Consider the following 144,179-nt stretch of genomic DNA (forward strand, 5'->3'; position numbering starts at 1 on the left):
ACAAAATTATCCAACTAAAAATAAAATATTTTCTTGATATATAAACTTATTGGGTAACAACCTTCTTAATTAAAATGTGTCTAATAAAATAAAACACCAGTGTTGGAAAATCATCTTTGAAATTCAAATCTTTATAAGCCACCTGGTGGCTCCTTGATTAACTTGAGAGATTAAGTTTAAGGCTAGATCCTTATGATTGTCACAGTGCTGATAAAAGTGCTTAAAAGCAAGTGGAACATATCTTTAATAAAAGGAAAAACTTGAGTATTGAATATCCCTCTTCCAAATCTAAATAGTTATATAATGAAACAAAGTGAAGTATTGGATATCCCTCTTCCAAATCTAAATGGTTATATAATGAAACAAAGTGAAGTATTGGATATCCCTCTTCCAAATCTAAATGGTTATATAATGAAACAAAGTGAAGTATTGGATATCCCTCTTCCAAATCTAAATGGTTATATAATGAAACAAAGTGAAGTATTGGATATCCCTCTTCCAAATCTAAATGGTTATATAATGAAACAAAGTGAAGTATTGGATATCCCTCTTCCAAATTCAAATAGTTACCTAATTAAAAAAAAAAAAAAAAAAATTATATAACCCTCATCCAGTTTCAAATCCGTACCAAATAAAATACCTGAATGTCAGGTAACCAACTTCCAACTTTATATGTAGCAAATAAAATAATTTTTTTCAGTTTCATCTATGTAACGACAGAAAAGTGAAGCTACTAAAGAATTACATGAATATCTTTTGAATTAAGATATGAATTTAAAAAAGTAAACCATAAACTCTCCCTCTTTCAAATTTAAGTATTAATAGCAACACACTCTGAAGTACATGAACAAATGTAAAATAGAAATTATTATTCATGAGCTTTTATCTTCAAATGTTTAGCTAATAAAAGCTGAAGTTGCTACTTGTTGCTTAACTTAATAGATCTACTAGAATCTTATTAAATTGTTTTGAACAAACTCATGCCTGCTGGGCTCTGACTTTGGTCATTAACTCTAAAGATGAGTACTTCTTTGGAGAATAACTTTTCTGTTATTGTGTTCAAAACTGAATACTCTTAACCATTTGGTATTATTACAGCAGATTATTAAAAAAAAAAAAAATTGGTATCATTTGGATATAAAAACAGTATGGAAATTGATTGTTGCACAGATGCAGCAGGTCATTACACCAACAAGTAATCGGACATCAGTTGTTGCACAGTGAACAAGAGTTTGAATAACCACAGATGCAGTAGGGTGTTGCATCAAGTAATCAACGTTGATTGTTGCACAGTGGACAAGAGTAAATAACCACAGATGCAACAACGTGCTACATCAACAAGTAATTGGACTAAGTTCTGGGGGTCTTTATTTTATAAGAGTAAAATGGTTTGGGTATAATTATTCTCTTTTTACATAATTCAGCTATCTTATCTTTAATTCCTGCAATATTTGCAGTCATAATGGGTGCTAAACAAATTACTGAACTAAGGTCACCTACTCTAATGGGTCCTACACAGTTTAGCATATCTTCTGTCATTTCCATATAAGTACGTTGATCACTTGACACTGCAAGATATTAGTTGTTATTTTCTAGTTTAGTGTTAACTGTAAAGGGACATTTTATGTAATTTAAACATTTTATGTGTTGCTTTCAAAGGTATCTCTATAAACATTATTTGTGTATCCTTTACTGTGGCTGTTTTTACATCAGCCAATCTATAATACATGTAAATCTGTTCACTATGTGTAGGAATTACAAGTGGTAAATGGGGAGATAATTCCCTTTGAGTTATGTCCAATACTTTTTCTAATTAACTTGGAGGTATAAAGTATGAACTCAACTTTGTCTGCAGCTACATACAATGCTTGTACTGACTTAGCTAACTCAGTCCCACTATTTCCAACTGTAAATGATAATTGTTGTAAATCATTATGAATTCTAGAATTGAAAACTAACACTTCAATTCATGCCTTATGAAGCTCAGTCTGTCTTATTCTAGTATGTATGAAACTGTTAGTAATATTTACTAGAGCTCTAGGCACGCTTTTAATTTCCTGTTCATGTAATTCAAGTGTCTGGAACGGTATCATGTCTTCTGAATTATTATTGGCTAAAATAACACGAATACTAACGATACATGATTTTTCGAACGATATTAATTATTTTCGTAATCGAACTTGCAATCGTACATACCGCAGAAATGGTATATCCTCAACAATTATTTATTACCTCCCGATAATATAACATTTCTACCTCTAACGAAAATCATACCCATCTTATTTTGTACTGATACAATACTCAAGTTCTTTCCCATTACGTTTCTGACCATTCGTTGGTAAACGTTCGAATATGTCTACTATTAATGCACTTAAGAATAATTATCTAACAAACACATAAAATGCATATACTGCTAAAAAAAAAAGTAAAGTAACAAGTACATATTTCAGTATATTTTTGTCATAACTAAATTTATGTATGGAAAACATATCCATTCGTCTACAAGTGTATTTTTAAGCTTGCGAATGAAGTTTGAAGCAACTCAAACGAACCTCACCTCACTCAAGGAGAATACAACTCAAGGTTCTCTATATAAGGTTGTTATATGAGAATATAACTCAAGGTACCTTATATAAGGTTGTTACATGAGGATACAACTCAAGGTTCCCTATACAATGTTGTTACATGAGAATACAACTCAAGGTACCCTATATAAGGTGAAACTATGCATTCCTCATTAATTCTCGAAACCAACACTGATCGTTTGCGGTTCATTTTGTTAATGTGTACCTCCATCTTATGTACACAAGCAGTCAGGCGCAATTTGACAGAGAACGAGGTGGCCAGAGCGGTCCAGATGATGGAGGATGGCCAGACCCAAAGGAGGGTGGCACAGCGCGTCGGCGTGTCATCAATCGATTTTGACGACGCTACCAGGAGGCGAAGTTTTATTGCCAGGTCAAGGACGTCATCGCTGCTAGCAGCCAGAGATGACTGCTACGTTGTGACTATCGCTCTACGGGATAGGCTAGCTACGGCTGGGTCACTGCGAAATTACTTTCAGCATTTCACTGAAACCCGTCCGTGTATCGACCCAAACAGTTCGCAATCGTCTGCGAGAAGGACGCCTTAGGGCTAGACGGCCTGCAAGATGCATTATTCTGACAGCGCGCACCGTGCAGCCAGGTTGGAGTTTGCTCGTCAGCACCTGGACTGGGAAAATCGTCAATAGGCCACGTTTCGTTTAAGTTTATTTATTCTATTTGAATAATAACATGCTAGAACAAGTACATACCGCAGATATTATTACACTAGGCTGTAGGCCAGTATTTTATAAACTAAGATGTCTGTGATCCGCGATGAAAAGAAAACCCATTTGTAGAGAAAATTATATATGTAAAAACGGCTGATGTGGGTAGAGAAAGCAGTATGTAGAGGAGCAAACAACGTTTCGACCTTCTTCGGTCATCATCAGGTTCACAACCTGCTTTCTCTACACATACCAGCCGTTTTTTACAAACATAAGATGTCTGTAATTTTCCCAAATAACATATAAGTGTATCTAATTCTTGAAGTTTTGTTAAAATTTCAATAGGTGTGATACTTAGATATATTAATTATGCCTGATTAATACATATTGGGCTATAAAGACATGAGTTTTATATAAGAAATGTAAATGGAGATTTATGTTAGTTGTTCAAACACATTTATTAGAAACTAATATTCATGAAATATAATTTATCATAAAATACTAAGCTAGATGCAAAATTATCTGACATTTGATCTTTAGTCTGAACAAAGTAAAATTAAGTTACTTTTAAGATTAGCATAAGATATGTTTTCCCAGTATTTATAGACTGATTTGTCTAAACGTTTGACCGACTGCTGTATCTTAGGCAGAATTTTAGCTCATTGAGAAGTGAGAGTAAAATGATTTTGTTGTAAAGTACGATGAACTTAAGAACTGTACACTAACTTTATGTTTATAAACTATACTAAGGATGATAACATTAGAGAACTGAAATAAACTATACTAAGGATGATAACATAGAGAACTGAAATGAACAAGTAGGAATTTACACATGTTATAGAAATGTACAAAAGTTGTATGACAGTTATGATTCATGTACAAGTTCTATCTTGTTCCATGCAGTAATTGAAAACAAAAACTATTATATTTCATCTGAGAAAAAACAAAGCATATATCTTATTATCTTTGTATAACACTGTTTCGAAACCTCAATATCTTTTGTAAGGAAAAAATCTGTTCTGAAATGCTAAATATTTGATAAGCTAGGTTTTTTGAGTTTACAAACTAAAATTATACATGGTAAATCCTATGGAATAATATTCAGTGATCAAATATTTTGTCAACAACTTTGTATCCTAAAACTTCGTAAAAAACAATTAACGAAATAATAAATCAGAGGATTTTGACATATCTTCATTGAATGTTCCTAAAAGTGTTTAAAACATACTAAATGTACGTATTCATTAAAATTTGCCAAAGTCGAAAATTTATCGCTAATAACATGATGCAGTGGCAGACTATAAGCAAGTTGGTAAAATAAATATATTGTTTAAAGTTCTAGCGTGGGTTTAGTTTGATTTGTTTGGATTTTCGTGCAAAACTACACGAGGAATATCTGTGCAAGCCATCCTTAAATTAGGAGGAAAGGCAGCTAGTCATCACCGCTTACGCCAACTCTTGGGCTGATCTTTTGTCAATGAATAGTGAGATTGACAATCACATTTTAATGCCCCATGGATGAAAGGATGAACATATATGGTGGGACGGGAATTCGAGCCCGCGTTCATCCGATTGTGATTTGAACACCCTAACCATCTAGCCATGCCAGGTACTAATTCCAACATCACATAAGTAATCAATTTATTTATGGATTTCACGAGCATGATATATCTTGTAGAGTGGGCCCGGCATGGCCAAGCGTCTAAAGGCGTGCGACTCGAAATCTGAGGGTCGCGGGTTCGCATCCCCGTCGCGCTAAACATGCTCGTCCTTTCAGCCGTGGGGGCCTTATAATGTGACGGTCAATCCCACTATTCGTTGGTAAAAGAGTAGCCCAAGAGTTGGCAGTGGGTGGTGATGACTAGCTGCCTTCCCTCTAGTCTTAAACTGCTAATTAGGGACGGCTAGCACAGATAGCCGTCGAGTAGCTTTGTGAGAAATTCAAAAACATAAACAATCTTGTAGAGTTTCTAAATGACAAAATGTTCTGTGATCGTATAAGATCGAATCATTTTGGAGTCAGGGATGTAGTAAGCTCAGTTTTGATAGTCTGACTAGAATCATGTCCAGAAGCTAGAGGGGTATGAAGGCATGCCACCTACTCCCAAGGAAATTTTGAAAAATGATTCCACTGAGATTGAATCTGGGTAGATATTTTAACAAAATGTATCGTGCTTTTTAAGTCTCACAATAACAGCACACAAAATATGAACTCCATTATGTAGCTACATACATAGTTATTTAATTAACAAGAATATAAATAAAAGCTATGCACACAATGAATGAATTAAAATTTTATGTAGTCTACGAATAAAAACTCGCCAAATATCCTTAGTTTATGTTCACTGCTAACAAACGAAAATGCAACTTTATTACATAAAAAGCCTCAAATATCAAATAATTCAATATTTTCTGTGTTATGGTTTTTTTGCATGTAGACTTTAGCTTTCCTTATTACTGAAATGTACACTCACTTGTTGCAGTTGTAGCAGCTAAAACTAGAATTAGATTTAGCAATGTTACAACATCTGAGTAATGTACCTTTTCAACATATAACACGTTGATTGATTAAATACCTCTTAAGATCACTAAACAAATATATTTGTCTTTAAAATTTGCAGAAAGCAGTTCTAGTTGTCCTTTTAGCTTATATGAATCCAAGTCTGATTTATAAAAGATTGTAATAAACTTGATTTCTTCTTCAAACTTTCTGTCATTTGCTGCTAGTAACTGCAACCCTTCTAGGTTGTTATATATTTCACAACCAGTTTGGTTGAATCTGGTTGTTATAACAGACATAATGTTTCAAAATACATTCTTTTGGAAAAGGGAGAAACACGAGAGAAATCTGTTACTCTTTCCTTTAGGTATGTTTCTACATATTGACCAAAATGGATCTCTACATCATATGTTTCAACATCTTGACCAAATTGGATCTCTACATCATATGTTTCAACATCTTGACCAAATAGGATCTCCTACATCATATATTTCAACATCTTGACCAAATTAGATCTCTACATCATATGTTTCTATATCTTGACCAAATTGGATCTCTACATCATATGTTTCTACATCTTGACCAAATTCGATCTCTTCATCATATGTTTCTATATCTTGACGATATTGGATCTCCTACATCATATGTTTCTACATCTTGACCAAATTGGATCTCTACATCATATGTTTCTACATCTTGACCATATTGAATCTCCTACATCATATGTTTCTACATCTTGACTAAATTGGATCTCTACATCATATGTTTCTACATCTTGATCAAATTGGATCTCTACATCATATGTTTCTATATCTTGACCAAATTGGATCTCTACATCATACATTTCTACTTCTTGGCCAATTTTGGATCTCTATATCATATGTTTCTACATCTTCACTAAATTGGATCCTCTATATCATATGTTTCTACATCTTCACCAAATTGGATCTCCTACATCATATATTTCAACATCTTGACCAAATTAGATCTCTACATCATATGTTTCTATATCTTGACCAAATTGGATCTCTACATCATATGTTTCTACATCTTGACCATATTGGATCTCCTACATCATATGTTTTTACATCTTGACCATATTGAATCTCCTACATCATATGTTTCTACATCTTGACCAAATTGGATCTCTACATCATACATTTCTACTTCTTGACCAATTTTGGATCTCTATATCATATGTTTCTACATCTTCACTAAATTGGATCCTCTACATCATATGTTTCTACATCTTGACCAAATTGGATCTCTACATCATACGTTTCTACTTCTTGACCAATTTGGATCTCTGCATCATACGTTTCTACATCTTGACCAAATTGGATCTCCTACATCATATGTTTCTACATCTTGACCAAATTGGATCTCTACATCATATGTTTCTACATCTTGACCAAATTGGATCTCTACATCATACATTTCTACTTCTTGACCAAATTGGATCTCTACATCATATGTTTCTATATCTTAACCAAATTAAATCTCCTACATCATATATTAAAACAATAAATGAAACTAGTTTCCAGAAAGAGTAAAAAAAACACTTCTCATAACTCTAATGTTTTCAATGTCATTTTAATAGTAGACTGAGGTTCGGTTGCAAAAAAGATTTATGTTGCGTGATTCATAAGAGGTTATTTGCATGTTTTAGAATCTTTTCACCAAGAATAATAAGCAAAGAACATTGAAAATCTGTTTCTATATACCAGTTATTCTGAATCTGATTTTTCGCTCCAAATCTGTTTCAAGACTGACATCTCACTCTTCATGTAATGCAATATAGTTGGAGAAAGCACTCTGAACTTATAGCAACTTGGAGCTAGATCTTTTCCTGTTGTTTTAAAAATACCTTCTTTTTGGGAGAAAATTTTATTAACTTTTAAAGGTTGTACCAAATGCGTTCTATATAACTTTGCATCCTTTGATGGCATCATGACATTGTGCTCTAAATGTAGCTAAGCTTAGGTTCATTATTATAAGCATATCCTTAATGGGGGAAACCAAGGTGTCAGGTGGTATCTTTAAGACGTGATATAAGACAAAAATGTCTTTTTGAACAGCTAATCATCATCTACTCAGAGAAAAAACAAAGCTAATTGTTCATCATTTGATACATCCAATCACTTATATCCCATGATAGAGAAGAGAAGTAATTATTTAATATTTTAATTGCATCTTCTTCAGGATTTCATTTTTTACCTTTGGACTGGTACACTTATCAGTTTTCCTTTTCAACTACTGCTTGACACTAGAATCATCCTCATCTCTAAGCTATAGAATTTGAAGAAAATTACTGTCACTTTTATATAATTTAATGAGCTAAAAATGTGATGATTTGCAGAATTTTTAGGAAGACTTGCCTATTGTTTCTCTGTTTTAGTATTATTTCGTAAACTGCTCTCTAATATATCTGTGTGTTTCTAGGAGCACTACCATAATTTGCACACCATTTCTGTGGGAATAACTGTTTTCATGTGTAAAAAATCTACAGTAACATCCTTCCAGTTCCTAAAACTTTTAGTTAGAAACACTTGGTCTTTGTGATTCATTATTTTAGTTTCTCTTGGTCAATGCACACCAGCAAAGATGGCAATTAACTAGATTCTCGGCCTCACTCTTATTTAGAACTTGTGATTTTATTTACATACCTTGATTAAAGTACATACTGATAAGTGTACCAGTCCAAAGGTAAAAAATGAAATCCTGAAGAAGATGCAATTAAAATATTAAATAATTACTTCTCTTCTCTATCATGGGATATAAGTGATTGGATGTATCTAATGATGAACAATCAGCTTTGTGTTTCCTCTGAATAGATGATGATTAGCTGTTCAAGAAGACATTTTTGTCTTATATCACGTCTTAAAGACCCATAAGAAATGATTAGACATATTTGTTAGAAATCTGAACAGTCGCTTGATAGAGTCTAACTGAGTAGAAACAATAAAAGAATTGCATGCTAGCTGAACATGTCCTGTCAAACCTAAGAAACGGAATATCATGAACACATGTTTAGTGTTATGTATCGCTAGGAGCAATGGAATAATCAATAAACTATGCTTACTGGTTTGATGTTTGGTGATGTGCAAAAACTTAGTAAGAGGCGGTGTAAGTCAGACTAAAGATCCAATAATGTTGAAGTGTCCACACTGTTTGGAAACTGCTTCTATCTTTCAAGGTTAATAACCCTTAAATAAAAACGGAAAGAACGCCTATATCTAATGAGTTTTAGTCGAGATCTGTCTGCAGTACACCACGAAATATTTCTTGTATATATGAGGGTACTGTATCTCATATCTGCTTATGCTGTTTACTGCTCCTGGGTCAGTACCAAATTATTCTCCCAAAGACACTGGTTGCACAAGCAAAAGTGATCTATAATATGTTCCACTCCGAAAGAGCCAATGCTAGAATTAAGGCTGTTAATAATTGTCTTTGAAATATGTTACCTAGACAACGTTCAATTTTTATTTATTCATTTACTTCAAGTTTACCACCATTCATCAGAACAAAGTCGGTACTACTTGCAAGAGTGATGGAGGTTTTACATAGATGATTTGATATATTGTAAGATCTAACAATATTCTGACTACTCATGTATAAACCAGGAGATAAATTTCTCGCCGTTGTACCTTTACGTATCAAGCTCCACTCTGAAACAACTGACCATCAGTGGAAGTTGGTGGATTTGCCCTCACCAAATTGAGAACTACATTCAACTTGGGCTTTATTAATACTTTGAAGATGTCATGGCAGTATTTCTCACTTACTACCAACTTTGCTGACTTGGTAAACTATTAGTCATAATTAACAGCCTCGTATAATTTAATTGATGACAAGGTAGGGGCAGTTGATAGTAACATAAGATTCCACAAGAAATTAATATGCTTTGCTTCTTTCTTCCAGAACTCCGTCTGGTAGGAGGTATCATCACCATCGACTGTGAAATACAAACTTTGGGAGGACGAGGATAGCCTTGCCTGTTCACTGAATATTGGTGTAGTTGTACTGCAGTGTCAAGATATGTGGTTGGATGGTTAACCATTGGTATGGATCATGCATGGCATGATGGAGGTATTTAGGTACGACAGCTTGACTGAGGTACAGCCACTCTAACTGGAAGCTTATTACTCTCTTGTGACAAGTTTGTTATCACTACGTCTTACCTTCACATGACAGAAATTTACTCTATTAGGGAAAGAATATCTATCATACGCAGATTGTATCTTACTACTTCTTCAGGAAGATTCTTGCTAAACTTATCACCAAGATGTCTTATCAATTTACACAAACTTTTCTTCTGATTCTTGAATTTGACCCAGTGGAATGCTTGATTTCCTAGTGGATCAAACCATTGGCGCAACTTGACAATGACTTTTTAGCAGTTCCAAAACTGTCTCCTCGAGAAAGGTTCAGAGATAAACTTTCCGAATTCAAGGTTAGGCATTCGGCAGTCTGTTCTGGTGATCAGCCATTTCAGGCATAAAAAATGTTTTTGGAAAGGATTTAGGTATTTTTAGTCCTTGAAAGCCAGGAGTATAATTTGCTTTGCTTCACTCACAGTGGCCTGTTCTGGCAAAATCCTTTATTCTAAGTCTTCTCAATCATCGTCTATTGTATATGCTACTGACATCGTGGCTACAATGGAACAAATTCTCGGGGACCTCCTCCACTGGACAAGTCGTTTTTTCATAGTCCAAGGCGGCATAATAAGGAAATTTTCTTTTCATTTGATTCATCAGTCTTGCTCAACTTGACTTTTTCCCTTGATCTATAGCCAGTCTGTCAGGATACTTCACAGATCAAAGAGGTTCTCTACTACTATATAGATTCTTACCATTACGTATTTGCCATTTCACTTGCTGGTAAGATAATTTCTGCTGGTGAATATATCCTACCAAATGAACCTCCAATTTTTCCGACTGTTATTTCGTTGCTTCGATAAGAGCGTGAGTGGGTTCTTTTAATTGGCGAAAGTGAGAAAATCCTTTTCAAACTTTCCCATTCAGTCTCAGACTAGTAAGGTCCCATTCCACTACAACAACTATCAACCGTTTGTGTCTCCCTCATACTGAGGTAGATTTTCAGAGGGAAACCTTGATCGACAGATCTGAGTACACCAGCTCTCCTTCATTAATCACCAGCCACAATCAGAATGAAGTCATAGAGTTTTGCGGCATCCGTAAAAGTTCATCAACCAACAGAGACATTTCTTAGCTCAAACAATTCATCTTAAATATCCATCGTTTTCTTTTAATGACCAACTCTTCTCCTTTTTCATAAGTCCTTTTAACTGTAAAAAAATGTTATTTTCTAAAATTTAAGTAAGATTTGAAGTAAAGGGCAATATAAACATTTTACGAAATGCAGAAATGTTCCACAATAAAATATTCTGTGACCAAAGCACCAGAATTTCTCCTTACAATTTATTCAGTGTAGTTGTCAGAGATTTTCCTCTGTGAGTGACAAGTTACATCTGTTGAATAATGAGAGATTCTCCCGTTATTTTTTTGCAAAATAATATTGAATTGTCTAACCGAATTTGCGAGAAATAAAAAGAGATTGAACAAACATGTAGATTCATAATAAACAATTCTTATTCAAGTAAACATAGTGCAAATGTACTTTACTTGCCACCATGATAGCTGCCCTTACAGGATAGTTGTGTTTGAAGTTGACTTTTCTAGCTTAGTCAGTCCAAAGTTGTTTCACACTGATTAAATATCAAGTTATTTACTTAAATCTTTAGTGTCAGACGTACCCAAAGTGGCTGCCAATAGCTATGTAATTGGTCATATCCAATGAAATATGAAACAGGTTATTACCCCAAGAGATCACTTGACTATAAGTAAAGAAGAAAATTAATTAACTAATTGTTAACGGTATAATAGTTTGCAGCTATCCTTACCAACGGAAGACATAGATAACGCACAGTAAACAGATTAACAGAGCAACTGGAACTTAATGACATTTTTGACCAACATGTTTTATGGGAAATGATACATCTTTGCTATAAGATAGCACACTCCTCGATGTGGATTCCTGTACATGATGAGGGGATCTCCCAGGGAAGATTCTGTTCTTTTAGTTTACCTCCTCTTGGATCTAAACATCCATTCACGTGTTTGCCATGCGTGGCGACCAGTGAATGGGAGGAGAGGATCCTGGTGGTTGAGAGGTTCACCTCTAACACACCACTTTGGCCTTGAATTCCTGTAAATGAACTGCCTTGGGATGGTGGCCCCTAGGATAAATTGGCTGGACATTTAGGGCTGGGGTCAACTAAGTACCAATGATGGATGTTCTCAATGTGTGTTGTGGACATTGTATCTGACGCTGATGTTTGGGTGTAGTGCTCACGAAACCCTGGAGTTGCTGCAGTGTTTTTGTTTGACATTGTAGTGCGTCCACTCGTAGGGCTCCATAGTGGATGGGGTCGGTGAACACCAAAGTTTGCTTTTTTAATTATGAATCTTCCAAATAAAAATTTAAATAAAATAGTGAAAAAACAGTCCATAGGTAAACGACCACATCTTGAAGATTCTGATCAGCAATCTTCAACATCTGTAACACCTGTCATACCTCATTTTCTTATCCTACATTCTCTTTCAGACAAACCTTTAGGACAAATGTCTCCCTTTTTCACTTAGAAGGGAACAGAGGGACTTGCTGGCTCTCCAAAGTCAGTAAAGAAGCTTCGATCTGGTGACATATTGGTGGAAACATCCACATCTCAACACAGTGAACTCCTCTTACGTTTATGTTGGTTACACCTCATGCTACTTCGAATTCATAACGAGAAGTTATTGTTGAGAGGGATTTGAGGAACATCCTCGAGTCAGAGATTCTAGCTGATTTTTCCACTCAAGGAGTTTCTGCAAAGATGGAATTACGATGCCGAACAATAACCTTATTCTGACATTTACATCACCACGTCCACCTGCCACCATCAAGGCAGGTTATCTTAATTGCAGGGTATGGCCATAGATTCCAAACCCTCTCTGATGTTTCCAGAGTCAACAGTTCATTCACTCATAGACGTCGTGTCGTAGTTCCTTGACTGTGCTTGTTGAGGTGGCAAGGAACATGTTGCCTATGAGCATGAAATGGACCTTCATTTCGTCAATTGCAATGGCTTTCACCCGTCCTATTTTCGTTCTTGCCCTAAATGGTTGGATGAAAAAGAGGTGCAACATTTGAAAACGATTCATAACATTACTTATCCTGAGACTCGAAAGTTGCTGCCCACCACTTCATCTTGGATGTATGCTGCTGCACTTTGTTCCATTACTACAGTGGGAGTGCAAACAGGTTTCACTATGCCTCCAAAAGAATTGTTCTCAAAACAAATGAAAAGTCTTTTGACCTCCATCGTTAAGAAAGGTGATGAATCAACTTTAACACCAATCTGTGTCCCTTACATACATTCTAACAAATCCCAAGATCTACTTACTTTGGCTCTAAGTACAGGCATTTCCTTAGATACATCTTCTCCCACCCTAAGATGCAAAACGATCATTCATTCACGTCCTCACTCACTGGAATCCTCTACTAACAACAAATACCTACCCAATCGGCCCAGGACAGGATCTATGGAGGTTGATAGACCTCTCTCGAATAAAAAGAGTAAAGAAAAAAGACGTGGTTGTAAACAGAAGGGTTCACCACCCAATTCGCCTACACATAAGTAAAAATGGCCACCTTGATACAATGGAACTGTTGAGGTTTACGTTCTGATCTGGATGACATCTAAACACTGATTGCTTCCTACCATCCTATATGGCCTTCCTTACAGGAAACATTTCTGAAACCTGTCGATACAGTCGCCTTTCAGCGGTTTTCTTTGTACAGAAATGACAGGCTCTGTGATGGACGAGTGCATGGAGAGGTGGCACTGTTGATTGATCAGCATGTACCCACCCTGTCTTTGTCACTCAACACACCCTTGGAGGCCGTAGCCATCCGTGTTTCCTTGGGTCATACCATCACTGTTTGTACTCTCTTCCTGTCACCTGGAAAGTCATATTATCAATCAGACCTTGATGCTCTCATTAAATAGTTGCCGTTTCCCTCTTTAATCCTGGGGAATTTTAATGGACATCATTCCCTCTGGGGAAGTGCTGATATTAATAGGAGGAAACGCTCTGTAGAGTGTATGCTCTCTTATCACATCCTTTCTCTTTTCAATGCTGGTATTTTCATTCACCTAGTCAGTCCTTTACTACTGTTGATCTCTCAATTTGCTCCCCTTCATTATTCTTCCATTTTTCATTGGGGTTGACAATAATCCACGAGAGACTGGCTATGATCGATGCCACCCGACCCGAGTACCCCGGTTGAAGCTGGATCACACGAACCGGCCCTCTTTTACTGCTCTCGCAGAACTTGATTCTCCCATCGTCTGTAAGCCATCAATAGAAGACTGTGACAGCAGTAACTGACAGTATTATATAAGCAGCTGCTCAATGTATTCCTAAAACCTCGATACGTTTTCCACGATATCCTCATCTGGTGGAATCATGCCTGTTATATGGCCCTGAAGGCTCATAAACATGCCTGGGATGCTTTCCGTTGATATTCCACACTCTGAAACTGCGTCGCTTTCCAGCATGTCCGTGCACATGCTCGGTGGGTAATACGTCAAAGCCAGAAGGAATCTTGGATTCAGTTCACAATCAACATGTCTTCTCCCGCCAGTTTCAAAGCCATATGGGATAAGATTCGAAAGGTCAGTGGGCAATATAATTCTGTCCCCCCTCGATCTTGCTCTCTGATGAACAGGAAGTAGCTGATACCCGGAGCATTGCCGATTCTCTTGGTGAAAGCTTTTGTCGGGTATGTAGCATTTATGCTTCTTCTTCCACCTTCTTTGTCATCAAGACTTACGCAGAGAGATCATCTCTTTCATTTCCAGCTGATTGTCTCTATGACGATAGTCGTCCCTTTACACTGGTGGAACTCAAATTGGCTCTTCATCGGTCTGGCAGTACACCAGTTGAACGTGATAATATACACTGTAAAATGATGCGCCATCTATCTCCTGCTTTTCTTGCTATTCTTCTGATTGTTTTTACCTGGATCTGGCAGGAGGTTATTTTTCTTGATGCCTGGTGCCAGGCTATTGTCCTACTTTTCTCTAAGCCTGGGAAGGATCCCAAGATTCCTTCAAACTACTGTCCAATTACTTTGACGAGCTGTCCCTGTAAGACCTTAGAGAGGATGGTTAATGCTCTTCTTGTTTGGTTTCTTGAATCAAATAACCTCCTCTAGCTTACCAAGTGTGGGTTCCGACGACAGCACTCCACCGTGGATCACCTGATTCGACGTGAAACATTAGTAAGAGAAGCCTTTCTCAAACGACATCTTGTATCAATATTCTTTGACATTGAGAATGCTTATGATATAACATGGAGGTATGACATTTCGCGATACCTCCATATATATATGAGGTACGTGGTCATTTGCCCATTTTTATTTAAAAATATTTAATGGGCAGGAGATTCCAAGTTCGTGTGGGTTCGACACTTTTCCGTTCTTTTCTACAAGAACTTGGAGCCCCTTATTGCTGTGTTTTGAGTGTCACACTTTTCAGTATAAAGATTAGTGCCATCACCAAACATTTCCCTCTCACTGTTGCAAATGGGTTCTATGTCGACGACTTTTACATATCATGTCAGTTGTCGAACATGAGGTATATAGAGCAGCTGCTACAGACTGCCCTCAATTGTTTACTGAAGTGGACCACAGCAAACTGCTTTAACTTCTCTCTCTTTAAAACCGTTTGCATGCACTTTTGCCTCCAACAAGGTATTCACCCAGATCCTATACTCCATATCGATGAAGTTGTGCTGCCTGTGGTCCCTGAGACAAAGCTCTTAGGGATTATCTTTGACTGTAAGCTGACCTTTATTCTACACATCGATGTTCTGTGCTGAAGATATGTCGTACTCTTATCGAAACTCGACTATGGATCACTGATCTGTGGCTCTACTAGATCTCGGCTTTAAAGATACTGGACCCCATTCATCATCAAAAACTTCTGCTCTGCACTGGAGCTTTTTGCACTTTCCCCCCGTTCAGAGCTTATACATAGAGTCTCAAGAACCTTCTTTGCACATCCGCCGTTTGCAACTGTCTTTACTATATGCTTCGAAACTTCATTCCTTATCAAAGCATCTCTCCTGGGATTGTGTTTTCCTTCCTCGGTGGGCCATACTTTTTCAGAACAGATTATCTTCCATTGCTTCTTTTGGCCTTCGTATCCAGGCACAGTTAGATGAATTGGGTCTGTCCTTGGATAACATTGCTATATTCACTGGTCAGCCCATCCCACCATGGCTTCTTACAGTCCCCAAATGTGACCTATCTTTAAGTCATCTGAAAAAGCAGACACTCCCGATTGGAAATACTGTCTGTTATTTGTTGAACATCTTTCGAACCACCCTTCCTTTCCTATTTATATAGATGGTTCGAAATCAAGTGATTGTATGGGATCTGCCATGATTTGTTGTGGTTCAGTTGGTACACACAGAATCCCCTCTACAGCTTCTGTATTTACTTCTAAACTGTATGCCATTTCTCTAGCCTTGGATCACATAGAAGCAAAGTAGTATTCAAACTGCTCTATTTTTACTGATTTGCTTAGTTCTCTACTGGCCCTGGAATCGCTTCACGTTGGTTCACACCCTGTTCTAGCCGATATTCAAACAGGAGTGGCCCATTTCTTTTTAACATTTACTTCTATTCAGTTTCTCTGGATACTGGGCCACGTTGGTATTCACGGGAACGAGCTCGCCAACACCTCAGCTATGTCTATCTGCTCTGGCACTATCACCGATATGCCTGTTCCATACATGGTCTATGGTCCTGTATTCAAGGCTCGACTCCATGCCAGCTGTCAGTCGACTTGGATTAAGCAACGGGAAAACAAGCTTTTTCAAATAAAACCCTCTATTGGACTTTGGCCATCTTGCTTCCGTAAGGATCGGAAAGAGGAAGTTGCTCTAACTAGACTACACATTGGTCACAGTTTTTTAACTCATCGTTTTCTTTTATCTGGGACTGATGCACCAATGTGTAGTTTGTGTAACAGTCAGATCACAAAAAGCCATATTTTACTTTCTTGCCGTTGTTAAGACTCCATTTTAATGACACCATTTTAAATATGTTCTTCTCCAAGATTCGTCTATAACGTTAGTCAGTGTTATTGGTGATGGTAACACTGTCCGCATTGGAAATGTTTTTAGTTTTTAAAAGCCATTAATCGTTTTAATGCTATTTAAGTTTATAATTTACTTTTTGAAAATGGCCATAACGTCAAATAACTCGGAACCAGGACTGGAAAGGCCAACATCAAGTGACTAATGGTGGTTTTTGCACTTACCTGTTAGTCTTCCTGGCGAGTTATGATAATTGCAATTTTGCTACAGAAAGTCCTTTAAAACTTGTATTACTGTAGTTTTTTTTCTTAACATTGTAGACTAGATGTAAACATTGGTTTTATGCTATTTATGTTTTTCTTAAACTTTATTTTGTTTTACTTTAATTTCCTTTTATGAATTTTACTAAATTTACTTTAAATTTAACTTTTTACCATATGTTTGGCGTAGATAGCCTATCTGTTTTGTGCCATGAAACACCAAATCAAACAATCAACCAAGAAAGTACAAACACGCGCAAGGTACTTTTTATGCCAAAAGAATTAAGTAACAGAGACACAAGAAGTATCGTACACTCACCCAAATATTTAACAATAAATGAATGTTTGAAATTATTTATAAAGATGACCCAGCATTGCTAAGTTGTTTGAGCACTCGGCTCGCAATCTGAGAGTCGCGTGTTTGACTAACTACATTTTTTCTAGTTTTACACTGCTAAATTAGTGACAGCTAGCGCAGACAGTCCTCATGTAGTTTTGCACAAAATTCTAAAGTAGCTAACCAGGCAAAGAAATTTGTGAAGATATATCTATCATAAATTGTGAACTCGTCTATTAGTTTGTTTATTTCTGAATTTCACACAAAACTACACGAGGGCGATCTGCGCTAGCCGTCCCTAATTTAGCAATGAAAGACTAGAGGAAAGGCAGCTAGTCATCATCACCAACCGCCAACACTTTAGCTACTCTTTTACCAACGAATAGTGGGATTGATGGTAACATTATAACGCTCCCACGGCCAAAAGAATGAGCATGTTTAGACGGAAATTCGAACCCTGCGACCCTCAGATTACGAATCGAGCACTTTAACTACCTGGTAACTCAAAGCTGAAATCATGTAACTTGTAATTTCAAAAATTCTCAGCTGATAAAGAAAATTCGCCTTGCATTATTAAGTTAACTGGACTTTGTTTTATATTTTACCGAATAATAAAATAAACACGTCCTAAGATATTTTTACCTTTCATGAAGAGGAACTCAATTTTTAGAGACGGCTTGAATAGGTATCAAAATAAACATTATTACAAATGTCAACGTTTCGACAAGCTTTTGTCATCACCATGCGCGTTTGTTTTGTTATAGTAAAGCCATATTGAGCTCTCTACTGAGCCCACCTAGGAGAATCGAACCTCTGATTTTAGCGTTGTAAATCCGGAGACATACCACTGTACTAGCGGGTAGCCTTGTTATTATCAGATAATAAAGAGAAAATCTCATCGAAACGCTGTAAATGGGTGACAGTTTATTTCGCTACTCATTCGAGCTATTTTCAAACTTTATTATCTCTACTTTATTTTTGTAATTTATTTAATTAATTTTCTTCTTATTAGTAATTTTCGTCAATTAATATTATGTCTTAACTTCTGAGATTAAAATATGTGTTTTATATATTTATATATATATATATATATATATTTTTTCAGTTTTGTGTTGCTTTTTGCGAAGTTAAAATTATAAATAATATATGTAAGGTGCTTATAACTCGAATTTCTAGATGGCACTCTTATGAGGCTATTCAGGCAAATCTGTTAGTGGAAGGAAGGTGCGTTAAGTCCAGGGATTAAATGAGGTGAATATTATTGGTTGTTAAGGTTCGTATCAGAGCGGTGTGGTATTTGTGTTGTATCTGTGCGAACGCTAGTGAAAACCACTTGATTATTGTGCTATTTGTGTTATTTATTGCATCGTCAATGGAGAGAAATGAAACACCAGAAGCTGAACAAGTTAGCGGTAGTAGTGAAACACCCGAAATTGCCGAATGGTTAAACACAAAATGTGTTTTCTGCAAGCAAGAATTGAAAGAAAACAATGAACCAAGATTGCTTCCTTGCCTTCATGGTGCTTGTAAAGCTTGCATTTCTGCCGAATCGGTACCTAGTCCCGCGTCTTTTTCAAATTATTCGTCACCTGGTAAGTTATAAGAATTGTAAGTCACCCTCCCCTATTTTATGTTTGTCTTAGCCTTTCCGATGAAAGTACCAGTGTTTCTTAGATGCTTTAGTTTTAGGCGAACATTTGTAAAGTAATCTAAGGTGATATATAAACTACGATCCGTGCTTGATTTTTTTTAGCCTTTTTTTCATCGTGCTTAAAATTAAAAAGAAAATTTGTTTACAGTTGTCAAACTTTATGAAAATTTTAAAATATAATTTGTAGGTCTTGAATTAAAGTATAAAATGTTATTGTGTACAAAAAGTTTTCATATATTATCATTTTAATTTTGGAAAAGCTTCAATAAAGTTAATGGCATTTATAATATAAACACAGGGTTGAGGCAGGGTCGGTGAAATTTGTTTGTTAGAAAAAAGTTGCAATTGGGAGAAAAAAAACAAAACTGAATCTCAGAAGTTGCAGGGCTGGTAGAGAAAGTTGTGTAAAACAATAAACTAGTAATTGTACTCGGTTGATTAAAGGTTAACCTTTAGGGTTAATAAAGCTTGTCTAAATCAAACGGAAGGAACTCTCAAACTGAGTAAAACCTTGCTCAATTTATCGGTCACATCTGCTTGAGCATTGTGAAAAAGGGGGTACAAAGTGTGTTGTACTTAGTGCACAAATCATGAAGTTACTGCTTGTTTTCAGCTTCTGAAATTTTGTTTAGATTTTGTCCAAGTGTGATGTGTATTTGCTTGATTCTCACATTTCACAGTAATTGTATTTTTCAGATGTTAGATTAGTTGTTTTCCACTAGGTGAATAAGTATTGTCAGTTATACAACAAATTCAAGAGCAAAAACAACTTTATTATATTGTATTCATTCTAGTTGTAGTTTGATGTACATTAAGTCATAATATTAAAAAATATTTTGCATCTTAATTTAGTATCTTGTTTTTTTTTAACTGGGATCAGTGAGCTGTTGTGAATGATATTGGAAAAGGTTGAAAATCACTGTTAAACAACTGTCAAACATACTGTTAACTAGAACTGGATGATTAGTAGAATTTTCTAATCAATTTATCTTAGGGCTCAAAATCATAGGAGATTTATTTTCTGGTTTTTGGCTTGTTTTAGACATTTAGACTGCTCTTTATTTAATGTAATAGATGTAATTTAGAATTTACTTTTATTGTAACTGATGACATGAAAATGTATCATATGTGTAATGTGATAGGAAATCTGTAACAAGCTAAACCCGTTTTTTAAACAGATTTCTATTTGCAGATCTTCACAAGACTACTGAAAGTAAGGAATATTTATTTGTTGATGAAAATGTGTATCTATTCAGGATTTTGATTATAAACCAGAAAAAAATACAAAACATAACAATGAATAGTTTATTATCAGCTATGGTTTACAAAAAATATGTTAACTTGATTCTGGGTATGTAGTTTAACAGGAACACAACTATGGAAGAGTTATGGAGTACACACAATTACATCTAGGTAATGAAATGTATGGATGCTTTAGATGTGTCTCCACTGCACAGAGAGACAATGAACTTGAAGTACATACCACTTCACTTTTTTTATTTTGTGATGTAACACAAAAATCTATATACCGAGTAACATTTTTCATTGACTTTATAAAGGCTGAATTATACTTGCATCCAACTTAAATGTGTTTGCTTTTAGATTGTTTTTCATAATATTTTGTGTAAAGTGCAACATACATGAAAAGCTGTATTTATATGTTGTATTTTTGTCTTCTTACTATAACTTAATTGACTTGTACTTAAAAATGTAATGTTGTATTGAGTTTATTATTGTTTACTGAAAATTGATTGGTACACTTACATTTGTAATTTATTGTGATTCAAGGGCTGCAAGTTTAACTCCATTGTTACCAAACATGTTCACTCTCTCTGCTGTGGAGTGTTTTATGTGTTTCTTTGCTTATAAATTATAACAAAACTATATGCCATTGTTCATAACTAGAAGGAAGATAATTGGCTGACAGAACTAGTGGGTGACTCTTTGAGTACTCTACCAATTTATAAAATTGACTATCACACTACAATGTTTCTGGTAGTTAGAGGGAAGATAAATGGGTGAGATCACCAGTGGGCAACTCTTGGAATAGCTAATCTTGTCAACTGTATTATCAGTCCCACAATTTGGTGGTAACAAAATTGAAGTTGGATTTTGCAAGTAGCCACAGTAACTTTTGTCATAACTCAAAAACAAAGAAATAAATACAGTGTCCCAAAGCTGAAAGGATACACATATTTGTTGACAAGAACAACTTGCAACCTATCAATAATGAGAAAACCATCCTAACTGCTAGGACTGAAGTCAAACAACTTGAAATAATGGAGAAAATTATGAAACAATGATGGTAATAAGTGAATTAAATGAATAATTGGAATTACTGGAAACATTAATTTACACCAGTTGATTACTTTTATAAGCCATAACTAGAGCTTGAAATATTACTTACTGATATACAGTTATTATATTGATTAATACCACATAAGTTAATCATTTAAATGAGCTAACCAAAATTGTTCAATTTTTTTTTTTTTTTTTTCAATTACGGAAACAGTTGATTGATCTCTGTATTGATTAAACTGATTGTCAAACAGTTAATGAGTTGATCAAAATTGAAGTTCCAGTAGTTATTATTTTCAATTATTCTAAACATCTGATTGATTATAATTAATATTATTACATCAGTTTTTACTCATTTTGATTAGTTCATTATTTTGGGAACATTGACCTAATTATAAGTTAATGACTCATCAGAGCTCATAGCTAATCAGGTTAATTGCTCATAATCTGTGATGACGAGAAAACCCACTTGTAGAGAAAATTATAAAAACGGCTGGTATGGGTAGAGAAAGCACTATGTAGAAGAGTGAACAACATTTCGACCTTCTTCGGTCATCGTCAGGTTCACAAAGAAAGAAAGTTAGCTGACCACATGCTTGAAGGTGGTTGTGTAATTGAGTGTAGGAATGTAGAAGGTGTGCAAATAAAATAAACACAACATGACCACAGAAAACACCCAAATATTAAATAAAGAACAACCACAAAGAAATGCAAAATTAAAGAAGTCTTTACAACAATTCAAGTCCAAAATAAACCAATACAAAGGAACTCCTTTATACCTATATTAATAAATATATCCAACATCTAAGCACGCTCTCTACATTCCTACACTCAATTACACAACTGCGTTCAAACGTGGTCAGCTACCAGTCAGTTACCTCTTTCTTTTTTTTGTGAACCTAACGATGACCAAAGAAGGTTGAAATGTTGTTCACTCTTCTACGTAGTGCTTTCTCTACCCATACCAGCCGTTTTTTACATGTATAAGTTTAATTGCTCAGTGTTACTGAATGTCTTTGCATACCACCCCTGAGGAAAATAGAAATATGTCAAACTTACTTTTTTTTTTTTTAAGAGAATTTTACTTGAGTCTAGCCTTAAATCTTAACTTTGGTCACTTGCCCTAAACATTTTATAGTGGGCTTATGTATTTAACAGAACCTTGTGACTATCATTTAATCATGAATGTATAAACCTGTAGTTCTGAAAGAACTTAATATATCTTCAGAAAGTTTGGCAAGATTTTAGTAAACATTACAAGTTCTTTCATATATCAAAAAAAAGGCTTTTTAAGTTTTCAAGAAGTCATGTGACATTGTAAGATGTCAGAGTATTGACTGCTCTAAGTGCAAAGTAATTTTCATATTACAATTAAAAAATACTTATCTTTATCTGAATATTATATGATTTGCTTAATTTCTAAAATCTCCTAAATCATGAAATATTTCTTAGTAAAACTATTTTATCTGTTGTTTTCTGTACCTCATAAATATATATAGAATATAAATGTACTGCTCTTTTTATTTTTCTATAATGACTGCAGGTTGTAACAGAATACTAATATTGTTTATACTTACTAGCTTTAAGGCCTTCAGTATACATCTCTTTATATTCAGTTTTATTGGCCATTGAGTCTAACTAATTGTAAATCACTTGGTAAACATGTAGCTCTTGTTGATGTAACATATGTAATAAGTGATCTATTCATGAGCATATCTTATGGAAAATTTTTATAATTTATTATTCATTATGTAACTTTATCTGTTAGTTTCTAATTTTTATGTTTTAGTTACTTTTGTAAAAATAGATAAAAATACAATAGAGAACAAATATTGTACTTATCTAGGTTCTGTTTTTGTATTTTCTGTTGATTGTCAATGAAATTTAAGCCTACTTTTTATACTTCTATCCTAAATTTTTATTGAAACAAATAATCCACTTAAGAACACAGAATAATGACATACCCAAAGAAAACAATGTTTTGTACCTATCATATTATTTTCTGGCTTTCTAACTGTGATAAGTAACATGTATATTATGCTAAGTAAATTACATTAAATTCTATACTTCTTGGAGGGGTGGTAAATAAGTTAGAGGGAAGACCTAGAAAGAAAATGTCGCAATCTTTATATAAGAAGAGATTGAAGATTTTTAATATTATTTCTTTATGAAATTAAAATGGCACCTATAATATTAAAACTTGTTTTATTAAAACATTTTGATTTCAAGTTTGTTTGCATACAGTGATGACAAAACAGTTTAAATTTTGAATGTAAATTATCATCACATGCATTTTACCTATTTGTTAGGAAGGGACTAAAAATAAAGAAAGCCTTGGATAAACTTTAATAAGATTATCTTATAGACTTTTCTGAATACTGAAAAGATTTTAAACTATCTCTTCTATAAGGAAATTCATCTTAGCCTTGCTCTGAATCATTCCTTAGGTAAGGAGACCAAAATTATGCATAGTATTTTAAGTAAGGCCTAACAAAGTACCTTTTAAAGAGGTAATTACCTCTTGATTTGAAAAATCAATATACTATAAATGCATCCTAAAGTTTTATTAGTCTTACAACTGCTACATAACATAATGTTTTGGGACGATATAGGACCTATTGGTTCATCTTCTGAACTAAACCTATAAATAAATTTTTAAAAAAATCTTAGTCCCAGTCACCATTGTAGTAATCCTCCTCTGAACTGTTTTCAACAATTTAATGTCCTTCCTGAAGCAAGGAGCTTAAAATAGCACAGTATTCCAAATATTGCTTAATCAGTGACCAATACAGTGAAATCATAACCTCTTTAGAAATTTATGCAGTATTTCTGTAGATACAACCTAAAATCATATTTTTTCTACCACCAGCAACTGCGCACTTAGCTTAAGAGACCAATGAACTGTTATACCAGTAACTCTTTCATTCATGAGATTAAGGATATTCCCATCTAAATTATTCTTATAAATTTAAATTATGATAACCTGTATGCATATTTAGTATAATTAAAACACATTTATTTGCCCAATGCATCAAATGGTCTAAATCCTTTTATAAATTGGCAGTGTCCTTTTCACAGCCAGCAACACCAAAGACCTTAATATACTCAGCAAATTTAATTTATTAACCATTATTCATCTGTGTTATCAATGTAAATTTAAAAAAAAGCAAAGGTCCTGAGGTATCCCACTTGTACCATTAGTTTAAACTGACTGAACTCCATTTATAACAATGCCCTGCTTTCTTATATCTTATTAGCTTATTCACCACACCTATAGAGTTTTTCTGTTGTTTTTTTATACAAATCTTATCTAGCATCTTGTTGAAAGCTTTCTGAAAATCCAGATAAACCAAATCTACACTATCTACTAAGTAGTAACATATTTGAAGTATGTCAAAAAATTTTTAAGACAAGATTTTCTCTTAGTGATTCCATGTTGAATATTCAGTAAAATTGTTAAATGACTTTGTAAAGTATCTTTTACCAGACTTTCCAGAACTTTTCCCACCACTGATCTGAGAATAGCAGACCTATAACTACTGAAATATTTTTCATCACCTCCCTTGAAAAAAATGAATGATATTAGCTAACTTTCAATCTTTTGGTACCTGGTAACTATTCAAGGATTGACAAAAAATAGTAGCAAGTGACTCACATATCCAGTCTTTAACCTCCTTCCTAACCATTAAGGAAATACTTTTTGGCCCAAGAGCTTTATATATATCTATTTAAGCTTTCCAGTTTTTTCTCAGCTAGCTTAGAATTAATGCAGTCATCTTGTTTTCATCTGACAAATTTTCAAGATGTGGAATACAACTTAAATAGTTGTTATTAAAAACTGAAGACAAAATGTAATACTGATCATCAAATACATACCTTCCATTATTATTCCTCAATGGTTCTACTTCCATCCTAGTTTTTTATTTATCATTAATGTATTGGTTATACAAGACTATTTAGTGTATGTTTTATTATTTAGTTTATTTTGTGACTTAATACTTAGTGATTGTTTCATTTCCATGACAAAAGTGTTGAAGGTTGATTGTTTAAAAAGTATTAGTTATGACAGCTTTTGTTTCATAACTCTGTAAGAGTTGTACATTGTGTGTATGGTTTGATTGTTGTACCAGGCTTTAGCAGTATATATAGTTGACTACATGCTACTCAAATCTTCAGCATTTTCCTTGTTACCTTAAGAGAATGTCTATTATAGCATAATATAGTTTGTAGAAAGTTCGAGGTCTCAATGAACAATTTTTAAATGTTGATGACCATGTGAGCCCAAATTGAATAAAGTTGCATTCAGAAAAATGTTAGTGGAAGAAAACATAGTTGCCTTGTGAGTGATTAGGCTTAACAAGTTATTTCTATAGTGTTTCACAGCTGTATTATAATAGAGATAGGAAAATAATTTGTCATTTTGGTTCTAAAGTAACTCAACCAGCATGTGTGGATTTAGATGAAAAGGTGGATTATTTAAAACTTGGATACAACTGTAGTTATCAACAAATTAAGTCAAGAAATCATTGCATTAGTGAATGTGAAGTTAGACTGTGTGGTTGTTGGTCCAGCCATAGTGTGAGTTTCACATTTTAGAGATAAGAATAATAATTTATCATGTCACAAGGTGTTCTAAGGTAATTGAACCCCTCTGTATGGACTTTGACAAAAAGCAGACAGTTATTTAAAGTTCAAGATTCAGCTGTGGTAATCCACAGGGTAATATAAGTGGATCTGTCCTAAGTTGTATAGTAAAGAAAAATAATTTGTTTTGTGGATTGGATTCTAGAGTAATTGAACCAGCTTGTGTGGATTTTTGACAAGAAAGGAGAATTATTTAAAGTTTTTAGATAAAAATGTGGTATTCTGTAGTGTAAAGAATTTTGTATGTTCTTTTGTCCTATTTTGAATATATTATATTAAAACAAGTAGATTGTGTGCCATACATTTATTGTTCAAGTGTATTGCCAGCAAGTCAGACACCTATTTTCAAAGAATCCAGCCCACATATATAGATGCCTGACAAAATTTTTACTGTTTTTTCATATTCAATCAATATTTTGTAATATGACCTTTTTGGTGTCCTAATTTCTTGTTTCACCAACTTTCTTATACCAGCCAATTTAATTTTTTTAAATTTATGATGCTTTTAACTTGCAACTACCTTTTCTGTTGACAAGGAATATGTTTACTTTGGAATATTTTAAAATATTCCACATCATATCTGTTTCTCTGAATAACTCAGCTGCCCAATTCATAAGAAATAATTCTTGTTGCATCCCTCCAAAATTTGTGTTTTGGAAACTTATAAACAAAGTATCATTATTCCTTATGTCTGTAGGCAGCAAAATGTTCAATTTAACAATTTCAACCCTTTTGATCATTTCTACATTAAAATTTAATAAATCTAAAATAGCATTGTTCGTAGTAGTCCATTGACTAAATGGTGAAGAAATCTATCTTGAATAGTTTCCAGAACTTTCTTTTTTCCTCGTGGTTGAACTCTAGAATTTATCAGTATATATGCTTCAGACTAAAAATCATAATTTATGCAAAAAGCCACTTATCCCCATTTCTTTAGTACTCTATCCCAATTAAATAGCCTGTACCCTATTATATTAAAATCTTCCATTCCTGACAATGCTCTAACCTTCATCCCCACAGTTAATTCTGGAGAGTATCCCTCATAGAATTAAGTTATGGCCTTTTGTCTTTAAATGCCTTTATCAACTCCAACCTCTTGAGCTTATTAATTAAATCCTCTGAGCTACCTTTCTCTACATCATTATCCCCTATGTGCACAACAAAAACTATGTGTCTGATCGCCTCCTTTATTGTACCTTCTGTTGTTGTTAGTTATATACTCCAACTGTACTCCTGTACTGGCAAAAATACACTGCTTCAGTAAACAATGAACAATATTGACAGTTATATGATTCTTTCCATTTATATAGTGACAGTAAAATATACAAGATTTATATGGCATATGAACTGTAAAAATACAAAATACCAGACTTTATATGTTGTACCAGTATACAAATTGTTATATGTTTTATCATTTAAAACTTATTTTTCACTGTTTTACTTGCATACAAAACATGAATGTAAAAATCATGATAGTTTTGTAATTTGTATAAAATCAAAGATTAAAGTTTAGGGAAAAAAAGTCTTCACTGACACAGCAGCTTAACAACTAAATAGAAATTTCAGTTATGATTGAATTCAATGGATTACAGTAGTGATGTAAGGCCAACATCAAAATATTTGAATAGTAGTTTTGAAAGTGAGTGTACTTGTGTATCTAGATATTTCTGAGTTATTCTGTAAAGTATTGACTTTTGTCTTGAATGAACTGTTTTCTGAAAATATTTAAAATTCACTGACAGATAGCTTTTACAGTTTGTTAGATGAATTAAGAAAACGATTGTTTTTATCTAAATGTTATTTAAAACTACAAGTAATGTACATTCTGTTAAGTCCTGTTATTGAGTTTTGGTATTAGAGTATACAGAGAAGGTTATTACTTTAAATTTATAGTTATGACACATTTTAACAGTTTCACTGTAACATAGTCTTTACTGCCTGAAGAAGGGCATCTGATTCCAAAACATACTAACCATCCACTGATGCTATAACTATTCCTCAATCTCCAGGGTTTCCACCCTTTCTTCATCTAAGCACTTTTACACCCCACTCAAATGCCTTAGGCAAAATCTTATTTGTAAAATTCTCCACCATCTTCAGTCCGACCTCTGTTTAGGTCATGTATACAAGTACCTCATACCGATAAGGTAACCACATTTTTTTGATGGAGCATTCAGTATGGATTTCTATCAAAAGGAGTCCTGATTATTTACTATTTGTATTGTGAATTTGAACAAAATTGTCATTTATGATTATTTTTTCATTTAGTCGTGAAAAAGTTAGGACACCCTATGAAAGTCTGTGTATTTTTGTAACATTTTTGGATATATGGATATTTAATCTCAATTTCAACAATACTGAGAGATTATAGGAATACAACTAAACAATTAAAATGAAGAAAAGACTTTTCAAGATCTTCTGTAAATGTAATTCTACAAAAATGCATATTCTAACTGAGGAAAAAGTTAGGACACCCTACTTCCTAATAACTAGTGTTACTCCCTTTGGCTGAAATAACTGCAGTGAGATGCTTCTTGTAGCCATCTACCAGTCTCTAACATCAGTCTGAAGAAAGTTTGCCCCACTCCTCAATGCAGAATTCTTTCAGCTGTGAGATGTTTGAGGGGTTTCTTGCATGTACAGCCCACTTTAAGTCACCCCACAGCATCTCAATGGGATTAAGATCTGGACTTTGACTCAGCCACTCCAGGACTCTCCATTTCTTAGTTTTCAGCCAGTCCTTGGTGGATTTACTGATGTTTTGGGTCACTGTTGTGTTGCAGGGTCCAGTTCTGCTTTAGCTTTAACTTTTATACAGATGGTCTCACATGATCCTCAAGCACCCTCTGATACACAGTAGAATTCATAGTGGATTCTGTGATTGTGAGCTGTCCGAGTCCTGCTGCAACAAAGCAGCCCCAAACCATGACACTTCCACCTCCATGCTTCACAGTTGGTATGAGGTTCTTTTCCTGGAATGCTGTATTTGGTTTATGCCAAACATGTCCTCTGTTCTGGTGTCCAAATAATTCAATTTTGGACTAATTTGTCCAAAGAACATTATTCCAGAACTCCTGGTCTTTGTCTACATTCTCTCTGGCAAACTTCAGTCTGGCCTTGATGTTTCTCTTAGAGAACAAAGGTTTCCTCCTTGCACACTTCCCATGCAAGTTAAACTTGTGCAGTCTCTTTCTGATTGTAGAGGCATGCACTTTGACATCAACAGTAGCCAGAGCCCGCTGTTGGTCCTATGATGACATGTTAGGATGGTTGGAAACCTCTTTTTAGCATCTTGCGGTCTGCTCTCGGGGTGAACTTGTTTGGACGACCAGACCTGGGCATGTTGGCAGTTGTTTTGAAAGCCCTCCACTTGTTGACTATTTTCTGGATAGTGGAATGGCTGATTTCAAAATCTTTTGGGATCTTTTTAAATCCCTTACCAGACTCATAAGCTGCTACAAATTTCTTTCTGAAGGCCTCAGACAGCTCTTTTGCTCTCACCATGGTGCTCACTCTCACTTCAACAGTCAGGAGCACACCAAACTAAATGTCTGAGGTTTAAATAGGGCAAGCCTCATTCAAAATGCTGAGTAACGATTTTCTAATCATGTGCACCTGGTGTGATACACCTGTGTGTGAGTTGAGCCATTTTAAGTGGGAATAAATGTTGAGGTGTCCTAACTTTTTCCTCAGTTAGAATATGCATTTTTGTAAGAATTACATTTATAGAAGTTCTTTAAAAGTCTTTTCTTCAGTTTTAATTGTTTCGTTACATTCCTATAATCTCTCAGTATTGTTGAAATTGAAATTAAATATGTATATATCCAAAAATGTTACAAAAATACACAGGCTTTCATAGGGTGTCCTTACTTTTTCACATGACTATATATTTATAAACTACTTAACAAAAAACTTTAGATATGAATTCTTGGGCTGATGTTTCTCTTATAGAGGTCAACCAGACTTCTTCCATCCTTGTTACATGGTGGTCAACAGCCAGGGTAATGGTTACACTCAGTCAAAGCTGTCCGTGATATGATACATTGGGAGATGGAGACATTCACATACCGGGGTTGTCTTCAGGATGTTTTTGGATGACTTTTGCAAATGAACAAGAAATGACTGGTGAAAATTAAGACACTTCTTCTGGCTTCTATTTAGATTCTCAATAGACGGATCCACTTATGGACATGTGGGGTTCTTAATTGGAACCTATGATTGCTATAAGAGGATTTATTTCTTTTTGTCTTACCTCATAACTGTCCTGGGGTATTTATCTTCAATCCAACTTTAGTCTAAAGGTCATAAACATTTCCTTCAGCAATTTCAGGATGAGTTGGAGATTCTGCTGACATTCATCTCAACCAGATTGTCTTCTTCTGTTCTTTCTTTGGTTTCCTGGTTTGTTTATTGGGTAGGAAAGCTTTGTTAGAAAGTGTTTACAGTCTTCTGCCCTCATGGAATTTTGGAAAACTTCTTTTTCTATTCCATGTTATTTGCTGGAATTGCAGAGATTTTAGAATCACAAATTGATACTGCCCATTTACATTCTTCTTTATTGTTGTTGGCTTCTCATTTTTCTAGTTTTAATTTGGGAGTATCGGCCCTTAATGTATCCCAACCCCCTCCGTCAGTTCCCAGATCCATTTGTTCCCATAATAGGGTCCATCTGTATTATCAAGGATCCTCTGCTCAGGTAAACTGAAGGCAGAGGAATTGGTGACTATCCTTTGTGGGGAATAGCAGTGGGAGCACAATTACATCACTTCCCGAGTTTTTCATGACGGATTCATGGATACTCCATGCTCTGGCTTCAGGGTTGGTCATGCTATTTACATCACCTCCACCATTGTTTGCTTAACCAATTGCTTTTTCATCTCCAACAGATTAACTGTGAGTGAAGCTCCATTCCCATGCCATAATATAGTTGTTGGTGAAAAAGGCAATAGAGAGGGTTGATCCTGTCTTTCAATAATTTTATTCCCAATTAATTGTTCCACCCAAGAAGATTAGGAGATTGGCATTCCATCATTTCTGTCTTAACTCAACCAATTTTTAGACCCTTCTTGTTTTCAATGGAATTTTTACTCACCCTGTGTTAGTACTTTGCACCAGGGCTCGAGATGACCAAGTTCGATGTTACCTATGCTTATTCCCTATTTTTAGGTTGCAAAAGCACAACCAATGGAATGGGATTCGAGAAATCAGTGAGCACTAGAAACATTTATCCAGTAGTCCGCTCTCTGGTTCACAGAGTCCGAAAAGAAGTGCACCAAAAAAACTGTGACTCTCTTTAGGTAGCCAAATGCCTCATCATCTAATTAGCAGCATGTATGAATGGATTAACAAGATTCCTGTTGTCCCCATCTATTGTCTAGTAAAACCACAGCCAAGAGAATGGGCTTTGAGAAATCATCCATTTGGATGTGTTTTTCAATACTCACTTAAGTTGTGCTTATGAACCCCTCAGGCTTTAAGCCATGGAAAAAGCCATCATATTTTTACTTTTGTCTCCTCCTACTGCATGGATGGCTCTGTCTCTTTTGGGGATGTGGGCATCCTTCAAATCTATCATTTCTTTGGAACAAACACAAGTTCCCTTCATTGGTCACTGCTCAACCAATGAATCATGCATTCCGATCCTTTGGATCATTCTGTATCATTACAGAGGACTAATATCATTGATTGCAAATGATGGTTCCACCACCTGCTCCTAAGATCCATCTGTTAACAGATGCATCTCTTCATGGATGGGGAGCTTATCTTCAAGATCAAGAATTCCAGGGTACCTGGATGGAAGATGAGTCTACTCTTCTTATCAATGTTCTTGAACTTCTTACATCTGGCAGTGGTTTAAAGTCTGTCTCTCTTGAGGAAAAAAATTATTATATTACGACAATTCCATAGCTGTGTATTTTTTGTCAAGGAGGCACACATTCTCAAGACATTTGGATCTGCTGTATTAGGGTCACTCCCTTGATGTCAGTCTTTTAGCATGTTATGTTCCAGGAGTGATGAATTTTAGTACAAGTCACTTGTTTTGACCAAACTGGATTATTCCTCAAGCGTTAGCAATAGATACATTCAGTCATGACTGGACAGGTTTATGTCTGTATGAACTTCTGCCAATTTGGCTGGTGCCCCCTGTGACTCACTTGGTTCTTTCTACTCCTGTTGAATTCTCTTGTTTGCATCTAATTGGCCAGCCCTAGCTTGGTTTCCACTTCTTCAGAACCTGTATGAATATACACATCTACTCTAAGTGGGTTTATATCATGGGAAAAAGCAATTACATTATTAGGATGAGTTCCATTGAGATTGAGAAATAGCTGCATTGTTAGCAGAGGTAAGTATTATGAGATACATTTTCAGCTTAGAAAAATGTTACCTTTTGTGAAATTATCAGGACATCAGACCTTTGTCTGTGGAAAGAAATGAATCCTTCTGGAAATTTGTGAACTATGTGGAACCAAGGTTTGTCATAATTTGAAATAACAACATGCATTTATCGATATACAACATGACAAAGTTGAAAGAGAACTTCAAAACCATCAGTTCATTTCACTGAACATTGAATTTCAGCAATGGATGATGCATACCTGCCAGTTACTGCTCATGAAATGAAAGATTAAACTTGGAGACCAAAATAACCTCTTAACTACACATTGCTGAGAATGCTGCAAGTGACTTGACCTAATGATTTTCTCTCTTTATGATATAGCTTGGGTAATAATTTATCCCTTGTTGTTTTACATTTACCTTTGACCACATTCTAGAAACTTGAAGTTTTGTACTCTATGTGTGTGTAAAATACTGTTAGTTGCTTTTTAGTACTTTTAGTAAATTTGTTATAGGAAGAAATGAACATATTATTTGTTGTTGTTTTTTGTGGCTCCAAACTACAAGGAATATGTGAATCAGCTTGATGGGTACCACAAACTAGTGTAGTTACTAATCACCTAGTGGTCCTAAAGGCTGTAGCTTTCCTAGATGTAGGTTTAATGGTTTTCTTCAGCAAATGCTTTGCCAAAGGATCTTCAGACAGCACACATTTTAAAATATTTTTACAATATTTACTTTTCTTAATTCTCTCTGTACAAAAGGTAATTGTGTGCATGTCATCTTCCAGTTTCTTTTCTATGTAGTATTACTGCATATGTGACACATAGCCTACTTGCTCAGATAAAAACTAAGTAAAATATTGAAAACATTTGACCTGTGAATTATAACACATGCTTTTGTTTTACTTGGCATTATGAGAAAATCTAGTTATGAACTAGGCTACATCAGCTTTTCAGTGAATTTGCTGGTCAAAACTTTACTCACTTGACTGCTTAGTGCATTTTGTGTTACTCTTCAGTAGCTTCACATTGAAATAAGATTCTCCAGTTGAAGTGTGACAGACAGTATAACAAGCAATAGGCCTGGTTTAACTTGTTCACCATGAGCCTGATTAGATATGTATTGAAAATATGGATGCTTCATTTCATAGAACGTTTCCCATTTCTCTTACCCTTTTTTTTATAACGTTTTTGTACTGCTAATTAACCTCATTCCCCCATGAATTTAGCTTTCCTAATTTGTAAAACCACAAATATTGGCAACTCAATCTCAGTCTTTTAGTTTTCATTCACCTTTAACAGTAAGTAAATTAACAGGTAACCAATGAGTATTGACCAACCCTAAGGTACCTGGGTCAGAAATTTCTTCCTGTTAACTCTCAGTTAAGACTGGCTCTGATTTTGATCCAGCGTGAGATAGAGACATATTCAGTGTAGAGATGTTTTATCTTGATCCAGTGTGAGATAGAGACATATTCAGTGTAGAGATGTTTTTTCTTGATCCAGTGTGAGAGGGAGACATATTCAGTGTAGAGATGTTTTATCGTGATCCAGTGTGAGATAGAGACATATTCAGTGTAGAGATGTTTTATCTTGATCCAGTGTGAGATAGAGACATATTCAGTGTAGAGATGTTTTATCTTGATCCAGCATGAGAGGGAGACATATTCAGTGTAGAGATGTTTTATCTTGATCCAGTGTGAGGAGACATATTCAGTGTAGAGATGTTTTATCTTGATCCAGCATGAGAGGGAGACATATTCAGTGTAGAGATGTTTTATCTTGATCCAGTGTGAGATAGAGACATATTCAGTGTAGAGATGTTTTATCGTGATCCAGTGTGAGATAGAGACATATTCAGTGTAGAGATGTTTTATCTTGATCCAGTGTGAGATAGAGACATATTCAGTGTAGAGATGTTTTATCTTGATCCAGTGTGAGATAGAGACATATTCAGTGTAGAGATGTTTTATCTTGATCCAGTGTGAGATAGAGACATATTCAGTGTAGAGGTATTTCTGAAACTGCTTTTCTTGATTATCCAGGAAAGGGTGAGAATTTAGACCTGGTTTCTTGAGAGCCTTTCTTTACCAAGTGAACTTCTCGTAACCAGTTTTGATTATCCAGGAAAGGGTGAGAATTTAGACCTGGTTTCTTGAGTATTTTTTTTTACCAAGTGAACTTCTCATAACCAGTTCTGATTATCCAGGAAAGGGGGAGAATTTAGACCTGGTTTCTTGAGTGCCTTTCTTTACCAAGTGAACTTCTCATAACCAGTTCTGATTATCCAGGAAAGGGGGAGAATTTAGACCTGGTTTCTTGAGTGCTTTTCTTTACCAAGTGAACTTCTCATAACCAGTTCTGATTATCCAGGAAAGGGGGAGAATTTAGACCTGGTTTCTTGAGTGCTTTTCTTTACCAAGTGAACTTCTTGTAACCAGTTCTGATTATCCAGGAAAGGGGGAGAATTTAGATTTGGTTTCTCGAGTGCTTTTCTTTACCATGTGAACTTCTCATAACCAGTTCTGATTATCCAGGAAAGGGGGAGAATTTAGATTTGGTTTCTCGAGTGCCTTTCTTTACTAAGTGAACTTCTCATAACCAGTTCTGATTATCCAGGAAAGGGGAGAATTTAGACCTGGTTTCTTGAGTGCCTTTCTTTACCAAGTGAACTTCTCATAACCAGTTCTGATTATCCAGGAAAGGGGGAGAATTTAGACTTGGTTTCTCGAGTGCCTTTCTTTACTAAGTGAACTTCTCATAACCAGTTCTGATTATCCAGGAAAGGGGGAGAATTTAGACCTGGTTTCTTGAGTAATTTTCTTTACCAAGTGAACTTCTCATAACCAGTTCTGATTATCCAGGAAAGGGAGAGAATTTAGACCTGGTTTCTTGAGTGCTTTTCTTTACCAAGTGAACTTCTCATAACCAGTTCTGATTATCCAGGAAAGGGGGAGAATTTAGACCTGGTTTCTTGAGTGCCTTTCTTTACCAAGTGAACTTCTCATAACCAGTTCTGATTATCCAGGAAAGGGGGAGAATTTAGACCTGGTTTCTTGAGTGCCTTTCTTTACCAAGTGAACTACTCATAACCAGTTCTGATTATCCAGGAAAGGGGGAGAATTTAGACCTGGTTTCTTGAGTACTTTTCTTTACCAAGTGAACTTCTCATAACCAGTTCTGATTATCCAGGAAAGGGTGAGAATTTAGACCTGGTTTCTCAAGTGCCTTTCTTTACTAAGTGAACTTCTCATAAACAGTTCTGATCAACCACCACCTGCTCCTTTTCACCAATTACTCAGTTGCTTTTGAGCCTACTCCTTCTTTAACAGCATATATATTGGAGTGGGACACTTGGTTTTTCCACTTACACATTGGTGTACATCCATGATCTATGCAGTTGTTACCTGTATGGATAATTCTCTCACTGAAACTTTCACCTTTTCATCATGGGATTCTTGCTATAAGTTGAAGTAACTATGGTTTAGAAGCTCATTTTTTTCTAAATATAAAATGTATTTCCAATAATACTTCCCTTTTCTGACACACTCTCACTTAGAGCCAGTGTTATTGACTGGAGGGGTGTAAGTTTTAAAAAATGGTTACATTGTCTAAGTGAGATTTTCATGTACAGAAGGTATATTGTAGGTGGAGTGTGTCATAAGGCAGAAAACTACCAAAAGCAGTTAAGTGAGGTATAAAAGACTGGATCAAGTGAGATCAATTCTTAGATGTTGACCATACCAAGGTTGAGAAATAGCTGCATGTCAGTGGAGATAAGTATTGTTGGAAATGCATTTTCAAATTAGTAAAATGTTAACCTTGATGAAAGAACATATATAGAATTAAATCTCAAATACCTTTAACCTCTGATATAATTTTCATATGTGAAATAAAATTCCATGTTTTTAATTTCTTTGTAAACTGACCTTGTTATTGTTGGAAAATCATTGGAGTTTGAAACTATAAATGTTTGCTCAGTTATTGCAGAGTTTATTTGTTTGAGTTGATATATCTTCCATTTTAGCAACCAAGCCTGTAACGTGCCCAGTCTGTAAGGAAGAAATTAACCCTGATGTTTCAATAGAACATCTATTTATCTTGGAGAACTTAGCACATGAAAGTGAGGACAGGAAAGGACCATGTTGTACAAATTGTGAGGAGAGTGCTTTAGCCTCTGGGTTCTGTACAGATTGTCAGGAATGGCTGTGTGAAGTATGTGTTCAGGCTCACCAGCGAGTTCGGGTAACCAAGGATCACAGTATAAGGCCACGTAATGAAATGGAAGGGGAAAAAACAACGGGACTTGGTCAGAAATACCACTTTTGTCCCTTGCATTCAAAGGTATGGTAACTAACCAGTAAATCATTGTTATGCATAATTTATTAGAAGATGATATATAAGATATTTACTAAAGCATAAGTTAGGAAATAACTGTTTGACTTTGTAGTTGTAATAGTAATGGAATGTATTAATTAGTGTATTAATGTATTAATTAGTGTAGTTTAAGGTTAGTAATCTTCTCTTTGTTTGGAAAATTTCTAAGGGTTAAATTTTGAATATATATTTCAGGTTATACAATATCTTATTATTCTGTTGTTCTTAGTATTGCTAAGGTGTTCTTTGTAATTTCAGGAACCTCTGAAGTTGTATTGTGAAAGCTGTGACAAGCTGACATGTCGGGATTGCCAACTTTTGGAGCATAAAGACCACAAGTACCAGTTTCTTTCATCTGCTTGTGAACAACACAGGAGTTACTTAGCCACTCTGCTTTCAAAAATTAAGGAAAAATACAGCTATATTGAAAATGTCCAAACACTAATTAGCCAGAGGCAGAATGAATTAACAGACAGAGAAAAAGAAGTAACTCAGGAAATAAAAATGTTTGCTATAAAGTGAGTACTGTAAGAAATTATGGGATATTGTGTGACAAGTTATGTACGCTCATGTTAGTGTTATTTGTTGGTATTAGCTAAACTTATCTCAGTATTACTTAGTGAGTGTGAGCAAACTATGCTGTATATAACAGTAGGTTCTTTGAAGTGTGTGCCAGTTGTCTTACACAAGTACGACAACCTGTTTAAAAATAGTTGAGTTTCCATGACCTTGTCTAATTTACAGACATACGTACATCTCATCAGTATCACAATCTTGATGACAAAAAAACCTACTTGAAATAAAAATGTATCTCAGGACAGCTGGTATGGGTACCAGCCATTCTGAGATACATGATCACATAAAAATAGTTGAGTTTCCATGACCTTGTGTAATTTACAGGCCATTTGTCTCCTACAGGTACCACAACCTGTTTAAAAATACTGAAGTTTACAAGATCTTGTCCTAATTACAGGCCAGTTGTCTCACAGCCTATAAAAATGCAATGAGCTACCATTTATCGTCTTTTGTAGTATTGGAACAATTTTTTTCCTAACTTCTCTAGCTCTCATCCATCATTGCTAAGAACTAGGTAATCACACTTTAAGTGATAAATAAAAACTGCATACCCCCAAAACTGAAGACTGATAAAAGGCACTACCTTTATAACATGAGAAGAACATACAAAATTATCAAAAAAAGGGGTGTCTTTTCACATCTGAATAAGATGGTTCCTGATTAGAGGGACTGCTTTTTCTAACATGAGAAGGACACACATATGAAGAAGTTATTTCTTGATATAATGTATTTTACACACAGTTTTCATTTTTGTGTTTTTTTCACAACTTTACCCTTCAGTGTGGATTCCTGTATGTGGTAAGGGGATCTCCCAGGGAAGGTTCTGTTCTTTCAGTTTACCTCCTCTGGGATCTAAACATCCACCCATGTATTTGCCATGCACGGTGACCTTTGAAGAGGAGGAGAGGATTCTGGTGGTCGAGGGTCCTACCATAACACACCACTTTGGCCTTGAATTCCTGTAGATGGGCAGCCTTAGGGTGACCCCCCTAGGGTCAGCCAAGTACCAGTGTTGGATGTTCTCAACAGGTGTTGTGGACATTTGTATCTAATGCTGGTATTCACTTATAGTGCTCACGAAACCCTGGAATTGTAGTAAGTCCCCTCGTAGGGCTTCATGGTGGGTGGGGTCAGTGGGTGCCAAAACATTCATTTTTTATTATGGATCCTCCAAATAAAAATTTAAAATAGTGAAAAAAACAGTCCATAGGTAAATGATCAGTGTTGAAAATTCTGAGCAGTAGTCTTCAACATCTGTAACACTTGTACCTCAAAATCTTATCCTACATTCTCTTTCAGACAAACCTTTAGGGCAATTGTTTTCCTTTTTCATTCAGAAGGGACTAGAGGGACTTGCTGGCTCTCCAAAGTCAGTATAGAAGCTTTGGTCTGGTGACACTGGTGGAAACATCCACATTTAAACACAGTGAACTCCTCTTGCATTTGAAGGCAATTGGTGACATACCCATTGAGGTTACGCCCTATGCTACTTTGAATTCATCATGAGGAGTTATTGTTGAGAGGGGTTTGAAGAACATCCCCAAGTGTGAGATTCTTGCTGGTTTTACCACCCAAGGAGTTTCTGCAGTGAGGCATATTTCCACTCACAAAGATAGAATTATGATGCTGACCAATGTCCTCATTTTCACATTTACATCACTATGTTAACCTGCCACCCATCAAGGCAGATTATCTTAATTGCAAGATATGGCCATATATTCCTAACTTTCTTGGATGGTTCCAGTGTCAGCGGTTCGGTCACTGCAACAAGCACACGTCAAGGAGCTATGATGCCTTTGAGTGTGAAATGGACCCTCATTGCATTCGTTGCAATGGCTCTCACCCATCCTACATTTTTTCTTGCCCTAATTGGTTATAAAAAAAATAGATGCAGTGTTTGAAGATGATTCAAAACATTACTTACCCTGATGCTCAAAAGTTGCTGTGCTCCGTTTCATCTTGGACGTATGCTGCTGCACTTTGTTCTACTACTACAGTGGGAGTACAGACAGATTTCTGTGCTTCCAAAAAAAATCATTCTCAAACCATGTGAAAAGTCTTTTGACCTCCATGGTTAATAAACAGTTGATGAATTAAAGTCAATGTACTCCTCTGTCTCTCTCAGTCACTGGAATCCTCTTCCAATGATAATGACCTGCCCAATTGACCCAGGGCAGGATCTGTGAAGGTCAACAGACCTCCCTTGAATAAAAACAGTAAAGAAAAGAGATGTGGTCATAAACAGAAGGCTTCTAAAGCTGGGCTTCCACTAGAAAAATAACTCTCTTAGCCACTGTGGCTGAACAAAGTAATTTTCTTTTAGCTGCAGTGACAGTTGTTTAACCAAAATTTTAGGTCGGCAAAAACTGTGTGGTGTGTGACTTTAAATATGCATCAATTCCATCCAGTAAAAAATAGTTGTAATTATGTGAAAATCTACAAGACATTACGTTTTGTACTATTTTTTTATTCCCCAGCAATCTTCCCCACCGAAAAACAAAATAAACATGATAAGAGGAAAATAAAGAGATACATTTCTCAAAATAACACAGAAACAAAACAATGACTTAAAACTAGAATACAGTAGCATGACTAGTAAGTAGATAAATCCAATGGCAGCTCTTCAGTCAAATCATTCTCAATAGAAGATGTGGTAGAAGTCGACACGTGAGGTTCCAAACCACATTTCTTCAACAGGAATGGTACCCACATCTGTCTTTGTGAGTGACCCAGTATCTAAATGCAGAGTCGAAGTTAAAATGATCTAAAGGTTTGGACTTTATGGATAAGTTCAGTAATATTTCTGTCTTATCCACAGACAGACTGCTCCTGGTGTCTGTTTTGATACTGTTATACCTGCTAATTCCCCGCTCACAGTCAACAGAGGTAAGTGGAGTCATTAATCCAATTGCTACAAACTGAGACAGATTTGGAAAAGTTTGATGGGTCTGGTGGATGTATTCTTTGTAGAAGCTCTTCATGTTTCTGTTCTTGTGAGCATCCTGTTCCATTATGTTCCTTAGCAGCAGCCATTCAGTCAGTGCCTCATCCTCATTGATGAAAGAAGTGCTGGATGAGTTTCTTCAGATCATCCTCATCAGATACTACTCTGCTGGGACATGGGCTAAATATTGAAAAAAATGACATGATGTTAGTGTCTGGGAATGCTACTTGTAGTCTTGTGACCACCTCTTCAACAAATGACTCAGCAGCTGATCTGTACTTTTCACATTGTTTATCAATATCTTTGATGTCATGGCCTCTGTAAGAAGTGTAACCACTGGCATCAGGAGCTTGTGGGAGTTCCTTTAGTGCAGTCTGTGTGTAAGGACCAGGGATGTGCACCAGCAACTGAATTGACAGATAAATCGGCTCTCTGTAGAGGTGTTGACAAAAGTCCAAGAACGTCAACAGCATCAGCCAAAAAATGTGTCATCATGACAAAGCTGTAACATGACATTTGCTGGACTAGACCATGTAGCAAGGCTTGGCCTGGAGTACCACATTCCATTGCTACGACCTGCAGGCAGCTTATCACAGATGCAATACAGTTGACTAGTGCTTGGACAGAATCATTAAAAGAGAGCCATGTGTGAAGAACACTTGCTTGATTTTGTTGCTTTTCTCTCCATGCAATACTTTGCTCTTTTCCAGAACCCGACACAACTTGGGAGAATATTTCAGGCTTTTAGCAAACTGGTTCAAAACTGAAATGTACTTCACAAGGTATGGCACCTGGTTTGCTGCCTTTTCAGCAGCCAACAGTAATCTGTGTGCCAGACAATGACTTGTTATTATCCAGGGGCATTCCTCCTTAAATTTTGTAGCAACACCTATTTTTATTCCCACCATGACATTTGCACAATCAGTTGCAAGTCCAACCAAGTCAACATCAAACAGTCCTCGATCTGCCATGACTGAGTGCATTGTGTTGTAGATAGAATTAGCCTCAATGTTGGTCAGCTCACACACAGCAAGGAATTGACTTGTAACCTCACCTAATGATGAAAGATATAAATTATCAGTATAGAGGTGTTTCCTGCATCAGTTGCTTCATCTGCTTCAAGAGCAAAAAATGGGAAAGGCAATGCTCGAAAGGTTGCCTGCATTTCATCTTGAACCAAATGATTTAGGGAACTGTACATATCATCCAATGACTGGCTGTGGATGTATGTGAAGCTCTCTGTTCCACATTGTGACTGAGTCTGTAGTTTCCTTAGAGAGGTCACTCCCTGTTAAAAATATATAAGAACTTGTGTTTTGAAATAAGACCACCAATTAAAGTAATAAACAAAGATATCTAGAAGAGTTGGCTAGCTACTTAATTTTTGATAGATATTTTCAAAATGATTCACTTTTAGAAAATTGTCAAATTACCATTTGTTTTAAGAAAATACTGTAGAAAATAGAAAGTATCTTATTAATATTAGAATGAAGAATATTCTTACATTGAATACTTGTTGTGGAAGGAGGGAATGAAACTTCACAGTTGGGATGGCTTCCTTTGCTTGTACAAGTAATTTGGCCATTTGTGCCTGAATGCCACCTTTACACCCCACATACACATTCACAGCAGCAGTTGACATGTCCTTCTTCAAAACTTGTGATGCTACTGCACTGTGATGATCTTCTGACCATGCATGCTTCACCAAGTCGTCTTTTTAGGCTTAGTAGCAGTTTTCCCAGTGGTAGCATAAATATTTGTCTTGTTGTTGTCCCTATATAATTTGCAATGAAATTTATTTTGTTGGGAAACATGTTACATCCAAGGAAACTGTGAAAACCAAGTTTCTTTAACAACTCTGTGAAAATCGCAGGTATATTTTTTTCACACCAACAGTCCGATTACTGCTGCAAGCTTCAGTTTCTTTTCTATCTTTTCTTTTGGAAGTGGATTTCCAACCATTAGCTGATGTTGTTGCTTCGACCTTCTTTTGAAAAAAACTTTATATGTAATTGTTTAAATGTCTTTTTATCTTATCTAGGAGTTGTCATGATCTCAATTCAAACACATGTCAAATGAAACTTGGGATTTCCACTTTGATACAGACCATATGTTGGTTTGACGAAAGTCAGGTTTTCTCTGATTACTGTTTGTGTACCACAGGCAGAATCAAACATGTAGCATAAAAAATGAAAATAAAAGAAATCATTACTCAGCACAGCTGTCATCATTAACGGCGTAGATGGCAATAAAAACCATGAAAGCTGTTCGAGACTGAAACTTGAGCAGAATAAATAAAGGAAAACCATCCAAGACCAAAAAATTTTTATCTTTTGCCTCTGTGATGAAACCAACATGAGATGTTTTAGGCACATGTTGTTTCTTTTCGCCAATAGCGATGTGGCTAATGGCTAGCAGAAGCCTAGCAAAGTCATATGGGACAAGATTTGAAAGGTCAGTGGGCAATACAATTCTGACCCCTCTCTGATGGCCAGAAAGTAACTGATACCCAGAGCATTGCCAATACTCTAGGTGAAAGCTTTTGCCAGGTATCTAGCACTTATGCTTCTTCTTCCACCTCCTTCGCCATCAAGACATAGGCAGAGGAATTGTCTCTGTTACTATAATCACACCGGGTTGCTTTCCAACGGGCCCGTGCACATGCTGGGTGAGTAAGACGTCACAGCCAGAAGGAATCTTGGATTAAGTTCACAACCAGTATATCTTCTACCACCAGTTCCAAGATCATATGGGACAGGATTCGAAAGGTTAATGGACACTACAATTCTATCCCCCTCTCGATCTTACTCTCTGATGGTCAGGAGGTGACTGATGTTCGGAACATCGCTAACACTCTAGGTGAAAGCTTTTGCCGGGTATCTAGCACTTCTGCTTGTTCCTCCACCTTTCTGGCCATCAAGACTCGGGCAGAGCGATCACCTCTTTCCTTTCTAACTGACTGTTTCTTTGACTATAATTGTCCCTTTACCCTGTTGGAACTAAAAATGGCCCTTCATCGGTCTGCCAGTACGTCTGTTGGACCTGATGATATTCATTATGACATGCTGCACCATCTATCTCCTGCTTCTCTTGATGTCCTTCTGATTGTTTTCAACCGGATCTGGCAGGAGAATGTTTTTCCTGATGCCTGGTGCCAGGCTATTATTTTACCTTTCTCTAAGCCAGGGAAAGATCCCAAGATTCCTTCAAACTACCGTCCAATTGCTTCGACGAGCTGTCTCTGTAAGACATTAGAAAGGATGGTTAATGCTCGTCTTGTTTGGTTCCTTGAATCAAACAACCTCCTCTCGCCCACCCAGTGTGGGTTCCGTCGACAGCACTCCACCACAGACCACCTAATTCGTCTTGAAACATCTATCAGAGAAGCCTTTCTCAACCGCCACATCTTGTATCAATATTCTTTGACATAGAGAAGGCTTACAACACAACATGAAGGTATGGCGTTTTGCGAGACCTCCATACATATGGGTTACGTGGCCATCTACCCATGTTTATTAAAAATTTTTTAATGGACAGGAGATTCCAGGTTCGTGTGGGTTCGACACTTTCCCATTCTTTTGTACAGGAACTTGGAGCCCCTCAAGGCTGTGTATTGAGAGTTACACTCTTCAGTAAAAGATAAATGCCATCACTGAACAACTCCCTCTCACTGTTGCGAATGGGCTGTATGTCGACGACTTTCACATCTCATGTCAGTCGTCAAACATGAGATATATTGAGCGGCAACTACAAACCGCCCTCAATTGTGTACGGAAGTGGACTATGGCGAACGGCTTTAATTTCTCTCTCTCCAAAACTGTATGCATGCACTTTTGCCGTCGACGGGGTATTCACCCTGATCCCGAACTCCGTATCGGTGAAGTTTTGCTGCCAGTGGTCCCGGAGACCAAGTTCTTGGGGCTTATCTTTGATTGTAAACTGACCTTTATACCACACTTAAAGCAGCTTGGGTCAAATGCACAAGAGCACTGAACATCCTCCGTGTTCTCTCTTCTACCAGTTGGGGGCAGATCGCTGTTCAATGTTAAAGGTATATCGTGCTCTTATTAGATCGAAACTTCGATTATGGATCAATGGTCTATGGCTCTGCCATTCCTCGCCTTAAAGATGCTGGACCCCATTCATCACCAAGGACTTGACTCTGCACTGGGGCTTTCCGTACCTCTCCAGTTCAAAGTATATACATTGAATCTCATGAACCTTCTCTACACCTTCGCCGTTTGCAACTATCTTTACAATATACTTGAAACTTCATTCCTTACCAAAGCATCCCACCTGGAAATGTGTTTTCCTTCCTCGGTGGGCAGTACTTTTTCAGAACAGACGATCTGTCATTGCTCCGTTTGGCCTTCGCATCCGGGAGCAATTGGATGAATTGGGTCTGTCCTTGGATAACATTGCATGTTCCACAGGTCGGCCCATCCCACCATGGCTTATTACAGCCCCCAAATGTGACCTTTCTTTCAGTCACCTAAAAAAGGCAGATACTCCAGATTGGAAGTAGCGTCTTTTATTCAATGAATATCTTTCAAACAATCATTCAGTTCCCATTTATTCAGATGGTTCCAAATCAGGTAATTCAGTGGGCTCTGCTATGGTTTGCTATGGGTCAGTAGTTGCGCGCAGAATCCCTTCTACATCTTCTGTGTTCACTGCTGAACTGTATGCCATATCTCTTGCCCTGGATCACATTGCAGCTGATCAGTACTCCAACTGCACTATTTATACTGATTCGCTTAGTTCTATACTTGCCTTGGAATCGCTACACGTTAGCTCACATCCTATTCTCGCTGATATTCGAAACCGACTGGCCCATTTCTCATTAGCAGCTACTTCAATCCAGTTTTTCTGGATACCAGGCCATGTTGGTATTCGCGGGAACGAGCTTGCAGACATGGTAGCTAAATATGTCTGCTTCAGCACCATCACTCCTATGCCTATTCCGTACATGGACTATGGTGTTGTCTTCAAGGCTCGGCTCCGTGCCAGCTGGCAGTCCACTTGGAATGAGCAATGTGACAACAAACTTTTTCAAATCAAACCCAAAATTGGACTTTGGCCATCTAGCTTCCGTAAAGTTCGGAAGGAGGAAGTTGTTCTCACTAGGCTACGCATTGGTCACAGTTTTTTAACTCATCATTTTCTTTTATCTGGAACTGATGCACCAATGTGTAGTTTGTGTAACACTCAAATCACTATCAGCCACGTTTTACTTTCTTGCCGTCGTTACAATTCTCAACGACGGCAATATTTTAAACATATTTTTTCCCAGGGTCAACCTGTAACATTGGACAGAGTTATTGGTGATGGTGACTCTGTCCACCTTGATAATGTTTTTAATTTTTTAATGGCCATTAACCTTTTTAATCTCATTTAAGTGTTGTATATTTATTCATTACACCTTTTTAATTGTGGTTCCTTTTTTACAGTTTTAATCTCTCTCCTTCAATTTGACATTGGACAATGGCCAGAACATTAAATAACTCGACACCAGGACTGGAAAGGCCAACTTCAGGTGACTAACGCTCCTGTTTGAACTATCCGTTTGAACTACTCGTTAGTCATCCTGGCGAGTTGTTATTATACTTTTGCTGCATATCATTTCACACTTTTATTACTTAACTTTTTTAGTACTGGCCATATTGACTCATACCCGGAACCAGGACTGGAAAGACCAACTTCAGGTGACTGACGGTGGTTTTTATACTTACCTGTTAGTCTTCCTGGCGGGTTACGATCATTACCATTCTGCTACAGGTAGTTCTTTACAACTTTGTTGACTGGATGTCAACATTGGTTTTTACGCCATTTTCTGTTTTAATTGCCATTTTGCTTTTATCTTCAATTACTTTTACAAATTTTACTCCATTTACTTGACTTTTATCTTTTTACTGGACATTTGGCTATTCATTGTTACGATTTTGCGGAGTGTCTTTTAAAACTTTTATTCTTTTACATTTTGATAATAGCTGCTATGACACATAACCCGGAACCAGGACTGAAAAGGCCAACTTCAGGTGATTGACGGTGGTTCTTGAACTTACCTGTTAGTCTTCCTGGCGGGTTATGATCATTACCATTTTGCTAGAGTAAATATTTTACAACTTTGAAGACTGGATGTCACCATTGGGTTTTACACCATTTTCTGTTTTAATTGCTGTTTTGTTTTTACCTTCATTTACTTTTACAAATTTTACTCCATTTACTTGACTTTATCTTTTTACTGAACATTTGGCTACTCATTATTACGATTTTGCGAAGTGTCTTTTAAAACTTTTATTCTTTTACATTTTGATAATAGCTGCTATGACACATAACCCAGAACCAGGACTGGAAAGGCCAACTTCAGGTGATTGACGGTGGTTCTTGAACTTACCTGTTAATCTTCCTGGCGGGTTATGATCATTACCTTTTTGCTAGAGTAAATACCTTACAACTTCTTATACTCTGCCTTCTATCTTAACATTGTAGACTAGGTGTCAACATTGGTTTTATACTTTTTTGTTTTACCTTCATTTCCATTTATGTCTATAACTACATTTATTTATTTATTTTTATATTTTTTTTACATTTTTATCGAATGTCTGGCACAGATAGCCTCGCTGCTTTGTGCCATAAAACACTAAATCAATCAATCAATCAACTATAATCACCCCTTTACAATGGTGTAACTCAAACTGGCCCTTCATCGGTCAGACAGCACAATAGTTGGACCTGATCATATTCACAAAGAGATGCTTCACCATCTCTCTCTTCTGCTTCTCTTGCTATTCTTCTGATTGTTTTTAACTGGATCTGGCAGGTAGCCTAGCACCAGGCTATTGTCCAACCTTTCTCTAAGCCTGGGAAGGATCCCAAGATTCCTTCAAACTACTGTCCAATTGCTTTGATGAACTATCTCTGTGAGACCTTAGAGAGGATGGTTAATGCTCATCTTGTTTGGTTTTTCGAATCAAACAGCCTCTTCTCTCCCACTTAGTGGTGGTTCCAATGATAATGCTCCACTGAGGACCATCCAGTTCTACTTGAAACGTCAATCAAAGAAGCCTTTCTCAAACGGCATTTTGTATCAGTATTCTGTGATATTGAGAAGGTTTATAATAGAACACGGAGGTATGGTATTTTGCAAGACTTCCATATACATGAGCTACGTGACCATTTGCCCATTTTTATTTAAAATTTTTCGATGAACAGGTGATTCCCAGTTTGTGTGGGTTTGACACTTTCCTGTTCTTTTCTTCAGGAACTTGGAGTCCCTCAGAGCTGTGTCTTCAGTGCCACACTTTTCAGTATAAAGATTAATGCCATCACTGATCAACTCCCTCTTACTGTTGCAAACGGGTTTTATGGCGACAACTTTTACATCTCGTCAGTTGTCAAACATGAGGTATATTGAGTGGCAGCTACATACTGCTCTCAATCATTTACTGAAGTGGATTATAGTAAATGGTTTTAACTTTTCTCTCTCTAAAATCATTTGCATGCAGTTTTGCTGCCAATTGGATATTCACCCTGATCCTGAACTCCTTATTGCTGAAGTTGTTACCTGTGGTTCCTGAGACAAAGTTCTTGGGGCTGATCTTTATACCACACATCAAGCAGCTATGAGTCAAATGTACAAGAGCACTGAACATCATTCCTGTCCTCTGTTCCACCACTTTGGTAACAGATTGATATTCTTTGCTAAAAATATATTGTGCTCTTATTCGATCAAAAGTAGACAATGGGTTACTGGTTTTTGGATCTGCCAGGACCTCGGCTTTGAAGATGCTGGACTCCATTCATCATCAGGGACTTTCTGTACTTCCCCAGTCTCTTGTGATCCTCCTCTACACCTCTGTCATTTGCAACTGTCTTTATATATGCTTTGAAACTTTGTCCCTTACCAAAGTGTCCCACCTGGGGTTGTGTTTTCCTTCCTTGATGGGCCATGCTTTTTCAGACCAGATGGTCTGTCATTGCTCCATTTGGCCTTTGTATTCAGGTACAGTTGGATGAATTGGGTCTGTCCTTGAATAACATTGCTGTATCCACTGGTCAGCCCATCTCACTATGGCTTTTACAGTCCCCAATTGTGACCTGTCTTTGAGTCATCTAAAAAAAGTAGACACTCATGATTGGAAATACTGTTTGTTATTTGGTTGAACCATCTTTCCATTCCTGTTTATACAGATGGTTCAAAATCAGGTGACTGTGTGGGCTCTGCCATGTTTTGTTATGGTTTGGTGGTTGTGTGCAGAATCACCTCTACAGCTTCTGTGTTTACTGCTGAACTGTATGCTATTTCTCTTGCCCTGGATCACATATGAGCTAAGCAGTACTCAAATGTACTATATATATATATATATATACATTTACTCTCTTAGTTCTCTACTGGCCCTGGAATCACTTCACATAGGTTCACACCCTGTTCTCGCTGATATTGAAAACTGACTGGCTCATTTCTCTTTAACATCTACTTCTATCCAGTTTCTCTGGATACTGGGCCACATTGCTATTCACGGGAACGAGCTTGCTAACACCTCAGCTAAGTCTATCTGCTTTGGCACTACCACCATTATGCCTACCCCTTGCATGGTCTATGGTCCTGTATTCATTGCTCGACTCCATGCCAGCTGTCAGTCAACTTCAATTGAGCAACGGGAAAACAAGCTTTTTCAAATAAAACCCTCTATTGGACTTTGGCCATCTTGCTTCCATAAGGATTGGAAACAGGAAGTTGTCGTAATTAGATTACACATTGGTCACAGTTTTTTAACTCATCATTTTCTGTTATGTGGGACTGATGCACCAATATGTTCCAAAGTTTATCAATAATTTAGACAGTTTTTAATTCAAAAATTAAATTTTGTTTTGTTTTACCTTGATTCTATTTTACAAATTTTAATAATTTTATCTTTTTACCAGATGTTTGGTGCAGATAGCCAAGTTGCTTTATACCATACCAAACCAACCAACCAATTGCAACTTTGCATTATATTTCACACAAGCCTATATTGTTAGTGTATTTCAAATAAATAAAGTCATTGAAGTAATGCAAGATCAAATTCTTAATAAAAGACAAGAACATTGATTCAGAACTTAAAGTGTATTTTTAAATGTCTTTTTTACTCTGAAGTATTATTATCATGTAGTTTTAAAATATTTTCTGTAGTCATCTCACAGAAACAAAAAAAAAAAAAGATCGACATAAGTACAAAGTTGTGAATTATATACCATCCATGTTAATAAAATAAAAAAAGATCGACATAAGTACAAAGTTGTGAATTATATACCATCCATGTTAATAAAATAAAAAAAGATCGACATAAGTACAAAGTTGTGAATTATATACCATCCATGTTAATAAAATAAAATTTTGTAATGATGAGTTAGGAAGGGCCCAGCACAGAAGAATTTACTGTTATCTCTTACGGTATCTGATTTGATTGGCTGGAGTAATTTCTGTCTTAAACAGAATATTTACACTTATTCTAAATATAAATATGAGTGCCAGTGTTCTGTTTAAATGTGTCAGTGTTCTACTTCATATTTGTGAACATTAAAATGTAACACTATTTCTCAGACTTTATTTACTTGTGTTAAAAAGCTATCATTCATTATTTTTAGAATAAGTTTATGAAATCCTCTGGTAATATTTTTTCAAGCAATAATTATTCTCACTGCACACAATGGAGAATTAGAAACAACATGTAAAACAAGTATGTAGTTTTCTAGTAGCTGAATATAGAAATAAAAAATTGCAGTTATATTTTAATTAGTAAAAACCAGTTTGTACTAATTTGATGAAAATTAAAAATTCTTGGCATACTGTCAAAGAGTTCTCATTTATAAAAGTAGTAACACCTAAAGATGTTGGCTAAACGTGAATTCACAATTGTTGATAATTTTTATATTAAGACGTGGTTGGTTGTAGGTTCATCACAGAAATTAATCGACGTGGAAAGCAGTTACTTCAAGAGCTGAATGAAGTGTGTAGTCATAAGAAGAGACAGCTGACAGTGAAAAATGAAGAACTGGTGTCATTTTGCCAAAGGCTTCAACATTGTCAGAAGTTTGCTGAAGCTGTTGTTAATAAGGGCAGTGACATTGCTCTTGTATATAGTAAGAAGGCTATATCTGAACAGGTGAGATGAATGTTTAGATATAATTTCACCATACAATTGAGATGAGTCACCATACAAGTGAGATGAATGTTTACATATAATTTTACCACACAGTGTTTAGGCAGTAATTCATACTTTTTTTTCTTTTTTTTAACTGCTTATTAAAGTCACATTTCATGCAACCAGCTTGGTAATGTGGTGGTTACATCCTCACAAGAGAAACTGTGAAGTGGAAGCTGGTACTGTCAGTAAGATATAATGGTTATAAAACTGTGGTACCGAAACTTTCCATTCCAGGTGTAGAAAAGTTTTATTATTAGTTGATATACAGTGTGTTTTATGTTACTTTATTTTTTTTATAAATTGATAAAGAAGATTAAATTAAACCCTGGAAAAACCTGTCATTTAAATAAACTACTGATTGTATACAATGTTAACTTTGTGGAAATCTATTTAAACTGTCGTAAAAAAAAGTTAATATATTAAAATATACAATTGTTTTATAGTAACAGATATACAGTATTATTTGTAAGATATTTAACTCTGCTGTAGATAACCGTCTAGATAGGGGTAGGTTAAAGCATGTGTAGAATGATATTTTTATAGATTTATTTTTCCAATTTAATTACACTGTTATGCTCTGAACGTATTTCAGTATACTTGGCATCAAACATATTTAATAACTCAAATTTGAATATTATATAAGTTTTCATTTCTGAATGTCAAAAGGAAATATTTAAATAAATTATCAGTCTTTGTATCATGTGACATTTGTTGACAATATTAGGTCTTATTACTATCTGTATAATGATGTTCTAAGATTAAAATAAATTATAATACATGTATTACTAAGCCATGATCTATGTTTATGGCCTTCAGTTTCTTCCTTAATAAAGATGCAAACTAGAAACTTGAGTTACGTACCATGCCATGTAATTAAATACTTAGAAACCTGAGTTACATACCATGCCATGTAATTAAATACTGTCTTTCAGAAAATATTATTAATTCTCTTTGACATTTTCTATTGAATTATTTTAGCCAATAGAAAAAAAAATTTCAACTTACAATTTTCTATACATGACTATATCGTTCTCACGATAGGTTGTGAGTCAATTAGTTTATAGATTTATTGTTGGTATTGCTGAGGTCACTTCAAACAGATGAAAATTATTTTAATCAACTTGTAGCTTGTTTTAGAATTCCAGTTAAACTTTAGTATTTTGTGTTTTTAGTTACATATTTGAAATAAATAGAATGTATTTTATGTATTACTTCTCTAATTACAAAAGAAGTAGGATTTAGTTTTGTTAGTGGCCAAGAACAGAACAATATTAAAGACATAAGATAAGAATGTCATAAATGCAACTAGAAGGTAATATTAATATAAATTAGAGAACAAAACATCAATGAAACTATTAAGTTACCAGCAAGGTTTGGAATTGAGCTTCTTGTGTTGTGTAATTGAATACTTTGTTGTCCAATACTTATGTGGTCATCATTATTCTACAAGTTTAGTAGTTAGACATAGTTCAAAGTGCAATAAAACAGTAAAATTATGTGAAAAAATATGTAAACCGTTATGAATCTGTTTGGGATAAATAAATGTAATTTTGTTATAATTTAATAATTATCTTCATTCATTCCAAACGGGAAGAACATGTATAGCATTAGGGTAGAGAAAATAATTAATATATAGGATTTTATAGACAAAATGTATTGATATTCATAGGTTTAATAAATTAAATCTAAAAAGTGTAAGATGGGAAAAAGTGTTTTTATTTTTAACAGAAAAATCATCTTGTCCCAAATTAGTGAGAGTCTGACTGGCTGTATAAATTCACAGACAAATGTTTAATAAAAATAGTTAATTAAAAATCTGATTTATATTTTACACTAAAAAGTTGTATACTACAAACTACCTATGTTTCAAAAGGTTGACTTATTACATTAAAAGTTAAAGTATTTGGTTATGGCAGCTCCAAGGTTGGTCAAAATTACTGATCCTGTAGAGATAGGCTTAAAATATTCAGTTACTTTACAATATTAGATTCAAAATATTTGTAAAATATTTAGATAAAGATTTATAGTTGTTAAAAAGAACATGGTTTATTTCAAATTATCCTATAATTGTAGCACATTATGTTTAAGTGTTACTTTTATTTATTTCTGAAAAGTGTCATTGAAAACAACTAATTTTTACTTTTATATGCAAAAACGGCTCGTTTGGGCTGAGAAAACACTTTACATAGAAGAGCGAACAACGTTTCGACCTTCTTCGGTCATCGTCAGGTTCACAAAGAAAGAGGTAACTGACCGGAAGCTGACCACATGTTTGAAAGGGGTTGTGTAACTGTGTGTCGAAATGTAGAGGGCGGTATTAGATGTTTGAATATATAATTTTATTTATTATATTAATATAGGTATAAAGGCGTTCCTTTATATTGGTTTATTTTGGGTTTAAGTTGTTGTATAAGTAAGGCTTCTTTAATTTTACGTTTGTTTATGTTTGTTTCTTTATTTAGTATTTGAGTGTTTTTTATGGTTATGTTGTGTTTATTTGACTTGCAGTGTTGGCGTGTGAAGGTGACTTTTATGTTCTTTGAATCTGGTTTCCATTTTTCTACTTGTTTCTCAATATAGAAGTCATTGGCAGTTTTCACATTGTATTTTATAAATAATGTTGGTGTGGTGTTTGTCAGTGTAGTTTTACATAGTATAGACCTCAGTTTTGTGCTGGGTTTTTGAATAAATTTGGTATTAATTGGAATGTCATATTTTGTTACTAATTTTTGCCAAATGTTGGTTATTTGTTTGCTGATGTTGGGAATATATGGTATACAGCAGTATATGGTTTCGTGGTTTTGATTAAGTGAGCTGTATTTACTTTAGTTGGTTGATTTTGCTTTCTGTCTAGGTGTGTGCATTATAATGTTTTCTCACGGTTTGTGGAGGAAACTTATTGATGTTGGTGAAGTATTGTTTTATTTTGTCTAATTCATCGTTAATTTTATCTGGTGAGCATAGTTTTATGGCTGTGTTTATTTGGTTTCTTAGTATGTTGAGTTTTTGTTTTGTTTCATGTGCTGAGTCCCAAGGAATGTATAGTCCAGTATGGGTGATTTTTGGTGGATTTCTGTTTGAAATTGTGTATCAGTTCTTGTAATTTTGAGGTTAAGAAATGATATTTGATTGTTTTCTTCCTGTTCACATGTGAAGTTGATGTTGGGATGTATAGAGTTAATGTGATTGAAAAAATTAAGTATGTGTTCTGTAGATTTGAATCCCACAACCGTGTCATCTACATATCTGTACCAGTATAGTGGTGGATGTAATGCTGTGTTAATTGCTTGTGTTTCAACTTGTGTCATAAAAATATTGGCTAGAACTGGTGATACTGGGTTGCCCATGCTTAGGCCGTTTGTTTGTATATAGTTTTGGTTGTTGAACATGAAGTTTGTCTTTATCGTGGTGAATTCTATGAGGGTTGCTAACTGGTTACTGGGAATTTCTGTAGTTGGGTTAGGGTCTCGGATATAGAGTTCTAAGGCTATCTTGCAGGCTTCAGTGGTTGGAACTTCTGTAAAGAGGGATATAACATCGAAACTGGCCATTAAGGCTTTATGATTAAGTTGATTTAGATTAGACTTGAAATTAAAAGAGTACAGGCGACTGTACGAGAAGTGTAAGTTTTTGTGTTTTTCTCAGTGTATTTGTACTTACCTGTTACCATTATGTCTGAACTAGCATACCGTACACCACTATTAACAGTACACGTTCACACGATCGTTAAGAAACTAAGGAATTTAAACCAACGAATTATTAATAGAAGAAATGACATTTATTTTATTCAACAATGTAGAAAAGAACAACTAACCCCTAATTTTGTAAAGGTAAAACTTTCAAAAAATTTTAATACATACACAAACATTATCCAAAATTTACAGAAAAAACTACTGAAAGCCATGTTGAACACAAAATACAAAGAACTACATGACTTACAAAAAAAAAAAATGAATCTAGACCATCAACTGGCATGCTGCATTAAACCAGAGATTTATGGACTTATACAACGAAACATAAACCAAATCAATACTAAAAACGACAGAGACAAAAAGATCTGCCACAACAAAAAACTAGAAAACTAAGATGCAAACAACAGAAAAGACACCAAAGCGACAAACCGTTGACTAACCTCATAATTAACAGATCCGACCGTCAATTAAACACAGACGAGATACATCTACTTAACAAAGGACTCAACTTCGCTATAGCACCTAGGTACATTCCAACCATAGAAATCAAAACATGTTTAGAAGACCTAGCCAGGAGACTTGTGATACTTTCTACAGAGAACAAAAACAAGGAAACAACCAAAACAACCAACAGAAAGAAGACAACTTAGATAATTTTATTGACATCCAACAGCCAACCTTCCCAGGTAAAATTACAAATTTATATTTTCCAGAAACACCTAAAACAACATCTTAAACGATTTTTTCAAAGAATTTTCTCACAAAACCATCAACATAATTTCACAAAACAGAAAACTGAAAAACAACCTTACAAAAATAGACATTAATTGCATAAAAACCTAAAACAAGACAAAAACATAAAAATTCTAAAAGCAGATAAAGGTAATGCTATAGTTATAATGAACACGAATGAATACATCCAAAAATGAATAACATCCTATCAGACACGAACAAATTTAAACCAATACACACAAATCCAACAAAGACACACGAGGCGAACTGAACAAATAACTACTACAAATGAAAAAAGCCAACACAATTTCACAAACACTTTATTCCTACCTACGTAAAACCGATTCACGCACACCACAAATATACGGCATCCCCAAACCTCATAAACCAGATTGTCCATTCACGACCAATAATGTCCACATATGAATCGTTTAATTACAACCTTGGTAAATACATAGCATGGGCATTCTCCAAATATGTAACATCAGCCAGCTCATTTATCAAAGACTCTTTTAATTTCAAGTCTAATCTAAATCAACTTAATCATAAAGCCTTAATGGCCAGTTTAGATGTTATATCCCTCTTTACAGAAGTTCCAACCACTGAAGCCTGCAAGATAGCCTTAGAACTCTATATCCGAGACCCTAACCCAACTACAGAAATTCCCAGTAACCAGTTAGCAACCCTCATAGAATTCACCACGATAAAGACAAACTTCATGTTCAACAACCAAAACTATATACAAACAAACGGCCTAAGCATGGGCAACCCAGTATCACCAGTTCTAGCCAATATTTTTTATGACACAAGTTGAAACACAAGCAATTAACACAGCATTACATCCACCACTATACTGGTATAGATATGTAGATGACACGGTTGCGGATTCAAATCTACAGAACACATACTTAATTTTTTCAATCACATTAACTCTATACATCCCAACATCAACTTCACATGTGAACAGGAAGAAAACAATCAAATATCATTTCTTAACCTCAAAATTACAAGAACTGATACACAATTTCAAACAGAAATCCACCGAAAAATCACCCATACTGGACTATACATTCCTTGGGACTCAGCACATGAAACAAAACAAAAACTCAACATACTAAGAAACCAAATAAACACAGCCATAAAACTATGCTCACCAGATAAAATTAACGATGAATTAGACAAAATAAAACAATACTTCACCAACATCAATAAGTTTCCTCCACAAACCGTAGAAAACATTATACGCACACACCTAGACAGAAAGCAAAATCAACCAACTAAAGTAAATACAGCTCACGAATCAAAAAACCACGAAACCATATACTGCTGTATACCATATATTCCCAACATCAGCAAACAAATAACCAACATTTGGCAAAAATTAGTAACAAAATATGACATTCCAGTTAATACCAAATTTATTCAAAAACCAGGCACAAAACTGAGGTCTATACTATGTAAAAACTACACTGACAAACACCACACCAACATTATTTATAAAATACAATGTGAAAACTGCCACGACTTCTATATTGGAGAAACAAGTAGAAAAATGGAAACCAGATTCAAAGAACATAAAAGTCACCTTCACACGTTTTGAACACTGCAAGTCAAATAAACACAACATAACCATAAAAAACACTCAAATACTAAATAAAGAAACAAACATAAACAAACGTAAAATTAAAGAAGCCTTACTTATACAACAACTTAAACCCAAAATAAACCAATATAAAGGAACGCCTTTATACCTATATTAATATAATAAATAAAATTATATATTCAAACATCTAATACCGCCTCTACATTTCGACACACAGTTACACAACCCCTTTCAAACATGTGGTCAGCTTCCGGTCAGTTACCTCTTTCTTTGTGAACCTGACGATGACCGAAGAAGGTCGAAACGTTGTTCGCTCTTCTATGTAAAGTGTTTTCTCAGCCCAAACGAGCTGTTTTTGCATATAAATTTCTCAACAAGTGGGTTTCTCGTCATCACTGATAATTTTTACTTTATATAACCAGTGTTTTTGCGTTTTCTTTAATAATTTATTGTTTTCTTACGACCACTTGTCACAATGTCCTACGTCAGAATATATTTGTTATCAAGTAAGCCCTAATTAATTTTTCTTCCTTCAGTTGCAGCATATCCTACGGCGTCGTTGTGAAGTTCCTAATTCTCAGCACATAGTTGACATTAAATTTGCTTATGAATCTGAGTTTCTTAGTGACTACATCAGCAAAATTGGTTGTTTACTGGTTGACCGGCAGCCAATAGGAGGATTGGGCACAGGCCAGCAAACACTTAATTCATCCATGATGACAGGAATACCACCCCTATCACAGGTAATTACAGTCAATACATGATAATTGAGATACCACTACTGACACAGGTAATTATAAACTCTTAATGTAACTTACATTTGGTGTTGCTGTATCAAGTTAAATATGTCACTGTAATATAATAATGAATTTGGATTGGCAAAGTTACCAGTAGAAGTAATAGTTTTAAGAGTACCAAAAACAGGTTTGGTTCTTTCTCCATGAGAAATAAGTTTTTTTGTTAACAAAAGGACCAAAGAAGGAGATGCAACTTACAGTAAAGATGTTTGTGTGTATTATAGTATCAATCATGCAGAGTTGGCATGCTGTATTATCTTACTTTATTGTAACTGGAAACTGTGAAGATGTATGAACAACACAGCAATAACATTTCCACTTTATTATATATTTTGTTCTGAATTTAAAGACATTTTTTTAATCAGTTAAATTAGTCAGTTAATGTGTTCCACAAGACTAATTTACAACGAGCATCTGATGAGATCAGAAGAGATTTAATAACAAAAGGAACAATATGTGACATTATTCTTTGTATGATTTTTCACTTCCTCAGCTAGTATATTAATCAGAAGTAGAATCTAGGATCATTCTTACTGATATGGGTATGTCTGCTGGAGTTTCAGAAATAAGCAAAAGTGATTGTTGTGAGAGAATGCAGTTTTATATTTGAGTATATTAGTAAGTCTGAAGTAATCAGGTTTATTTTACTGGCTTAGAAAACATTTGTGATGTTTCAAAATATCGTGTCTTAACTGAGTGACTTTTTCCAAATTATAGCACAGGGCAATGCTATCTTCTCAAGTTGCTCGACCTCCACCACCCTATGCCAATATTGGTGGAACAGGGATGACTCTAGGACCACGAGTGCCCATAATGACTCAGTCCCATGCAAAGGGGTATCCTCAGCAACTGGTGTCATCTTCCACTCACCCCAACCTTGCTGGACATTCCCCAGTTCAACTGAGAAACATCCTTAACACAGTTCACCATCAAGTAATGCCTTCACGCCCAAGTCAGTCAGCAGCCAACTGGCAACAGTGCATGCCAGGAAGTCAGATTAGGAGCCCAACCTCTCCAGTAGGGCAGCAGGCAAGGGCATATCAAGTACAAATGAGACCATCAAATCACCAGTCACCTCTTTCCACATCTCAAGCTTCTGTTGCTATATCTCTTCCTGTCTCATTGAATTCTAACATTACCATCTCACCTGTAAATGTTGCTGATCCCAGCAGTAGACAGAGGTGTGACCTTGTGAGCTGTTATGTTTTTGTAATTTATAGTAGTTTCATTGATGTGAAAATGATGTTAGTTTTGGGAGTTCTTTACGTATGAATTTTTTTTTTCTAGCTCTGTGCTATAATATTGTAATTTTTAAGTATGATTGTTCACTGTGTGTTAACAATGCACTCAGTTGTAATTTTTAAGTATGATTGTTCATTGTGTGTTAACAATGCACTCAGTTGTAATTTTTAAGTATGATTGTTCACTGTGTGTTAATGCACTCAGTTGTAATCATTAAGTATGATTGTTCACTGTGTTAACAATGCACTCAGTTGTAATTTTTAAGTATGATTGTTCACTGTATGTTAACAATGCACTCAGTTGTAATTTTTAAGTATGATTGTTCACTGTATGTTAACAATGCACTCAGTTTTTTTTTAATCATTAGTAACTGATTATATTTTGAAAACATCATTTCTGACTTTTTAAATGAATTGTTATGGTTCTGTTCTTTTCACAGTCAGGCACCAATTCAGAGATTGTTAGCTCCTCAACCACAACCAAAGTCAACTCCAAACCTCCCACCAGGACTTCAGATACTTCCTCATCCTGTACCTCATCATTCTGTACCTTCTCCAATGATAGCTGTTAACAATGGACCTTCACATCTGTCATACATTCGGAACATGACAAATACGACCAGGCTGAGCCACTTCCCTACATCGTCTATCGTAAGCAGGATACCTCAAGAAAACCTTTTGCATGCCACACCCATGATGCAGCGTATACCAAATGGTTAGTATATTTCATGTAATATCAAATAACATAGAAATCATGTAAATCAGATTAGTTTTAAACATTACTTTTTAAGCCTGTTAAAATAGCTAATTAAACACAACACATTGCTTTGTAGTTTCACATTCTAGGTATTAAATCTGTTAGTTAAATAGAAAACTATGATTTGTAGTTCCACTTCCAGGTATTAATACAATTATTTAATCAAAATACCATAGGAATATGGTTTTTTGTAATTACAATTCTTCCGGGTATTAAAATAGGTTATCCTAGGATAGTTTGTTATCAAGTCATTTGTTTTTTCAGTCGTTGTGCTTTACAGCATGTATTTGAAATTCTATAAATATTGTTTTAACTCTGTTGAGGCTGATATTATTTTAAAAAGGTATGAGAATTGTGGGAAGCCTGTATCTTATTGACTTATTGTGTGAAATAATGTGTAGAAAACTAACTGCATCTCATAACAAAGATGTTACGTACAGTTATTTTTCTACTCTATATATGTATAGAACTTAGCTTTAGAGACCTCAACTACCTACTCTGTAACTTAATTGTACAGACCTTGTTTATGTACACTCTCTGAAATATATAACTTAGTTTAGAATCTCATCTGCTAACTCTGTAAGTAACTTGTATACACCAAAAACAGCACAATGTTGTTGAAATTCAAAAACATGGCTCCACCACCATTCTTTGTTATCATCCTAAACCAGTGGTTCTCAACCTTTTCTGACTAGCGGCACACTACAACAATCTGAAAATTTTCGCGGCACACATGGAAACCCTTAACGATTTTTTTAGGTACACGTTATACGAAAAACGTTAAAAGCCTTAGAATGAAAATCACAGCCAAAGTAAGCAATATTAATATCATCTGCACATTGACAATACTATCACTTGCTTTGGCCGTGAGTGTCATTCTAAGGCTTTTTAACGATTTGTGGTATAGCTGAAAACGCATGTAAATATAAAAAGGTTTTATTTTTCTGTGACGCTTATGCCTGCTTCTGAGAACAAATCAAATTGAAGTGAGGCTCTAACATAGACAAAAAGCTTGCATTTCATCATCGACTGTAAGAAGCTTCTCTCTCTTTCTGGCTTTAATTTCAGTCAATGCTGAAAATCCAATTTTGCAAAACCATGAAGATACAAATGAAAGCAGAACTTCAACTGCTTTTGAAGTGATTGAAGGATATGAATTTTTAATGGAGATCCTAAACTCATCCGAGCTCTTTTTGGGAAACAATGACTGATAAAATTTGTCATTTCTTAAATCAATGAGCTGTTCTTCCTCCTCAGTTGTAAGATTTGTTGTCTCGTTGTTTATGAATGGATAGGTCACCCAGTTATATTCGTTGACAGCAAGTGACGGGAAGTAATGTTTCAGTGTGGACTGCAGGTTGCTTAACATGTTCAAAATTTGAGGGACAATTTTTTTTCTTTGGCAGACATTTGTTAACAGAAGGTAAACAATCAAGGACTCCTTTCAAGATCTTATTCTTCCACAGCGCCACCTTTTCATTGAAGGCCTTCAGTTTGGACATTGCAGTAATAATGTTTTCAGATAGTCCTTGGAGACTTTGGTTGGAGAGAATTTAATTTGTCAAACATGTTGGAGAGAAATTGAACCTTCAGCCACCAGATATAATCATGAAAAGAAAATTCAAAATCTGCTTCCTCAACCTCCAAGAATGAAATTACTTCAGTTTTTAGTTGGACAAGACACTTTAACACCCTTCCTTTCGAAAGCCATCAAATTTCAGTGTGATACAGTAGCTTTTTGTAGTCTGAATCCATCGCCTCACAGAGAAGAGAGAAGAGTCGAGATTGAAGTGGCAGAGACTTGATGAAATTCACCACTTGAATAACTTGATTCATAACAGACTGCAAATCTTTCAGCAAAGATTTGGAGGCAAGTGTCTCTGTGAATCATGCAGTGAACAGTTCTAATGTTTGGATTTTGTTGGTGCACCAGAGTGACAAATCCCTTCCTTTTTTCCTTGCATTGAAGGACAGCTATTGGTGCAAATGCTGACAGTTATTCCAATGTAGTTTGAAGAGCAAAAATTTTCATTCACCAACTCGAAAATGTCTTGGTCTTTCTCTATGCTTTTTAAATCTTTATAAAATTCTTTCACAATTTTTTCATCTTTTATGAATCGAACAAAAGCCAGAACTTGAGCTTTTCCACTAATGTCAGTAGATTCATCAACTTGAAGAGACCATATCAGAGACAATTCATCTTTAGACGCTTCAAAGCGTTCACAAACTTGACCCTTCAAATCCGACGACAAGTCTACAATTCTGCGCGAATTTGTGTCATTGGACAGTGAAACTTGCTTAACCTTTTTGGCAGCATCCATTCCAAGCATAGTTTCAATGATGATTTCTAACACTAGCGCAGTGACTGATTTAGCCTCCGTATGCACTTTCTTGCATTTTGCCAACAATTGAGCAACCTTATAACTTGCAATCAATCCTTTTTCGAGCAACTTCACATAGTTCACAAGCTTCCTTGATTGTTCATGTTGTTTAGCTGCGAGATTCTCGAAGTATTCTTTTGGTTTATCCTTCACAGCTGAATGTTTTGTTTCCAAGTGTCTCTTTAGTTTGCTAGGAACAAGCACCTTGTTTGATAAAGCTGCATTGCAGAGTAAACACAATGGTAATTGAGAATATTCCAATACCAAATCAATAAAACCATTTTTGTACTTTCATTTCATTCCTTGCTTTTGATTCAGCACATTCTCCTTTGCAGCATCATACTTATATATTTTTCCATGGATAAATGATAAAGCTAATTCATACACAATAAACACGAAGTTCTACAGTTGATATAAAATTCCTACCTACAGCGTAGTAGCTGTAGCTTACCCCAGAATGAGAACGTGTCCCAGAAAGCAGTTTGATTGTTTGATGCATCATTTGTGACGTACGAAAGGCTTGTTGTGCCACAATTAAACTAACAGTCGAACCGTTGCAGTCGAGAATGAAATTTATGTGTGAACTTCTCAGTGCTCGAGTTCAATGAAAACCATCAAATGTTTTGGAAGGTTTCAGAGTGTTTCTATAGTAGCTTTTATTAACTGATGTGTTATACTTGCTTGTAAAATCCCAATAAAGTTGAATGTGTTTCAAAAACACTTCGGCACACCTGCCATTCTCTCGCAGCACACAGGTTGAGAATCACTGTACTAAAGTCATAAAGAATATGTAACTAAGCTTTTGAGACCTCATTTATTTGCTGTGTATATATATATCTTAGCTTTAGAGATCACATCGACTTACTGTGTGTGTGTCTGAAGCTTGTACCCTGGGATCTTTTAATTGCAGAATTTTTGTTTATTTCTTAATTTGTTTTTGTTTCAGTTTGTTTTTAGGTTATTAAAAACTATATGGCTTTGCTTGAATAAAAATTAGACTTTACTGAAACTTTTCGATAATTATTTTTAGTTTTTAATAAGTTTAACAACTTGGCACTACTTTTAGATGGATGAATGCTTTATTGTGCATTGGTAGTTACAGTGAACTTAAAGGATGGGAGTTACACTAGTTAGTTTACATAACAGGTTGGGATTCCATGCTAGTATAGTTTGTCTACTGTGCTACTAATTAGTGCTTTGGTACTATAATGAGAGCTGGAAGAGGTAAGTTTATATTACATCCTCTCATGTGGTAGTAGCTAATTTCATGTTGTTTTTTTCTTCTTCCTCTTTACTTTGGATAGCAGTCACCTTCCCACAACTGACTGCAGGCAGTGTATATTGATTTTGATGCAGGACATTGTGGGCTTGAGTACCCTCATCACAATCTCTCAATTTCATTGTTTTTGTTTATGAATTTTGTCATTTGAGACTGGTGAATAGAGATTAAGACTAATAGACAGTGTATACTCACCTCAGTGTGGGTCCTACTTCATTCACCTCCAAAACATAAAGTACATTTTATGTAGCACACGTTATACTTGTTTCAAGGCTTGTTTTTGTTTATTAGAAAAAAAATGTGTGTGTGTGTATGTATATATATATATACCACTTAGCTTCATATCTCATCTACTTGTATGAATAATTTAGATTTAGATATATCGTTTACTTACTGTATATATGCCTTACCTTTAAGAGACCTCACCCATTTACTGTATGTATTACTTTGCTTTTATACAGCTGTTAAGAACATTCTGTGTGGAAAATGTTTTACATTGTATGGAAATGCATGTTATGGAGCTGCTTAATATGTACTTACTGTAGACGAGAGAGATGTGGGTGCCCATTTAAATTAGTTTAAGATCTGATCTGATCCCTGTGTATCTTATCAAGTTACATTCGCATATAAATTGGTATATGTTTAATAATAGCATATGCTTTTTCTAGTTGTACTGAGTACAAGTTTGGAAAGTTTTGTTTGACTGTTGCTAGAAATATAAAACTGTTTTTGTGAGTTGCATGATTGGTTTATCCTACAAAGCTATTAGCGCGTAATCGGAAGAAGTGTGTTGGTACTGCAGAGCATATTTACCCATTAGTTTACGTATGTTCATCCATTAAATTACATTTCTGAAGAATTAATGATTTCATACAGATCATTTGATTACACATTTGAATAGTTCATAATGTTTTTCAAAGCAGCAGTGAATGTTAGTGCACAACCATACCTTGTACCAGGACCTCCCATCAATTCTGTATCAAATATTGTACATAGAGCGACTCCAGACAGTGTCAGTCTCACTCCACCAGCCACAACAACACAGAAGTTTGAAAGGTAGGTTAATATCATAGATAAGTTGTATTAGCAACTGAATGTACAGTCACAGAAATGAAATGTTCAAACCAATAATGATGTCCAACCAGAAATGATACCTGTGAAGATACTGCAGATTCTGGTAGTATAGCCTAGTCATCTATAGTAATGTTTTATGTTTAAAAGACAGTGGTATTTTTATTATTCTGGAAGCCAACTTGATATGCAACATGCATAAATTGTTGTAACACCGAACTAAACTGATGTCCTTAACACTTAATCCACCCTAGTAGGAAAACTTTTAAACACTAAAGTGCATTTACTGCACATACATAAACCTATACTTTCCATTACTTTGTATAGCATATAAAGAATTAGCAGCATATAATTAAATTGTATGCAAGTTTATATCAGTAATATACAACAGTTTACAAAGGTTGGTATTAGTAACGTACACTTGACTGTTACAGAAGTTGGTATTAGTAACGTACACTTGACTGGTACAGAAGTTGGTGTTTAGTAACGTACACTTGACTGGTACAGAAGTTGGTGTTTAGTAACGTACTCTTGACTGGTACAGAAGTTGGTGTTTAGTAACGTACACTTGACTGGTACAGAAGTTGGTGTTTAGTAACGCACACTTGACTGGTACAAAAGTTGGTGTTTAGTAACGCACAATTGACTGGTACAGAAGTTGGTGTTTAGTAACGCACAATTGACTGGTACAGAAGTTGGTGTTTAGTAACGCACAATTGACTGGTACAGAAGTTGGTATTTAGTAACCCACAATTGACTGGTACAGAAGTTGGTGTTTAGTAATGCACAATTGACTGGTACAGAAGTTGGTGTTTAGTAACGCACAATTGACTGGCGCACACAATTGACTGGTACAGAAGTTGGTGTTTAGTAACGCACAATTGACTGGTACAGAAGTTGGTGTTTAGTAACACACACTTGACTGGTACAGAAGTTGGTGTTTAGTAACGTACACTTGACTGGTACAGAAGTTGGTGTTTAGTAACATACACTTGACTGGTACAGAAGTAGATTTTTCTAAACATAATTAGCTGGTGTTTTTCCAGGAAAGCAGGTAGTGCTGTCCACATAAAAGAGGAACCAAAGTCTTCAGTTGACCAGTTACCTTCCTGCAGTGGTCGTGGACACCCACCTAAAGAGGAATCTATTGTTGATGCTGCTTCAAGAATATTGGTAATCTTCAAAAATAATCTAAATTTACAATTTTTGATATTCATTCTGATGCTTGTTTTCAAGATATAAATTACTTTAGTCACATAAAATAGCTTTTTTCTCATGATTAAAATTACTGTATTGTAGTGGCATACCATTTAGTTATCACTGTTGTAATTACTGTATTGTAGTGCCATACCATTTAGTTATCACTGTTGTAATTACTGTATTGTAGTGGCATACCATTTAGTTATCACTGTTGTAATTACTGTATTGTAGTGGCATACCATTTGGTTATCACTGTTGTAATTACTGTATTGTAGTGGCATACCATTTAGTTATCACTGTTGTAATTACTGTATTGTAGTGGCATACCATTTAGTTATCACTGTTGTAATTACTGTATTGTAGTGGCATACTGTATTTAGTGGTTATCACTGTTGTAATTACTGTATTGTAGTGGCATACCATTTAGTTATCACTGTTGTAATTACTGTATTGTAGTGGCATACCATTTAGTTATCACTGTTGTAATTACTGTATTGTAGTGGCATACCATTTAGTTATCACTGTTGTAATTACTGTATTGTAGTGGCATACCATTTAGTTATCACTGTTGTAATTACTGTATTGTAGTGGCATACCATTTAGTTATCACTGTTGTAATTACTGTATTGTAGTGGCATACCATTTAGTTATCACTGTTGTAATTACTGTATTGTAGTGGCATACCATTTTTAGTTATCACTGTTGTAATTACTGTATTGTAGTGGCATACCATTTAGTTATCACTGTTGTAATTACTGTATTGTAGTGGCATACCATTTAGTTATCACTGTTGTAATTACTGTGTTGTAGTGGCATACCATTTAGTTATCACTGTTGTAATTAGTTTAGTGAGTTTTAAGTCTTACAATTATTTCAGTGTAATGGCATGAAGATTTTTCTTCTTAAACTAGATTTTATTCTTTTATAGTGGCATAACACTTGAAATCACTCTACTGGAATGATATAAAAATGTTAGATTACTGGTTTGTTACTAGCATTGTGTGATTTGATCACTGGGTGATTTGATACATAGCTGAGGTATGTGTCTGTGTTGTTGGTTTTCTGTAGATACATATTAAAGGACTGTAATGTTTAGGAACAGAAATGTTTTGTCTTCATGAAGTTTCATTTTACATTTATGTTGAAGGTTTTGCAATTCATGTGGATAAAAATTAATTTACTTTAATACAATGTCCATATGACAAAATTGACATCAGCATACCTTTAGCACATCTAGGCTGTTCAAAACTTAATTTTCATATCTTTGTTAAAGTATCATTTAGAGTAGGAGATAAATATTGTATCTTCTTTACAAACTTGGAAAATCTAAGTAGTCCAAAATATTATCTAAACATAATATTTAAGGGAAAATATGATGTAGTAAAGTTTCTCCATTATGAAGTAACTTGACATAATATTTAGAAACTAAATTATTATTAATTTTAATATTAAAATTTTAACTTGCTCTTTTGTAACTAAGCCTTTTTGTTTATATTTAATACAGGTAATAACATTGATATGCTTCTAAAGATTTGGAAAAGCAACTTGAACAAAAGTATAAACCATCTCAATGTACTTTGTTAATTTTATAGCTTTACACAAGAATACATGTTGAAATAAAAACTTGTATTTATAATATCAAAAAGCTGTTGGACAAAAAAGACTATAGATTTTTTATTATATTGTTTGTTTTAGAGTGAATTTGCTCATCAGTCTATAGGAAGTATTTTAAAAGATGGAGTAAAAGGAACAAGAGAGAGAGAGTCAGCAGGAGAGAAGGTAATTATAATGTTAAGTGTATTTACTAGTACAGAACCTATAAGATAAGTCACCAGGAAGTATTTATAACACAAAGTAAGAGAAACAAAGGATAGAGGGTTAGTATGAGAGAAGGTAAGTACAAAATTAAGTGTATTCACTAGTACATAACCTGTAAGATAAGTCAACATAAAGTAATAGAAACAAGGGATTGAGGATTAGCAAGAGAGAAGGTTATTATGATGTTAAATGCACTCACTAATACATGACCACTAAGATAAGTCATCAGGAAATATTTATAAATTTGTTGGAACTTATGTGGAAATGTAATTGTATTCCATTATTTATAACCATAGAAAGTTAAATAATTAACTCTTACTTAGGGCCGAGTCAAATCTGCCAAGTTTGTGACCTTAAATTTACCTTTGTACCTTTAATACTTATAATGTATTCTGTATGTCTTCACACAATTTCACAAGCTTTCAGTAAGCATTAGAGTTCTTTTGTAGAGAAAAAATTTAGAATTTTTAATGACGTATACTCTTCAAAAAACGAAACGCAAAAGGCAAAATTTGAGACAAATTGTTGACAAGTTTATTCTGGGTAGTTCTGTATGACATGTGTGAAACTTTGCACATTCACTGCTGAACATCCAAAGTCTGCAAAGGCAAAGTCCATGCTCACTAGGTGAGGTTTAACGTCACTCAACGTCAATAATGAGTATACCCCCCGTGAGCATCAATAACTGATTGGCATCTCCTGCCCATGGAAGCGATGAGATGACGAATCACGTCCTGTGGAATGGCTGTCCACTCAGCCTGTAAAGCTGCTGCAAGCTGATGTAGAGTCTGCGGTTGAGGTTGTCACCGTCGCAGACGCCAGTCCAACTCATCCCAAAGATGTTCGATGGGGTTTAAATCTGGTGATCTGGAGGACCAGTGAAGAACGTTGATGTTGTGGTTTCTCAAGAAGACAGTGGTGAGTCGGGCTGTGTAAGGACGGGCGTTGTCATGTTGAAAAACGTCGTTGACGTTCACCATGATGGATTGCACATGGGGCCTAAGAATCTCGTAGATGGTTGTGTATGGTCTGATCGGAAATCCTACGCAGCCCTGGTATGGTTGAGGCAGTAGACGTCGCAGTGTAGGTCCTATCCCGAAGGTGACGTAACCGGATGTTGCGATCTTGTGCGGGCATGGTCACACGAGGTCTGACAGATCATGGACGGTCACAAGTTGATCCATGTTGTTGGTGATGATTCCATAGCCTTGTGATAGTGCTTGGGTGGACATTCACAGCTCTGGCAACATCTGATCGAGATTCGCCTGCTTCCAAGCGACCAATGGCGTTGTTGTGTTGTGCTTCAGTCAGTCTTGGTGTAACTGTATTGCGTGTCGGTGGCTTAACACTGAGCTATGGAAACCGAGAACCTGTCACTTTTATAGGTATTTTGCACATGTTGCACTTGCAGAACATGCAGATCTCTCAAACAAATTTATTGGACACACATACATTTTGGCGAAAAATCCGATGTTTTCCGCTGTTTTCAAAGTGCACAACTTTTATAGTCATTTTGGTCTGACAATCAGTGCCTTAACACGTGTAACATCACATACTCTGAGCTTGTAACATTATTACATATATTTCTCTTTAAAATAACAAACATATCCCTTTTGCGTTTCTTGTTTTGAAGAGTATATTTTCACTAAAATGTCTTTAATATTCATAGTCATAGTGTTGACTTCTCTGAGTACAAAGTGATTTTCATGTTAAGATTAAAAATACTTTCTTTATCTGAAAATTATTTCATTTGCATAATCTCTAAAACTTTATAAATAAGGTAGTATAGAGGTTATTCACTTCTAACAACCGTAAAACAATAATAATAAATCAAAATTGCTCATTATTCTTTCATCAATAACTTCGAATTTTAACATGAAATTACATTTGTTTTTTTAAATAGCTTAGATCTCATAACAGTATACACAATAATAATAATAATACCCTAAACAAGTTATGAATTACATGATAAACATGTAGCTTACTTTAACCTATTTAATTAAATAAGACACAGGCTACTTGCAGTGTACCTAATGAAAAGTTATTTCTTTATCTTGTCTAATCTAACATTTCCTAAAATAATAAATTTTTCGTTTTTGAATTTTAGTTACTTTTTAATAATAAATAAAGTGTACACATGGATAATAAGAAATAAAGTACTTGCCTGGATCTTTTGTTGTTGTTGTCAACTTTCAATTAAACATAAACCTAATTTTTTATATTAATGGTACCACTATAGTAAATTTTTATTTAAGTAAATAGTTTATCAGATCAAACAGAATAATATGCAAAGTACAAACAGTGTTTTATAACTATTGTAGTTTTCTGGTTTTTTAACTATGCAATAAGAGCCATTCAAATTCGGCTAAGCTCATTGGTGTGTTTTACACATGAATAAAGTTTGTACTGGAAGACAATAGTCAATCCTTTGTATAGAAGACATTTAATTCTTTTGAGCACAGACTCATTTCCTGGATCAACCTTGTACCCATTGTGTGCTTGTTACAGTTTCCATGATATAACTTATAAATTAGTAATTGTATCTTTGTGAAATTTTGCATATTATCAGTAAATGTTGCAGTGCTTTTCTTTGCAAAATATCAGATTTTTTTATAAAGTTTTAAGATTTTTCAAGTAATGTTTTTCTTATCACTTTTTATCATGTTGACTATCCAAGATGCAAAGTAATTTTGATTTTAAGATCAAAAATACCTTTATGCGTAAGAACATTTTCAAATTTCACATCTGAAATCTTCTATAATAATCTGGACATTATAAATGTTTTGTTTTTTTTAAGGAAAAACTGTATATTTTTGTATAATTTCTGTCCAGGTTTGGTAGATTTGACTAATCTCATAACCACAATAACAAATTTAACTAATAATTTTTTTTCATTCTAGAATGACCAAAAGATAAAACGGAAAAATACAAATGTTCAGTATAAATGATCTATGTATATTTATTATTTTTATTATATTGACCTTTGAGCCTTATCTAACTAACATTACAGAAATTGTAATGCAGTCATGCTACCATATCCAAGAATATAAAACTGACCTTTAAAAAGTGACCTGTCTTGATTGTGTTTTAGTGGACTAGTATTTAGTAACATAGTCAAATTTTAGTTTTAATACATTATTACTATTTACAAATACATTCTTAAACTTGTAGAACCTTAAATAAAGAAGTTTAGCAAATTATTATCTCTTCTAGTTACCATGTTTGTACTCATTTGCTGCTTTCCTAATCCTTATGAAATATTGCATGGGGAGGATGGTAAATGAAATAATTTGTTTTAGGTTCTATATATATACACATTTGAACAATCATAAATTACCATATGAGTACCAAAGAATTCTGTTATAATTTATCAAGTGTAGTAACTAAGCTGTATTTGGGTCTAAAACAAATATGAAATTTTAAGTTCACTAAAGATTTATCAGCTTAAAATCTTGTATTAAAAAAATTAGGTTGACACCTTAATACTTCAGAATGGCTGAGAAATTCACTAGTAGGATATTCTGAGTTTTTTATTAGTTATTCACATGTCATATACAAAAGCAGGTGCACATAAGGAAGTGTTTCCAATAATGGAAAGAGATGGGTGGGGCCACCGTATTTAATTCAATAAATGTAGCAAGATCTGAGCATGAAGGAACTATAGGAGGTTCTTATTTTATATTTTAGCTTGTCAATATCTGTAATTTCAGTTTCTAAATTATAAAAAAAATATAGGCTTTGTATTTGAACATCACAAACATATAATTTGAGCCAGTACTGCTTTCAATATACCAAGTATACACAATAATTAATATTTAGGGTTTTTTAATATTTAGTTTTAAATTATAAAATTAACTTGTGTATAATACTGAAATCTGAATTAGTCTATAATTTGATACCAAATTTATAGACATAAATTCATCAAGTCAAGTGTAAGGACATGGCCTTTGACCCATGATCTGTGTTGATAAAGTTAATAGATTAAAACTTTAATTTTTATCACTTGTAAGTAATATAGTAATAAATGTCAGAAAGAGAGATATTTGTGAATGAGAAGATGTGACAGATGGGCATGTCAAAAGGAGTCTTAACTCTTTATTTTATGGCTCTGTGACCAAATGAGATTAAAGGTTATAAAAATTGTTTTTTCTGACTAATGACAACATTATACATTTACATTAAATTCCATACATCTTGGAGGAGTGGTAAATAAACTAGAGAAAATACCTAGAGAGTAAATGTCACTTCCCATACTAGGGCCAGATGAAAATGTTTTTATATATTTCCTTTTAACTTGCTTAAAGTTTATATTAACAACATTTTTATGCCAAGTTTATTCATCTGCCATGACCTGCCTTTAGCGAGAAGGTTAATGTGTTTCCTTGCATGTTTATGTTACTCAAGAAATTACCTTTAAATTTTATCTTAATTTGTATTTTGTTGAAGTACAAAAGTACCACTGTGTAACTAGCCAATAAGAACGTGTGGGTTGACTGATGCACGTTGTTCATTTAATTATATAGATAATGCAAGTGCACCATAAATTCTAAAGAACTGTGTACTGTACACTCTCCAATTGACCTGTAAAATTCTGTCATTTATGGTTCTTTAAAATTGTACATTAATGATAATAATACATTTTATTTATCAGTGTTGATTGATAAGTTATCTTTGCTACACATAGAACTAATGCATATATTTCATCTTTTTTCTTTTTACAATTTTAGGAAGTGTCAGAGTAATAATTTTTATATAAAGGGTTTTTTACTTTGTTCTTTATTTTCCTTGAACAATTGAAATAAGAAATAAGTTTCATTTAATCCTATCACTAGATCACAATTCAAAGGACATGCCATAGTGTTTGACTTGGATTCAAAATGTTATTGAATGAATTTACATTGATATATATCAAACTGCAGATTATAATTTCAATTTTTAGTATTATACATTGTTCAAATTCTTAATTTAAAAATTAATATTAAAAACTTATTGTGTGTATTTGGTATGTTAAATGCAGCACTGATTCAATTAGGTTTTTGTGTTGTCAAAACACAAAATCTATAGCTTCATAGAAATTAGGAACTAAACTACTGATAATTACAAGGTAGAATACAGAAAAAGAACCTTTTACCTTTTGTGTTTGCTGATAAATTGCTTATATACTGAATCAAACGCAGTGGCCTTTGCACCACTTTCCATTTTTGGAAACAGTCACTGATATGCACTTGTATATATATAACAAGTTGAATGTTCAAAATATCCCTTTAATGGCTTTCTCAGCACATTTTCATGTGCTAGGATGTCATATCATTCTTTTGGTTGGTTGATTGGTTTGGTGTTTTATGGTGCAAAGCAACTAGGCTATCTGTGCCAAACATCTGCTGAAAAGTTAAAATTAAAGTGATTAAAATTCATAAAAAACTAAGGGAAAAGAAAACAAAGTTTGTTTGTTTTTTAAATTAAAAACATAAATAACATTAAATCTAGTTTTGATATCTAGCTTACAGCAGTAAGAGAAAAACTACAGTAATACAAATTGTAAAGGACTTTCTGTAGCAAAACTGTAATTATCATAACTCGCCAGGATGACTAACGGGTAGTTCAAACGTCAGCATTAGACACCTGAAGTTGGCTTTTCCAGTCCTGATTTTGAGGTACAGCCATTTTCTAATTTCAAATCGAACCAGGTGTACTTTGATTCATAAAAGGGAATCACATTAAAAAGAGTCTAATTTATAAATTAACTTAAATAGCATTAAAAAGATTAATGGCTTTTAAAAAAATATTTCTAAGGTGGACAGTGTCACCATCACCAATAACTCTGTCTAATATTACAGATCTTGTTGTAACCTTATCTAATGTTAAACCTTAGAACAAAACATGTTTAAAATGGTGCCATCGTTGAGAGTTGTAACAATGACAAGACAGTAAAATGTGACTTATTGTGACCTGACTCACAGACAACACATTGGTGCATTCCCAGATAAAACAAAATGATGAGTTAAAATAACTGTGACCAGTGCATAGTCTAATTAGGACATCTTCCTGTTTCTAATCCTTATGAAAATAAGATGGCTAAAGTCCAGTAGAGGGTTTTATTTGGAAAAACTTGTTTTCACATTGCTTACTCCAAGATGACTGCCAAGATTTCAAGAAGATGGGTTGTTTCTTTAATTTGCTCAAAAGGGCATATATTTGTAGACAGAAATGCAGCTTGGTTATTAAATTTGATAAATTATTGTAGTATTTGGTGTTATCAATATTTATTTTTGGTTATTCAAATGTATAAAATTTTGGTTCATACCTTCCATATGCAAAATTTCTTAAGGGTTAACAGACTACAACAAACACTGAATACATTGGTCATAATTAGAAGAGATAATTGTTTACTTTTTTATTTGCTGTTTTGGGTTTTAATAGAAATAAGTTTAAGAACCTGTTTGTAAAAGGTAATAATTTATTTACATATGTAATGTGTAATAATTGAAATGTGACTGTATATTACAAAATATTACTAGTTCAATAAAGTACAGCCAAGACAGGTCACTTTGTAAAGTCTGAAAGTCAGTTTCATATTACTGGATACGGTTATATGAGTGTGTAACGTCACTGTAAATTTTGTATTGTTTGCCAGGCACGACTGGCAGGTCGTGAAACAAATAGTGATATAGTGAAAAAAAATGATTATGTGTAAGTGTATAATGTTATGAGATTTAAGCTTCTTGTGTTATTACATGTAGTCATTCTAGTATGAAAAAAGCATAATTTACATATTTATTTCCTAATTTTTAACAATGGTTACGAGGTTGGTCAAGTGACAGACCTCGCATAGTTCGAGTATAGAAAGTGACATAAAATATGAAGTCTTACTAAAAACAAACATTGAAAATGTGATTAGGAGGTTTTAGAAATTACAGATATATTACACATTTTTGGTATGAAGACTAGTTTTTAATCATGTCATTAAAATCACTTTGCACTTTTACTAGTAACCAAACAGTCTTCATATTTACACAAACGTATCTTGACTAAAAATACTTCATTAAAAAAATTTGACTTTTTGTATACAAAAGACTTATCATTACTAATAGTTTACCAAATTTTGTGAAGATTCACTTTCAGCATTAAACGTTACAGTGTAAATAATTAACATGTGCAAATGTGTATACAAATTTGTGTATTTTATACTAAGCTTGTTGAAAAAAGTTAAGCAAATTTTAAGTGATAGAAAGCGACAGATTTTATTTTAAAGCATCTTAAAACACTTTAGTGACCAAGGATTTATGGATTCTTACATTTTATTCCACAGTAACCTAATATTTAGGGACAGCAAGGAACCTGTTGTCTTGACCGTCCCATTCCCTAAGCCAAACTAAAACTGTTAAATAAATAAATTAATAATAATAAAAAATTAACAGTCCTTATCATTTGTGTATTTATATCTGTTTTTAAGCAACATATTCCATAGGCTAACTTAACATATTTGAAAAATAAAATTGTTTCAGCTGAAGACAGCTTCTACTACCTCACCTAAATCTATATTTTTGTCCCCTAGTTCTATAATTCTTACTGCTAAGTATGAAATGCTACTGCCTCAACATTATCAGTCTCTTTTACAATCTTAAACACTTAAATCAGATCCTCTGAATCTTCTTTTTCAAAAGAAAACAATTTGAAGGATTTTAATCTCTCCTCATATAACAACCCCTCCATCACAGGTACTATTATAGTAATTCTCCTCTGAATCCTTTCCAACAATTCATTCTCTTTCCTAAAGTAAGGATCCAAAGAGTAAACACAGTACTCTAAATGTGGCCTAACCACAATGAAAGTATAACCTCTTTAGACTTGTATTAAGTATTTCTGTTGATACAACCGAAAATCCTATTTGCCCTACTACTAACAACAACAACACTGTTTGGATAGCTTAAGAGACTGGCCCTACTACTAACAACAACAACACTGTTTGGATAGTTTAAGAGACTGGCCTTACTACTAACAACAACAACGCTGTTTGGATAGTTTAAGAGACTGGCCCTACTACTAACAACAACAACACTGTTTGGATAGTTTAAGAGACTGGCCCTACTACTAACAACAACAACACTGTTTGGATAGTTTAAGAGACTGGCCCTACTACTAACAACAACAACACTGTTTGGATAGTTTAAGAGACTGGCCCTACTACTAACAACAACAACAACACTGTTTGGATAATTTAAGAGACTGGCCCTACTACTAATAACAACAACACTGTTTGGATAGCTTAAGAGACTGGCCCTACTACTAACAACAACAACACTGTTTGATAGTTTAAGAGACTGGCCCTACTACTAATAACAACAACACTGTTTGGATAGCTTAAGAGACTGGCCCTACTACTAACAACAACAACACTGTTTGGATAGCTTAAGAGACTGGTCACACCATTTCACCAAGACCCGTTTCTTTCATGACAATGTTAAGGTTATTCCCATCCAACTTATCCTTATAATTCAAATTTTGGTAACTCACATCCATTATCTTCCATTTATCATAACAAGACCCATTTCTTTCATGACAATGTTAAGGTTATTCCCATCCAACTTATCCTTATAGTTCAAATTATGGTAACTCACATCCATTATCTTCCATTTATCATAACTAAAACCCAACTGTCATTTATTCACCCAACTCACTAAATGATCTAAATCATTATGTAAATCAGCAGCATCCTTTTCACAGTCAACAACACACAATACCTTCATCATCAGAATAATAAAGTAATTTATTGATCATTCTTTCATCTATGTCATTAATGTAAATCAAAAAGAGTAAGGGTGCTAAGACTGTGCTCTGAGGTACACCAATTGCATCATTCATCCAGTTAGAATGAACTCCATTTATAACAATCCCCTGTGTTCTGTCACTCTTCTGTTCAATTAGTTAACATATCCTCCACACCTATTAGAGATAACTTTCATTACAATCATTTTATGTGGCACTTTGTCAAAAACTTTCTAAAAATCCAGATACACCAAATCTGCACTTTTGCTCTCATCTATACATACAGCAACATTTTCAAAGCACATCGAAAGATTTCTCCCTTAGTGAAACAGTGTTGATTATCCAATAAAGTTCTAGACTTTAAATGACTTTGCAAAATGTATTTTATCACTTTCCAAACCTGTTCTCACAACTTATATAAGACTTAATAGGCCTATAATTACTGAAACGACTTCTGTTATCTCCCTTGAAGTTAAATTTACACTATCTAATTTTCAATCTGTTGGTATTTATCCACTATTCAAGGATGTACAAAACATTATGGCAAATGGTTAACATATCTAATCGTTGACCTCCTTTAAAACCCTCGAAGAAATATTACCTGGCTCAGGACCCTTATCATTCTTTAAATATTACATGGCTCAGGACCCTTATCATTCTTTAAATATTACCTGGCTCAGGACCCTTATCATTCTTTAAATATTACCTGGCTCAGGACCCTTATCATTCTTTAAATATTACCTGGCTCAGGACCCTTATCATTCTTTAAATATTACCTGGCTCAGAACCTTATCATTCTTTAAATATTACCTGGATCAGGACCCTTATCATTCTTTAAATATTACCTGGCTCAGGACCCTTATCATTCTTTAAATATTACCTGGATCAGGACCCTTATCATTCTTTAAATATTACCTGGATCAGGACCCTTATCATTCTTTAAATATTACCTGGATCAGGACCCTTATCATTCTTTAAATATTACCTGGCTCAGGACCCTTATCATTCTTTAAATATTACCTGGATCAGGACCCTTATCATTCTTTAAATATTACCTGGATCAGGACCCTTATCATTCTTTAAATATTACCTGGATCAGGACCCTTATCATTCTTTAAATATTACCTGGCTCAGGACCCTTATCATTCTTTAAATATTACCTGGCTCAGGACCCTTATCATTCTTTAAATATTACCTGGCTCAGGACCCTTATCATTCTTTAAATATTACCTGGCTCAGGACCCTTATCATTCTTTAAATATTACCTGGCTCAGGACCCTTATCATTCTTTAAATATTACCTGGCTCAGGACCCTTATCATTCTTTAAATATTACCTGGCTCAGGACCCTTATCATTCTTTAAATATTACCTGGCTCAGGACCCTTATCATTCTTTAAATATTACCTGGATCAGGACCCTTATCATTCTTTAAATATTACCTGGCTCAGGACCCTTATCATTCTTTAAATATTACCTGGCTCAGGACCCTTATCATTCTTTAAATATTACCTGGCTCAGGACCCTTATCATTCTTTAAATATTACCTGGCTCAGGACCCTTATCATTCTTTAAATATTACCTGGCTCAGGACCCTTATCATTCTTTAAATATTACCTGGCTCAGGACCCTTATCATTCTTTAAATATTACCTGGCTCAGGACCCTTATCATTCTTTAAATATTACCTGGCTCAGGACCCTTATCATTCTTTAAATATTACCTGGCTCAGGACCCTTATCATTCTTTAAATATTACCTGGCTCAGGACCCTTATCATTCTTTAAATATTACCTGGCTCAGGACCCTTATCATTCTTTAAATATTACCTGGCTCAGGACCTTATCATTCTTTAAACTTTCTAATTTTATTTTAAGCTCATCATAAAAGTATGTAGTTTCAGAAAAGTGAAATATTTAGTTTAGTTTTTTTCAATAACAATTTATTTAATGTAGTTATTTGTACTTAGACTCTGATTAGTTCATCTTCAAGGTGACTGTCAGTTTAAGTATTTGATATACTATTTATCTTTAACAATTTTTTGTTTTGTTTTTTGAGGAGAATGTTTATTTTACATTTTATCTACCATGTTGATAACCTTAGCTATCATCACTAATGTGCAATGCAATGAAATAATTTAAAGAAAAACAAGTATGTATGAATGTTCTTAAAATGTTGGGTCAGTTAAGTAATTTTGTGTCTTTAACTTTTAACTTTATATTTTTAGTGCTCTGTTTTCCTTTTCTGTTGTCTACCATTAATTACACTGCACAACAAAGTTTTTGCTTCTTGAACACTGTTGAGTGTTCCTTATAGACTTTTGGCTGCTGATCACGAAAATCACATCCAAATCTGTCCATCACGTACCATTTCATCAAAATCTGCAGTTTCACAAGGACATTGCTACAATGGAAAAACGATATCAGGGCAACTGGAATCTGTCAATGCTTGCTGACTACTGTTGGTCACTGCAACGTGATGCACCGGACATTGAATACAAATGAACATCAGGAGCAAAACACTTTTATGTTGAAGTTAATAGCATATCAGAAACATAAATGCAATTAAATATGTTATTGCTGGTAAACAGTTAACTGTCTGTTTCTCAGAGTTCCTACGTGATGAAGTAAAACCAAAACTATATTTGTGCATACCCACCAGGTACTTGTCACAATCAGCAAAAACTTTTCAGGAAACAAAACTTTTCAAAAAAATTGTTGTGCGGTGTTATTCATGTCAACACAGTATGAACATCAAAGATACCCTAGTCTCTGACAAAATCCTGTTACACAAACTTGGTAATAAATCTCTGCAGAATGAGAGGAAGCTTTGGTAATTTTATAAAAAAAATTATTAACTTTTCAAATATGAATGTTAAATGATGAATAATTAACTAAAATATAAAAGTAAAACCTAAATACAGTTCATTTGTCTCTAAATGAAACATACTTAGTTAAGAAACAAAGTGTTATCATGAACAAAGCAGCCAACAAAGCTAAAAGCAGTTAGACATACCCTACGATGGCAACTTAGTACCAATGTCAAATTAACTTTGGGATTATGGTGTAAATTGATTTGTTTCTAATGACTAAACACATCATATGTAACTTCTTAAGCTCCATATTGAATTGTTAAAGGTGGGAATGGTACCTATCAGGGGCTGACAACACTTGTTTCTTGTTTCAACTGTTTAACTTGTGCAACACGTGATAAAAACCTTCAAGATTTTATTATTGCTTTTAAAGTTATTTTTGAAATAAGATAATATAAAACTTAAATTGTAGTTAATTATAATTTCATTAAAATAAATTGATACTAAAGTAGTTTTAATTAAATTTTTAATGTAACTTAGTGGTATTTGCAGAAAGGAGTTTAAAGATGTTGTGTTGGTAAGACACTTGGTTAAGAGGACAGAGGGAACGAAAAAAATTGAATAGGTATACGTACATTGAAGTTAGTGATTAAATTGTCATAGATATTGGTATGTACAAAGACCCCTTCTCTTATTACTAATTCCAAATTTACATCATATGTTTTGACCAGTAATGTTCTCTTACCTTCAGACAAAATCATGAAAAGGAGTGTTTGAGGTAGGATTCAACCCTGGGTCTTCTTATTAGAAAGGTAGGTTGTGCTGTACTCTCATCTGGACTTTCAGATAGTTTCACTGTCTTATAAGTTGAATCAGTGTGTTATCACATATGATTGATACTTCATTAATGTTGTTGTCATCTCTTTTTGTTTGGTAAGATCTTGCAAATTAATAAATCACTTTTATAGTCTTGTATACTTTCAGTTTTGATATTTATTCCTTTTTCTTGCTTCTTGACAAGGGATGTTCTTTGTGAACCTGACGATGACCAAAGAAGGTCGAAATGTTGTTTGCTCCTCATCGTAAAATATTTTATCAACCCAAACAAGCAGTTTTTACGTATATATAATGGCTTTGCCCTTCATTGGTTTTCTATGTCAATTGATTTTATTTAACTGAGATTGTATTGTGGGTTCTGAAAGCTGTTCTCACTTCATGCTGTTTACATATCGTCTATATATGTTCAGAGACAGTTTTGTATAAGTGAATTTATGCGTGTGCTTTTAACTCTCTTCTTTCTTATTCTTAGTGTATAACTTCCTTATCAAGTGTTTAGGATATCCACTGTTAAAGGAGGTTTAGTGGAGATTAGACAGTCTGTGGTGATTGTCTTTATGCTATTGAATTGATGTTGTCTGTTATATTGACATTTCTAACTTTCTGTGTATTGTTTGTAAATTCACTTATCCTTTGGTATATAATTACTTGGTGACAGTCATGTTTTGGATACGTGGGGTGATATGCCTCGGTGACAATCATTTCTAGGAATTCTGTGGAATGTACTATCTGAGTGAATGTCATGTATAGGAAACTTGTGGTACATAATGGTTTGGTAACTGTCACGTTTGGGAATCCTGTGGTATGCAATGTCTTGGTGATCATCATGTTTTGGAATCCTGTAGAATGTAATATCTTGATGACTGTAATGTCTAGAAATCATGTGGTATTTAGTGGCTTGTTGACTATCATGTTTCTGTAACATGTAGTATGTCATATCTAGAAATCCTGTAGAATGAAATATTTTGGTGGCCATCATGTTTAAAAAATCCTATGATTATTTAATGTCTTGATAACCATCACGTCTAGGAATCATATGGAGTAAAATTATAATGTCTTAGTGACTGTCATGTTTAAAAAACTATGGTGTCATGTAATATCTTTGTGAAATCATGGTATCCTATGGTATTTAAGATCATGTATAGGAATCTAACTATATTATTAAATATGCTGCTATATTTTGACTATCCAATTTTGTTTTCATTGAATGTTGCTAATATACCATAATCATATCTCATTGCAATCCAGGATATTATAGTAGATTTTTTTACCTTTGAGACATTTCATTCAGAGGTTTTAACTAACTAGACCCTCCTGGGTGACAGGTGTGAGCTGATGGTTAGGGCCTAATTTCTATTAAAAGAATGCTTGACCTTCTAAGAAGAAAACCCAGGATGAATTCCACATATGAATACTCTCTGTAGTTTTGTGATTGATAACAGGACATAAACTAATTTATAGGTAGTATCTAATAATCAAAAGTCTTGCAATTAGTTAACAATTAGTCTTGTATAGTCATGTAGACTACTTACTATGACATCAACTATTTGAATGTGATATAGTTTACTAAATTCAAGGAATTTTCAGTACAATCAAAATGTAGTATTGTTAGTATTCTAGTATTGATTAATTCAGGTATATGAGAAATATTGGCTGTATTTAAGGTCATTTTGTAATTGATGAAATAGAGAATTTGAAATAAAAATTCTGAAATTTGATTTTAATTATATAATTTTTTTCCTGTTGGAAAATTCATCTTGTAGCATTTAGAGTACAAAATTTGGAACTGGCTTGAATGGATAATTAAATAAACTTTACAAGATGTACAATGTTTTGACAAGTTTTTGTCAGTGTCAGGTACTGTCTCCAAAGTTGATTTTCTGAAAGTGTAATCCTTTTTGTAGCTGTAAGAGGCTCATGTCTATCTTCTTAGTAACAACTTATCACTTCAAAAAATTTAGTTTCTAGAAACAAGTAGTTTATGTCTGTTACCCAAGTAGCAACTCCTTACTATCGATAACTCTGGAAAATTTAATTTGTTGCAGTAAAAGATTTTTGTCTACACCTAAGTAACAATTTCTCACTCTTCCTTTTGGAAAATATGTAATTTATTGCAATAAAAATGTTATCTATCCCAAAAGTAGCTTCTTAATTATTTTGTTGGAATTTTTTGACATTGCAATAAGAAACTTGTAAATGTCTCCACTGTCTGATTTGTATAACTTTTATGTGTTTAAATCTGTAGGATTTCTACATATATTTTTTGTAAAATTATTTTATTGAAATATATATTGTATAAAGTTATATGAGACTGTATTTTATAAATCAGATTATTCAAGAGTTGAGATCATTCCAACATCCTTTGTTTTTTATATAGTATGTCTGTTTTCTGTTTTTATTGCTTCTAATTAGCTTCCTATAATCAATATCCCTTCATAAAAAATTGCAGAAATTTATTGCTAATGTGTTTTCTACTTGTTTTAAAGAACTTACTAAAGTATGTTTAAGACACTAAGTAAATACTTCTGTTGTAAGGTCTATTATTTATCCAATTTTATGCAAATGTGAATTTTCACACTGGTACTAGTTATTTAGAATTACTAACCAACATATCTATCACCATTAGTTATTAGTTCCAAATTCATTTGATGTCCATTATTAGTGAGGCGAGTGATCAGTGGGATAGTTGGTTTATCAGAGAGGTGCAAGGCAATAGATTTCCTTCAGATTGTTATCAGTGAGGTGTAACAGATTTACTATTGTATTCTAAAGATGGCTGGTATGGGTAATAACATTTTAATTAAAATAAAGTACAGAATAACCTTTCGACCTTCTTAGGTCATCTTCAGGTTAACTTTAACAACTGTAATTGTGACAAATGCTTATTGATTGGAAAACTACAGATGTTTGACCAGGAATGCTTATATATTTTGAACATTACAAACTATTTAACTTCAGTGAATTAACCTTGGACGTTAATATTTCTACAAAGGCATCGTATAACTTCAGCATAGAAAGTTGATGTAAAGAAGCTAGCCTCTTTCCTGTCAAGAGAAGTGTATCAATGTAGAAATAATTTGCTCACCATGAACCGTTGATAAAATATTCAGTTCCAGACCATATATAACACCAGTATTGTAAAACTGTATATAAATCATTACTTGTAATAACTGTTAATATAAATCGTTGTTGTATATTAAAACATTTGTGTTAAGAAAGAAAATTGTGTGTATCAATAGTGTTGGCAAATTTTATAAATATCAACCTTCACCTGACTCCCAAGTTAAAATTTCCAGCTATGTGAATCGTAATATGTAACTTAATAAATTGGAAGTTTGCCTGGGATAAATCATAATGCATATAACACATGTGTTAGTAGCTAGCCTTCTAGTTGTTAAGAGTGAGGTGAGACAGTAGGTATTTTTCTAACTGTAGAGTGTACTTGGTTACAAAGTTTTTAATTAACTTGTTTGTTCTTGTATTACATGGTGCAGAAATTATTCCTACATTTATTTTTATTCTTGACCATTTTAAACACTTTTTATTGTATTACTTTTGCTTATAGTACAATTAACTAATTTAATAATTTTTAATTTGGAAGTTTTTGTAATTTTACTTTCATGTAATGAAAGAAGTGCTCACAAACAGACAGAAAAGAAGAAACTCAAACAGTAAGTGATTTTATTTTTCTAGTTTTATTTTCATTTAACCAAGGAAGTGTTCACAAACTGAAAAGAAACTTTTGATGAAAACATTGACTCAGTACATTATCTCTGTACTTGAAATTACACATTTTAAATTTTTCTTCAGATTTTCATGATAGATGTAAGATTTGAGACTAATTTTTTTATGTTTTTACCAGGGGTCCCACCTTGCTGCAGACAGCAGTGGTAGCCCTGCTCCCACAGCTGCTATTGAAGAAGGAAGTGATGGCAGGGAATTAGACAAGAAAGTCATGGTAGAAGATAGCAGGAGAGATGAAAGTAGGCTGGAGTTGCAGGAAACCTGTAGGAGAGGGTCTGAGGATAGCTCTGAAGCCAGTGAAAATAATTTGGCCATGAAATTAAAAAAAGGAAAGCTAGATGAAACAATGCTGCCAATTGTTAAGATTAAAAAAGAAATAATTGATTGTAACAGTAAAGAGATGAACAGAGAAAGACAAGATTCTGAAGACAGTAACAGGTCTCTTTTAGATGACATTCAGTCTCTTGAAAATCTTTTAAAAAACAGTCACACTACATTACCAATAGATGTTGGTCAACTACAGAAAAATATTATGGATAAAATAGAACAAGAACCAAGTAAAAAGTCAACTTTCAGTGGGAGAGAAGAAAAGATAATGAAAGATGGTGAAAAGAGTTCGAATGATGACCCTAATGAAGATTGGTGTGCAGTGTGTCATGATGGAGGTGAACTACTGTGTTGCAGTAACTGTCCTCGGGTATTCCATCTTAACTGTCACGTTCCTGCTATTTTAACTACTCCAGAGTGAGTATCCTGTTAGAAGTAATAATACACTGAAATGTTCTTTAACTTCAGAGGTTCAAATGCACTATGTTTCAATAATCAAAATGTATAAATATTTTTATTATTATTTCAAAGTACAAAATTAATGTTTATTTTTTCTTAGGTTTAGAGTAAACAGTTACTTTATAATCGTTTCATGAATTGCAAGTCATTAAAGTACTTAAACTAGTTGGGCTTTTTTTACTGTCCAAAGGTAACAAGTTTTATTATATTTTATGTTAAGTTTAGCTACATTTTATGAAATTCTCCTAATTAAAGAGCATTTAGCATCATGTGATATTAGCATAAATAATAGTGCTTGACATGGTTTTATCAAATGCATGCAGATGATGACAAGAAACTGTTAATCTATATTCCATGGCATTATTACAAAGGAAGGTATTAACACTTTATTAAATATTCTTCAAACTATCACCATACATTTTAAAGAATCTGGTTAGTTCTGTAAAGTGCAGATCTGTTCTGAATGAGATGTTGTGATCTTAAAGCTAATGTAGGTTACTGTCAATATCACTTTCCTACTTGCTGTGGTTTGTTGGTGTGTATTGATAAAAATTCAAGAAACCTAATCAAAAACAGTTTACATGTGCAAAAAGGAAATGGTTTGAAAAGGAAATGGTTTGAAATAAAAAGGACTGAGTGCAACTTAAGGAATGAACTCATTGTGGGACTGTGCAAAGGAATGAAATCAAAATTGTGGGACTGAGTGTGCAACTTAAGGAATAAAATCAAAATTGTAGGACTGAGTGTGCAACTTAAGGAATAAAATCAAAATTGTAGGACTGAGTGTGCAACTTAAGGAATGAAATCAAAATTGTAGGACTGAGTGTGCAACTTAAGGAATGAAATCAAAATTGTAGGACTGAGTGTGCAACTTAAGGAATGAAATCAAAATTGTGGGACTGAATGTGCAACTTAAGGAATGAAATCAAAATTTTAGGACTGAGTGTGCAACTTAAGGAATGAACTCAAAATTGTGGGACTGAATGTGCAACTTAAGGAATGAAATCAAAATTGTAGAACTGAGTGTGCAACTTAAGGAATGAAATAAAAATTGTATATTTTGTGCATGTTATAATTTTGTTGATTATTTGGAATAAATAATAATTTGGTAATATATAACAGAATTCATACCATACATTAGGATTATCTTTCATTGAGATTTTGGGTATAAAAAGTACAAGACCCAGATGTTGGTACTAGATTTCTTGTTTTTCATGTATATTTTTCTATTGTTATAAGAATAAAATGTGAAATTTAGTATGTTAGATGAGGAAGCATAAGCTCAGAGAAAATTATATTTAGTATTTGATGGTGATATGTGGATGTAAGCAGCAGATGTATTACATAATTTGTTTACTGTAACTTGCACTTGTTGTGTGTTTTGTCATTTTGTTGCACAAGTTTAGTAGTTAGAGTTATTGAAAGAGAAATAAAAAATTAAAAGTGTAATGAAAACAAAACTAAACTGTTATGATTATGAAGCTGTTTATGATAAATGTTACTTTCTATTACAATCTGTAGTTGTTCTTAGATAACTTAGATTTCACATTTAATAACTGTAGTTACAAGGTTGGTCAAATTGGTTGAACCAGTATATTCTTACAGTATAGAAAATAATAGATAAAATGTAAAGCTTTACCAAAACAATTTTTAATATGAAAACAGTAACATGGGGGTAGATTTTCATTCTTAGCATGAAAATTTCTTTGTACTCAGACTAGTGATGAAAGTTTGATTCAGACCGACTAAAATTCGGAAACAAATTGTTAACAGAGGTACTTTATTACAAATTCAGATATTTGTGTATGCCATAATTGTAGTATTTACTAAAAGCTTATCAATAACTAAGTAATTTATTGTAAATTTTAGTGTTCCATTACTGGCTTGATTCATTGGACCAACCATGTGTGCCCAACACTTGTAGACATAAAACATTACTGCAACAGTGGTTCTGGATGCCTACTCTGTAACATCATGAGGATTTATAAAACAGTGTTTATTTTACAAATAGTTTTGCATGATTATTATGTCATCTCTTTAAATACTTGTACATAGTAAAAAAATTAGTTCTTTTGATGTTTTAACACTTTGTTTTTGTTGTTTAACTAGTAACAGCTGCTATTCACTCTCAGAATTTTATACACTTTGACTTTTATGGACAGTTCCTGAAGTTTAAGCTTACTGTTGGTTTGATTATCTTGCATTCAAACCATTAAGGCTAGAGATACTTAATATATTGCCTTAAAGTGAGAAGTGGACTTGTTAATGGTTTTGTTGTCATGTATTAAAACAGTTGAATTCCAGTATGATACATTATTTCTGCTCTCATAAATAGCTATTCTTATAAAGTACTGTCCTCTATATGTAAATATGATTGCAAAAGCTTTAAAGTTCCCACTTATCTGGAATTGACTAATTGCAGTGTGTCTTGCATGCAAATAAATATTCAACAACCCTGCACCAATAAGAGTGTGACAAACTCTTGATGCAACTTCTATTATTATGTCTTTTATGCTTCTTCATATCAGCTTGATTTCTTGAGCCAAGGTCCATCCTAACCTTTCCCAATATTGTACATACTTATTGATAAGTTAAGTGTTTTATTTTGGAGGTTAGAGACATCCTGTGTCCTGTACTGTTAAATTGAGCTTTATATGTATCTGTAATTTTTGGTTTACTTCTAGTTCCTCTCAGAGGTTTATTACTAATTTAGTATATTATTATCTTACACTTAACAAGTGTGTTAATTCCATTTTGTCTGTGGGTTAATTGATAGTTAGGTTAAATATTTTGTTTTCTTCAACACAATATATATTATGTATGTTCATTTCAGTACACAATTTTTTTTTTTACCCTTAATTTCATTGGAAAGGCCCCAAGGGGCTGTTGGCTCCCTTGCCTGCTCCTAATATTGCTTGTCTTCTTCCTACAATGGCTGAATCCATATCAGAAGGTACATATTTTGTCAGTTTTCTTCCACAATATCATATATTATATTCCAAGCCTCTACTGCAGAATATATTAGGCCTATCTCAGTTTTTTTGTTTCACAGTTTATTCTCCTGATTTTGTTTCATGATGATCTTTTTGACAGTAAGTACATGCAAGCCTTGCCTTATACAGGCTTTACTTCTTTTTGCATTAACTTACCATCAGGCAGATTTTCTTTTTGATTTTATGTCTTTTTTTTTTCCCTGCCTAGTTTTTCAACTTTGTATTACCTTTTCTACTCTCCTAAAGGTAATATTTACTTTCTACATCTTTTCTTAACTGTTTTATCTCTGTTTAGAGATGTTCATGGAGTAACTCCTTCCTTTGTTCCTTGTTGGTGAGTTTGTCAGCTTCAGTTCTATCCTTTTGTATATTGCTTCTTTTCTATTGAAATGTTCTACTGTTTGTATATCATCCATTGTTAATAGAGACTTCAGATCAGGTCATTTTCTCCACCAGTCTGTTTTAGTGGGGCACTTTCTATATGTCACGTTGTATTCAATGTGTTTTAGTTACTTTTTTTATCATTGTGAAGAATAATAAAAACATTTCAGATGTCTGGCAGCTTTCTGTCCTTTACCTGTTTTACCTATGAATTTTTATTTAATTTTCATCATTCCATCTTCTGCTTGTATTGATAGATGATTGTATTTCTGCAACATCAAGTTTGTGCTTCCTCTCTCTCTTTTACAATATTTCTCTTCCCTGCTGCTCATCTCCAGAGGTTTGGGATGTGATTTTAATCAGTTGAAGGTTTCAGGGCAGTGGTTTTCAGACAGAAAATCATCTGTCAGTCCAGCATTCTTTAATTCATATTCTTACTCTTGTCTGGATTTAACTAATTATGTTTCATTTTGACTGTTAGATGGTGGTGGCTTCTATCATTTGCTGCCAAAGGGGGGATACTCTTTCTTCCTTTTGTGGTAGACTGTGGATCTTCCTCTTTTGAATCTATATGCTTGACTGCATCTTCTCGAGAATCATGAGATGCTTTTATCTTTTATTGCTGATTGACTTTTCAGTCCTGTCACACTTTCTTCCAAGGAGTGACCTCTCAGTCATCAAAATTGTTTAATTTTTTAACGATTGCAAGTTACCTCTTTTGTTTTTGGTCTCACTTTCATCATCCATGTTACCTAACCATCAATATATTTAAGGCAGGATTAGATCCAGTTCATAATTTTATTTTATTTTTTCTCATTCCATTAGTCTTCTTCCAAAATTGTTTGGTCATCCATGTAACTCTAGGTAATGTTTTTGTCATTGATCTTTTCTAGCTGGCACAAATCTGTTTTGGCTCAATATGCCATTTTTACTGTAGATGGATTTTATGAACCTATATTTTGGGAGCTTATGTGATTTATTCTTTTTAAGTTTTTATTTCTTCCCTTCTTCAATCTTTATTTTTGGTCATATCGAGATGACCTTCTCTATCCAATACATGCTGTATGTGCTTCATTGCTTTCAAGGCATCTTTCAGTTGAGTCCATTTCATGTGGTCTCATTCCATTACACCACTGGTTTGTCTGTAATTTTTTTTTCCTCTTCTTCCCTTGTCCATTGGGTTTGAATTGTGATTTGATTAACTTTTTATTCCTGGCCCCCTTCTGTTATGCCTTAAAGTGAATAAATCACGTGTGGTCTGCTTTTTAAAATAGGTGATGTCGAGAAACCCACTTGTTGAGAAATTTATATGCAAAAACGGCTCGTTTGGGTTGAGAAACTATTTTACATAGAAGAGCGAACAACGTTTCGACCTTCTTCGGTCATCGTCAGATTCACATTTTGTGTTCAACATGCCTTTAAGTAGTTTTTTCTGTAAATTTTGGATAATGTTTGTGTATGTATTAAAATTTTTTGAAAGTTTTACCTTTACAAAATTAGGGGTTAGTTGTTCTTTTCTACATTGTTGAATAAAATAAATGTCATTTCTTCTATTAATAATTCGTTGGTTTAAATTTCTTAGTTTCTTAACGATCGTGTGAGCATGTACTGTTAATAGTGGTGTACGGTATGCTAGTTCAGACATAATGGTAACAGGTAAGTACAAATACACTGAGAAAAACACAAAGACTTACACTTCTCGTACAATCGCCGTGATGAAATAATAATCAGTGATGTCGAGAAACCCACTTGTTGAGAAATTTATATGCAAAAACGGCTCGTTTGGGTTGAGAAAATATTTTACATAGAACTTGACGATGACCGAAGAAGGTCGAAACGTTGTTCGCTCTTCTATGTAAAATATTTTCTCAACCCAAACGAGCCGTTTTTGCATATAAATTTTTAAAATAGGGTTTTTATGGTCATCCATTGCACTTCCTTAAGTGTTGTCATTCCTCCAGACTCTCTTATAGTGGAATTTGGAAATACTTGCCATTTTCCAGTTCTGGGCAGTTAACATAGTGACCATGGAGACATCTTCTTGTAAGAGATTATGAAAAATAATATCAAAAAATGAAACCATTCAGTTGAGAGTAGGGCTGTGGTGTTTTGCTGGAGTATAGACAAGATGTTCTCCACTATGTAGCATTGGAGTTCACTCCTTCAACTGGGATCCCTTATCATAACCCCACATGAATATCAGTTCCTACTAGCTGAGTTTTGGATTTAGAGTTGAACCAATCAACATAAGTCCTCACATATATATTACAGATGTCTCTGTTCTCTCACTCACTTATATCCTTGTTCATACATCCATGTTGTGGGTCATGATGGAAGTACTTGCAGATTAATGCAGTTCTATCCTTTGATGTTATTATTCCAAGAATGTGACTTTGCTTGGAGTGGTTTCTGTCATTTCAGTTTCAATGAGATGGTTTACATAGAGATATTTTTATATTGGGTCTCTGAATCAATCAATCAGTTTCTCACAATATTGTCATGTGCCTCATTCATAGATCTTGAGGGAGTATGAGATTCCCTCTGGTCTCAGAAACTTGAGGTAAAATGGTATTATCCCCTTTCCTATTCCCACATGGATATCAATTACCAGTGTCATAGGTTTTGAATTTTAGTTGATTAACCAACAGTATACTCCTCATTTTACTCCCACATGTATGTTAGTTCTCAACAACATTGGTTTTGAATGTAGTTGACTTGTCATGTATGGTCTATTGCATCCTAGCCACTCTACGACTGAAGGAATCCTTTTACGCTCACCAACATTTATTTATTATGGGGTTGAGCTTCATGTATTATATGGCTTGGATACTTATCCAACCATAATTGTCTCCATATTGGATGTGCTACTTCCTATTTCCATCCATATCAGTAACACATTTTTCCACACTGGTCAAAGACTATACCTAATACAGAAGCAGTGCTATCTCCAATGTGTGTTCTTTAACTTTGAACACCTCATCTTTGGGAGTATCTTTTGGATGCCTTTAAAGATACTTTTCTCTTTCCCTTGCACTGGTCCCTTCACCTGTTCAATGTGGGATTCTAGCAATTTTCCTATACTGAAAATGTATCTCTGATTGGCAGTTACCTCATTTTGTTTTCCACTGAAAACTGGTGCTTCTATTTTCTGCCACTACTTGAAATAATAGTTTGGTAGAATTGAATAGAGGGAGTTGCATACATCAAGAGATTATCACACTTATTGGTGGAGAGTTATTACACGATGATTTACATATAAGGTGCATTGCAATCAGTCAATTTCAGGTGAGAGGGAACTTTGAGGCTTGTGTTATATGCAAAAAAAAAGAGAGAGAGACAAGAAAGCTATTAATGTGAAAAGGAGGAGGTAAGTACCTACTGGACGTACATTTTTGGTATTGGAAAATAAATTATAACACTTCAGTTGTCTCATCACTAAGCATCAGGAAAAAGTAAAGCTGTTGTATTTTGTTAATATATGCTGCTTACAAGTAACTGCTCAGTTGAGTTATAGCTTTATTTGAATACCAAACTGACACTATGGAGAATTTTACAGCTTGTATAACTGTAATATCATTCTATTCATATTGTTTTGTAGAGAAATAATATAAAGAAAATTATTACTTTGCAGTGATTTCAATGTATAAGCATATATTTTTTCCATGTTTCACAAATAAGTTTCATTTCTTATTGGTAGATAGCAGGAATTATTCTGTAAGTATTCCCTTTACTGAGGTGCTTGTACCATCCTAATGGAACCCAGCTCACTGGCCCTCCAGCATAAGAAAAAATTAGATAAACTGACAAGATTGATATGGTATTAACAATATATGTTACCAGGTGTTATAGAAATAAAACATATGTTCACCTATCAACTTACTGCAATGAAGTTATTTTTTTTAAAAATGATACAGGATGGCAGTGTCAAAAAGTACAGATACAAAGTAACAGTGAATACTTAAAACCATACAAAAACCACAATATAAGTAGTTGGTAAGTACTGAGTCCATCTTACATGCTTATGGTTATTAGCCACTGTAAGACTGTATAGAACTATTTGAACTTGGATCCATGCAGCAATTCAGCATTTAGTTATAGATAAGTTGTTGTTGGAATAATTTCGTTTCTTGTACAGTGCTTTTTATGTGTAGCGATTTTATGTATTCATTGCTACCTTGTATCTTTACTTTATGGATCTCTACATCATATTTTGTTTTTGAAACTTTCTTATTACTTGTATATTGTCTCACAATGAGGACTGGGTGGGATTAGTGATTCTTTGGTTTTTGCATAAGGAAACAGTTAACATTACATGTACATCATATATTGTCCTACAGTGATTAGTGATTGTTTGGTTTTGGTTTTAAAATTATGGGTACTTCATGTATTGTTTTACAGTGAGGATTGGGCTTGCCTCATGTGTACTGATGTTATAAATGGCCCATTTCCTCGTGAGTCAAGTGGAGCCAAACGGAAAAACCCAGTTGGTTTATATGGCCATGAACTATTGGTATGTTCATGTTGAATTTACATTCACATGTTTTAAACTGAACTTTATATAGGATTGAATGACTGCTTTTTGTAATGAGGTTAGTTAAACCTAAGTTGTGAAGACAACAATGAGTACATAACGTTTAAGATATCTATCAAGTCCTTCTTAGACATTAATATGGTATTTACTGATGTGTAAGACAATACTTTTCACACCTAAAACAATGACTGATTTTATCCCCCATCTTATACACATGTTCAAAGATGTAGTTCCAGTAAGAACTCTGGTTATAAGCACATTTAACCAAAACTATGTTTGTTTTTGAGTGTTCATTGACATTGCCACCTACTACACTTATAGTAAAATATTTGTAATTGTGTCATTTCTCATGTTTCTTCATAACTAGGTGCATGTTAGCTCACATGGTAGTTAATCAGTCTTGTATGTCTCAAATATATTACTGATATTACATCAAAAAGTCTATTTATAGACCTTATACCAATTGTTTTGTTCTGTTCCAACTGATGGAGCAGAGCACAAATGTTCTAGACTGAAATTAAAAACATGAATATGATATTTCCGTCCCACTGGACAAATTAAAATGTTGAATATAACTATTGTATCTATCCTCACTACTGCATTACAGACTAAACATTGTATTTCACTATCTTGTTGCTACATGTTGATGTAAAACAACTCGTAAGCTCCAAAACATCTGTTTGGTGTCAGTAGTTTACTTATTTCTCCCAATGACTGTGATACAGTGTAGAGTTTTTTATGCTTCATTATATTTACACATAAAATACTGTATTTTTAAAGTTAGTTCTTAGCTATTAAACATTGTATTTAATTGTCATAAAAGAAATCTTCTGACCTTACATGTGAAAGTTAGTTATTAGCAGACAGACATTGTATCTGACCTTACGTGTTAATGTTACTTATCATGTATAAAACATTATATCTAGCTTTCACAAAAAGTCCTCTTCTGACCTTACATGTTAGTTATTAGCTGTAAAATACTGTTTCAGGCTAGTTGGGATGTAAGAAATGCTATTTATATAAGTAGACAAATATAAGAATCCAACATGTATATATAAATACCAATTTGATATAAAAACTATCAAATTGAAAAAATGAAAATAGTATTTATTAGTGTATTGATTTAGAGCTAATAATTTAATAAACCTTCTAATTCTTGATTGTGTGTACCTACATTCACTACAAAAGCCTAACTGGACACCCCTCTTTTATAACCTTCAGTTATTCCTCTGTGCAAGTAACACAGTGATACTAAACTGAAACTCTTTTATGAACTTAGCTAACCCATACATTATTCCTGGATGTGAGACAACACATTATGTATAAGTTGACACCCAAAAAGTCATAAATAATTTTCTGTACGAGTCAACACTGTGGATCTAAATGGACTATATCCTCATGAAAATAGGTATCTTCTACATTTTAACAACTATCGACTTTGTAATTATTTTGGAAACTTCACTGACATAAACAACATAATTCAGTCTTGATGGACCTTTTAATTGACATCAGTTTAGCAGATTTTTTTCTTATCACTTAATATATTACTTCATAAATTGGTAGTAAATACATCTAGACATTTAAAAAATTCTCTCTTCACTGAATAAACATATTTATCTTGTACGTATTATCTTTAATTTGTAATTCACTATCAATCTACTTAACAGTTTAGTTTTTCTTATACACATACAAACTAGTCTTACAAATTGCATTTTGTCATTTTTAATAACAAAGGGTTTGCATATTTTTCTGTCATCTACTTAATTTTCTTCCTGCTACTTGTAATGGTTTGTTGGTGAAATAAATATATTTCCTTATTATATTAGTTGGTTCCTAAAGAAGTATTATACTATGATGTGTTAATTTATAAAAGATATTACCTGAAATGAATACTTCTCTTTTAGTATTGTGAAAGGATACTGCTCGAGCTATTCTGTCATGAGGCTAGTCCACCCTTTCATGAGCCAGTCAGTAAAACAGTAAGTTATACTTCACATAAAGTACTTAACTATCAACAAATGTAAACAACTAGAACCAGTCAGTAAAACAGTAAGTTATACTTCACATAAAGTACTTAACTATCAACAAATGTAAACAACTAGAACCACAGTAAAACAATAAGTTATACTTCACATAAAGTACTTAACTATCAACAAATGTAAACAACTAGAACCAGTCAGTAAAACAATAAGTTATACTTCACATAAAGTACTTAACTATCAACAAATGTAAACAACTAGAACCAGTCAGTAAAACAATAAGTTATACTTCTCATAAAGTACTTAACTATCAACAAATGTAAACAACTAGAACCAGTCAGTAAAACAATAAGTTATACTTCACATAAAGTACTTAACTATCAACAAATGTAAACAACTAGAACCACAGTAAAACAATAAGTTATACTTCACATAAAGTACTTAACTATCAACAAATGTAAACAACTAGAACCACAGTAAAACAATAAGTTATACTTCACATAAAGTACTTAACTATCAACAAATGTAAACAACTAGAACCAGTCAGTAAAACAATAAGTTATACTCCACACACTTATCCCAAGTAACACTCAATGTAAACTACTTTTCTGTCAATAGTATTTTCAATATCTTACAACTGTATGTGAATGATTTTGAATATGATAGATCTTGTTATTACGGGGTGCGTTTTTAGTAATTTGATAGGTATTTTTGTGTACTAGTGTGCATATGTAGTAATTTGATGGGTATTTTTGTGCACTAGTGTGCATATGTAGTAATTTGATGGGTATTTTTGTGCACTAGTATGCATATTTAGTAATTTGATAGGCATTTTTTGGTACTAGTTTGCATGTTTAGTAATTTGATAGGCATTTTTCAGTACTACTGGACGTGTTTAGTAATTTGATAGGCATGTTTGGGTACTACTGGACGTGTTTAGTAATTTGATAGGCATGTTTGGGTACTACTGTGCGTGTTTAGTAATTTGGTAGGCATGTTTGGGTACTACTGTGCGTGTTTAGTAATTTGATAGGCATGTTTGGGTACTACTGTGCGTGTTTAGTAATTTGATAGGCATGTTTGGGTGCTACTGTGCGTATTTAGTAATTTGATAGGCATGTTTGGGTACTACTGTGCGTGTTTAGTAATTTGATAGGCATTTTTTCATACTAGTGTGCGTGTTTAGTAATGTGATAGCCATTTTTTCATACTAGTGTGCGTGTTTAGTAATGTGGTAGGCATTTTTTCATACTAGTGTGGGTGTTTAGTAATTTGATAGGCATTTTTTCATACTAGTGTGTGTGTTTAGTAATTTGATAGGCATTTTTGGGTACTACTGTGCATGTTTAGTAATTTGATAGGCATTTTTGGGTACTAGTGTGTGTGTTTAGTAATTTGATAGGCATTTTGGGCACCACTGTGCGTGTTTAGTAACCTGATAGGCATTTTTCATACCAGTGTGTGTGTTTAGTAACCTGATAGGCATTTTGGGCACCCTGTGCATGTTTAGTAACCTGATAGGCATTTTGGGCACCACTGCGCGTGTTTAGTAATTTGATAGGCATTTTTCGGTACTTGTGTGCGTGTTTAGTAATTTGATAGGCATTTTTTCGTACTAGTGTGCATGTTTAGTAATTTGATAGGCATTTTTCGGTACTACTGTGCATGTTCAGTAATTTGATAGGAATTTTTGGCATTACTGTGTGTTTAGTAACCTGATAAGCATTTTCGATACCAGTGTGTGTGTTTAGTAACCTGATAGGCATTTTTCGGCACCAGTGCGCATATTTAGTAACCTGATAGGCATTTTCGCACTATTGCGCGTGTTTAGCACCTGATAGGCATGTTTGGGCACCACTGCGCGGTTTAGCACTTCTGATAGGCATTTTCGGCACTTGTGTGCATATTTAGTAACCTGATAGGCATGTTTGGGCACCACTGTGCGTGTTTAGTAATTTGATAGGCATTTTTTCATACTAGTGTGCGTGTTTAGTAATGTGATAGCCATTTTTTCATACTAGTGTGCGTGTTTAGTAATGTGATAGGCATTTTTTCATACTAGTGTGGGTGTTTAGTAATTTGATAGGCATTTTTTCATACCAGTGTGTGTGTTTAGTAACCTGATAGGCATTTTGGGCACCACTGTGCGTGTTTAGTAACCTGATAGGCATTTTTCATACCAGTGCGCGGTTTAGCACCTGATAGGCATTTTTGGGCACCACTGCGCGGTTTAGTAACCTGATAGGCATTTTGGGCACCACTGTGCATGTTTAGTAACCTGATAGGCATTTTGGGCACCACTGTGCGTGTTTAGTAATTTCACAGGCATTTTCGGCACCTTGTGCGCGGTTTAGTAACCTGATAGGCATTTTTCGCACTAGTGTGCATGTTTAGTAACCTGATAGGCATTTTCGGCACCACTGTGGGTGTTCAGTACCTGATAGGAATTTTTGGCATTACTGTGTGTGTTTAGTAACCTGATAAGCATTTTCGATACTAGTGTGTGTGTTTAGTAACCTGATAGGCATTTTTCGGCACCAGTGTGCATATTTAGTAACCTGATAGGCATTTTCGCACTATTGCGCGGTTTAGTAACCTGATAGGCATGTTTGGGTACCACTGTGCATGTTTAGTAACCTGATAGGCATGTTTGGGCACCACTGTGCGCGTGTTTAGTAACCTGATAGGCATGTTTGGGCACCACTGTGCGGTTTAGCACTTTGATAGGCATTTTCGGCACCTGTGTGCGTGTTTAGTAACCTGATAGGCATTTTCGGCACCTGTGCGCGTGTTTAGTAACCTGATAGGCATTTTCGGCACCTGTGCGCGTGTTTAGTAACCTGATACTCGCACTAGTGTGCATGTTTAGTAATTTGATAGGCATTTTTCGGTACTACTGTGCATGTTCAGTAATTTGATAGGAATTTTTTGGTATTACTGTGTGTGTTTAGTAATTTGATAGGCATTTTTCGATACTAGTGTGTGTGTTTAGTAATTTGATAGGCATTTTTCGGTACTAGTGTGCATATTTAGTAATTTGATAGGCATTTTTCGTACTACTGTGCGTGTTTAGTAATTTGATAGGCATTTTTCTGTACTAGTGTGCGTGTTTAGTAATTTGATAGGCATTTTGTGTACTAGTGTGCGTGTTTAGTAATTTGATAGGCATTTTGTGTACTAGTGTATGTGTGTATTTTTATGAATGTTTGTTAGTTGGTTCTGTAAATATTTTTTTCTTTTAGGATATTCCACATTATTACAAGGTGATAAGCAAGCCTATGGACTTGTTAACCATCAAGAAGAAACTTTCCCCCAGTTACTTCAATCGTTATGAAGACGTTGAGGAATTTATATCAGATGTTAGACTGATCTTCAGCAATTGTTTTGTCTTTAATCCTGTAAGTGTTATTTTGTCACCAATAGTGAAGTTGATATAAGATTTAAAAGTGTGTGTTCTTGCTTTCATTACTTTTGCCATCCAGTTCTTAACTTGTATATGTCTATTATATAACATAATACCAGGATGCATATTATGTGGTAGGAAGACATGAAACATATCCTTGTTTTGGAGGTATCTGAGAAGTAGGGTCTGCTTAACAGTGAGGATATCTCTCAATTTAATATCCTTTTACCTCTATTACAGACACAGAGTGGGTACTGAAGCTTACAGTATTCTTTAGCTCTTTTCTTTGATCCATGTTAGTTTCCTGTAGTGATCATGGAAGGAGGTCCACTATCTCCTCATAATTTCAAATGCAAAGTCATTCCATCCTATGTCCTTGTTTAGTACAGGTTTCACATCTGCCCCATAATTCCAGGGGCAAGTGGAATATTTATTACCTGCTTGGTTGAGGAGTTAGGATGAATATTCACAATTCCAGATTGGATGAGCTCTGTTTCTTTGGTTGAGTAAGACATACAAACCTTTCAGACTTCTTGAGGTTTGTCTAGTTTGCTGTTGCTTACTTTCTCACCCTGATTTGATGATTCAGAATGCATCACTCTGTGGCTAGAGGTTGGGAAACAGCAAAGGTGTATATATATATGTGTGTATGTATGTATATACATGTACGAGGGCTGTTCAAAAAATATGCGGACTGTTTGAATTGTGCAGCTCCAGTTGGTTCCAGGGGAATCCGCTTGGTGTCGCTAGGTTCGCACAGATCAGCTGATTACGACGCCATTTCCCGATTGCAGATATCTTCATTTGTGTATTAGCTACGTGGTTTTAAGTGAAGTGCGATTTTTTCGTTTGGCGGATTTCAGAATGAATGACCTGAAGGAGCAACGACTTACTGTGAAATTTTGTGTTAAACTTGGAAAATCTGCGACTGAAACTTTTGCAATGCTTAACACTGCTTACGGTGATGTTGCTATGAAGCGTACGGCATGTTTTAAGTGGCATGAACGTTTTAAGGATGGTCGACAGTCCATTGAAGATGATGAGCATCCTGGACGTCCTTCCACGTCAACTGACGGCCCACACGTCGACAAAATCAACACCCTGGTTCGGGCAAATTGACGTCTGACTGTCAGGGAGCTTGCTGAAGAGTGTGGGATGTCAGTTGGATCTTGTTACGAGATTTTGACCGAAAAATTGAAGATGCTCCGCGTTGCTGCGAAATTCAGCCCTCAGAACTCGTGAGTTTTTGGCCAAACACTCAATCACTGTTCTTCCCCACCCCCTACTCACCTGACCTTGCTCCTTGCGATTTTTTCTTGTTCCCCAAACTCAAAAGACCCTTGAAAGGAAGAAGATTTGAGACGATTCCCGAGATTATGGCAAATGCGACGAAGGAGCTGGAGGACATTACAAAAGAAGCATACCAGGACTGTTTCAACAAGTGGAAACACCGTTGGGATAAGTGTGTGCGTTGGGGAGGAGAGTACTTTGAAGGGGTCCCAGACTTGTAACTTCTAAATGAAGTACATTTTGTTTTATGACGTCAGTCCGCATATTTTTTTGACAGACCTCGTATGTGTATTAGTTTGTTATAACATAAAAAAGCCAAAACAAAAATAAATTAAATAAAACATGCTGCACTAACTGAAAAGATCCCAGGGTACAAACTATAATGTAGGATTATAAAATGTATTCTATATTTTGGAGGTGCCTGTACAAGTAGGACCTACATTACAGTGGGAATACACTATATCAGTCTTAACCTCCATTTGCCAGTCTTGCATAAGAAATAAAAAAGTAGTAATAGATATAGAAAAAGAAATTAGGAGAGTATGATGTGGGTGCTCAAGCCCACAATGTTCCACATCTATATCACCCTTCACTGCCTGCAGACAGTTGTGGGAAGATGACTGCTCTCCAAAGTAAAGAAGAAAAATTAATTGAAATAAGAATAAGAAAATAAGTTAACTTTATCAAAATGTGTTAGTTTTTACTTACATATTTTAGTGAAAATTAATACATTTTAGTAAAGTTAAGTAAACATTTTACCTTAAATGACCTAGCAACCAGTGTGTGACAGGGATCATGTCCCCTTAATTTCAACCTTGAGTTGTGGAACCTTGGCTAACTTGTTGGGACTGGCCTATACAGATGAATATCATGTTTTATTCCACCTTTGATGCAAGACCAACATTCCAGGTGTTCTGGATGTAGTGCAGTTCCTCCACTCTTGTACCATCTTTATCCAGATGCCTTCTGGATGGATCATGCCTGTTCCAGCTCCACTACCTTCTTCTAGCTATATTATCAGTGGAGGCATGTATGGTTTAGAGGTTAACACTTTCCTAAACTGAAAGTGTATTTGCAATAATACTTACTTCTGCTGACACTCTCTCACCCTCTCTCCTCACTGAGAACTGGTTCATGTCTCGAAAAAAATGATTATCTGAATGAGGTGTTTACTGTACTTAGATAGAGGGTGCTTTGAAGTTGATGAATTTTGCAAGTTTGAATTTCCCTAAGGTAATCGAAGCTAGCATAAAATGCTGGAGCAAGTATGTTGAATGATTAAATAGGTGAAGAGTGGAAACCCTGGAGATCGAGAAATAGGTATATTGTCAGCAGAAGTAAGTATTATTTTCAGTTTAGTAAAATATTAATTTATGTACCAAATGGTTAATATTTATGGTTATTAACATGTCAAACAATTAGTACTTGAGGTGCTGAATATACCAAACAGATGGTATTATTGATTTTGAAGATACAAAGCAGTTAATATTTTTAGTTGTGAACATACCAAACAGGTGGTAATTCTGGTTCTGAATGTACCGAATAGCTAGTACTTGTGGTTCTGAATGTACCAGAGGGTTAATGTTTATGGTTTATATCTTCAAATGTTATATTAGTTCTTTTAAGCCTAGAATGACAGAGTTAAATTTTCATTCATTAACACCAGATGGTAAGGGCTCAGTGACCCCACATTGGCATTCTAGTGTTAAGTGTTATAATCAAGTCCTGTTAGAAAGTACCTGTTTTATTTAATTCAATCCAGGAAGGATCATCCTTACATAATGCTGCCAAAGTTCTTCAGAACTATTTTCATGACCTTTTGAAGAAGTACCTAGCAGAGTATACCTTTGATCTGGTCACAACAACTCAGCAACCTGACAGTCAAAATTCAGATGGGGAATACAGTAAACTTAAACGACAATGTAAAACTTCTGATGATGATATTTTAGAGCAGTGTTGGTGAGTATTTGGCAACCTAAACTTTCAAGAATGGATTTAAAAATAGCTCTACAACCTTCACAAGAATTTGTTCAATAGCTGAGTATAGATTTTGCAATATATCTCACAGTTTTTGCTGTAGGCTTCAGTGCTGAATGGCTTCAAAATAGAAATTTGGCAAGTCATGATGCAAAAGTGATCAAATCTCTTCTCTTTCAAGAATCAACATAAAAGGAGTCCTGTGGCCTGCACAGTTTTTGTAACAGGTTTGAATTAAGTATTTTCAGCCAATCTTTGTTATAAAAATTGCAAAACAAGAATGATAGTAATAATAATATGAAGGAATTTTGAATTTTGTTTAATTTTTATTATCAGTATGTTAATTATTGAGATGAAGATCTTGAGTGTTATTTCAAAAACAGTTATTTTTTTTTTAAGATTGATTTTGCTTGTGTGTTGTATTAGAGCATTTTAAATTCCTGGATGATCATTATTATTATGTACTTCTTTTTTTTTTGCTTTTTGTTTTTCAGATTTGAAGACAAGATGTAAGTTTTAAACTTGATCACAGTTACTGTGATGACTCTGTATTGTGGGTGAAGAAATGTTCATACTTTCCTTAGTTCAGAGGAACAAAAAACTTGAGTCCAGGAAAAATGTTCTTGGTTTTTACTCTCTCTCTTTTTTTTTCTCAAAACATTGCTGTTTCGTGGGGAACAAAGGTGTTACAGTAAGGACTGTCACATGTTACACCCTGCTGTTCAGTATATTGGTCCATGACACCAGATAAGAAAATGATGATGCATGAAACAGGAAATTTGTTTTTCTGGTTTAAAAATTATTTTATTCTTGAATTATTAAGGCCAGAAATATGGAAGTATTGAATAATAATTATTTGAGATATTAAATAAGACAATTTCATGACTTATCAAGTAGAGAAGATTTTATTGGTATTTCAGATTAAGAGGGATTTACTGAAGGAGTACAAAGATTGTGTTGTTAGATGAGAAAGAACAGTGCAATATCTCATTAAAATCAGTTTACTAATTTAGAAATGTTTAGTGATAGATTAAAAAGTGCTTGTTGCAGTTATAAGGTTTTTTATCACCTGAATTAATTTAAATGTTTGTTTAGAGATGTTATGAATAATGAGGAGGGTGAAAGCCAGTGGATAAGGAAGATCATTCTATAGATCAGTAAGATTAACAGCAAATGAATGAACGAGATCACTGTTTGAAATCAGTAAGATTAACAGCAAATGAATGAATGAAATCACTGTTTGAAATCGGTAAGATTAACAGCGAATTAATGAATGAGATATCTGTTTGAAATCGGTAAGATTAACAGCGAATTAATGAATGAGATATCTGTTTGAAATCGGTAAGATTAACAGCGAATTAATGAATGAGATATCTGTTTGAAATCGGTAAGATTAACAGCGAATTAATGAATGAGATATCTGTTTGAAATCGGTAAGATTAACGGCGAATGAATGAATGAGATATCTGTTTGAAATCGGTAAGATTAACAGCGAATTAATGAATGAGATATCTGTTTGAAATCGGTAAGATTAACAGCGAATTAATGAATGAGATATCTGTTTGAAATCGGTAAGATTAACAGCGAATGAATGAATGAGATCTCTGTTTGAAATCGGTAAGATTAATGGCGAATGAATGAATGAGATCATTTTGTGATGTCTTGAATATTTTGACATTAAATGCAAGTAACTCAAGAATTGGATTGTAAGGAAAGGATAGATCAAAGTGATTAAAGGTTTTAGATCAGGAAGAAGAGTAACATATTGGAACAATATAAGAAACAGCTTAAGTATTACACCAGAAAGAACAGAATATCTGTGGTGTTAGATCAGGAAGAAGGGTAACATATTGGAACAACATAAGAAACAGCTTAATTATTACACCAGAAAGAACAGAGTATCTGTGGTGTCAGATAAGGAATAACAATGTTAAATTACGAATTATGATCAGGGGTGTGTTAAGTGTCAGATAGGCCTGGAACTACATTTGTTTACAGTGCCTATTATAATCATGATGAAAGACAGGAAGAAAAACAACTAAACCCCAAGGTATATTTTACTTTTGAAAACATCAAAATAATATCCACATTTGCAAAATGTGTCTGTAAATTAATGAACAATAATACATGATTCTTGAATAGGAAAAGGGGTGCTCTAACACAGACTAAATTGTTATTTAAACAACAGAGTACATAGACAGAAGGAAACCACACACATATTTACTCAACAACTCGTGTATTTACACCCACACACACCTACATCACACCAATATTTGTACTCTGCCCCATAATTATAGCAGGTCATGTCATCTGCATTTGATTGAACTAATGGCTTTCTGGTAGCAAAGGTTTTTATGATCTGTCCAGTATTGAGTGATTCTAGCAATTCATTTTCTACACACAAAAGTGTGTGTCCAATTTAGTCTGTCTTGGCACATTGTTGATCAAAATGTTTTCTTTATCTATTTTAACATTGAGAATGATCTTTCTCCCTAAAGTTGCTCTATATGAAACATACATACATCCTTTTAAGTAATTTAATATTTTAATTATCCACTTCAGCAAATTGCAACTACAAAATAGAAAACCTACAATAAAGAACTGCACTTAAATTTAATGAAGTAATATATCTTTTTTCTGTTGTCACTATGATTGCTGCTGTCCCATTACCCTCAATAAGTTTTATTTTCTTAGACAAAGAGATGTTACTGTTAAATGTAATGTACTCTAATGATATCTGTGTTTTATTACCATCATAGCTAAAGAAAAGTTCTTGCACAAGTAAGTAGTTATTACTTTTTCATGCAGTGCTGGGTATTCCACCTTTGCTTTTATACAAAACTGAGTGATGGTCATTGTATTAAAAACTGCTATCAGCTCTAAATCTGAAGAGAACATGATCAACTTTTCCAATTCAGTGTTAGTCAGGTTGAAGGTTTTTGTCTTCTGTAAACAGTTTTCACCAATTTCCTAGTTGTAGGTCTTTTTCAGATGGTAGTGATGTAAAGAAGCTAGGTGTTTAGGAACAATACTTGTGATATATGAAATATCCAAATTAGTCAAGCTTATGAAATTGGAATATATAGGAAACCTTCTATACCTATAACCATTGCACTTCAGTATGCATTAGTAGATGCTTATGTTCCATGGTAAACAATCGTAAATTCTTTGCATTGTTCTTAATAAAATTAACAGTTTGTACTGATTGTGTAAGAACATCATTCAGGATTGAAGACGTATTTTTTGTTGCTAAAAATTCTCACTATAAATTAGTGTGTAAATACCATTTCATTGACAGCTTGTTTTTGCCAACACTCCTGAATGCTTCTCAGTTATGTGTGTCAGCCATGCATATGGATCAAAACAATTTTTCCGATCAAGCCCACATTTAATGCTTTAAATTATTTGAAACTTGTGGTATTCCTGGCAGCACAGTAATTTTTTGTTTCTTGTCTTCAGCATCAATAAGACATGTAGCTTAAAAGTATGACTTTGAAATATCAGTTGACTCATCCAACTATATTGCAAACAATTTGATTTTTGAATCAACTGGTCTTCCATTTTTTTGATTAACTTAGAAATTATGGTTCTCATTTTATCTCCAACTACTGTGCCCAAAACTTCAAAACTCAAGTCCACCAAACATAGATTTATCACTTCTCCTATTGAGAATGGTTTCTTACTTTTAGCAATTTGAAAGACTATCAAACATGAAGATTTAATGAGTGACTTTTCTGTGACAATAAATGTTCTGAACAAACAATTTTGGGATTTCATCTCATGCAATTTTCATAGCAGAAATTGTACTCATTTGTTTTGAAATTCTGAATACTTTATAAGTGATAAATAACTTTTTATGGCTTATGCTATCATATTCTAAAATATCACCACAAATAATATGCCCTGGTTTAAGCAAAAACATTTAACTCTACAAACAGTAAAACCTACTTTTAAGTATTAATTATTATTGTTGTACAATACTAGGATTTTTTTTCATAGATATACAATCTTTGGATTTACAATGCTAAAATCAGGGGTTTGATTCCCCTCGGTGGGCTCAGCAGATAGTCCGATGTGACTTTGCTATAAGAAAACACCCATGTACAATCAAATTTGTCTTCACAATTTAACTCTTCAACATTAACTCATAAATGAATTTGAAATATGTGGCTTCTCTTTACTAATAAATTTATTCAGTGTGTATTGTTTTTTTCTTTTTAGTCGTCCTGTTTTCCTACAGTTTTAAACTGTTATTTGTTATCAGTTTCAATAATTATTCATGTTTTGAAGTTCAAAAGGCAATTGCTCACTTGAATCTGAAGAATAAGATTGCCAGATGACAAAAATGGACAATGACTGAAAATTATTTGGATATAAACAAAAGTGATAATCAATTTCATCTTTCCCAATCACATGAAATAACCTCTGTAAAACAATAATGTTTAAACTTGGTATTTTTATGAGCCTCTGTTAAACTTAAAATCAATGAAAAAATTTTGAAGTATTTTTTTTTTATCATTTCTGGTCCAAAGGATACATTTGAAGCATTGACTAAGATATGAAAACTACACCAGATTTCTTTTAGGAATGTTCTTCATATGAACAAATTTATCATTATAGTGCTAGCAACTAATCAAAATATTCTGTATTAGCCTTACTGCATGAATAGGAAATGTAAAAATATAACTTAAATTGCTCACTATAAACTACAAGAGAGTTTTACTGGAAAGTAATGTAATTAACTTCCTTTAGCTTTTTACATTGACACTTTTCATGGTGGAAAGTTTAATAAACATGGTTTGAAAGGCACTAAAACACTAAAATTTAATTGAAAATAGATGTATACAGTCAAGAGCTTGAAGGTAATTTTGAAATATATTGTTTGTTTTTTAATTTCGCGCAAAGCTACTCGAGGGCTATCTACGCTAGGATTCAAACCCGTGATGACCCTCAGATTACGAGTCGAACACCTTAACACACTTAGCCATGCCAAGCCCAAAGAGATATATTGTATTTCTCTACTTTAATAATGAGGTTGGTCCAACTGATCTAATATGTACTGTGCTAGGCCTAGCCTTAATATTAAAATAAATAAATAACAATACAAGTCACAATTACCTTCAAGCTCCTGACAATATACATCTGTTTCTAATTAAATTTTTATGTTTTAATGCCATACAAACCATGCTACTTGAGAGCTGTTAGTCCTAGTATAACTCATGATAATTTATTATTTTTATTAATTATATCTCATTTAAGCTATATAGCCTAAAAGTTATTATTTTTACATTTTTAGTTACTTTTATAATAACAAATAAAGAATATGTGAGAAAGAAGAAGAAATATATTACTCACCCCCTGAATGTTCTATTTTATCCACTTTCCCAGATTGTTAGCCCTAATCTTTTATACTAATTTTACTACTCTTTAAAAATGTTACTTCTCTGATTAAATAATGTATCAAAGACCACACAATAATAGTAAGGAAAAAGCAGACAATGTTCTATAACACTCAGTTTATCTGGCTTTCTAAATTTGAGACAAAAATCATTAAAATTCAGCTAAACTCTGTGATGTGTTTCTCGTGGGAAAATAAGTTCCAGATTTAGACAACCTGTTAATTCTTTGTGCAATGAAATGTAAAATTGAATATGTCATTTGATACTTAAAATCTTGGTTTTCTGTTGGTAAAAAACAATCATTTTAAACATTATGAAAAAACCTATTGTTAAATTGTGGAAGATAGAATGTGGCAGGTAATTATAGCAGGAGGTGTCTGATTTTCTATTCAATTGCTCTTTAGAGTTAGACAAATAAGAGTGAAGGTTATAACAGTTTTGCTTCACCTGATCAATAACTACATTACAGGGAATAATTTGTTTAATGTTCTACTTCTCAGAGGGGTGGTAAATAAATTCATGAAGAGGAAATGCCAAGAAAACAAATTGTCCCAAAGTGAGGTTGTTTTTAAATATTTCATTTTAAAATCAAGAATTTGAAATTTATATAATTTTAAAATTTGATTTATTATTTAAGTTTTTATGTTAAACTTATTCATGTACCATGACAATTAAGTAGCTTAATTAAACTTTGAATGTAAGTTACTAAAGTATTAAAATGTGCACTTAGACCTTCCCATAATGAAAGGGTTAATGTTAATTGTTTAAGTTAAATAAAAATGATAAGTTAATCAGTTTATCATAAACTTTATTTCTTTTTCAACATCTTGCACTCGGGTACCAGATCATGCACTGGCTGTTAGAATACACTGATCTACAATATGTCTGAAGATTATTGTCAGTTGATCCATGTGGGATCTGTCTGGAGTAGAATCAGCAAACACTGAATAATACTTGGATGTTTTGGTTTCCTAGGCAATATTGGCGAGAACTTCATATATAATTTATATTAATTTGTCAAAAATAATTGAGGGTTAATATGAAACATTACTGTTTCCCTCAGTTGCTGGTTTCAATAAATGTATTGTACTCAGTTAATAACTCCAATCTTGTTAAGTGGTAGTTGCCATTATGCACTGAACTCGACTACTTCATTACTTCCTCTGAATGCTTTATGATCAAAAGAATATAAATTGTTGCCAGACTCCATCTGCTTTGTTAAAATATTATTGATTTGCTTACTTTTGAACAACAAGTTTGTTGATGCAACACTGATGCATTGAGCTTGTTTTGTGACATCTTAAAGTCCCTTACAGCATGTTTCTAGTTAGAGTAATCAGTTATTGCTAGGAAAAATGTGTCCATTGCTATTGATAACACCATGTAACAAAATTTTTACTTTTTCTTGTTCCTGGATAGAAAGTGTTATTTCCTAATTGCTTCTGCCTAAAGTAAATGGAAGAGACCTATTTTTCTCTTCAGACTTTGCTTTTGTAACCTGGGATTGTATGATGAAAACATGATGTGAGACTATATTTGGGAGCTGATACGTGAAAGTGATTTACATTACAGTCGCAAATCTTGAAAAACTACTCACTTCTAAACATTTTTGTATAACTTTAGTATAAATACATGTAAATTTTGATTCATATGTTGTTTTATTCAGACCTTATATAAATGAAAATCTGAGAATTTGCTTGTTGTTACATAGAAAATAGGTTAATTTCTAAATTTCATTATCCAGGTCACAAAAACAAAGTTTGAAGGGAATAATGGCCATTTTCTGTACTTTTACAAGATAAGCAATTAAGAAATAATGCATGCTATCCATCAACAAAATTTGTGTTACATAGTGTAATTTGCATATAAGACAAAATATTTTTCCCTTTTATTGTGCATAGCAAAACCAGTCATTTTTTAACCTTTTCTCCATTTAATTGCATGTAAGAAAAAAAAACTATGACCATTGGCTGTTAAACTTCTTGCTCAAAATAAATTTTATAGCTGCTGTGAAATTTTCATCCAAGTACTATGCACAAACAAAATTACCAGTTTCATGAGAAACTTATTCATGTCCCAATGTCAAAGTAAAGGCTAGGTAGTTATCATCATTGACATTGTAATATGTAATTGATTTCTTCTAATTGGTAGTTGCTCAACTTGATGAGGGTAACAATCATCAGTGTCAAGTGTTGTAGTTTCTACATTATTTTTTTCACTGTATTTGGTGGTGGTTATGTTTTTGGCACTTTCCAATTGAGATCTTGATATGATATGGTTGTTTGTTATCAGAAACATTGTTGTTTTCACTGTCGTCACTACCTTCTCAATTTTTCCTTCCTCTTTCTTTGGCTTCAGTTTTCCTAACTGCTCTTGTGTTTGTACTTCATATAATAAACAGGATGAACACTAAATGAGTAATATGTATGTATGTGAAAGGGTGTGGAAGGGATGTCAGATAGATTTGTAACAAGCGATTGAGCATCATTTACTGCATCAAAATCAGAAATTGATGCTGTAAATAACTTTACAACTAACAGGTGAGCTATTGTAGGCCACAGGTAATTGTGAATTATTTACAGGTGGTAGGTGGGCCCATGTATAAGGCATGTAATTATGAATTGTTTACAGGTGATAGGTTGGACAGTGTAAGTCCATAGATAATTATGGATTGTTTACAGGATAATTTGTAAATTATATTCAAGAAACACAATATTGTTACAATATGTTGTAAAAACTTAAGAGTTTAATCATTTCTTACAGAGTGACAGCACTTTTTCTTCAACAAAATTTGCAGCTTTTGAGAATGAAGAATCAAAAGATTTAGGTGTCTTCAATCTATCCTAGCAACTTAGGTTGTCATATTCAAGGCCTACTACTTGATCATATGATAAGAATAGTGTTAGGAACAAACCCTGAGAGAGAGAGAGAGAGAAGCTAGGCATTATAAGTGGAGTGCAGAGATTTTTATAGATCAAGTCCTATCATTCAATTAGTCTGGTTATATCTAGCACTTTTACATTGTAAAGTTTATGCAAGTCAGCTAGGTAAAAGTGGTGCTTTACTTTATCATGCTTTTTGGAGGCAAGCTAATCAAATCTCTCCACTATGTCACACCACAGGCCTACCTACATCACATAAACTTTTAAAGAATAAGAAGATTCAATCGAGTTTTATTATTATTAATCATTGTACTTTAACAAATTAAAACATTTTGTATATAATCCCAAGCCTGGGGCTACAGCCCCTACCTTAATTCACTCCTGAGTGCAGTGACAAATCAAAACATCAGAGGTGACAGATCAGAACCATGTAGATGTTAGAACCATAAAAACAGTGACATTTCAGAAGGACATAGGTGTTAAAACAGCAAGAACAGCGGCAGGCCAGGATGACATAGGCATTAGAACAGCGGCAGGCCAGGATGACGTAGGCATTAGAACAGCGGCAGGCCAGGATGACGTAGACGTTAGAACAGCACTAACAGTGACAGAAATCTTGAGTTATTAGATCAGGAAGAATTGTTATACCTTTGTGACATTAATTTATAAAATATTTTATTTCCATTAAACAGTTGAATGTTGCTGTGATGTAACAACTGTTTATGAACTTCAGTATTGTATACTGGTTTCTGTGTTTGTTTGTCACTTAGGGACATTAATTAAAACAGTAACTACAAATGGAAAGTGTAAAAGTTTTACTTCTCAGTTCCTTAGTGCATTCATGTATTAAACAGTTATTGATAGTGACTGATATTCTCTTGAGCAAATAGGGGAATTACAACCACTAGTTGAATAACTGGACAGGACACAATCGCTTGTTGAACAGTTGGTTAATTTATTTAACAAACAATTGTTAAACACCTAGTTGTATGAGAATAGGTAGAAAATTTCTTAGTGACTGATTAATATGGTTTTAAAACACAACATACATTATTTTCTACTCCACAAAGAGCATGCAGTTTGTAAGTTAACTATCTGTAATAGTTGTGGTCTAAAATCATACACACCATTAAGTTATCCAGTTTGTAGGTTAACTGTCTCTAATACCTCAGGCCTAAAATTGTAGAGTAAATTTTTCAAGTGTTTCTAGAGTCGTACCATCTGTATTATACTGTATATTGAACTAACTTATATTGCTTTGTTGTGTCCTATAGGACTTCCACTGATGTTACACAACTTTTTCAAAAACATTAGATTTCATGTGTCAGACTCTTAACTTTTTTGTCATTTCATTATGTGTACATTTATATGTGGGACTATACATTTTTGTTTTGATTGTTGTATAACCTTATTTTTGTATAGTTATTTATTATTACTTACAAAAAGGAAATTGATAATCGTAACCTTTATCTGATATTTCTTTTTTAAGTTAATATGAAATAACAGTTTGTTTTAAATATCAAAAACATATTACAGGGGGACTCAGTTTTGATAATGATAACAATTTAGAATTTAAATACTGTACAACTTGTGTTGAAGGTTGAAATTACATTTTGTTAAATGTACAAAAATATCCATTTTGAGTTAATTTTTTATGCATAAATAGTTTATTTAAAACTGAATGTATTTAATTCAGTTGTATATTAAGACGAATAAGATGTATAACTAATGTGTTTCATTCAACACAACTTATGTGTTGTGTTTTAGAAACCTGTGATTTCTCTATGAATTGTTTAATTAATATTTCTTAGTTAGGAGTGTAGTCTGAAATACTTTCTAGCATGATATTTTGGTGTATCTGAGTAGTGTCTGAAGTATGTATGTCATGTTACCCATTAAAGTTTATATCGATGTATAGTGTATGAAGTATTTGATTCAAAATCACCTTGTGGTTTATCTCTGTAGTGTATGAAGTATTTCATTCGAACATCACAGTGCAGTTTATCTCTGCAGTGTATGAAGTATTTCATTCAAACATCACATTGTAGTTTATCTGTGTTTTTGACTGAAACAAAATGCTTTATTTATTCCATCTAAATGTCTGTATTTTGATGAAGCACACTGCTGTTATTTTGCCCTATATGAGATTTTGTTTTAATAAATACACATCTATGTAACAATAAAATTGTTAATTAAGTAACCCCCCTTTACAATGTTTTCCCGTGAATGCTCATAGCTGTTATACTTAGTATTGCAACCTTTTTTCAGGACAAACCATCTTTAATTTGGTGTGTAAGTGAATCATTAAGTATGGCATATTTGATCAGTATGTTATTATTGCAGTACGTGGATCAGCCACTATTATGATAAAGTAACATCAGATATGGCAAGACTTGTACTGCTCAGATTTTGAAAACTTCCAGTTCTATTTCATTGTTTCTTTATTAAAACTGGTAATACTTAAAAAAGACATTTACTCATCACGTTCAGATGTATAGTAAACAACAAAGGTCAAGATTTTTGTGAACTAACTCTCAAACAAACGTTAGTTCAGATTTTTATTAATAAGATTCGTGTATTTAAAACCTTTATTTACTCCAAGATACCCTAAGTAAGAGTATATGTTAAGAAATTTAAATGTTTGATAAAATGAACGCAGATCAGTAAATATGGAACTTGGATAATTTACTTCTTTATCTAGCGTAATCAGTGAAGAATATTGTACCTTATGTTATGATATAAATAAAAGTATCGGTTAATCTATGTCACAAAATGTGTCTTTAATTATGGCATTTTGTTTTCTTCTAAAATCAGATATTACATGGTGCACTTTATAGTTGGGCCATTTAACTCTCTTTCTGTCGGTGTAAGTCACCAGAGAAAATATTCACAGCATTTTATTAACGACAGACGACGCTCGGGTTCCTTTAATTTTATTAACGAGCAGATTTGCAACTAAACCAAATGCTTGATTTCAAGCAAACATTTGAACAAAGTCACGTGATCGAAAATATTTGAAAAAACAAAAATATAATTGACCAGTCTGTATATCTTGACTTTAAATAATTTTAAAATTTAAACCAGAACTTTCTCATCTACATCACTGCTGATGTGTCAAGATATGTAAATGATATATAGAAACAATCTTTTGACATGTGAACTTAATTACTGTTCACATGTCAAGATACGAAAATGATAAATAGGAACAAAGTTAACATTTCAACTTAATCACTGTTGACATGATTATTTTGCATTCTAATGACCACTAACACGTTAGGTCACATACAGTGGTACCAATATTATTGCATCAGCATATTTTCCACACCATTTTTTATTATAATTTTTTTACAAAACCGTGTGTTGTAAAAATGCTACAACCAGTACACAGTTATTATGAAATTGTGTGGTGTAAGTTGATTCGTGTATCAGTTATCTAGACGTAGAAGTGTATGGTTATTAATAACCCAACAGTGAAAACGTAAAACAGTAAATAATTGACAAATAGGAAAACCTAAATTTAAAACTAACATCACTGATATAATTAACAAACTGGATAATATTTAATTGTGACCCATCTGGCCTTGGTAACTATTTGACATCACTGTGGTATACAATGCAAGAGAAACTAATGTAAGGAAAGGTAAGTTCATGGTGATACACGCAGTTTATAACTACCTGCAATTCTCTAGATGTTATTCATTACGTTCCAGTAGTTTTTGTTAGTGTTCAGAGTTGGATAGTATAGTGTCTTGATCCTCTCTCTTCACAAAGCAGCTCATGTAGTTAGGGTGCTTGACTTGCAATCTGAGAGTCATGGGGTCAAAACCCCATTCTACCAAACATGCTCGCTCTTTCAGCTGTAGGGATGCTATACGTTATGGTGAATCCCACTATTTGTTGATAAAAAAAAGTAGCCCACGAGTTGGCAGTGGATGGTGGTAACTAGCTGCCTTCTCTCTGGTCTTTCACTGCTAAATAAGGGGTGGCTAGCGTTAAAAAAAAAAATCGAAATTAGTCATTCACCTACCTTAAGGAATGAAATAAACCCTAGGATATCATTTTAATACATTTTGAGTGAAATTTCTTCATAATTTCATGTCTACTCAGTATTTTAGCCTTGAATCATGGAACTGTATCATTCTGGAATGCACACTAGCCAGTTTAACTGAAATGTGGGCTTTAACCTGGACTCGAGGATCTTATTGTACTTTTCAGCACTGACAACGTATTTCACAAAATGTGAGCATTCCACACCGTGGTGACAGATGCATGCCTATATCACCAGATCCTGCAGTGTTTTACAGTTGTATTCAAACACATTGAATAAAACTTCTCCACATCAACATTGTACAAAGTACTTTTCATTAGATCTGTGCAGGTTGAGCTTCAATTCATCTAAGCAGATCCTATGCTCCACGTTGCTTCTGGGTCATTCCATGTCAAATCATCCAGATTTTGGAAAATTTTCCAGGTGACTCCTTCAGAATGCCTTGAAAAAATACACACGTGCTCATCTACCCATATAATGAAACATTACCAAAGATTAGATCAATATCTCTAACAGTTTCTGATTTACAGCTCTGTAAAATTTAATTAATTTTGTTGTATTTTTGGAGAATTCATTTTTGGGCAACTTTGGCTGCTGAAAGCTGCAAGAGTAATGGTGATAGAAGGCTGAAAATTGCTACACTGACTGACTTAATCTCACAGAATTAAAAAATGGTCTCAAACAAAGTTTATCTTTCTTAGGATTTGCATAGTGAGGCTGTAAAATCACCTGAAAACCCAAAATCATAAAAAACATTGGTTTATTTAATAAGCCATAGCTCTGAGACTTAATAAGATACAAAGCTGAATTTTGTTTTCAAATTTCCAATAACATATCAGTTGATAAATCAGCAATTGTTGTAATTAAAAGTCTATTAGATCTCCTGTAAAAAAATTTACTTGCATGCAACTTTTTATAATTTAGCTAAAAACAGCTCTAATTCAGGCCACAGTTTGGCCATGTCACCAGTTATTCAGCTTTTTCAGATTTTTACCATATATTTTTACATTTCTGAATATGATCTACAAAAAACATCAGGATGATGTTCAACCTACTTTTTGAGTTATAACTTTTTAAAGTATCCTGTGACCATATGTTGTTTACTTGAAAAAAAACTTCAATTCAGGTGTGTTACTGTGTGCAAATATATCCATACAATTTTGAAATAATTTACGAATCCCATTGAAATATTGTAATCAGCCTTTACCATATATTCTTACATCTCTGAACAATTCAAAACTGTGACAGGTATTAGGTCACATCAAAGCTTTATTCCCCACTCTACCAACAAATTGTATAGGAGAAGGTGATGATGTGTACACAGTTGTAACTGTTGGTAGTAGCAGCTCAAATAGGGTCTAATGATAACAATAACCAACCAGAGAGATGTGTGGCATGCATATACAATCATGAATGGTATGTGGGAGACATAAAAGATAGATCAGATGAACATTTCGATGTGTTGGTGTCATTTATGAAGAAATCAAGAAACAAACTGTTCTCATGGCCTGCAAGGTCACATAAAGATGAAAGCTGGATTCCTTTCCAACATATACTTTGTCTAATAAGTGCACCTACCATGCAAGGCAGTAGTGCTCACCACTATATTCTAAGTCAAAGTGATCTCAACATAATCAAACTCAAATTTCAGAAATTTATTCAAGCTGTCTGAACAAAGCAATGTTTATTTGATGTTGCTAAGGCTAATTTATCGCCAAAGCAGTTTTTGAAACATTGCATTGTCACGATTATTTCAGTTTTGTGTGACTGTAATCTTTCTCAGTTATCCCCTGTTGTAGCACTGTGCTTTTTGTGTCTGATTTACCTTTGTATTTATTATATTATGAATCTTAAACTCAGACATATCTACATAACTGTACTGCATCCACAATATATTTGCATTGTCATGTGATCTAACTAGTTATGTCAATAAACTTGTTCAGAAATGAATTAATTCTTTCTTGTTTCTTCCAACTTTATTATTTAACTTTGTGAAAGGCTGGTTAGAATATTTCAGTGGGATTCATAATATTCTGACAGGTATTTTTCAAAATTGTATGGATATATTTGCACACAGTAACACCTGAATTGAAGGTTTTTTTTTCAAATAAAAAACGTATGGTCAGAGGATACTTTAAAAAATTATAACTCGTAAAGTAGGTTGAACACCATCCTGATTTTTTTTTGTAGATCATATTCAGAGATGTAAGAATATATGGTAAAAATCTGAAAAGGCTGAATAACTGGTGACATGGTCAAACTGTGGCCTGAAGTAGGGCTATTTTTAGCTAAATCATAAGTTGCATGCAGCTGAATTTTTCACAGTAGATCTAATAGATTTTTAATTACAACAGTTGCAGATTTATCAACTGATATGTTATAGGAAATTTGAAAACAAAATTCATATTAAGTCTCAGAGCTATGGCTTATTAAATGAACCAATGTTTTTTACAATTTTGGGTTTTCAGGTGATTTTACTGCCTCACTATGCAAATCCTAAGAGAGATAAACTTTGTTTGAGACCATTTTTTAATTCTGTGAGATTAAGTCAGTCAGTGTAGCAATTTTCAGCCTTTTGTAACCATTACTCTTGCAGCTTTAAGCAGCCAAAATTGCCTGAAAATGAATTATCCAAAAATACAACAAAATTAAATCTTACAGAGCTGTAAATCAGAAACTATTAGAGATGTTGATCTAACCTTTGGCAATGTTTCATTTTATGGGTAGATAAGCACGTGAATTTTTTTCAAGGCATTCTGTGGGGGTCACCTGCAGCCCCCTGAATGATTTGACATGGAATGACACTTTACTAAGAAACAGGTGAGACCAAATAATGTGGCAGTGACCCCCTAAGTTCCTGCTACGTTCTTTCATGATATTTGGACGATTATTTGGGATTATACCTTTCTTAACGTTAGTTGTGGAAAGTTTCTTCCTGTTTATTCATTAGTCTTTCTACATTTCTGCACACTAGGCTGGTTATATTTAATTCTCATAGCAATCTGACTTGTCAAAAGTCCCTCTTTGATCAAAGATATAGGAACAAAGGATGGTGTCTATAATTTTGTTTTATATTATTTTTATTCCATCTTGTTTGTTCTTTCACTGTGTAAACTTGATAGAACGTTTGTTTGCTACGGGTAACAATTAATTATTCCAACAATAATTTTCTTTCAACAATAAGCTTTGCAAATTAATACCTCAAAAGCACGCTGTAGAAACGCACGTTATAGATTACAATAAATTTTATTATTTAAACCATTCGAAGCTTTGTACTGTCGCTTTTGGTTTATATTTTAGTGAACACTCCTAGAGTAATTGTAAAACAAATTTAAGTGTCTAATTAAATAAAAAAAAACGTTGTTATAATACCAACGTTTGTTTCTGGTATAAATACAGTGTTGTCTTTTCAACTTAGTGCTGACACGACAATGTTTGTGAATAATGAAACATAAACTAGTAACTTTTAAACTTTATCGCTGATACGTGTGAATCATGTATGGAGACATAAACCAATAATGTTTAACTTAACAGCTTCTGAACGTAACCCATTATCATATAGTTTTGATTTTGGAATCAAACCAATTAGATGGATGACCTACTTGAATCGTCGTATGAACGCACAAAAATGTGAATAAAAAGACAAACGTGTTTGGACCAGAAATCAGTTCTCATCAGCGAATCAAGAAGCAATAGGAAGCTATGCCCCGAAAAAGAATGGCTTGGTTTATTTTGATGGCGTTAGCCATCCCTGATTTAGCAGTATAAGACTAAAGGGAAGGTAACTAGTCATTACCACTCACCTCCAACTCTAGGGCTATTCTTTTACGAACGAGTAGTGGGATTGATCGTCACATCATAACGCCCCCACGGTTGAAAAGGCGGGTATGTTTGGTGCGATGGAATTCGAACCCGCGACGAGTTAAACGCCTTAACCCACCTGGCTATGCCGGGCCAAAAGAATGGCAGTATAACAATTTCTTCAAAACATCCTGCGTACGAGTAACTGTTTTTTCTATCCTCTCTAGTCTATCAGTGTAATTAAGAAATGATGTATAATGTGTGTATATAATAAAATGAGGTTAAAAGAGAATTCCCTGGTAGATTTAGTGAGATGTTTTGAAGAAGTGATAGCTTTGTTGAGAGATATTTTAGAATAAGCATTAACCAGATTGTATAAACTGAACTAGTCTCTGCTTTATTATAAAGTATTACTACCCATACAAGCCGTCCTGAGATACATTTTTACTTCAAGTGGGTTTCTCATCGTCACGAATTATGTCTGAGTGTATTTCACGTAACGTTTTAGTTGTTAATTTATTTTTGTAGTATCAGATTTAATGAATCTTATTTTTAATTAACAAACAATTGATCGCTAGCAACAAAGAATTTGATGCTTTTAATGGAAGAATCTTCTCAATATAGTTTTAGCACCGTAAACTTAAACGAGTATTTGAATATTTTGAACTAAAGTTTTATATGTTATTTTGTACCATAGTCTTAGAGTCAATTCTTTGTTCTAGCTGTAAACTTCCTCAGGTTAGTGACTTGTTTACTACACTCGTGACTGCATAACCTAGATTAAATAAATTTATTTGTAATTCATGTTAAAGTCAAAGGGTTTTTCCAAGCAAGCCTCTTATTCCTCACTCACGAGCTAATGAACCATCGAAGGTAATTTTTGACCCGTCCACTACGGACACTTTAGCCACACTAGTCAAGAAGCAGCCACAGAAAAAAACAAACAAATAGACTACAAACAAGTTCGAGCAGACAACACAAGCCGAGAAACAATCACTCAAATAATCTAAACATACAGGAAAGGTTACTCACCATCTATACTCCATCAGCTAAAGGGAATACACTGAACATCCAATTAACACAGACTCATGCATTACAAAGTAATACTGCTACATAAACTATTAGCTTTTAAATATCCAACCATGAATCCCAAACTCATATAATCGAGAAAGAAAGGAGAATCCAGACAGAAAAAAAGCCTGCCGACGACTTCCGCAGATTTCTCCAATCATCAATCAAGCATCCCCAATTGTTCGTGATGACCTAAGAAGGTAGAAACATTGTTTATTAGTAAGTGTTAATACCCAAACCAGCCGTCCTGAGATACATCCTTCGTTATTGTCCGCTCGCATGACTATTTCCAAATTCTACCTGAGATCCTTGTTCTCTTCTGCCTATTCCACCACCATAGAAGACTGAGACTAATAAAATTTATGACCAGACATTCCCAGCACTACCATCAAGCTTATTTTAAAACGTTTTTTTTTATATTAGATGTTTATCCATCCTTATGTTTTTCCCCTTTATCTTCAACTGCGGCATAGTCGTGGCACTTTTTTCGCTGCCCCGGCCGTGAAAATGGTTTTCTGAGGGTACTCTCGTCTCCCCTCCATACCCAAATTTTTTTTAGCACAACATTTACAGTTACCAGCTCCGAGAAGAGACCGTATTAAGTTGCTAACTTTCAATAATCAATCAACATGCTAAATTTAATCAATCAATCAATCACTCGTTATGTTTAATCTACCTTGAGTAATTAACAGTCCCTAAGTTATATCTTGTGCTGAGACTCTACAGTCTTTTATACTCAAGAAATTAATCTTAACCCTTTCACCTTTGATTTCTAAAACCGTAAGCTTCGCAGATATTTGTTTTTTAGATTGCGCTTATCCTGAAACTGGTGCCAACAGTCACAGACTTAGCCTACTCACTTTACGTCTCCTTTATTCTCCAGACTTCCTATTTCCAGCTCGGCTTTACCTGGCGTCTTGAACTTCAGATTAATTACTATAAACAGATTTTGAGCGCCCCTGGCTGAATTTGGTTGTTTCAAGATCTGAAGGTGCTAAATCCAAAATACCTGTCAAATTCGTTTGTTCGTTAAAGTCAAACCGTCTTACACTGCTAAATTAGGGACGGCTAGCACAGATAGCCCTCGAGTAGAAGGCAGCTAGTCATCACCACCCACCGCCAACTCTTGGGCTACTCTTTTACCAACGAATAGTGGGATTGACCGTCACATTATAACGCCCCCACGGCTGGGAGGGCGAGCATGTTTGGCGCGACGCGGGCGCAAACCCACGAGCCTCGGATTACGAGTCGCACGCCTTACGCGCTAGGCCATGCCAGGCCTATTGAAGAAATAAATCAACTCATTATTCGTGCGTGTTGTAGATTTCACATCATTTTCACCAAATAAAGAAAAATAATCATTTTAACGAATAAATATGTTAAAACATTGTTGTGAGGTATGGCGTTATTTTGGTGAAAGTAAAACAGAACTTTGAATAAACTTCTAGAAAACAGCATGAGCAAAAGGCGAGATTGAGAAATTTGCTCGAAATGATGAAACTATGAGAAGAAGAACAAGGAAAAAGAAAAGGGTATTAAAATAAAATAAACAGATGAATATTAAAAGATGAGGCCTGGCATGGCCAGGTGATTAAGGCACTCGACTCGTGATCTGAGGGTCACGGGTTCGAATCCCCGTTACACCAAACATGCTAACCCTTTCAGCCGTGAGGACGTTATAATGTAACAGTCAGTCCCACAATTTGTTGGTAAAATGGTAGCCCAACAGTTGGCGGTGGGTGGTGATGACCAGCTGCTTCCCCTCTAGTCTTACACTGCTAAATTAGGGACGGCTAGCGTAGATAGCCCTTGTGTAGTTTTGCGCAAAATACCAAACAAACCAGTTAAAAGGTGAATGCGAAGAAAGTGTAGAAGAATGGAACATAAAATTAACAAAGGATTAAGAAAAAAAGAGATGAAACTAACAGTACCGTATAAAGGAATTTAATGGAAAAACTAAATGAAGAATTAAGAACAAAAATAGATATAAGTGACTACAAGATCAATAAAACAATTGAAGACGAAGAGATGAGCTAAGAAAACAAAATTGAATTAGTACAGAGAGCATATATGAACTACTTAAAATAATATCAGTAAAGTACAATATGATATAATATAACATTTGGAATCCGAATTGTAAACATTACAATTTTTTTATAAAGATAATCGTCACTCATTTCATATGCGTCTAATTTTGATTAAAGTGTGGGTATATGTTCGTGTATGTGTGGAGGGGAAAGGGGGAACAAACAAGTGTAATGAAAAACAAGCGAGAAACACTAAAAGAGGGGATCACTTGCTCTTTTGTCCTATTGGTTAAGCGCTTATTATTAGCCACCAAATCATTTTTTAATAGTATGGTCCTAAAACTTTTCAGAATTTGAAAAGCATTTTTAAGAAAGAAAGGGGGAACTAAATATTCGTTATTAGAATCAATTATGATATATCTAATAATATTTTTCGTCATTATTACTATGTTTTGCACTTCCTGTGTTAATTTAAGATATTTTCTAATTTCGTCCATTAGGTGTCAGTATGGCTTATAATAAGCACATAGTGCAGGTCAGTATTGTAAAATGTTGAACTGGGTGTTAATAACATGTTCTTATGGGCTACTATTTACAATAACGATTTTGCTTATGTCAGCAGAATCGGCTGAGAGAGTTCCTTTAGTACTGAATACCTGGGCGTTTATAAATGCAACCGAGAAAGGTATGTGGAGTGAAATATTTAGTTATTAATTATATTTATTTCATATAATTCGTATTGATGATTATAATGCAACCTGATATTTTATTTTTTAGACTACTTCACAGACCCTGGGATCGAATCTCGCCATACCACCATATTTTGGCTTGCACTTCTATGCTGTATATTGTACTGTTAGAACATCCAAATGTAACCTTCAGTTCCCTGATTTTAAGTGCAACAAAGCGAAAATCTTTTGAACTAAATGTAAAATGTTGGAATGGCCGATGTCGCGAAAAGGAGTGAAGGAAATATTACTTAGTTGCAAGCTTTACTGTGGTTCCATGTTTTGTTTTCATTTCACTTTCAGAACATTGAATTTGTGACAATACGCCTCAAGTATGTGCATTTCTGTCAAAAGGATAGAATTTGAAAAGGTTGGGAATTGGCAGCACACGTTCATAATTAAATTTCATCATATTAACGTTTCTTTATCAGTGGTTCATTGGAAAATGTTTCATCTTGTTCATTTATGTGGTCGAGCCTACGTGTTGTTGTTACGCATACTAAAACTACTACTATCAAAGTACTATAATAAAAATGTTAACGCCATAAGAACCATACGTTGTTCTGCATGCCCAAATACCTTCAAGTTTGGTGGCCATAATTAACTGTTCTTTTCCTTCTTTGCTCTCTAGAAATGACTAGTCATTGGTCAACTTCGTGTATAAATTAAAGATTAATGTGTAATTTCTTGTGTAGTTATACTGAAAGGAAATAATACATCTTACAATAAACTTGTAAAAATAATAAACTTCAGTTTTTTGTCATAATTATGTCTTATAACTACTTTTCATGAAAAATCTAGAAGCATATGGTAATATGTAAAGATTTCTCTCACTTAATACACATAATGCACATGACAATTTTTCATACAGTATGCACTTTGTTCACAGTTCATTAAACCAGATAGTGACCAAAGTTATCTCTTAAACTTGAGAAGATGGACCAGGTTTTGAGAGGTTGGAGAGTCTTGGAGGTGACCATGATTTGAACAAGCATTCTCTGGAAATTCTTCTGATTAATGCTTGTTCAGCTTGACACCTGCAGTAAGTGCTAGGAATATGCAAAACCATTGTTTAAAGGACTTACCATCAGTGGCCAGTACCATTGTTTTCCTTTAAGGTGTGAGCTATCAGATCAACTTTTTACACTCAAACATTGCAGTACTTTACTACAATTACTTGGCCCTTGCCATAGACCAAGCACTTGGCCTAGTCAATAGGTTCTACTCCCAAAGCATTGCTACATAATGTAATAAATGAGTCATGTATCCAGTGAGTAATTTTAACCCATATTTTACCAGTGGCTATCTGTGTACAGTAATGTGCAAAAGTGCTGGGACAAAGATAAAAATTAGATTTCAGGCTACTGTCAAAGATAAATCACAGTTGAAACTTCAGCATTTTATTAATCTTCAAACTTAGTACAACAGACACTCACTGGAAGTGCTCGAGTTTAGCAAACAGTTGAAATTTGTGTCTCCTTTTGCTGTAATAACTGCAGACAGTTCTTCAGACATTGTTGCAACATATTTATTCAAAATATTCTTCAGAGTTTTACTCCAAATGCCTCTAATTCACCTCCATAGTTTTTTTGGAAGTAACTTTTGATTTGTCAAGCTTTTGATACATCACACCCCAAATCTGCTCAGTTTGAGAGTGGGGCTCTGTAGAGGTCATAGTATTATATCAATGACTCCAGCATCTTTCTTCTTTGCTAACTAATTTCTGTATAGGTTGGTTAGTGTTTGGGGTCATTATCTTCTTGATAATAAAATTCTTAACCAATAATATACAAGCCACTGGATATGCCATGATGGATCAGTATCTGATAGTACTTGTGTTGTTCTATCTATTTTGTACATATTTCCTGTTTTCTTAGTAGAAAAACAACCCCAAATTATTATACTGCCTCCTCTATGCTCTAAGGTAGGTACTATGTATTAAGTATTTTACATCTTTTTCCCATTTTGTGCTATGTACCAAATTTTTCAAACTGGGACTCATCCATCTATAATACCTTTTTCCAGTCATCAGCAGTCTAGTTTTTTACTAGACTAGTTTTTTAATTTTTTACTATTAATATTTCTGCTACTATATATGACTAATATACAACTTTTAATTAGACATAATAAACAGGAGAAAATTTTCATTTACTTTGTTACAATTTGTTAATGGTTTTCTAATTTTCCCACTATTCTATCCATGTGGCATTATTAATTAACTGTAGTTTCAAATAAAAAAAGGATGAAGGTCTTTATACCTTACTATTTTTCCAGATTTATTTGGCTAATAGTTTGCACATACAGTGAATGGAAGTGTACTACCCATTTCAACAGAACATTGGTTTGTGTTATTTAGGTTCTGTAATTAGCCATTTTATTATGTATGTAAATCATCATCTATCAGTTTACTGCTGTCTTAGCATAATGTGCTTCTGTGTACAAGTATGAAGAAATAGTTACATTTGACTGGCATGTTTTGTAATTGTGTTTGGTTGGTTTTCAGGAAGTTGAATCTCTGCTTGTTAATTACTTAATCTCATTTTAACCTGAGAAAATGAATTAGAAATACATGTTAACAAATTCCCTTATGGTTTTTATTCTTCATTTATTCTGATCATAACAAATGTTATGAATACACATTATTTACTAACATAGTTTCCACATTCACCTGTTTAAACTATATGTCTGAGCTTATCTGAGTTGTTATTAACTTTATAAGTTAACCCTTTCTTGCCCCTGAAAACATTTATAGACCATTTATGGTGAAACCAATTAGTAATAAAAATCAACACAGTTCAAGTGCCATAATAAGTTACACAAGTGTCCTTCGAACGTTTTACGCTATACACAGTAAAATTATTTTTACAATGAACAAAAATGGGCCATACTTCTGAACTTTATAATCAAAAATGATTATAAACAAAATGGTTTAGCAAATATGTAAATACAAAGAGTAAAAGAAAAACCTTTCTTAATAAAAATCATGTATTCATAATTTTATATTACATAGTTTGTAAAACAAAGTAGTAAAATAAATGTAAGTTAAAGTACATCATTAAAGATCTTTCATCAGTTCAAATTCTTGCTGTGGAAATAATGTGCAATTGAGAAAACAACTATTGATATATCTTGAAATATATTTTTTTTTCACTGATATATAATACAGAAATAGAGAACAAAATTAAAATATGGAAAAAAAAACTTTCAATTATGCTACGTCGAACCTTTCACAAGGCACTGAATTACAAAGAAAAATAATTTAACAAAAAAACAGCAAAATGTACAATCATGTATGTGGAATTAGGAGTTCTTTTCTTTCAGGTACAGTCATTTGTTGATAAATAGTTACGTGTACTTACTTCACAAACTTATTACATGCATGCACGCACTCAAAATGTTTATTAGTAATAGTTTACATGTTTTCTACTCGTTGTCAGTAATTTTAGCATAAAATACAGTATTTGATTAACCCTTTTGCAATGGGTCAAGGTTAAAAGGCTATGTCATCATGTTTGACTTGCATTCAAAATTGTATTGAATTGTTATATTATAAACTTGTGTCACTAAGTTTGGTATCAAATTGTAGATTATAATTCAAACTTTAATATTATATCTGAGTTACTTTCATAATTTAAAAATAAATGTTAAAAAACACAATTAAATATGGATATTAGTGAGTCACATGGTATGTTGAATATAGCACTGTTTAAATTAGATGTTTGTGATGTCAAAATACTAAATCTATAATTTTGTACAAATTAGGAACTGAAATTACTAATATTATCAAGCTAGAATATAAAATTAGAAGCTCCTTTATCTTTTTATTTTGCTAAGATATGGCATATATATGGAATCGTACACAGTGGCCCTGTTCACCTCTTTCTAATATATATGGAATCGTACACAGTGGCCCTGTTCACCTCTTTCTAATATATATGGAATCGTACACAGTGGCCCTGTTCACCTCTTTCTAATATATATGGAATCGTACACAGTGGCCCTGTTCACCTCTTTCTAATATATATGGAATCGCACACAGTGGCCCTGTTCACCTCTTTCTAATATATATGGAATCGTACACAGTGGCCCTGTTCACCTCTTTCTAATATATATGGAATCGTACACAGTGGCCCTGTTCACCTCTTTCTAATATATATGGAATCGTACACAGTGGCCCTGTTCACCTCTTTCTAATATATATGGAATCGTACACAGTGGCCCTGTTCACCTCTTTCTAATATATATGGAATCGTACACAGTGGCCCTGTTCACCTCTTTCTAATATATATGGAATCGTACGCAGTTGCCCTGTTCACCTCTTTCTAATATATATGGAATCGTACGCAGTTGCCCTGTTCACCTCTTTCTAATATATATGGAATCGTACGCAGTTGCCCTGTTCACCTCTTTCTAATATATATGGAATCGTACGCAGTTGCCCTGTTCACCTCTTTCTAATATATATGGAATCGTACGCAGTGGCCCTGTTCACCTCTTTCTATTTTTTGAAACAGTCACTTATATACACTTACTTCAACATATAACATGTGAATAACCAATCAACAGCTTAGAATGTTCTCAGAGTAGTTTTTTCTACCATTTTAAACTTTAAAATGCTACAACGTTTCTTGTGTTTTTTTTATCCAAGGTTTCAATAAGGTAGGCTACTTTTATTCTGCTCAAATTTTCATATTTTTTGAAATCTAAATAAATGTTACTAATCTTATTAAATTATAGTGAAATTCTATGGTATCAGTGTAGTTATATATGATTTTTTGGTTATTTAAGTGTGTGTGTGTATATATATATATATATATATATATATATATATATATATAAAGATCTAAAAAAAATTTTATTTCCTTGTGTGAAATTTTAAAAGGTTTAGCAACCAAGTATAAAGGTCATGTCGAAGATATAAGTGTTTGCTTTACTTGATTTGTAGTTCTATATTTTAAGAAAAATTATGATCCTACTGTTTTGTTTAGTACAGTGTCCTGTCAGTTTGTGGTTCTAATGTTTTGTTTAGTAGAGTGTGTTGTCCGTCTTGTGAGATCATAGTTTCTTTTTCGAAGCATGGACAGCAGTGTTCAAAGAAAGAAGGTCTGCAGTGGATGCTGTTGAATTAGGTTGCACAGAATGTGAGAAGGAACAGTGTGATGGAACTGTAGGATATGGTGGCAGCCCTGACGAAAATGGAGAAACAACTTTAGATGCCATGATAATGGATGGGTAAGTACTGTATTGTATTCATAATTACTAGCTTTCTAATTAAAATATTTTTAATTTGAAACTTTTTACTTTCTTGCACCCATTTATTGTTTCACCAGTTTTATTTTATTTTTTTAATTTTCCAGGTTAAACTGTTTTCTCTGTCTAATTTGTAAGTTACTTAAAATTTTCAAGGTTTGGTTTTATTTATCTTTTTAAGTTGACCCAAAGAATACAGATTTGAAATGACACTTATATTTGATTTTGGAAACATCAAAATATACAGTAGTGTTGTGCAGGCTAAACAACCTGCTATAGGACACAGTGTGTTACTAGTTGGAATGATACTTTAGCAATTTCTGAATCTGCATCTCCAACTGTGGTAGCCCAAATTATATCATATTTCCAGTGAATGTGCTCCACTGGACTCTTGTTTTGCTTACCAGATTTCAAGGCAATCCATTGAGAAATGCTTGAGATGTATCTTTTTTTTTTTCCTTTCATTTTTCTTTACCCTGAAAGGATGGAAAATTTAGTTCATAAATAAAAACAAAAAAACATACTTATCTTTCATGGATTTTTCTCAAATTAGGAATCTTATTTGATGTAAATATAAGGCACAAGTTGCAAGGTTATTCAACAAAAACCTGACAAATTTAACAAACATTTTTATGCACATCTACACAAAACTCCACGTAAGCTATTGGTTTAAAATTTTTACTACAACTTTACCTAATAGTAAAAGTGGACTGTTTTTAGTTTTTTGGCACTTGGATTAAAGGTGGCTTATTTAAGATAGTAAAACTATATGGTGAAAGGATGTGCAGATGCACAATTATTGTTTAGATCAAATAAACTAGGTTATCAGTTTCTGTCTCAAGTTTTCATATAGGTAGACAGTCATTATTCATTGTCAGCTTTTCAGCAAAAATTTACTGAATTTTATGAAATTATCATAATTGAAGAGCACTTAGTGTCATGTGATATTAGCACAAATAATAATGCTTAATACAGTTGTACTGATTACAACCTACACGATGTTAATAGCTTCTTTTATACTAACACCGTGTAGGGAAAAAAACTACCACCATGTATTTTAAAGAATCTGGTTGGTTCTGTAAAGTTCTGTTCCAAATAATAGGTATTGTGTTCTTAAAGCTAATGTTATTTGCTATGGAGAGTCTCTTTCTTACTTCCTGTTCTTTGTTGCTGTGTGTTGATAAAATGTTGTATCTTATCAAAAACACCTTAGGAGTGGAAAAAAGTGTGTAGCCAAAAAGGACTGAGTGTGCAAATTAAAGGAATGAAATCAGAACTGATAGCAAAACTGGTAACTACACTTATAGCATTGATAAGAAATGTACGATGAATATTCATTCACTTATTGCCTCATATTTTGTTCAGCTTTGGTCATGATGGTGGATAAAATATATGGCTTACCTAATTAATGAATAAATAGTAGCCATAAAATTATCATCAGTGCTATAAGTGTAGCTACCAGTTTGGCTGTCAGTTGTGATTTCATTCCTTTAATTTGAACACTCAGTCCTTTTTGGCCACACCTTTTTTCTTTTTTTTTTCACCCGTAAGGTGTTTTTGATTAGGTTTTTTGTGGAAGTAATTTGTTACATTTCAATCAAAGTTTATATATGTTAGTAATTTAATACACCCAAGGTTCATATATAATAATAATAATAATTTGCTACATTTTACCTAAAATCAATATTTAGTAGTAATTTAATTTTGCCTTAAGTCCATATAGATAAGTAATTTGTTGCATTTGTTTCAAGTCCAAGCCATAATGTAGGAGCAGTTGCTGCACTCAGAAGAATTAAAGGAGCCATAGCAGTTGCTCGCCAGGTGTTAGAAAGAACAGAACATTCATTACTTGTTGGAGATCAGGGTGAGGCTTCAGTAATATCTAGCAGATAGATACCATGTTTTTGAGGAGAGTTTGATCTTTAATCTTGTTTTTATGTGGTGTTGAGTGATAATACAAAACATCTGTTTATTTAGGTTTTCGTTTATTTAAACTGCTTTGTTTTATCTATAGTTTTGTATAATTTTATAGTTTTATCTATAGTTAGAGAATTTAAAATTCATATTTTAAGTTGTATTCAGATGCTGTGCTGCCAAAAATTTAACTTTTTACATATAACTGACATTTGAAGTCAGAAAAATATCCTTTTTATCATAGAGAATTTTATTTGATTTTTTCATGAAATGACCTTTACTCACATTAATTTTAGAGCCATAACTTGTGTTCCAGAAGAAGCAGTTGTCCTTTTTGATAATGGATTTGAGTCATATCAGATGTTGCATTTTTAGTATTATCAAAAGACCTTATTGAGATTCAGGTCAGATCAGCATTGATTTTTATAATTACTAAATTGGTCTTTCAGGTTGGATGTGTATATCAGTTTTAAAAGTGAATTCAAATGAAGTAGTTTTTACTTCTTATACTATAGGTACAACTTGTTGTCATGCTTCCAAACAAACATCACTTACCCAGAACTCTCCATTCTCCAAAATACTATAGGTATTTCCTTGTACAACTTGCTGTCATGCTTCCAAACAAACATCACTTACCCATAACTCTCCATTCTCCAAAATACTGTAGGTATTTCCTTGTACAACTTGCTGTCATGCTCCCAAACAAACATCACTTACCCATAACTCTCCATTCTCCAAAATACTGTAGGTATTTCCTTGTACAACTTGCTGTCCTGCTTCCAAACAAACATCACTTACTCATAACTCTCCATTCTCCAAAATACTATAGGTATTTCCTTGTACAACTTGCTGTCCTGCTTCCAAACAAACATCACTTACCCATAACTCTCCATTCTCCAAAATACTGTAGGTATTTCCTTGTACAACTTGCTGTCATGCTCCCAAACAAACATCAGTTACCCATAACTCTCCATTCTCCAAAATACTGTAGGTATTTCCTTGTACAACTTGCTGTCATGCTTCCAAACAAACATCAGTTACCCATAACTCTCCATTCTCCAAAATACTATAGGTATTTCCTTGTACAACTTGCTGTCATGCTTCCAAACAAACATCAGTTACCCATAACTCTCCATTCTCCAAAATACTGTAGGTATTTTCTTGTACAACTTGCTGTCATGCTTCCAAACAAACATCACTTACCCATAACTCTCCAAACTTCCTTGTGATGTGTATGTGTTAGGATATTTTTATGTAATCTGTTTTCACATCATAATTAGATTTACTTGTTGATGGTCATGCTGTTGACTTTATTCCAGTGAATTTGAAAGTTAGCATTAGCTCCGATTTAAATTTCTGTTACATATGGATCATCTCATTTCTGCATTGTCAGACTTTATTGATTATTGTATTTGGGTTGTTAGTTAAATTATATGCTGGTGTTTGTGGCAAATTTCACAATCATGTAGGTGCACTATTTGTGTAACACGTGAGTTTTTTCAGGACTTTGAAGGTTAATCTTTTGCATAGGTCTATTAATATACAGAGAAGGATTTATCTGCTAATCCTAATCATGACAAACTAGCACTTCTATCATTTAATTTTGTTTCTGTTAACTATGTTCAGTTTTTACACCTAAAACACATTCTAATACATATCAAGGTTATAGTATATTTTTCAGTTCTTGAATCCATATTTTTTTACTTCTAATATTCAGGATTTTGCTCATATTTTAGTAATAAACTTCTTTTTATTTCTCCTCAAGTTATTAACCTTAAATTTGCTATTGGAGGGTAGTGTTTTTAACCCATTTATTGTCTGTTTTGTTCTAGCAGACTCCTTTTGTTTTATAGTCTTTCAGATGGGGCTAATATGAAGTTAACATCACATTACATCATCAAATATCCCCAACCTCATCTTGCTAACAAATTAATTACAAAATTAAAAATATACATCTTACAATAATAATTTTAATTTCTTCAAAGAGGTTATTTATATCATCACACATTTTCTTACCAAGTAGTATATGTATTATCTTTGTAGGATTGAGTTGAATTTGTTTACACTTAAAAAACCTATATCACACATTATGCTAAGAATATTGATTAATTATCATACAATAAATCTAAGAACAATTACTTTTAATGATGAAATAGTTAATTTAGATTTAGCAATCTTGTGCAAATATGCACTGTAAACACATGGAACCACATTAATCATATTTTCAGCTTGTTAAAGATTTGTACTACATGGTATATTTGATGCACTTTCATATGCATTAGCTGAGGTTTAGAAAACAGGTAACTTAACCCTAAGTTTAGTACATAGAAATGTCTGTCATACCAAATGTTTGTAGTTTTAAAAAAAAAACAAAAAGAAGGTTAAAATAGGAATATTAGTGTTCTGTGACAATAATCTGTTAGTTGACTAAAGAGTCTAGTAGTTAATAATAAATTTCATTAATTTCTCAATTCAAAGACTTTTGCTGAAGGTGAGAAAGAATGACCGCTGTTAGGTCAACACTAACAGCCCCTGATTATTGTTCAGGGTATGTTTTCTGTCTTTTTGGGCTGTTTGTTGCAATATTACATTAAACAAATTCTTTTCAAGTAAATTGGCATTGCTTGTTTATATCTTAAGGTGAGTTTACTACTGGTAGTGCTTCATCCATTTTCACATAATGGTTTGTGCAGCTGATGTGTCTTGTTTATCAAAATGTATGCTCAGCCATCTTCAGCATGAATATTGGGTTACATCTCACAAAATTAATTATGTGATGATGTCTTTGGCTTCTTTGTACCATTTAGAGAACATTGTACAAGTTTACATGTGGATGAATCCAAATAATTCTACTAAGTTTTACATTTGTCACGTTTTGTCTCTTCATTTTTTGGGATTCATCTTGCAACTACTGGTTTGTGCTCCAAGCTAGATGGAATCCATACTAAGCAGTGGATTTTTCTCTTTTAGTGGTTTTGTCTCTTCATTTTTTTGGGATTCAGCTTGCAACTACTGGTCTGTTCTCCAAACTAGATGAAATCCATACTAGACAGTGGATTTTTCTCTTTTCTTAAGCATCCCCTTTTAACCATTTCAAAAATGTCTGGGATCATGGAATATTCTTTAGAAAATAAATTAATGTAATTAAATAAATTTATTTAATATTTATTCTTTAGAAAATAAATTAATGTAATTAAATAAATATAATCCATTATTTTCTTTAAAGTTTTTTATATTCAGTTAGAACCCTTGCATGTTCTTAAACCTTCAAATCATAACTACACCCTCTGCACTAGTTCTCCAAGAGAGGGTATCTCCCTCTGGAAGTGGACAGAGTGCCATTAGGTGGCTGATTGATGCTGCAGTAGGTGCTTTTCCAATCTTCATGTATATGTCCTTGTGTAGCGTTAAAAACAGGTTGTGAGTTCTCAATAAGTATCTTGGCTCTAACCAGAAATGGAATTGTCTGTTTGTTGATATTTTTCCTTTTTTTACATCGCACTGATCTTCAGGTTGTTGAGCCCAAATTTTGGGACAACTTCAGTCTTTATTCTGTTCTCACTTGCACTCCGTAACTTGACCTCTTTCTTGACTCAGTCCTTTTTAGCTATGTGTCTACTCGTAATATTTTACTGGAATGCCTCCAGAAGCCTTCTGTAATAGGTACAGCACAGGTCAAGGTGTTCTTGTGACCTGTTTATTCCACCACTTGTGTTCCTTTCATCAGCTGACTGAGTACAATAAAACAATTATTATCCTATACAACCCTGTTGTATTACAAATCAAAGTGTTTCAAGAATAGTTGCATTGTTGAGAGGTAGTGTCTTATTTCTGAATGTCATTAGATTAAGTCTTTCTTCCTTACGTCCAGTTCTTTCTGGATTCTACTCTGACTTTGTCCTTATTAAAGAGTTTCATATTCGTGCTTCTAACTTCTGATTTTATATATTTTTTATCACTTTTATTCCTACCACCTTCTCAGTATGGCTCTTGTGGTTTCTAGTGTTTCGGATATAAGACTTCCATATTGGAATTTAAATTTTAACAGTTAAAGTGAATCTTAAATAGGTATTTACCTCTGAAATACTTTACCACTCACCTTCCCACAGCTAGGCCGCATGTGGGTTTTATTATAACTGCAATGTTGAAAAACAACTGAACTGTAGGGGGAAAATAGAGCTAATGTTATGTACAGGGTGTTCAGAAAGTCACTGTGCAGTTTTGTAATCAGCATTCATTCAGCTTATTTCAAGCCAGCAACTGATAGCAGTGTTTAGAAACAAAATAAGAAGGATCCAAGTCTTTATTGATGCCAACAGGGGTAACTTTCAACATTGTTTATAATTGTCATTCATATTTACCCCCTGTATTCTATACTGAAACATGTCTGTTAATAAATATACAAGTTCACAGTGACTTTCTGAACACCCTATACTATAATGTGCAAGTCCCATGGAATGTGAAAAGTTGAGTAATTTTGTATGACACATTCTCTGCAATATGCAAAAACAATTCAGAATTTTGTATTGCATCTCTTCTTTACAGCAGACATGAAGCCCAACAAGAAATAGTTGTATAATTGCTTGAAATTCTAATGATAAAAGATGTATTCAGAATGTGGGCTAAAGTTTTATATTTTTCTGTTAACATTTCTTATGTTACTTGATACCAAAATAACATTTTAGGCTTTCTGCTGAGTTTTTCATCAGGTTATGTAGAACCTGGATGGATCTCAAGCATCATCTTGAAGTTCAGAAAAATAACAACTCAGTCGACAGTATTGTATCTATTTAATATGTAATTGGTGATTCAAGCTAGATCAATATTTTCTGTCACTGATTTAAAATAATAATTCTTCTTTCTTTAATATTGCATTTTTTATTGTTTTATAAATTTTACTTGCTTTCTAATACCAAGCTTTTTATATAAACAGCAACAGAATTTGCCAAACAAATGGGTTTTAAAGAAGAAACTCTTACAACCAATACATCACTTGATATGTGGAAAAAATGGAAAAATAACAACTGTCAACCTAACTTTTGGAAGGTAACATAACAGTTTTTATTTAAATAAAATCTACATACAACATTTCCACTAAAAACAAGTTTACGTTAATCTATTTTATAATTTTTACTGATTTTGAATTTTTAATACTGGTACTAGTTGGTAGTGAAGTACTCTTCAACTGTCAGTGAGATAAAAGAAAAGACATGTTTTTAGTTGTGAAAAACAGCACTCTTGATTTCCTCACTCTGTAGTGGCTGTATTATGAAGTAGACAACTAGATAAATACCACACTTTGAGCAGCTGACAAGTAAATCTTAACTAGGTAACAAATACCACACAATGAGCAGCTGTATTATTAGAAACAGATGGATTGTTAGATTATACATATAATATGAGTAAATGATGTGTTATTAGAACACTGTACCCACACACTTAAATATGTATTTGTTACTGCTACAACATAGTAGTTAAACAGTGTTAAATATTGTATTCTTTAACTTTTTTTGAAAGTACAATATTTTTCCTAGTTGTATGAAATTGCTAATTTTGATAACACTATGTAACAAAATTTTTACTTTTTCTTGTTTTTGGGCAGAAAGTGTTATTTCCCAATTGCTTATGCCCAAAGTGAATGGAAAAGACCCATTTTTTTTTTCTTCAAACATTGCTTTTGTGACCTGGGTAATGACATTTTCAAATTTACACATTTTCCAGAACATTCCAGGTAGATTCAGAGAGGAAAAAATTTCGTGTGACCCCACTGACCACTCAAGCAATTGCTACTTCTGAATGGGCTGGCAAGAATGCATCTGCTATCATGTATCTGGACTTTCCATCATCCATCACCCCAGTGCCACACTGCCCAGAGCTCCCTGTACCCACTCTGCCAAAGAGAAAGTAGCCATCCTCAGAAGAGAGCAGCAAGAGAAGGTAGACGTTGAAGATCCAGATTACAATTTCAGAGGTGCAGCTGATGAGAGAAACCCATACTACCCTAACCGAAGAGACCTCAATGACTTGATCAGAGATCTTGGTCTAACAAAGTTGAATACCGAGCTTTTGGTATCTAGGCTGAAGGAGTGGGATTTGTTAGATGAAAGTCGCAAGTCAAAGAAAGTGTCACCAACATTTTTCAATCTTCTTCACTTGTCAAGATGAGCTCTGCTTCTGCCACAATGTATCCAGTCTGTGCAAGGCAATTGGAATTGTCTGTAACTCAAATGAATGGCACCTCTTCATTGATAGCTCATCCAGAAGCCTCAAAGATGTGCTGCTCCATAACAGGAATAAGTATCTGTCTCTTCCCCTGGCTCATTCAGTGCACCTCAAAGAAGAATACAACAGTGCCAAGACCTTGCTAGAAGCCTTGAAGTATGATGAGTATGACTAGGAGGTTATTGGAGACTTCAAAATGGTGGCATTCCTACTGGGTCTCCAAGGAGGCTTTACCAAGTTTCCCTGTTATCTGTGCCTTTGGGACAGCAGAGACACCACAGAGCACTACAACAGGAAGCACTGGCCACAATGGACCAAGTTCTCTGTGAGGAGGCACAATGTCAAGTGTGAGCCACTAGTGGACCTCCAGAAGGTGGTGTTTCCACCATTGCACATAAAATTGGGTCTTATGAAACAAGTTGTCACATCCTTTGATAAGGAGTCTGCAGCCTGCAAGTACCTACGAGACTTCTTCACTAAGCTGTCTGAGGCAAAGGTCAAAGCTGGTGTCTTTGTTGGATTACAAATAAAGAAGATCTTGAAGTGCACAGAATTCCCCAAGAAGCTCAGTAGGAAGGAAAAAAAAGCTTTGTTGCAGTGGTTTGGGGCTTCTTGGGCAACCACAAGGCCGAAAATTATGTGGAACTGGTTGAGGCTTTGGTAAAGAACTATGGCAAAATGGGCTGCAGGATGTCCCTATAAGTCCATATCCTTGATGCTCATTTTGATAAATTCAAGGAGGACGTGGGAGCATACTCAGAGGAGCAAGGCAAGCACTTCCACCAATATATACTGGACTTTGAACGCTGCTGCCAAGGAGCATATAACAAAAAGATGATGGGAGACTATATTTGTGGGCTGATACATAAAAGTGATTTACACTACAGTTGCAAATCTGGAAAAACTACTCACTTCTAAACATTCTTATTCAACTGTAGTATAAATACATGTAAATCTTGATTCACATGTTGTTTTATTCAGGCCTTTTATGAATGAAAATGTGTAAATTTGCCCATTTTTACATAGAAAATAGGTTAATTTCCAAATTTCAGGTCACAGAAGCAAAGTTTGAAGGAAATAATGGCCATTTTCTGTACCTTTACAACATAAGCAATTATAAAATAAAGCATACTATCCAGAAACAAAATTTGTGTTACATAGTGTAATTTATTTAGCCTGTATGTTTGTCATGTTTTGATTTAATATTTAAGGTTTCACCATATGTTTTTTTTATGGTTTTAGAATGTTAAGCCAGATCCAAAAGTATCTTGTGGACCTTATAAGTCTTTGTATGAGAAAGTTGGAACAAACTCCAAGGTTTCAACATCACAGTTTGGCCCTAACAACCATGATACAGTTGGTATGGTTGTCATTGATAATGAAGGGAGAATGAGTGTGGGAACATCAAGTAATGGAGCTAAGCATAAGATTCCAGGGTATGGTGGGTTTTTGTATATTTTTTAAATTTAATAATAAAATAGGTTTGGGAACTACTTTTTAACTTAGTGATATAATTTTTTTTTATTAAACAATTTTGATCAGTTAGTAACATTGTTTTATAAATTCATTTTTAATGTATTGTTATTATTGTTTTTAATTGTATGGTAGCATTGTTTTGTCGATTAGTTTTTAATATAGTATAAATAATATGAGGTATAAAAATAAACTATTTCTAATCTAGTAATTACGTTATTTTATAAATTTATTCCAGTATGGCAGTAAGTTTCGAGCTCAGTAAGTTACTCCAAGATGTTAAACCAAGATGCTGTTAACTTGATGGTACATTATTATTACCTGAAAAATTTGAAGAACTAACGTATATATTATTTTATCAAGCAAAATGTAGAACCTTACAATGCTCTTTTATTAGTCGTGTAGGAGATTCTCCTATCCCAGGATCAGGAGCATATGTGGACCAGGATGTAGGTGGTGCAGCAGCCACAGGAGATGGTGATATTATGATGAGATTTTTACCCAGGTTAGAGAACTGTGATGTACAAAGTGTTAATAAAGGAAATCTTTGCTGGAACATAACAGTTGTATGCAACACACAGAATGAGACATACTCTTAATACAAAAGTACCCTTAGTATAGTAAGTTAATGTAACAAACAGTCTACCTCAGAGTAAATAGTTAGCACTCAGGATTACCTCCAAAAGTTGTGATATTTTCAAAACAAGACCCAAAACTCAAGTGCTTTAGAATAGTTGGTTGTTCTTCAGGAGAATAAAGGGTTATGTTTAATGAACGTGATGAAATATATAGGCTCGGATGTAGATGTCGCATAAATTAGATGTTCAGTATGGGTTGGCCTTGGGAACTAGCCACTCATAACTTAAGAGTTATTTGTGTCAGGTTTAGTTTTGTGAAAAATTCATAATAGTTATAAGAATTATTAAATAATTTATATGAAGATAAAATCAAAACAAACAATACAAAAGGTGGTGGTAAATAGAGAAATAATAATGTAGATTGATATATAGGAAATCAAACCAGTATATGTGAATGTGTAAAGTAAGTTTAATAATGAATTTAGTTTTGGAAATCTTTTCAGTGACTTGAGAATGTGAACAACCCTGGGATGGAGGTTGGTATTACAGTATTTAGCAGTGTTATCCAATAAACTTCTTTAATTTCCCTGATTCTGTTAGATGTAAAATTTGTTTCTACACCCACAAGTTTAATGTCCTCAAGAGACTGTTCAGGCACATTAAAGTGTTGTTTATTTTTATTGTCCATTTATAGTTATTAAAACATTCCCATATAGTTGTTTTGGTTTGAGGTACATACTAAAAATTGTATTTTCAACATTGGATTAAGTAAATAATTTTTGGAATTAATGATTTTGAACTGCTTTTAATTTTCTTTATTGGAAAATTTATCTGTTTCCTGCATGAAGTCACAGGTTAGATGTTGCTTGCTATTGCAAGGTTAACTTCCACCTGGTGTTGGCTTAAAGTTTACTTTAGTGTAAACTAATGTGAATGCAAAGTTTTATTCTTTTTGAAAGAAACGACAGGAAATTTTGTAAATATAGATTGTAATCTATCATTAAGCTGAAGGAGGTAAAAGATTCTTTAGTATCCGGAATAAATTTTTTAGTTTTGGGTAAATGGTTAGTAACTAGTGGAACATGACATGAATTGGTTTCAGGTGATTGTTTTAAGGAAGATGTACATAGAATATTGTTAGCTTTCTTACCTTGTTGGGTGATAGTGTTTTGTTTATAACCTCTTTCTGTCATAGTCTGTTTCAAAGAATTAATATGACTGTTATGGTTCTTACTATCGGAGCATATTTTCTTTAATCTGTGTACTTGATTGAATGTGATATAGTGTTTGGTGTGTGTAAGGTGACAGGTTGCAATAGTAAGTAATGTCTAACCTGTAAGTTCATGCAGGAAACAGATAAATCTTCTGATAAAAATACCCAACAGCAGTTCAAAATCACTAATTCCATAAACTGCTTTATGAAAAATGTTATTTACTTAATCCAATGTTGAAAATGCAGTTTTCAGTATTTTCCTCAAACCAAAACAACTATATGGGAATGTTTTAATAACTGTGAATGGAAATAAAAAATAAACAAAGAACTTCCAGTTCAAGACACTTTAACACACCTGGACAGTCTCTTGAAGTCATTAAACCTATGGGTATAGAGACAAATCTTACATCTAACAGAAGTAGGGAAATTAAAGAAACTTATTGGATAATACTGTTAAATACTGAAACACCAAGTGGTATCCACCTCTATCCTGGGGTTGTTGACCTTCTCAAGTCTCTGAAAAGATTTCCAAAACTAAATTCATGATTAAACTTACTTCACATGCACGCACACATATGTTTGATTTCCTATATATTGATCTACATTATTATGTCTCTTATTTCCCACCATCTTTTGCTGGTATTTCATATTATTTCTGTTTATTTTGATTGTATTTTTATATACATTATGTAACAATTCTTATAACTATTGTGAACTTTACACAAAATTAACCCTCGCACAAAAAACTCTAGGTTATGATTGGCTAGTTCCAAGACCAACCCATACTAAACATTCAATTTACACAACATCAACATCCAAGCCTATATATTTCATAACCCTTTATTTTCCTGAAAAAGAATAGTCAACTATTTGAAAGTGCTTGACATTTGGGTCTCATTTTGAAAATAAAGTAGTTTTACTATAATACACAAAAAAAAATTGTCCATTAAAAAAAATCCACATTCTCTGTGTATTCTTGATTTTCATCTGAACTTGACTTAACTGTATTATATTCTTTTTGTGTATCCTTAATTTTCATTTGTACTAGGCTTAGTTGTATGTAGCTTATTCTTTATATATCCTGGTTTTTATCTGGAACTAGGCTCAATTGTATGTTTTTTTGTCCCATATTTTCATCTAAACTAATTGTAGTAGGCTTAGTTGTAGCTTGTTTGTTATATATCCTTGACTTTTCCTTAGAACTAGACTTGGTTGTATGTTTTTTTGTGTATCCTTTATTTTCCTCTAAACTAACTGTATTATATTCTTTTTCCGTATTGATTTTCATTTGGACTAGGTTTAGTTGTAGCTTATTCTTTCTATATCCTTGACTTTTCCCTAGAAATAATCTTAGATGTACGTTTTTTTGTGTATCCTTGATTTAAGCTTCTATATATTCTTCTTTTAGGGTATTATTGATTTTCATTTGCTTGTTTGTAGTTTATTCCTTCTGTGGTAAAGTTACCTGCATTATAAACAAGGTATCCTAGGTTTCTCTTAAAGTAATGTTGGGTTTTGTTATACCCCGTCTATATCCTGTGTTCCTCTTTAAACTTGCTGGTATTTTGAAATGTAAAATTTATTTGTTCTACTTTTTGTCCTTAATTTTCTCTCCTATGTCTGGTGTACCATACATTTTTCCATCAAACAGGTTTAGTTTATTGTACTTATTATAATTTTCTCTTCTGAAGCTACCAGGCTGTGGAAAACTTAAGACAAGGAATGACCCCTTCTGTTGCTGCAACTGATGCTATCTATCGAATAGTTAAGAAATATTCTGACTTCTCTGGTGGAATCGTTGTTGCCAACATTAAGGGAGATTATGGTAATAATGTAGCTTAAGATTCTGTAGCTCTTAATATTTAAATTTTATAAAAATTAATATTAGTGTAAAATTAATAATTAAATATTAATACCCATGTAATGTAGTTTAGGGTATTTACACCGAATATCACTAAATTTATTGAGTAACAAAATGTTTTGTGCACAGTAAAGTCTAGCATGACTCTCTTTTTCTTCAAGCACATGTATTGAAAAAGTAGTTAATACAAATTAATAAATGTGTTTTAGTTTTGTTAACAAATGCATTAGTATGTGTTAGTCTTAACTGTTTTATGAAAGTTCTGTTTCTTTCACAATATATATTAGGGAAATATGTAATTAATCTGTTATAAAAACCAGGTGCTGTGTATAAGCTAGTCACAGTTATGTAACATGGATATTTGAAAAGTGTATGGAATAACCAAATTTCCTTTCTCTGTATGTAACCATGTGTTTTCTGTAAGGGACACTATTACACTTAGTAATAAAAAACAAAACAAAAAAACAAACCAGGATAAAGAGTTAGTGCTGTTTGCTCAAAGGTTACTAACTCTGAGATTTTAGTGATGGTAAGAAATTGAGACAGAGGTTGTACATGCTAATAAAACACAGAACATTTTCTAATGTTAATAATATTTTCAACAATACAGAGATAGCTTTTCATAAAGGTTTTATTTGTAATCTATTATACACTTCAAAGTATTAAATTCCAATTGTCAAAATGTCTCAACTTTCTTATGCCTCATTATTTTGCTCATTAATAACCAAATGGTTTGTCATTTATAATGTATAAACATCCTTTAATAGAAAGTCTGGTCGTAAGATAAACATCATGACTAACTGTGCACTCGAGTGATAGTCATATGATAAAAGTGGAATATGTTTATATTCCCAAATGAATTTGTAATTTTTTATATGAACTGTTTCCTTACTTTAATATACAATCAGTGTGAAAATTGTAAGTAAATTTGACTAAACACACTTTCATTACATGACAATAGTTAATACAGGAATAGTCTTTCCTTTTCTCTGCTTTATTTTTTTTCTGCTCTTCCTACTTATAAATGTTCTATTTCCTTTCAGGTGCAGCATGTCATGGAATGAAGGAGTTTCCTTTCTCTGTATGCAATCCTGTGATAGGAAAAGTTAAAGTTAACTATGCTCAGTGTATAAATATTTGAAAAGTTTAGAAGAAATTTAATGAATTTCAGTTTCATCGAACAATGATCGTGTTTTTTATAACTAAAGCAATTAAAGCTAATCATTCCAACTTTCTTTTACATTAGAAATGTAACATTATGGTTAAATCTCATGTTTATTATGTTTAGTGACAGAATATTTAAGAATTATTAAATCAGATTTACAGACTAATAAATGTTATGTATGATGATAAGAAGAGAAATTTCAATTTATAAGAAATATAAGTATTGGTAATACATATCTTTATAAAACAAACTTAATGTTTAACTTATCTGTTCTCAAATGTCTAGTCAAAATATTGCAAATACACTGTAATACAAGGTTTGTTGTGTACAGTATATTTCAATGCTTTAAGAGACTGCAACTTTCCTTTGAGAGAAGAGTAAGCAGTGGTTTTGCTTCTTGGTGACAAGAAATCCACTTAAAATAAAGATGTCTAAGAACAGCTGATATGGGTATTAACACTTCTACTAAGAAAGCAGAGAACAACGTTAACCTGAAGATGACCTAGGAAGGTCGAAATATTATTTTTTGCTTTATTAGTAAAAGTGTTAACACCCATATCAGCCGTTCTGCGGTAGTGGTTTTGCTTTTCTGCTGAAGTGTTTTTTTAGGACCTGTACTACACATTGTTGATATTGTACTGTACATAATAAATTGTTTTAAAATGTTTACAACAGAACTTTCATACACAATGTTCTACATGTTAATTTTTAACAAAAGTATTGAGGAAGGAATGAGGAATCATAACTGTGAAGTCCACCTTTTACCACCTATTACTCAACTCGCCATCTTGTTACTGAGTTATACCTCTTGAAGTATTCAACTCAGCAGTAGCTGCAAGTACACAGAATTATTTGATAGTTGTTGAGCTGTGTTTATGGGATGTTATTCTTGTGCTCACTACAGTGAATCTGTGTTGAGGTGATATTAGGTTCACCTGTGTTTATGTTCACTTTATATTTGAAACCATACACCATAATTCAATGTTTTTATGAAAATTATGGCCAGTCCTTTTTAAAGTAGTTTAATCAGGGGTTTTTTTTTTCTCTGCTAAATTGGTTTCTCAGTGGTTGGCATGTAGATTCTTCTCACTATGATTCATTTTTCTGTGACCTCCACCTTTTCTCCACTATGAAGCCTTTTGGGTGTGTGCATACTTTAAGAGTTTCACCAAAGCTATCTGACAACAGTCTTTCATACGTTGTTCATCATCTCTTATAGTGGGCCATTCCTCTTCTTTAACACTATGATCTCCCCACCTTTCTGTTTCTAATTCCTTGTCCCTCTACCACTTGTCGTTGTACTTTTTCCTGTATGGTTAGCTATCATTCACTCTGTCTCTTTGTACCCAATTGTTCAGGCTGTGTATGGACATGCCTGTTTCTCTTCACAAACCTTTGGACCCATTTTTCAGCAGATTGGTGGGCATTTCAAGTTATTTATAATTTTTTTCTTTACTTATTATCTTAGTTTTCTCCTCTTGATTCTCAGCATCTCAATGCTGCAGACCAAATCTTTTGTACAAGAGATTCATAAAAAGGTTTATGTACCCTTCTTCAGGCTTTTATTCTACTAATTTTCATGTCTTCCAAAATAACTGAAACTGGCATCCATCCTCCCTCACCACCCCACCACTGTCAAGTGCTCTTGGCTCAAGCGGAGGGGGGTTCTTCTTCTCTGTTGGTCCGTTAATGAAGGTCGTCTTGGACACATTTCTCCATATTCAGGCTGCCCCATTTTCATCTCGTTCACCAAGATCAATTGTATAAATTTTGAGCTCTCCCATTTGGCATCACTTCAGCTCATTATGTTCTCAACCAAGTCATGGAGGCACTTGCTCATTGCGTCCACAGTTTTGGACATTCTTTCCATTATTACATGGATGACTTGAAAGCCTCTTTATTAGCCATTTCATTTCTCCTCCAAGTTGTTCCTGACTGACATTGGATATTCGAGGTTTTTCAGTTTCTGATTCAGTTAAGCTCAGTCTTCTCCCCTTTGTCTGTGAGACATGGAGCATCTAGTCATCTCAACTCTGACTACTTTTATACTTCCTGCAGGATATATTCTGCCTCTGTTGAGGACTCTCACATCTCTAGCCTTAAATGAGGCTTCTTAAATGGACATTGATTGACCAATGGAAAAATCTGTTGAAATCCTTTGTGATCTCTTCTCCAAGATCTGTCTTGAAGGCTTGAGGGTGTGAATACTTCTGCCCACTCAGTGATGTCGAGAAACCCACTTGTTGAGAAATTTATATGCAAAAACGGCTCGTTTGGGTTGAGAAAATATTTTACATAGAAGAGCGAACAACGTTTCGACCTTCTTCTTGGAAGAAGAAAAAAACGTTTCTTGGTCGAAATGTTGTTCGCTCTTCTATGTAAAATATTTTCTCAACCCAAACGAGCCGTTTTTGCATATAAACTTCTGCCCACTGTTTGGATTTACATGTCTTCACTGGTGCATCATTCAGATGTTGGATTGTGTTTTTGAATTCTTGAATTGCTCTACAGCAGTTATGGTGTTGGTTATCCATCTTCCTATTTTCTACCATATTTAATAGATCATTTGATTATGATCTCTTATTGACAATTTTGTAGTTGTTTCCCATATCAATTATCAAGGTAAGACACTTCAGGGACCTTTGCTGCTGCATGTTGGAGTTTTTATTATAAGCTCACTCAAACAAGGATCATTTGAGAGCCTGTGATCTCCCTGGAGCTTTGAACTTTGTAAGAATTTGACTGTTGACTAAACAAGATTCTCTAAGATTTTTGATGAATTTGTTCCCATTTTGGCATGTCTTTGATTGATATCTTAGCTATTGTTCTCAATGCCAAACTTTTATTTTCTAATATCTCACCTATTAGCCCTGGATGTTAATGCACTTAGCCATGACAGGTCTATTTTATTCTTTGCCCTCTTGTTCCTCTTATCCTGCATGTCATTGATTCTCACTACACTATTTGTCTTGCAGGTAGCAACTGTGGGTGGTACAGTCATGATTTTCCCTCCCTCACTCATGGGCATTCAGAATGCCTATCTGTATCTCATACTCTTGTTCAAATTTCACATGATCATTTTTCAGTCAAAAGTATCATCTTTGTCTTTATATGGGGGATTTTCTGGCTCATTTTTTCGTGGTCAGGTTTCTCTGATCATGTCAGACTTGGCATAACCTGGCAGTTAATGTTTGACTCATAATTTACAGTTACGGTTTCAAATATCTTACCAAAAATGCTCACCCTTTTAGGGATGGGATCATTATAATGTAATAATCAGTCCCACTGTTACTTGATAAAAACTAACTCAAGACTTGGTAGTGAATGGTGTTAAATTACTGCCTTCCCACTGGTCTCGCTGCTAATTAGGAATAGATAGTGGGTAGACCTGTTCGTTTTGTCCCTGGTCTATCTGACACCAGGCCATCTCACTGTTTGACTACCTTTCACCTTCCTTTACCTGGTTATTCAACTAACTATTGTTAGTTACCATGGTTGTCATTTCCTTTATTATTTTGTCTTTGTTCTAGCCCTTCCTAATTTAATAGCCTTGTTATTCTGTTACTTTGACTGGGAACTTACTGCAGTTTATACCTAATCCCTATTTCAACCCTTGGCTACTTGCACTTCATACCATCTCTCTCTCTTAGAACTGTTTCCTTTATGCTTGTGATAGTTATGGGTCTCATCTTTTTTTCATGGATCTTCCTTGACTGTTTGTTTCCCTGTATTTGGATGGCTAAGAAGGTAAATATTACCTTTTCTCCTATATATTTTCCATTGATCTTGGCCTTCTATAATTTTACTAACCATGATTGCCTTTTGAAGCTAATTCTGGTAGTCAGGAATTTCTTGGCATGTATAATTTCATTTTATGGTTCTCTTAATTGTTTATTCTTGTCATGGAGACCCCTCTTTCTCTACGCTTATTGGATG

The 144,179-nt window shown here is 33.9% G+C and overlaps 2 protein-coding genes across 6 annotated transcripts; both read left to right on the forward strand.

Moving 5' to 3' along the window:
• The first annotated feature begins 18,690 nt into the window (after positions 1-18,690).
• On the forward strand, positions 18,691-111,665 carry LOC143227898 (transcription intermediary factor 1-alpha-like). 5 transcript variants are annotated; one of them, XM_076459349.1, is made up of 17 exons: positions 18,691-19,116; positions 36,486-36,802; positions 37,094-37,353; positions 50,293-50,503; positions 57,109-57,315; positions 58,087-58,550; positions 59,051-59,325; positions 63,951-64,083; positions 65,145-65,271; positions 66,994-67,077; positions 83,160-83,198; positions 83,390-84,015; positions 91,830-91,941; positions 93,867-93,941; positions 97,184-97,339; positions 100,397-100,593; positions 101,106-111,665. In XM_076459349.1, coding segments are annotated over exons 1-17 (3,504 nt in total). In that variant the 5' UTR covers positions 18,691-18,896; the 3' UTR covers positions 101,107-111,665. The 5 variants fall into 5 exon arrangements, with proteins under 5 accessions (XP_076315464.1, XP_076315400.1, XP_076315521.1 ...); XM_076459285.1 differs by lacking the exon at positions 101,106-111,665 and having other exon boundaries at positions 100,397-101,081; XM_076459406.1 differs by lacking the exon at positions 101,106-111,665 and having other exon boundaries at positions 83,163-83,198; positions 100,397-101,081.
• An 8,663-nt stretch (positions 111,666-120,328) lies between these two features.
• Positions 120,329-140,428, forward strand: LOC143228271 (N(4)-(Beta-N-acetylglucosaminyl)-L-asparaginase). The gene is made up of 8 exons (XM_076459580.1): positions 120,329-120,524; positions 125,643-125,799; positions 127,569-127,681; positions 132,665-132,777; positions 135,196-135,389; positions 135,824-135,931; positions 138,909-139,042; positions 140,122-140,428. Exons 1-8 carry the CDS (start codon positions 120,389-120,391, stop codon positions 140,217-140,219), a joined length of 1,053 nt encoding a protein of 350 aa, XP_076315695.1. The 5' UTR covers positions 120,329-120,388; the 3' UTR covers positions 140,220-140,428.
• The last annotated feature ends 3,751 nt before the right edge of the window (positions 140,429-144,179 follow it).

This window comes from Tachypleus tridentatus, chromosome 1 (genome assembly GCF_004210375.1).
Source record: "Tachypleus tridentatus isolate NWPU-2018 chromosome 1, ASM421037v1, whole genome shotgun sequence".
Taxonomy (NCBI): domain Eukaryota; kingdom Metazoa; phylum Arthropoda; class Merostomata; order Xiphosura; family Limulidae; genus Tachypleus; species Tachypleus tridentatus.

Excerpts from the sequence above, each read along its gene's own strand:
- LOC143227898 (XM_076459285.1), top strand. The coding sequence starts at position 18,897 with ATGGAGAGAAATGAAACACCAGAAGCTGAACAAGTTAGCGGTAGTAGT. Across the intron at positions 83,199-83,389 it reads GAAAAGAAGAAACTCAAACA|GGGTCCCACCTTGCTGCAGA; the intron begins GTAAGTGATTTT and ends TGTTTTTACCAG. Across the intron at positions 93,942-97,183 it reads ATGAGCCAGTCAGTAAAACA|GATATTCCACATTATTACAA; the intron begins GTAAGTTATACT and ends TTTTTCTTTTAG.
- LOC143228271 (XM_076459580.1), top strand. The coding sequence starts at position 120,389 with ATGTTGAACTGGGTGTTAATAACATGTTCTTATGGGCTACTATTTACA. Across the intron at positions 127,682-132,664 it reads ATTACTTGTTGGAGATCAGG|CAACAGAATTTGCCAAACAA; the intron begins GTGAGGCTTCAG and ends TTATATAAACAG. Across the intron at positions 135,932-138,908 it reads ATGATGAGATTTTTACCCAG|CTACCAGGCTGTGGAAAACT; the intron begins GTTAGAGAACTG and ends TCTCTTCTGAAG.